This window comes from Oncorhynchus nerka, linkage group LG5 (assembly GCF_034236695.1).
Source record: "Oncorhynchus nerka isolate Pitt River linkage group LG5, Oner_Uvic_2.0, whole genome shotgun sequence".
In the NCBI taxonomy this organism is placed as follows: domain Eukaryota; kingdom Metazoa; phylum Chordata; class Actinopteri; order Salmoniformes; family Salmonidae; genus Oncorhynchus; species Oncorhynchus nerka.
In genome coordinates this window covers 32,310,385-32,454,563 of record NC_088400.1, presented here as the reverse complement: position 1 = coordinate 32,454,563, position 144,179 = coordinate 32,310,385, and the positions used below count along the sequence as shown (strand labels likewise).

The 144,179-nt window shown below is 46.4% G+C and overlaps 4 protein-coding genes across 8 annotated transcripts in view; 2 read left to right on the top strand and 2 right to left on the bottom strand.

Moving 5' to 3' along the window:
- The window catches only part of LOC115127015 (dedicator of cytokinesis protein 2-like), a 192,817-nt gene extending 189,678 nt beyond the window's left edge, over window positions 1-3,139 (bottom strand). Inside the window, exons 1-2 of the mRNA XM_065018543.1 lie at window positions 3,019-3,139; window positions 1,721-1,804 (exon numbers count right to left, since the gene is read on the bottom strand). Coding sequence (XP_064874615.1) covers window positions 1,721-1,804; window positions 3,019-3,061 — 127 coding nt within the window. The 5' untranslated portion in view covers window positions 3,062-3,139. The remainder of the gene's footprint in view (window positions 1-1,720; window positions 1,805-3,018) is intronic.
- A 15,497-nt stretch (window positions 3,140-18,636) lies between these two features.
- On the top strand, window positions 18,637-20,613 carry hrh2a (histamine receptor H2a). 4 transcript variants are annotated; one of them, XM_029648140.2, is made up of 4 exons: window positions 18,637-19,740; window positions 19,875-20,038; window positions 20,143-20,262; window positions 20,339-20,613. In XM_029648140.2, the coding sequence occupies exons 1-2, from the start codon at window positions 18,726-18,728 to the stop codon at window positions 19,916-19,918; spliced, it is 1,059 nt and encodes a 352-aa protein (XP_029504000.1). In that variant the 5' UTR covers window positions 18,637-18,725; the 3' UTR covers window positions 19,919-20,038; window positions 20,143-20,262; window positions 20,339-20,613. The 4 variants fall into 4 exon arrangements, with proteins under 4 accessions (XP_029504000.1, XP_029503996.1, XP_029503997.1 ...); XM_029648136.2 differs by having other exon boundaries at window positions 18,637-20,038; XM_029648137.2 differs by having other exon boundaries at window positions 18,637-20,038; window positions 20,114-20,262.
- A 23,862-nt stretch (window positions 20,614-44,475) lies between these two features.
- Window positions 44,476-58,105, top strand: LOC115119364 (T-cell leukemia homeobox protein 3-like). Its single transcript, XM_029648143.1, has 3 exons — window positions 44,476-45,051; window positions 46,011-46,245; window positions 55,764-58,105. Exons 1-3 carry the CDS (start codon window positions 44,658-44,660, stop codon window positions 55,945-55,947), a joined length of 813 nt encoding a protein of 270 aa, XP_029504003.1. The 5' UTR covers window positions 44,476-44,657; the 3' UTR covers window positions 55,948-58,105.
- LOC115119363 (Kv channel-interacting protein 1-like) lies at window positions 56,973-118,320 on the bottom strand. 2 transcript variants are annotated; one of them, XM_065018540.1, is made up of 8 exons: window positions 117,759-118,320; window positions 82,309-82,390; window positions 64,946-65,070; window positions 64,741-64,810; window positions 63,395-63,465; window positions 63,129-63,236; window positions 62,838-63,005; window positions 56,973-58,194 (listed from the first exon to the last, which is right to left on the bottom strand). In XM_065018540.1, exons 2-8 carry the CDS (start codon window positions 82,376-82,378, stop codon window positions 58,147-58,149), a joined length of 660 nt encoding a protein of 219 aa, XP_064874612.1. In that variant the 5' UTR covers window positions 82,379-82,390; window positions 117,759-118,320; the 3' UTR covers window positions 56,973-58,146. The 2 variants fall into 2 exon arrangements, with proteins under 2 accessions (XP_064874612.1, XP_064874613.1); XM_065018541.1 differs by lacking the exon at window positions 82,309-82,390 and having other exon boundaries at window positions 56,974-58,194; window positions 117,759-118,313.
- Window positions 118,321-144,179: the final 25,859 nt, after the last annotated feature.

Here is a 144,179-nt window from a genome sequence, read left to right as displayed (position 1 = left end):
AGGGTAAAGTCACAACACATGATTTAGTCACAACACAGGATACTGTCACAACACAGGATACTGTCACAACACATTATACGGTCACAACACAGGGTACAGTCACAGGACAGGTTACAGTCACAACATACCACATCATTTTCAGTTTCCATTCCACATTAAGACCAGTTTCCAGTCCCATTTTAAATCCCATTTTCCATTCCACATTATACTCAGTTGCCATCCCACATTATTCAGAGTTTACATCCAGATATTATTCCCAGTTTATATCCAGAAATGATTCGCAGTTACATCCCAGTTCACATTCCCAGTTTACATCCCACATTATTCCCAGTTTATATTCCAGTTTACATTCCCAGTTTACATCCCGCAATAGACCTAGTTTCCATCCCATGTTATTCCCAGGTTCCATCACACAATATTCCACGTTTTCATCGCACATTGTTCTCAGGTTACATCGCACATTATTCTCAGTTTACATCCCACACTATTCCAGTTTACATCCCACATTATTCCCAGTATACATTCCACACTATTCCCAGTTTACATTCCACACTATTCCAGTTTACATCCCACACTATTCCAGTTTACATCCCACACTATTCCAGTTTACATCCCACACTATTCCAGTTTACATCCCACATTATTCCCAGTATACATTCCACGCTATTCCAGTTCACATCCAGACATTATTCCTAGTTAACATCCCACATTATTCTCAGTTTACATCCCACATTATTCCCAGTGTACATTTAGACATTATTCCCAGTTTAAATCCCACATTATTCCCAGTTTAAATCCCACATTATTCTCAGTTTACATCCCACATTATTCCCAGTGTACATTCAGACATTATTCCCAGTTTAAATCCCACATTATTCTCAGTTTACATACCACATTATTCCCAGTTTACATCCCATATTATTCCCAGTGTACATTCAGACATTATTCCCAGTTTAAATCCCACATTATTCTCAGTTTACATACCACATTATTCCCAGTTTACATCCCATATTATTCCCAGTGTACATTCAGACATTATTCCTGGTTTACATCCCACAATTTTCCCAGTTTCCATCCTACATTATTCCCAGTTTAAATCCCACATTATTCTCAGTTTACATCCCACATTATTCCCAGTTTACATCCCACATTATTCTCAGTTTACATCCCACATTATTCCCAGTTTACATCCCACATTATTCTCAGTTTCCATCCTACATTATTCCCAGTTTACATCCCACATTATTCTCAGTTTCCATCCCATATTATTCCCAGTTTACATCCCACATTATTCTCAGTTTCCATCCCATTACAGTTTACATATTCTCAGTTTCCATCCCACATTATTCCCAGTTTACATCCCACATTATTCCCAGTTTACATCCCAAATTATTCCCAGTGTACATTCAGACATTATTCCCAGTTTAAATCCCACATTATTTTCAGTTTACATTCCCACATTATTCCCAGTTTACATCCCATTATTAGTTTTCATTATTCCAGTTTACATCCCACATTATTCCCAGTTTACATCCCACATTATTCCCAGTTTACATCCCACATTATTCCCAGTTTACATCCCACATTATTCCCAGTTTACATCCCACATTATTCCCAGTTTACATTCCACATTATTCCCAGTTTACATCCCACATTATTCTCAGTTTACATCCCACATTATTCCCGGTAACACCAGTACATTCCCAGTCAGCTCCCTTACCTTCGCAGGTCTCCTGGATGTGGACCGTGTCCCCAATCTCCAGAGACAGCTGCTTCTCTCCAAGGCCAGTGAAATTCCACATTACTAGGGGAGACACAGAGAGACGAGAGGGTCATACAGTGTACCGCAGAGAGAGACCCTAAAACAGAGCGAACATAACAGAAACCTATTCATTACCTTTTGTTTTCACCCTTAAGCACAAGAAAACACTCAGACTTTATTGTTCAGGGGAGGGAGAGGATAGTATGTTGTTGTTTTTTGCTTGTTGGGGGGCGAGGTCTTTTCACTATTATTATGAGATTTATATATGCTTGTTCCTCATGTTTAGATTAGATAAAGAAAAAATGATATATGTTTGTACAACAGAGGACGCTGGTGGGAGGAGCTATAGGAGGATGGGAATGGAATAAATGGAACTGACTCAAACCCATGGTTTCATGTTTGATCCATTTATACCATTCCAGACATTACAATGAGCCCGTCCTCCTATAGCTCCTCCCACCAGCCTCCACTGTTGCACAACTATGTCAAGAATTGTGTGACCTCTTTCTATGTCCAATATCTATGTATATCTATATATATGTATATATACACATCTTGTTTATCAGTAATAATATGGTTGTACACTGTGTTTTCTAGGTCTGTGTACACATGATGTTAGGAACACTACTGTGGTGTTGCTGTATTTATGAAACCTCATGCTACTTCCTCCCTCCTGCACTTCCTGTGTTTTCAATCTAACACGATCACAATGATACATGTTACTTTTCATATTCAATATTATTTTGCATATTGCGTCAGGTTTGAGCTATATCAAACACTCTGCTCTTTAAGGCCAAACAGGTCAATCAAGAGATTACCCATGATAAGGACAAAGCCGAAACATCTTCCCCTTCTCACGTCATCAGTTTCTAATACATGTAGAACTACTGCAGCAACTAGAAACCCTGCTCTGAAGAGCAATATGTTTCTGAAAAGTGACAGTGATAGAATCAGTCTTTCTGATTAGGAAAGGTCCGCGAGTTGAACCACTGCCATCAGGCGTGAAGTGATTCCTGACAGCCATGTCATGAAGTCTGAATCAGCCATTTTGTTTCTCTCGACACAGAGGTCTATCAGTGATCTCTACCTCATGACTGTGCAGACATAGTCACACTGTCAGAGTCATACTGCTAGAGTCTGTTAGCTGACACCCGCCCACATCCTGTCATGGAGAAAGCCAGGGCGAAGGGCCATCACCCTTCTGCAAACACACACACACACATGGAGGCCTACACAGGTGAGCGTGGATTACTTACCTACGCCATACCGCTCCGTGGTGGTCCTCATCCAAGGAGCCATGACTGCTTCTCTTTCCCCTCTCTCTCTCTCTCTCTCTCTCTCTCTGGGTGTCTGAGATACGTTTTCCACTCTACCTCTCACTTCTGCATTTAGTTCTGTATATGAAAGCAGAGAGCTCCTCCCCCTCTCCTTCCTTCCTCTTCTCTTTCTCCTTTCTTCGTCTCTTCACAGCTCTCACAGGGGAACTGTCGTTAGTTGTTTAGCTGTTCACTGACTGTAACTCTGCATCTGACCTCAGTCTGAACAATGAACCTGTTCTCAATGAGTGGCCAATGGGCAGCATGGCTGTTCAAATGTAAGTGAGGCAGTGGTTTAGTCTAAAGTCACAAATGATCTTATTCACTTCTTGGCCGCCTATCTGGAATAAAATGTTCAAATGCACTCTGAATGAATCTGAATAATAGACCTGTTATGTTTGATATAAGACAACACAACAGACTTGACAATCTGTTTCTGACCTTGGACTGCTCTCGTAAAAATCCCAGCTCCTCTTATTGCTCTCCTGATGGTTGGACCAGACAGATGTAACCAGCCCTGCATCTAAAGAAGCTTCTGTCATTCTACTCACTGTGGATGTAACCTACTACTAAATCATTCACTCAATATGAGTGATGGAGATGTAAAATTGATGTGTAGTTGCCTTACTTATCCAATAGAGGGTGGTAGACATCACATTTGACAAGAGGTCAAGTTATAGACTAGTTGCACAGCACAAGCAAACTTTTGCTTTTCAGAAAACACGTGAGAACTCGATACCTATAAATAAATGATAAACAAACTATGGTCAAATTGACTTCTGTATAAAGCACCCAATTTAATTGAAGTGACTACTCTCATCCACAGCATGCATCCTTGGTCCATTACACCCCAGTTGCTGTGGAAACAGAATGGACAGAGGCTATAGCAGAACGGACAGACGGGAAACCACAATGGAACAAACCAAGAGACTGTGTGTGTGTGTGTGTGTGTGTGTGTGTGTGTGTGTGTGTGTGTGTGTGTGTGTGTGTGTGTGTGATATGTTATCACCTTGTGACTCAAGAAGAAAAGAGCATGGAGATTACAGGTGTGTGGCGCCAGGTGGGTCTGGAGAGATGGTGGGCTGGAGATGGAGAAACAGGTATGATATGGGTTAAACAGGTGGGCTGGAAGAAGAAAAGAGCTAGAGATGGAGTTTACAGGTGGGCTGGAGAGAGGAGGGCAGGTGGGCTAGAGGTGGAGGGTCAGGTGGTCTGGAGAGATGGAGGGAAACAGGTGGGCTGGAGAGATGGAGGGAAACAGGTGGGCTGGAGAGAGGGAGGGAAACAGGTGGGCTAGAGAGAGGGAGGGAAACAGGTGGGCTGGAGAGATGGAGGGAAACAGGTGGGCTGGAGAGAGGGAGGGAAACAGGTGGGCTGGAGAGAGGGAGGGAAACAGGTGGGTCTAGATGGAGGGAGGGAGGGAAACAGGTGGGTCAGGTGGGGAGAGATGGAGGGAAACAGGTGGGTCTGGAGAGATGGAGGGAAACAGGTGGGTCTGGAGAGAGAGAGGTGGGCTGGAGGGGGAAACAGGTGGGTCTGGAGAGAGGTGGGGGAGGGAAACAGGTGGGCTGGGAAAAGAGGTGGGTCTGGAGGAAAACAGGTGGGTCTGGAGAGAGGGAGGAAACAGGTGGGTCTGGAGAGAGGGAGGGAAACTGGGGTGGGTCTGGAGAGAGGGAGGGAAACAGGTGGGTCTGGAGAGAGGGAGGGAAACAGGTGGGTCTGGAGAGAGGGAGGGAAACAGGTGGGTCTGGAGAGATGGAGGGAAACAGGTGGGTCTGGAGAGAGGGAGGGAAACAGGTGGGTCTGGAGAGATGGAGGGAAACAGGTGGGTCTGGAGAGAGGGAGGGAAACAGGTGGGTCTGGAGAGAGGGAGGGAAACAGGTTGGTGTGGAGAGAGGGAGGGAGAGAGGAAGGGAAACAGGTGGGTCTGGAGAGAGGGAGGGAGACAGGTGGGCTGAGGATAGAAACAGGTGGATCTGGAGAGAGGGAGAGGCAGAGAGGTGGGTCTGGAGAGAGGGAGGGAGACAGGTGGGTGTGGAGAGAGGCAGAGAGGCAGAGAGGGAGACAGGTGGGGGAGAGAGGGAGGGAGACAAGATGGAGGGAAACAGGTGGGTGTGGCGAGAGGCAGAGCAGGTGGGCTGGAGAGAGGGAGAGACAGGGAGAGAGGGAGGGAGACAGGTGGGTGTGGATAGAGGCTGAGAGGGGAGAGAGGGAGGGAGACAGGTAGAGGCTGAGAGGAGAGAGAGGGGGGGCAGAGGCTGAGAGGCAGAGAGAGAGACGGAGAGAGGGAGGGAGACAGGTGGGTGTGGATAGAGGCAGAGAGGCAGAGCAGGTGGGTGTGGACAGAGGCTGAGGGAGAGATGGAGGGAGACAGGTGGGGTGGAGAGAGGCAGAGAGGATGGAGGGAGAGAGGTGGGAGGGAGAGGCAGGAGACAGAGACAGGTGGGTGGGTATGGAGAAAGAGCAGGCAGAGGCAGAGAGGAGTGAGAGAGGGAGGGAGACAGGTGGGTGTGGAGAGAGGCAGAGAGGCAGAGAGGGAGAGAGGGAGGGAGACAGGTGGGTGTGGAAAGAGGCAGAGAGGGAGAGAGGGAGAGAGTAGGCAAAGAGCAAGAGAGGGAGGGAGACAGGTGGGTGTGGTGAGAGGGAGAGAGACAGAGAGGAGAGAGAGAGAGGGAGAGAGACAGGTGGGTGTGGTGAGAGGGAGAGAGAGAGAGAGAAACTGAGAGGGAAAGAGAGAGGGAGCGAGACAGGTGGGTGTGGTGAGAGAGAGGGAGGGATAGAGAGAGAGAGAGAGAGAGAGAGAGAGAGAGAGAGAGAGAGAGAGGCAGAGAGGGAGAGAGGGAGAGAGAGAGAGCGAGAGAGAGAGAGAGCGAGAGAGAGAGAGAGAGGCAGAGATACAAAGGTGTCATGCTGTGGGGAGAGAGAGAGAGAGAGAAAAAGAGAGAGAGAGAGAGAGAGAAAAGAGAGAGAGAGAGAGGAATGCCAGAGAGAGAGAGAGAGGCAGAGAGGGAGAGAGAGAGAGAGAGCAGAGAGGGAAAGAGACATGTGTTTGTAGGAGCAACCAGAGACATATGTATGGGTAGAGACAGTTATGACGCATGGACACTTTGGATACAAAACATGCATGTGGTGGAGTGCCTGGCATGGAACTTGTCTCAGAGACTGATCGATAGAGATAAAGAGAGCTGGGATAAGATTGGATAAAAGACTGTCTGGGGAAGACAGAGAGAAACAAATGAAAATATGTAACACAGAAACAGCGACACAGGGGATGTGATTCCAGAGAGAACAACTCTGACAACTCTGAAAGCTGTGTCTTCTCACCCAAATATGGAATGCCAGTAAAGATACACATCCACAATGTATCTGAGACTCCTTCATTAAAACCACCCAGTACAGAACCCTCCCAACCTCCTTGGCAGGTTCATACCTCCTAAGTTTTAATAATGACACTGTTTTCCTTCTATGCTTGGTGGACAGCAGTATGGTCTCAAACCAACAGAGAAGGATAGTACTACATCAGCAATAGGTGTCATCTGAGAGACAGAATCTGTCTCAGAGACAGAGAAGGATAGTATAAGTCTCGCTAGCATGGAACTGGTCTCAGAGACAGAGAAGGATAGTATAAGCGCTAGCATGGAACTGGCCTCAGAGACAGAGAAGGATAGTATAAGCGCTAGCATGGAACTGGTCTCAGAGACAGAGAAGGATAGTATAAGCGCTAGCATGGAACTGGTCTCAGAGACAGAGAAGGATAGTATAAGCGCTAGCATGGAACTGGTCTCAGAGACAGAGAAGGATAGTATAAGCGCTGGCATGGAACTGGTCTCAGAGACAGAGAAGGATAGTACAAGCGCCAGCATGGAACTGGTCTCAGAGACAGAGAAGGATAGTATAAGCGCTAGCATGGAACTGGTCTCAGAGACAGAGAAGGATAGTATAAGCGCTAGCATGGAACTGGTCTCAGAGACAGAGAAGGATAGTATAAGCGCTGTCATGGAAATCTGAAAATGTGGGTGAGCTATAAAACAGTATGGTGGCTAATTCAGATCTGTATAAGCGCTAACTGATATCTTATTTTTAAAGGCTTGGAACTGGTCTCAGAGACAGAGAAGGATTAGAAGGGACAGCTTGTTTACCATGCAGCGTGAACGCCAGTATGAAAATAAATCATAAATTGTATATGCAACTGGAAGACTATTAAATTGATTAATTAAGTGTGAGAGAGCGAGAGAAAGAGAGAGAGAGGAGAGAGAGAGTCTCAGAGAGAGAAAGAGCGAGAGAAAGAGCGAGAAAGCGAGAGAGCGAGAGAGAGAGAAAGAGTGTGAGAGAGAGAGAGCGAGAGAAAGAGTGAGAGAGAGAGAAAGAGCGAGAGAAAGAGCGAGAAAGCGAGAGAGAGAGAGAGAGAGAGAGAGAGAGAAAGAGCTGGCAGAGAGAGAGAGGAAGAGCATGGAAGAGAAAGAGAGAGAGAGAGAAAGAGCGAGAGAAAGAGCGAGAAAGCGAGAGAGCGAGAGAGAGAGAGAGAAAGAGCGAGAAGAGAGAGAGAGAAAGAGCGAGAGAAAGAGCTCAGAGACGAGAGCGAGCGAGAGAGAGAGAAAGAGTGGTGAGAGAGAGCGCTAGAGACTGGTCTCAGAGAAAGAGTGAGAGAGAGAGAAAGAGCGAGAGAAAGAGCTGGCATGGAAGAAAGCGAGAGAGAGAGAGAGAGATTGAAAAGAGAGAGAAAGAGGCTAACTGAGAGAGAGAGAAAGAGCATAAATTGAGAGAAAGAGAGAGAGAGAGAAAGAGCGAGAGAAAGAGCGAGAGAGCGAGAGAGCGAGAAAGAGAGAGAGAGAGAGAAAGAGCGAGAGAGAGAAAGAGCGCAAGAGAGAGAGAGCGAGAGAAAGAGTGAGTGAAAGAGAGAGAGAGCGAGAGAGAAAGAGCGAGAGAGAGAGAAAGAGCGAGAGAGAGAGAAAGAGCAAGAGAGAGAAAGAGCGCAAGAGAGAGAGAGCGAGAGAAAGAGTGAGTGAAAGAGAGAAAGAGCGAGAGAGAGAGAGAGCGAGAGAAAGAGCGAGAGAAAGAGAGAGAGAGAGAGAGAGAGAGAGAGCGAGAGAGAGAGAGAGAGAGAGAGAGAGCAAGGGAGTATGACTCATACACATACATAAACACACACACAAACATGAGGAATGAGCTTCTGCTTTCTGTCCAGTCTCACAGAGTAGAGTATAGCAGAGGAGAGGAGAGGCAGCTGAAACAAAGCAAGACCGCTGACACTGAGGTAAGTTTGACTGTGCTCTGAAGCTAACTATTAAACAGTCCAAATATGACTCGACATGTCCCAAGACCTGTCTTGACCTCTGAGCTCATTAATAATGACTCTCCCAGACTGACCTCTGTGCAAGACTGAGCCCTGTGAATGTTTTTTCAACTGACTCAGCCACTCGTAGCCTGCAATTTACTGGGAACACAATGACACAGGGGTCACCAAATCTCCTGGGGAAACTGGGAATGAGGAAGTGAGTATACGATTGTTTACACATTGATACCTGACAGATCTGTTTGCGTTTCTACTTTAGACAACTGTTGGTTAAATGCAGAATTAGATAGGATGTGGCTAAAACAGAAACCACTGGTTACCAGGCAAACTGATCCCTATAATGTGTTCATGATATGTTATATAATATAGATGATAGAGAAGGAAATAGAGAAAAGCTGAACAGTCTCTGTATACACATTTGTGACCACATGCACATTCACTATCTTGGGTGTTGTTGTGTAAACGCTAGTTAAAGTTTCCTGCTCCTGTGTGGCAGCTGTGTGTTGTGTTAGCATTAGCGTTAGCATTATCCATTAGCACAATGTTCAGAAGCTTTCCTCCATTAGAGCTAAGGTGTGTCGGGCCAACAGCGACGTGACGAGGGCACGCTGTAATGAGCCTGCTCTGGGAGTGTGTGTGTGTGTGTGTGTGTATATTTGAGATTCTTCAAAGTAGCCTCCCCTTGCCTTGATTATGCATTCTAGTAAAAATAAAGAAAACCCTTGAATGAGTAGGTGTGTCCAAACTTTTGACTGGTACTGTAAATATACACTGCTCAAAAAAGTAAACAACACAATGTAACTCCAAGTCAATCACACTTCTGTGAAATCAAACTGTCCACTTAGGAAGCAACACTGATTGACAATAAATGTCACATGCTGTTGTGCAAATGGAATAGACAACAAGTGGAAATTATAGGCAATTAGCAAGACACCCCCAATAAAGGAGTGGTTCTGCAGGTGGTGACCACAGACCACTTCTCAGTTCCTATGCTTCCTGGCTGATGTTTTGGTCACTTTTGAATGCTGGTGGTGCTTTCACTCTAGTGGTAGCATGAGACGGAGCCTACAACCCACACAAGTGGCTCAGGTAGTGCAGCTCATCCAGGATGGAAAATCAATGCGAGCTGTGGCAAGAAGGTTTGCTGTGTCTGTCAGCATAGTGTCCAGAGCATGGAGGCGCTACCAGGAGACAGGCCAGTACATCAGGAGATGTGGAGTAGGCCGTAGGAGGGCAACAACCCAGCAGCAGGACCGCTACCTCCGCCTTTGTGCAAGGAGGAGCACTGCCAGAGCCCTGCAAAATGACCTCCAGCAGGCCACAAAAGTGCATGTGTCTGCTCAAACAGTCAGAAACAGACTCCATGAGGGTAGTATGAGGGCCCGACGTCCACAGGTGGGGGTTGTGCTTACAGCCCAACACCGTGCAGGACGTTTGGCATTTGCCAGAGAACACCAAGATTGGCAAATTCGCCACTGGCGCCCTGTGCTCTTCACAGATGAAAGCAGGTTCACACTGAGCACATGTGACAGACGTGACAGAGTCTGGAGACGCCGTGGAGAACGTTCTGCTGCCTGCAACATCCTCCAGCATGACCGGTTTGGCGGTGGGTGAGTCATGGTGTAGGGTGCTATTTCTTTGGGGGGCCGCACAGCCCTCCATGTGATCGCCAGAGGTAGCCTGACTGCCATTAGGTACTGAGATGAGATCCTCAGAACCCTTGTGAGACCATATGCTGGTGCAGTTGGCCCTGGGTTCCTCCTAATGCAAGACAATGCTAGACCTCATGTGGCTGGAGTGTGTCAGCAGTTCCTGCAAGAGGAAGGCATTGATGCTATGGACTGGCCCGCCCGTTCCCCAGACCTGAATCCAATTGGGCACATCTGGGACATCATGTCTCGCTCCATCCACCAACGTCACGTTGCACCACAGACTGTCCAGGAGTTGACGGATGCTTTAGTCCAGGTCTGGGAGGAGATCCCTCAGGAGACCATCATCCACCTCATCAGGAGCAGGCCCAGGCGTTGTAGGGAGGTCATACAGGCATGTGGAGGCCACACACACTACTGAGCCTCATTTTGACTTGTTTTAAGGACATTACATCAAGGTTGTATCAGCCTGTAGTGTGGTTTTCCACTTTAATTTTGAGTGTGACTCCAAAGCCAGACCTCCATGGGTTGATAAATTTGATTTCCATTGATAATTTTTGTGTGATTTTGTTGTCAGCACATTCAACTATGTAAAGAAAGAAGTATTTAATAAGAATATTTCATTCATTCAGATCTAGGATGTGTTATTTTAGTGTTCCCTATATTTTTTTGAGCAGTGTACATACAGTCGGGCAAAAAAGTATTTAGTCAGCCACCAATTGTGCACCAAAAGTTCTCCCACTTAAAAAAAGATGAGAGATGCCTGTAATTTTCATCATAGGTACACTTCAACCATGACAGACAAAATGAGAAAAAAAATCCAGAATATCATGGGCCAAAATACCAGCAACAGCGTGTGAAAACCTTGTGAAGACTTGTGACCAAAGGGTATATAACAAAGTATTGAGATAAACTTTTGTTAATGACCAAATACTTATTTCCCACCATAATTTGCAAATAAATTCATTAAAATCCTACAATGTGATTTTCTGGATTTTTATTTCTCATTTTGTCTGTCATAGTTGAAGTGTACCTATGATGAATATTACAGGCCTCTCTCATCTGTTTAAGTGGGAGAACTTGCACAATTGGTGGCTGACTAAATACTTTGCCCCACTGTGTGTATATATATATATATATATATATATATGTTTGTTCTTTTGATGTGTAGAGGGGCATTCAAGTTACTCCTGAAGTGTTTGGTTGTCCATATTTGCAGAATTTGGAATCAGGATCACCACTGGTTAAGACACAGCTGTTTGATGGTTTTAACAAAAAAATCTCTCAAACTTTTCTATCAATATAAGAATGTGACCGTATGTCTCAGTTTGGAAACCTTTTAAGCCCAAACACATAGAAAACTACCTCTAGCTCTGGATCAGAATGTTTATTTATCCATTTCTTTACTTCTACATCTACAAATTGGAGTATGATGTAGTATTCTAAACCGATCGCTGTTACATTGAACTGGTTGAATATTAACAGCAGTCATCCAATATGCTGTGATATAAATAAGGCCATGCTCATGAAAACAAATTGTCCACCCTCATCTTAAACGGCACCGATCACCACTGGTTAAGACACAGCTGTTTGATGAGATTAACAAAAATGTGTAATTGGTATTCAAGCATCTCCCCAATCATACTGTCTAGGCACTGCATGAAATAGTCTCATCTGTCATTCCAGGTCCAGTTCTTGGGAAAAATCCACAGCTCAAACTGCTTGGCTGGACTCCAAATTGTTATGCTACAACAGCTTCCTTGAGTCATCTCTCAAAACCCACCTCTCAAACCCACCCAGGATGGTTACATTTTTCCCTTTTGTGATTAAATGTTCACTTTCCTTTGCTACTGATGAAAATTCATCCAGTTCTTTCACCTCTGACCTCTCAAAACCCATCCAGTCCATTCACCTCTGACCTCTCAAAACCCATCCAGTCCTTTCATCTCTCAAACCCCATCCAGTCCTTTCACCTCTCAAAACCCATCCAGTTCTTTCACCTCTGACCTCTCAAAACCCATCCAGTTCTTTCACCTCTGACCTCTCAAAACCCATCCAGTCCTTTCACCTCTCAAAACCCATCCAGTTCTTTCACCTCTGACCTCTCAAAACCCATCCAGTCCTTTCACCTCTCAAAACCCATCCAGTCCTTTCACCTCTCAAAACCCATCCAGTCCATTCACCTCTGACCTCTCAAAACCCATCCAGTCCTTTCATCTCTCAAAACCCATCCAGTATTTTCATCTCTCAAAACCCATCCAGTCCTTTCATCTCTCAAAACCCATCCAGTCCATTCACCTCTGACCTCTCAAAACCCATCCAGTCATTTCATCTCTCAAAACCCATCCAGTATTTTCATCTCTCAAAACCCATCCAGTCCTTTCATCTCTCAAAACCCACCCAGTCCTTTCACCTCTGACCTCTCAAACCCCATCCAGTCCTTTCACCTCTCAAAACCCATCCAGTCCATTCATCTCTGATCTCTCAAAACGCATCCAGTCCTTTCATCTCTGATCTCTCAAAACCCACCCAGTCCTTTCACCTCTGACTTCACAAAACCCATCTGGTCCTTTCATCTCTCAAAACCCATCCAGTCCTTTCATCTCTGATCTCTCAAAACGCATCCAGTCCTTTCATCTCTGATCTCTCAAAACCCATCCAGTCCTTTCACCTCTGACCTCTCAAAACCCATCCAGTCCTTTCACCTCTGACTTCACAAAACCCATCTGGTCCTTTCATCTCTGACCTCTCAAAACCCACCCAGTCCTTTCACCTCTGACCCCTCAAAACCCATCCAGTCCTTTCACCTCTGACCCCTCAAAACCCATCCAGTCCTTTCACCTCTGACCCCTCAAAACCCATCCAGTCCTTTCACCTCTGACCCCTCAAAACCCATCCTGTCCTTTCACCTCTGACCTCTCAGAACCCATCCAGTCCTTTCACCTCTGACCTCTCAAAACCCATCCAGTCCTTTCATCTCTCAAAACCCATCCAGTCCTTTCACCCCTGAACTCTCAAAACCCATCCAGTCTTTTCATCTCTGACCTCTCAAAAACCCATCCAGTCTTTTCATCTCTGGTCTCTCAAAAGCCTATCCAGTCCTTTCATCTTTCAAACCCCATCCAGTCCTTTCACCTCTCAAAACCCATCCAGTCCTTTCATCTCTGATCTCTCAAAACCCATCCAGTCCTTTCATCTCTCAAACCCCATCCAGTCTTTTCACCTCTCAAAACGCATCCAGTCCTTTCATCTCTGGTCTCTCAAAAGCCTATCCAGTCCTTTCATCTCTCAAACCCCATCCAGTCCTTTCACCTCTCAAAACCCATCCAGTCCTTTCATCTCTGATCTCTCAAACCCCATCCAGTCCTTTCATCTCTCAAAACCCATCCAGTCCTTTCATCTCTGAAACACAAAGAGAAACGTGAACACCCATAGTTCCTCAAATACACAAACAGACACACACACCCCTCTGTGACCTGTCTGTGGGAAGGCAGTCTGGAGTGGGGGTATGTCAGGCCAGCACTACACATTGGAGGATGCCCAGATATGGACATAAACTATGGGAAGGAAGCTTTGCCAAGAGTCAGACAGAGTATGGGAGCCTGTGTGTGTGCGTGTGTGTGTGTGTTCGGTAGAGAGATATGTGTTCACCGGCGACGATGACACGGTCTACAGGGAGGAGGTCAGTGACCTGCCAGGACAACAACCTCTCCTTCAATGTCAGTAAGACCAGGGAGCTGATCGGGGACTCCAGGAAACGGCACCATCCGTGGCTGCAGTGGAGCAGGTCTATAGCTTCAAGTTCCTGTGTCCAAATCACTAAGGACTTAAAATGGTCCACACACATACAAACAGTTGCATGGGCATGGGCCCTCAAATCTTCAGAAAGTTCTACATCTGCACCATTGAGAGCACTGGTTGCATCACTGCCTGGTATGGCAACTTCTCGGCCTTCGATCGCATGGCGCTACAGAGGGTAGGGCGTACGGCCCAGTACATCACTGGGACTGAGCTCACAGCCATCCAGGATCTCTACAGCAGGCGGTGTCAGAGGAAGGCCCTAAAAAATTAGAAAGACTCCAGCCAACCAAGTTACAGACTGCTATCTCTGCTACTGCACAGCAAGCGGTACCAGAGCAACAAGGCTGCCTATGTCACGTCTGCTCCTGCTCCTCCCCTCCGGCGTAAGACATGGCCAGAGTATTAACCACCGGTCCTGGGACACATCATTACGGACACACGTGTTCTTGGTTTTGTTGTTTTATTAAACCATTGCATCTGCTTCCGACTCACCGCCCAATCATTACACCTTAACAGCTTCTACCCCCAAGACATAAGACAGTACATTCTATTTTAATGAATGAACACTGAACAACAACAACAAAAAATCAACGAACGAAACGTGACGCTATACAAATAGTGCTGACATGCAACTAAACATAGACAAGAACCCACACCAGAAAGTTGGAAAAAGCGCTGCCTAAATATGATCCCCAATCAGAGACAACGATAAACAGCTGTCTCTAATTGGGAACCATATCGGGCCAACATAGACATACAAAAACCCCTAGATATACAAAAACCCTAGACATACAAAAACTAGAGTACCCACCCTAGTCACACCCTGACCCAACCAAAATATATAGAAAAACAGAGATATCTAAGGTCAGGGCGTGACACACATACTACACTGACACTCCAACACACACACACACATGGACACATTCCTTCATACTCTTCACATACACTGTTGCTCCTTTTATTATCTATCATAGTCACTTTACCCCTACCTACATGTACATATTACCTGAACTAACCCGTAACCCTGCACATTGACTCAGTACCAGTACCCATTGTACATAGCCTCGTTATTGTTATTTTATTGTGTTACTATTTTTCCTTTAGTTTATTTAGCACATTTTTCTTACTTACTTTTTAAAAACTCTGCACTGTTGGTTAATTAAGGGCTCGTAAGTACGCATTTCACTGTAAGATCTACACCTGTATTCGGTAAATGTGAGAAATGAAATGTGATTTTGATTTGAACACGTTGAATTGACGTCTGTGCCCAGTAGGCAACATTTCCTTTGATTTGCTGAATATTTTCTGATAGTGGAAGTAACTGCACTTGTAAGTATCATGGTAAAGTTTCTCCTTGCAGTATACAGGTCATGGTACATGGCGCTGTCTAACTTTCCGTTTCTCTGTGTGTTCAGATTAATTTTTGAGTGATATGGAAGATTAGTGTGGACCAGCCACTGACAGTGAGCTGTTCAACAACCCATCATCCCAAACAGACTGGACCAGTCACCAACAGAGGGAGCTGTTCAACAACCCATCATCAAACTGACTGGACCAGCCACCAACAGAGGGAGCTGTTCTACAACCCATCATCCCATACAGACTGGACCAGCCACCAACAGAGGGAGCTGTTCAACAACCCATCATCCCATACAGACTGGACCAGCCACCAACAGAGGGAGCTGTTCAACAACCCATCATCAAACTGACTGGACCAGTCACCAACAGAGGAAGCTGTTCAACAACCCATCATCAAACTGACTGGACCAGCCACCAACAGAGGAAGCTGTTCAACAACCCATCATCAAACTGACTGGACCAGTCACCAACAGAGGAAGCTGTTCAACAACCCATCATCAAACTGACTGGACCAGTCACCAACAGAGGGAGCTGTTCAACAACCCATCATCAAACTGACTGGACCAGCCACCAACAGAGGAAGCTGTTCAACAACCCATCATCAAACTGACTGGACCAGTCACCAACAGATGGAGCTGTTCTACAACCCATCATCCCATACAGACTGGACCAGCCACCAACAGAGGGAGCTGTTCAACAACCCATCATCAAACTGACTGGACCAGTCACCAACAGAGGGAGCTGTTCAACAACCCATCATCAAACTGACTGGACCAGCCACCAACAGAGGGAGCTGTTCTAAAACCCATCATCAAACTGACTGGACCAGTCACCAACAGAGGGAGCTGTTCAACAACCCATCATCAAACTGACTGGACCAGTCACCAACAGAGGGAGCTGTTCAACAACCCATCATCAAACTGACTGGACCAGCCACCAACAGAGGGAGCTGTTCTAAAACCCATCATCAAACTGACTGGACCCGTCACCAACAGAGGGAGCTGTTCTAAAACCCATCATCAAACAGACTGGACCAGCCACCAACAGAGGAAGCTGTTCAACAACCCATCATCAAACTGACTGGACCAGTCACCAACAGAGGGAGCTGTTCTAAAACCCATCATCAAACAGACTGGACCAGCCACCAACAGAGGAAGCTGTTCAACAACCCATCATCTAACAGACTGGACCAGCCACCAACAGAGGGAGCTGTTCTACAACCCATCATCCCATACAGACTGGACCAGCCACCAACAGAGGGAGCTGTTCTACAACCCATCATCCCATACAGACTGGACCAGCCACCAACAGAGGGAGCTGTTCTACAACCCATCATCCCATACAGACTGGACCAGCCACCAACAGAGGGAGCTGTTCAACAACCCATCATCAAACTGACTGGACCAGCCACCAACAGAGGGAGCTGTTCAACAACCCATCATCAAACTGACTGGACCAGTCACCAACAGAGGAAGCTGTTCAACAACCCATCATCAAACTGACTGGACCAGCCACCAACAGAGGGAGCTGTTCAACAACCCATCATCAAACTGACTGGACCAGCCACCAACAGAGGGAGCTGTTCTACAACCCATCATCAAACTGACTGGACCAGCCACCAACAGAGGGAGCTGTTCTACAACCCATCATCAAACTGACTGGACCAGCCACCAACAGAGGGAGCTGTTCAACAACCCATCATCAAACTGACTGGACCAGTCACCAACAGAGGGAGCTGTTCAACAACCCATCATCAAACTGACTGGACCAGCCACCAACAGAGGGAGCTGTTCTACAACCCATCATCCCATACAGACTGGACCAGTCACCAACAGAGGGAGCTGTTCTAAAACCCATCATCAAACTGACTGGACCAGTCACCAACAGAGGGAGCTGTTCTAAAACCCATCATCAAACTGACTGGACCAGCCACCAACAGAGGGAGCTGTTCTACAGCCCATCATCAAACTGACTGGACCAGTCACCAACAGAGGGAGCTGTTCTACAACCCATCATCAAACTGACTGGACCAGCCACCAACAGAGGGAGCTGTTCAACAACCCATCATCAAACTGACTGGACCAGTCACCAACAGAGGGAGCTGTTCAACAACCCATCATCAAACTGACTGGACCAGCCACCAACAGAGGGAGCTGTTCAACAACCCATCATCAAACTGACTGGACCAGCCACCAACAGAGGGAGCTGTTCTACAGCCCATCATCAAACTGACTGGACCAGCCACCAACAGAGGGAGCTGTTCTACAACCCATCATCAAACAGACTGGACCAGCCACCAACAGAGGGAGCTGTTCAACAACCCATCATCAAACTGACTGGACCAGCCACCAACAGAGGGAGCTGTTCTACAGCCCATCATCAAACTGACTGGACCAGCCACCAACAGAGGGAGCTGTTCTAAAACCCATCATCAAACTGACTGGACCAGCCACCAACAGAGGGAGCTGTTCTACAGCCCATCATCAAACTGACTGGACCAGCCACCAACAGAGGGAGCTGTTCAACAACCCATCATCAAACTGACTGGACCAGTCACCAGCCTCCTCATCGCTCCTTCAATCAGAGGATCTGTAATGATGAACTGACCCCTCCATCCTGACAACATATACACTCCAATAGATGCGAAATATACCCAAACATACTCAGGAAAATAGCTCAAACACAAAGATAAATGTCCATCTACGCACATTGGTATGGATATAGACACACCCAGATAAGTATTATCTGAAGGAGACTGGACTGAGTTGTTGTTGTAGGGCAGTGGTTGGGGTTGAGACTGGACCAGCCACCAACAGAGGGGTTGGGGTTGAGACTGGGTGTTCAACAACCCATCATCAAAGTGAGGGGTTGGGGTTGAGACTGGGTGTACACTCCAGGGGTTGGGGTTGAGACTCAGGAAAATAGCTCAAACACAAAGATAAATGATTGGTATGGGACACACCCAGGTTGAGACTGGGTTGTAAGTGAGGGGGGTTGGGGTTGAGACTGGGTGTAAGTGAGGGGTTGGGGTTGAGACTGGGTGTAAGTGAGGGGTTGGGGTTGAGACTGGGTGTAAGCGAGGGGTTGAGACTGGGTGTAAGTGAGGGCTTGGGACTGGGTGTAAGTGAGGGGTTGGGGTTGAGACTGGGTGTAAGTGAGGGGTTTGGACTGGGTGTAAGTGAGGGGTTGGGACTGGGTGTAAGTGAGGGGTTGGGGTTGAGACTGGGTGTAAGTGAGGGGTTGGACTGGGTGTAAGTGAGGGGTTGAGACTGGGTGTAAGTGAGGGGTTGAGACTGGGTGTAGGGCAGGGGTTAGGGTTGAGACTGGGTGTAGGGCAGGGGTTAGGGTTGAGACTGGGTGTAGGGCAGGGGTTAGGGTTGAGACTGGGTGTAGGGCAGGGGTTAGGGTTGAGACTGGGTGTAGGGCAGGGGTTAGGGTTGAGACCGGGTGTAGGGCAGGGGTTAGGGTTGAGACCGGGTGTAGGGCAGGGGTTAGGGTTGAGACTGGGTGTAGGGGTTAGGGTAGGGACTGGGACTTCAGTAAGGATGCTGTCAGTGGTGATATTAGGTGTGACCCTGTCCCTGCTCATTCTGCTGACGGTGTTTGGTAATGTCCTGGTATGTTTGGCCGTCTGCGCCACACGACGTCTCCGCTGCCTCACCAACTGCTTCATTGTTTCCCTCGCCATCACTGACCTGCTGCTTGGCATGCTGGTCCTGCCCTTCTCCGCCCTCCTCCAGCTCAGCGATTGGCCGCTGGGGCCAACCCTCTGCAACATCTACATCTCATTGGATGTTATGTTATGCACTGCCTCTATCCTCACCCTATTGGCCATCAGCGTGGACCGATACCTGGCCGTGACCGCACCCCTTAGATACTCGTCGCTGGTGTTGCCGAGGGGGGTAGCCATAACGATGGCTTCGGTGTGGGCGGTGTCGCTGGGGGTGTCGTTCCTACCGATCCACCTGGGCTGGAACACTGTGGACGGCAGTGTGCAGAACCGCGGCCCGGGGGAGGAGAGGGAGTGTAAGTTTGAGCTGAACCCTTGGTACGTTGCGGTGGACGCCTCCTTAACCTTTTACCTTCCCCTGCTGATCATGTGCTGGAACTACCTCCGCATACTCCGCATCGCCCGGGCCCAGGCCAGACGCATCATCCATGCACGACCCAACCTCAACAACAACAACCCCTCGTCACCCCCTCGTCAACTCACCTCAGTAACAGTGATGGCTCTACGGGAACACAAAGCCACAGTGACCCTAGCAGCAGTGATCGGAGCGTTCATGGTGTGCTGGTTCCCCTACTTCACCCTGTTTACCATCATGGGTCTGAGGATGCAGGACTACCCAGCAGCCTACCCTGTGGTGCTGTGGCTGGGGTACATCAACTCAGCTCTGAACCCATTGCTCTACGCTGCCCTCAACAGAGACTTTAGGTCCGCCTACGCCCGCCTGCTGCACTGTGGTAACTATGGATACGGCAGGGGGAGGGGCGGGCCAGCGTCGCCCCACAACAGGACCACGACGGGTAAAAGGAACAAGGAGAAAGACAACACACATGGTGACGGAACATACACAATCACTGATAACAACTTCAAAATATTGTGTTTTCTTGTGTCTAGCGAGTTAGGTCAATGGTGAGCCTGTGTGCACAGAATAGCCAACTCTGGTCTTCTGGTCTTGTGTCCCTCTCAGGTGCGGGGGAGGTAGGTGAGGGGGGGTGTCGCTCTGCTGCGTGAACACACCTCTTCCTGTAGGGCGGGGCCAGGTGAGACCGGTGTGATGATGATGGTACAGGAAGTCAGAGGAACAACCATACCTTCCACTCAGCACAGCACAGGGGCGTCTGCCGCCAACGAGTGAGCAAGAACAAGTACAGATACAAATAAATCACCTGTCTAATTATCTGTAGCCTATTATAAAACTGTTGATAGCCTGTGTCATTCTATATCCTGTGTGTCAGATGGCGCTGACCCTGTGTCTATCTGTGAGGAGGATTCAGTGTCCTACCTGTCCTGAAAGCTGAGCCCAGGACCAGCCAATTTAACTCAGACACCCAGCCCAGGGGATCAATCACAGACAGGTAAGACATCTAAAAACGACGAATGAGTTCATAAACGTTTCATAACAGTGATAACATTCTCTATGTTCTCCCCCAGGACACTGGGAGTCGTCTGAAATATCACGGACAATCTGCAACAAGGAATCCCGGGGACCTTTAACCGCAGAACTAGAATGAGACCATTTCTATCCCTTCAACCAATAAGCAGTGACTGGGGAAGCCCACAAGTCACTTTGTTCTGGAACACTGATACCTGGAAAGTAATGTCATTGACAGACGGACGGACAGACAGACAGACAGACAGACAGACAGACAGACAGACAGACAGACAGACAGACAGACAGACAGACAGACAGACAGACAGACAGACAGACAGACAGACAGACAGACAGACAGACAGACAGACAGACAGACAGACAGTGTGTCAGACTGGTGGTGAAATCTAAGCTCTGGTGTTATTCACCTGAGCCTGACTGTGATCTTCCAATGAAGCAGATAGTTATGCCCTCTAGTGATGGAATATAGTAGTACAACCTGACAAGGAGACTAGACTCAGCAATTATCTCCTAAAACAATCAGTGTTCTGAGAGAAAATGATTTCAAATATGTGAAAGTGTTTAATCTGTATGAGGAACTGTTTAACTGTGCAGTTATATGTGTCATATACTAGGTATTTTGAATTTGAGTACACAGTATGTACATGCAGCCTACTGGACTAAAACATGCCCCAGAACATCTTGGGATCTGATATTTGTCACATCTAACCACAGTGCCATCTAAGTTGTTGTAAGGTTTTGAAGGAAGGCCACCTACGACCAGGGATGGTACTGAAAGCTGCTGGTGGAGTGGTAGAATAAATAGCATTTACCAGTAGTCATGGATTCCAACAATATCTTGCCATTTATTTTCTCCAGGAGCTCTCTCAAGGTAGCCGTGGGAACGTTGCCCAGGGACAGTGGTTGCAAATTAGCCGGCTAGCTAAAACCGGGCACTTTTACTGAAACGTTTATTAATGTGCCTGTCCCTGTAAAAATAATAATAATAATAATAATTTTAAAAAACTCAAATTCAAACAAAAATTATAAAAAGGAAAAGTCAAGTTCTTGAAAAACATACATAACTTGGTTTTCAGGATGAAAGGGACTAAGTCCAGGTTTATGTAGATTCTGAAGAAATGTGGCAGTGTGCCAATCTGCACACTTCAACTGCCAATAAACAAGCAGCAAAGAGCTGGCACTTCTTCTCCTCTGGTATAATTGCAGTCACACAAATGTAATGTGCCTTCCGCCACCTACTGGAGAAAAAGTGTTGACTTCACACAAAATACAAAAATAGATACTGTTCATCAATTCTATTCCGCTGTATCCGTCACAGTCCAAATCACATACACAGAATCAGAGGCCTGACAGGGTGGTACTTTCATCCCATGTATTTCCTCTGCCGTCAAATCCCTCATCTGTCAGTTTGGACGCATCTCAATCTACCACATCAGCCCATGCCACACTTCTGTATCTGCGGTGAAAGGCGACAGAGCGCCGTTTGTCAGACCATGAGACATCCCGAACATCGGTCTTCTCACCAAATTGTCTGCAGCATCCAAACGGTTTGTCCTCACAAGACTTGTCTGAAGGTCCCGGTACCAGTTGAAAAAATGTAAGGAAGTATATATGGAGACTGTTTAGTGCCAAATATAAAGGGTTGAAGTACATTTCCGGATCTTTCTTGTATCTCTCAGAAAAAGGACAGACACTTCAGAACAAACTTCCTTTTCATTTTTTGGGGGGTCTATCTGTTGTTCGATGAAGTTTGTTATTCAATGTGTTTGTAATAGCAGAAAGGCTCAATATTTTTTTCATGAATAACATATGTATTTTTAATACTTCAAGGGGTAAAGTTTTGTCTCGCGCTCCTGTCGCTGCCGCACGAGCGCAGACACACGTCCCCAAGCGCTGGAAAAATGCTGGTCTTAAAGAAAGCGAGCTAGCTGATGGATGCAAACAATGTTCTTCCCCAAAAACATAGCAAAATGACATAATCTGTTTCAGTCCTTATCGTTAGCTAGCTAACTATATAGCTAGGTGTCATCTAAAATGACCCTAATTTATAAGACAGTTCTTATTTGATTAATGGTGGTCGGACCCATCTATGTGAAGGTAGCCACAATAAGGATTAGCTACAATAGTGTAATTTGCTGGTTTGCCTTCAAAATAAAAGTCTCAAATTGAAAGTGATGTAAATTAATACATATCGCGGAATTATGTCACAATGGAATATATCATGCTAAACGAGGCTGGCGTGTTGGAATGTGGAGACATGAAATGGGGTATGATGCTATAATTGTGTTATTTGACGTGTCAAATTAAAAGCTGATTTGACGCATCAAATAGTGTTATTTGACGTGTATATTTTTTGACACGCAAAGACCCAAATGGCGTTCCATACCTTCGGTCCAAAACCCTCACTCTTAAAAGAAGAGTCAGAACTTTTATTTACTGGACTTCTTGTTTCCCTTCCTGTTCTCTATCCATTCCTTCCCACTCTCCTCTCCACACGACGCACCATCAGTTTCCAACAGAACATCCGCCTCCGCCGTCTATCCTCCCCCCGACCCTCTCACCAACCCAAGGAGTCCTTAAGGAATGTAGGCCTAAAATGAACAGGTAGCTAGTAGGCTAGTGTTAACCTCACAGCCCGGCCTACAGAGACAGATATAAGGTTAAGATAATTGTCCATAGGCAAACAGTGGCTGTTTGAAGAATCTCAAATATAAAATATATTTTGATTTGTTTAACACTTTTTTGGTTACCACATGATTCCATATGTGTTATTTCCTAGTTTTGATGTCTTCACTATTATTCTATAATGTATAACATAGTAAAAATAAAGAAAAACCCTTGAATGAGTAGGTGTTGTAAAACCTTTGACCGGTAGTGTACACTACTGTAAAAGAAGGAACAGCACGTCAGAAATCAGCTCAATGTAATTGAAGAATCTAAAGAATCTAACCACTTCTGGGAACTCTAAACAAACAAAAACACGAAGAGTTATCGATCCAAAGTGGAGATGTATGGATAAACCACTTCTCCACTCTTTTGGGCTCTATAATTTTACATAGCAAATATAATTTACCCAAAACAAAATGAACAATTCTTGATTATAATTAACTAAGTTATATTCAAAATGCAACTGAAATAAATTACACCAACACCCCAGTAATCAAAGATGGCGTGATCAACCGTGGCGAGAACAGCCACTCACTTGCGCGCATATGAGAATTTACACCGTGTGCCCAATGAGTGCCACACCTCAACCAGGAAGTATGGCATTGGTGGGAGAAAAGGTTAGTGAAAAGCAAACCATTTATATAAAGAAACAAATGCATTTTTTAAAAACATGAATGAAATTAAGTGTTAAAGGTATAAATTAATTAGACGGGGCCCTTAGTATGTAGAAATATACAATACGATAATTTGTCATCTCATTTCTAAACACAGCACAATCTATGGTCTCCATTTCCACAATCAATCCATTGAGTCAACAAAGCACATGACTCATATCTGAAGAACACCCACTGATTATAGAGGAGAGGAGAATGGGTTCTCACCTACAATATGAAGGTCCGTTTGGGAGGGAAAAGGAGAAACCAGGAGAAGAGATTGGAGAAGTTGGAGAAGCGAGGGAGTAGAAGGGTGTTGGAGGGGAGGGGAGAAGAGAGGGTGTTAGAGAGGAGGGGAGAAGAGAGGGTGTTGGAGGGGAGGGGAGAAGAGAGGGTGTTGGAGGGGAGGGGAGAAGAGAGGGTGTTGGAGGGGAAAAGAAAGGGAGTTAGAGAAGAGAGAGAGTAGGAGAGGAGGGGAGAAGAGAGGGAGTAGAAGGGTGTTGGAGGGGAGGGGAGAAGAGAGGGAGTATGAGAGGAGGGGAAAAGAGAGTGAGTTGAGAGGAGGGGAGAAGAGAGGGAGTCGGAGAAGAGAGAGAGTAGGAGGGGAGAAGAGAGGGAGTTGGAGAAGAGAGAGAGTAGGGAGAGGAGGGGAGAAGAGAGGGAGTAGAAGGGTGTTGGAGGGGAGGGAGAGAGAGGGAGTATGAGAGGAGGGGAAAAGAGAGTGAGTTGGAGAGGAGGGGAGGGGAGAAGAGAGGGAGTTGGAGAAGAGAGAGAGGAGGAGGAGGGGAGAATAGAGGGAGTTGGAGTTGGAGAAGAGAGTGAGTAGGGAGAGGAGGGGAGAAGAGAGGGAGTAGAAGGGTGTTGGAGGGGAGGGGAGAAGAGAGGGAGTATGAGAGGAGGGGAAAAGAGAGGGAGTTGGAGAAGAGAGAGAGTAGGAGAGGAGGGGAGAAGAGAGGGAGTTGAAGAAGAGAGAGAGTAGGAGGGGAGAAGAGAGGGAGTTGGAGAAGAGAGTGAGTAGGAGAGGAGGGGAGAAGAGAGGGAGTATGAGAGGAGGGGAAAAGAGAGTGAGTTGGAGAGGAGGGGAGGGAGGGAGAAGAGAGTGAGTTGGAGAGGAGGGGAGGGAAGGGGAGGGGAGAAGAAAGGGAGTTAGAGAGGAGGGGAGAAGTGACGGAGTTGCAAAGGAGGGGAGAAGAGAGGGAGTTGGAGAAGAGAGAGAGTAGGAGAGGAGGGGAGAATAGAGGGAGTTGGAGAGGAGGGGAGGGAGAAGAGAGGGAGTTGGAGAAGAGAGAGAGAGTAGGAGAGGAGGGGAGAATAGAGGGAGTTGGAGAGGAGGGGAGGGGAGAAGAGAGGGAGTTGGAGAAGAGAGAGAGAGTAGGAGAGGAGGGGAGAAGAGAGGGAGATGCAAAGGAGGGGAGAAGAGAGGGAGTTGGAGAAGTGAGAGAGTAGGAGAGGAGGGGAGAAGAGAGGGAGTTGAAGAAGTCAGGGAGTAGGAGAGGAGGGGAGAAGAGAGGGAGATGCAAAGGAGGGGAGAAGAGAGTGAGTAGGAGAGGAGGGGAGAAGAGAGTGAGTAGGAGAGGAGGGGAGGGGAGAAGAGAGGGAGTTGGAGAAGAGAGAGAGTAGGAGAGGAGGGGAGAAGAGAGGGAGTTGAAGAAGACAGGGAGTATGAGAGGAGGAGAAAAGAGAGTGAGTAGGAGAGGAGGGGAGGGGAGAAGAGAGGGAGTATGAGAGGAGGAGAAAAGAGAGTGAGTTGGAGAGGAGGGGAGGGGAGAAGAGAGGGAGTTGGAGAAGAGAGAGAGTTGGAGAAGACAGGGAGAAGAGAGGGAGATGCAAAGGAGGGGAGAAGAGGGTGAGTAGGAGAGGAGGGGAAAAGAGAGTGAGTAGGACGCAGGCCTCCTAATTGTCCCTAGAATTTCTAAGCAAACAGCTGGAGGCAGGGCTTTCTCCTATAGAGCTCCATTTTTATGGAATGGTCTGCCTACCCATGTGAGAGACGCAAACTCGGTCTCAACCTTTAAGTCTTTACTGAAGACTCATCTCTTCAGTGGGTCATATGATTGAGTGTAGTCTGGCCCAGGAGTGTGAAGGTGAACGGAAAGACTCTGGAGCAACGAACCGCCCTTGCTGTCTCTGCCTGGCCGGTTCCCCTCTTTCCACTGGGATTCTCTGCCTCTAACCCTATTACAGGGGCTGAGTCACTGGCTTGCTGGTGCTCTTTCATTCCGTCCCTCCTGTCTCAGCCTCCAGTATTTATGCTGCAGTAGTTTATGTGTCGGGGGGCTAGGGTCAGTTTGTTATATCTGGAGTACTTCTCCTGTCTTATCCGGTGTCCTGTGTGAATTTAAGTGTGCTCTCTCTAATTCTCTCTTTCTCTCTTTCTTTCTCTCTCTCTCTCGGAGGACCTGAGCCCTAGGACCATGCCTCAGGACTACCTGGCATGATGACTCCTTGCTGTCCCCATTCCACCTGGCCGTGCTGCTGCTCCAGTTTCAACTGTTCTGCCTGCGGCTGTGGAATCCTGACTTGTTCACCGGACGTACTACCTGTCCCAGACCTGCTGTTTTCAACTCTCTAGAGACAGCAGGAGTGGTAGAGATACTCTTAATGATTGGCTATGAAAAGCCAACTGACATTTACTCCTGGGGTGCTGACTTGCTGCACCCGCGACAACTACTGTGATTATTATTATTTGACCATGCTGGTCATTTATGAACATTTGAACATCTTGGCCATGTTCTGTTATAATCTCCACCCGGCACAGCCAGAAGAGGACTGGCCACCCCTCATAGCCTGGTTCCTCTCTAAGTTTCTTCCTAGGTTTTGGCCTTTCTAGGGAGTTTTTCCTAGCCACCGTGCTTCTACACCTGCATTGCTTGCTGTTTGGGGTTTTAGGCTGGGTTTCTGTACAGCACTTTGAGATATGAGCTGATGTACGAAGGGCTATATAAATATATTTGATTTGATTTGATTTCAGTAGGAGAGGAGGGGAGAAGAGAGGGAGTTGGAGAAGAGAGAGAGTAGGAGAGGGGGAGATGAGAGGGTGTTGGAGAGGAGAGGGAGTAGGAGAGGGGGAGATGAGAGGGAGTTGGAGAGGAGGGGAGAAGAGAGGGAGTTGGAGAAGAGAGAGAGTAGGAGAGGGGGAGATGAGAGGGAGTTGGAGAAGAGAGGGAGTAGGAGAGGAGGGGAGAAGAGAGGGAGTAGAAGAGGAGGAGAGAAGAGAGGGTGTTGGAGAGGAGGGGAGAAGAGAGGGAGTTGGAGAAGAGAGAGAGTAGGAGAGGGGGAGATGAGAGGGTGTTGGAGAGGAGAGGGAGTAGGAGAGGAGGGGAGGGGAGAAGAGAGGGAGTTGTAGAAGAGAGAGAGTAGGAGAGGGGAGATGAGAGGGAGTTGGAGAAGAGAGGGAGTAGGAGAGGAGGGGAGAAGAGAGGGTGTTGGAGAGGAGGGGAGAAGAGAGGGAGTAGAAGAGGAGGAGAGAAGAGAGGGTGTTGGAGAGGAGGGGAGAAGAGAGTGAGTAGGAGAGGAGGGGAGAAGAGAGAGAGTTGGAGAAGAGAGAGGGAGTAGAAGAGGAGGGGAGAAGAGAGAGTGTTGGAAAGGAGGGGAGAAGAGAGTGAGTATGAGAGGAGAAGAGAGTGAGTAGGAGAGGAGGGGAGACGAGAGGGTGTTGGAGAGGAGGGGTGAAGAGAGGGAGTAGAAGAGGAGGGGAGAAGAGAGAGTGTTGGAAAGGAGGGGAGAAGAGAGTGAGTAGGAGAGGAGGGGAGACGAGAGGGTGTTGGAGAGGAGGGGTGAAGAGAGTGAGTAGCAGAGGAGGGGAGAAGAGAGTGAGTAGGAGAGGAGGGGAGAAGAGAGAGTGTTGGAGAGGAAGGGAGAAGAGAAGGAGTAGGAGAGGAGGGGAGAAGAAAGGGTGTTGGAGGGAGAAGAGTAGGAGAGGAGGAGAGGAGAGGAGAGGAGAGGAGAGGAGAGGGAGAGGAGAGGAGAGGAGAGGAGAGGAGAGGAGAGAGGAGAGGAGAGGAGAGGAGAGGAGAGGAGAGGAGAGAGAGGAGAGGAGAGGAGAGGAAAGGGTGTTGGAGGGGAGGGAAGAAGAGAGGGAGTAGGAGGGGAGGGGAGAAGAGAGGGAGTTGGAGAGGAGGGGAGAAGTGAAAGAGAGGGAAAGAGTGGACGGGGAGGGATGTTACACCACAGAGGGGCTGGAGTCATAACTCATCTTTTATTAAAAATAATGAAAAAAGTGAATGAGTTAATAAGATCTGGAGAGAGGAGGGGTGGAGAGCATTGGACGAGAGGAGGAGGGGGAAGGGGGAGCAAGAGAATGGAGAGCAGACAAGGGAGAGACACTCATATCAGATCAAAGCAAAATCGCACTCTACTTGAACAGAGCTATGCTCAATCATGAGGCATCAAAGTCAAAGGAACTGTATGATATTAATAAATGCTATAGATGGAAGGAAAATAGTGTGGAAATCTACCAAAATTTTTTGAAGAGAAGGTGTAAACTTGGCAGTAGAAAACCTAAACAGTATATTTGACCTCTCAGCTTCCCTATCAAATCAAAAAATGTAAAGCAGACAACCTAAGAAAAAAAATGAACAACAATGACAAGTGGTTTGATGAAGAATGCAACAACCTAAGAAAGAAATTGAGAAACCTATCCAACTAAAATCATTAAAACAATACACAAATGCACTACCAGTCAAAAGTTTTAGAACACGCAGTCATTCAAGGGTTTTTCTTATTTTTTAAAACTATTTTCTACATTGTAGAATAATAGTGAAGACATCAAAACTAGGAAATAACACATGGAATCATGTAGAAACCAAAAAAGTGTGTCTTGACGACAGCTTTGCACACTCATGGCATTCTCTCAACCAGCTTCACGAGGTAGTCACCTGGAATGCATTTCAATTAACAGATGTGCCTTCTTAAAAGTTCATTCATGGAATTTCTTTCCTTCTTAATGCATTTGAGCCAATCAGTTGTGTTGTGACAAGGTAGGGGGTGATATATCTTTGAGTGTCTTCTATGCCATCAAAAGAAAATAACATTCGACATATCAATTAGGATCTGGCTTAAAAGACTTGAATCAGTTGTAGAACCCATTTCCCTTTATGGTTGTGAGGTGTGGAGTCCGCTCACCAATCAAGAATTCACAAAATCGGACAAACACTAAATTAAGACTCTGCATGCAGAATTCAGCAAAAATATCCTCAGTGAACACCGTAAAACACCAAATAATGCATGCAGAGCAGAATTAGGGCGATACCCGCTAATTATCAAAATCCAGATAAGAGACGTTAAATTCGACAACCACCTAAAAGGAAGCGATTCCCAAACCTTCCATAACATGGCCATGACCTACAGAGAGATGAACCTGGAGAAGAGCCCCCTAAGCAAGCGGGCTCCTGGGGCTCTGTTCACAAACGCAGGACAGCAACACAATTAGACCCAACCAAATCATGAGAAAACAAAAAGATAATTACTTGACACATTGGAAAGAATTAACAAAAAAACTGAGCAAACTAGAATGCTGTTTGGTCCTTAACAGAAGGTACACAGTGGCAGAATACCTGACCACTGACTGACCCAAAATGTAGGAAATCTTTGACTATGTACAGACTCAGCGAGCATAGCCTGGCTATTGAGAAAGGCCACCGAATGCAGCAGCAAAATGTGTGACCTGTTGACACAAGAAAAGGGCAACCAGTGAAGAACAAACACCATTGTAAATACAACCCATATTTATGTTTATTTACCCTTTTTACTTTAACTATTTGTACATTGTTACAACACTGTATGTCATCATATATTTGTAATGCCTTTATTCTTTTGGAACTTTTGTGAGCATAATGTTTACTGTTAATTTTTTATCTAAACGTATGTTTAGCATGCCAATAAATCCCCTTAAAATGAAATTGAAATTGAGAGAGAAATATTGAGAGAGAGAGAGAGAAAGAGAGAGAGAGAGAGACAGAGAGACAGAGAGAGAGAGACAGAGAGACAGAGAGACAGAGAGACAGAGAGAGAGAGAGAGAGAGAGAGAGACAGAGAGAGAGAGAGAGAGAGAGAGAGAGAGAGAAAGAGAGAGCGCGGGAGAGAGAGAGACAGAGAGAGAAAGAGAGAGAGAGAGCGAGAGAGAGGGGGGGGGGGGCGGGGTGGCGTTATGTCGGACAATTCAACGTTGGGGGAACATATACATACGCCACGCAAACTTCTAAAACATTTATGATTTAGAAAGAGGGAGAGTTTAACTCCCATCAACATCAAGAAGCTCTTTTCTGACAAGCCAAATCCCACAGCTATAGCCTTGTAATTAACGGTAGTTAATAAGCAATTAACAATGATGAGAGGATGTACCTTCACAGTGTCTCCTTCCAATAGGGTTCTGCATTGACACTGGATTAAGGGAGGGATACTTTTCGGAGAAGTCTCTGTGGTCCATATTTGTATATGGACAAATGACAGATTAATTACTATTAAAACATCAGCATCTTAATGAGTTAGAAAACAATTAAGAGGTCGTTAACAGTAGCACAGAACAGCTGGGAACACACACAGACATATAGAGAACACAAGATGTACAAAGAGAGAAAGTTAGAAAGAAAATATTTTTCTACCTCTCCTTCTCCCTCCCTCCATGTTCTTCTCTGTAACAGACTGTCCTCCTTTCCTTTCTTTTGCTCTCTCCCCCCTCTCTCCCTCTCTCCCTCCCCCTCCCCCCTCTCTCCCTCTCTCTCCCCCCCTCTCTCCCCCTCTCCCTCCTCTCCCTCCTCCCCTCTCTCCCCTCTCTCTCCCCCCTCCCCCCTCTCCCCTCTCTCCCCCTCACTCCTCTCTCTCCTCTCTCTCCCCCTCCCCTCCTCCCTCTCTCTCCCCCTCCCTCTCTCTCCCCCTCTCTCCCCCTCCCCCCTCTCTCTCCCCCTCTCTCCCCTCTCCCTCTCTCTCCCCCTCTCTCCCCCTCTCTCCTCTCTCCCCTCACTCCTCTCTCCCCCTCCCCCCTCTCTCCCCTCTCTCCCCCTCCCCCTCTCTCCCTCTCTCTCCCCCTCCCCCTCTCTCCCTCTCTCTCCCCTCCCTCTCTCTCCCCTCTCTCCCCTCCCCCTCTCTCCCTCTCTCTCCCCCTCTCTCCCCCTCTCCCTCTCTCTCCCCTCTCCTCTCTCCCCTCCTCCCTCTCTCTCCCCTCCCCCCCTCTCTCCCCTCTCTCTCCCCCTCCCCCTCTCTCCCCCCTCTCCCCCTCCCCCTCTCTCCCCCTCCCCCCTCTCCCCTCTCCCCTCTCTCCCCCTCACTCCGCTCTCCCCTTTTATTTTTTCTCTTTCTCTCGCTCCTTTTCTCTCAGAAACATGCTTGCAGGGTGCAGTCCTATGACAGAATTTAATATGCAACTTTTATGTAAGAAACAATCGCTTGTCTGAGCACATTCGCACTGCAATGTATCGGTTAGCCGATCTAATGCAATAGAGAGAGGCTGGGCTATTTATCACATCTAAGCCTATATCACCCTCGCTCACTATCTCTCTCCCTTTCTTTTTCTCACACTCTTTCTCTCTATATATCCCTCTGCCCCCCATCTATCTTCTACTCTCTCTTCCACTCTTTATTCTCCTCATACATTCCAGTGTGTGATTAAATCACTGGAACGATGAGTTATCACTATCCAGGGGGCTTTCTCCGTGTTAGTGGGGGATTCTGAATTATATGGCAACACTGGTCATTTCAACCATGTTTACATATATGGCTTTCACTCGTTAAAAGCTCAATTTCACTCAAAATACAAAGAAAACAAGTCTAGTGTCTTTGAAATGGTTCTTTACGTTCCCCCTCCTTTCACACATGTATAGTCTATACACATAGACAGACACACACACAAAACTTTGGCATTAGTATAGCCTGATTGTAAGGATTTTCTGGTGAAAGAGAGGCGGACCAAAAAGCAGCATGGTGGTTATTCATGTTCTTTCATTTATAAATAAACTACACATGAGATAACTAACAAAAACAACAAACGTGAGAAAACCTAAAACAGTCCTATCTGGTGCAAACACAGAGACAGGAACAATCACCCACAAACACACAGTGAAACCCAGGCTACCTAAGTATGATTCTCAATCAGAGACAACTAATGACACCTGCCTCTGATTGAGAACCATACTAGGCCGAAACATAGAAATACTCAAATCATAGAAAAACAAACATAGACTGCCCACCCAACTCACGCCCTGACCATACTAACTAATTACAAAACACAGGAAATAAAGGTCAGAACGTGACACTGATGAGCCACCTGCAGCAATTAAAAAATGCCCATTGCTAAATTGATTACAACAAATCAGCCGGATATGTGGCCATTGTGTAATAGCTGATGGCAATTAATAAGAGATTAGTGGTAATCAGACTTGTGATAACATCTCACCCAGAGGGCACTGCTGGAATTAATAACCACACATTCATCTTCACAAACACACACACAGGCACGCACACACAGGCACGCACACACAGGCACGCACACACAGGCACGCACACACAGGCGCACACACACAGGCGCACACAAACAGGCACGCACACACACAGGCATGCACACATAGGCACGCACACACAAGCACGCACACAGGCGCACACACACAGGCACGCACACACAGGCGCACACACACAGGCACGCACACACAGGCGCGCACACAGAGGCACACACACACAGGCATGCACACACAGGCACACACAGGCACAGGCACACACACAGGTGACAACACACATCTGCTAAGTTATTCATGAAGAACCTGAATGGTGCAGTCCTATCTCTTTCTCTATCTCTCTCTCTCTTTCCTCTCTCTCTATCTCGCTCTCTTTCTCTAACTCTTTATATCTCCCTCCCTCCCTCCTTCTCTTTCTTAATCTCCCTCTCTCTCTTTCTCTCTCTCTTTCTCTAACTCTTTATATCTCCCTCCCTCCCTCCTTCTCTTTCTTAATCTCCCTCTCTCTCTTTCTCTAACTCTTTATATCTCCCTCCCTCCTTCTCTTTCTTAATCTCCCTCTCTCTCTTTCTCTCTCTCTCTCTTTCTCCCTCTCTTTCTTCTCTCTTTCTCTCTCTCCCTTTCTCTCGCTCGCTCTCTCTCTTTCTCTCTTTCTCCCTCTCTCTCAGTTTGTAGCACAATCTGCTGAACTGTGTCAGTCAACTTCCTTTTCAAAGACAATGTGTTTCAGTGTGTGTTTCAGTGTGTGTTTCAGTGTGTGTACAGTATCAATAGCAGTGGGTGGGTGTGTGTGTAGGGGGGGGCACAGAGATGGGGAGGAGGCAGCTGGAGACTCACCCTGCCCCTAGGGGTCCTCACACCAATCAGCAGAGTGCACTGAGAATCAATTAACACCAGTGGGAGGGGGCAGAGGGTACACACACATGGTCCTGTCCAAGAAAATATCCATCAGAACTCACACGCGTGTGTGTGTGTGTGTGTGTGTGTGTGTGTGTGTGTGTGTGTGTGTGTGTGTGTGTGTGTGTGTGTGTGTGTGTGTGTGTGTGTGTGTGGACAGAGGGGGTACCATAATCACATGGGTGTAAAATGATTATGATGAATGATGTTCACTACAAATACACATAAAGGATATAACCATCCTTCTGCAACCACAGGGAGAGAGAGGTAAACCCCACAGGACCTGGTGAGACTAAAAAAACTACTTTACCTCTCTATCTCTCGCTCTCTCTCAACCTAGAAGGGCAGAGGGCAAGGAACTAAAATGGAATGAGAGTTAAAAAGAGGAGAGAAGTGGGTGGTTCAACAAAAATATGATTCTCTCCACTACCTACCCATCTGTTAACCCATTCTGCACACACACACACACACACACACACACACACACCCTCATCCTTCCTGCCCTGAGGGAGGGTAGGCTGAAAGCCCCTGTGCTGGTGTGAGTGACTGGTATTAGTTTCTTGTTCTCTCCCTGATACACACTAATGACTCAGCAGGGACTGACTCTGATAACTAACGGGAAATCAATAGAGAAATAGAGCTCCATGCTCACTAACATCTCACTCACTAACATTCTACCTCTCACTCACTAACATTCTACCTCTCACTGACTAACATTCTACCTCTCACTGACTAACATTCTACCTCTCACTGACTAACATTCTACCTCTCACTGACTAACATTCTACCTCTCACTCACTAACATTCTACCTCTCACTGACTAACATTCTACCTCTCACTCACACCAGCATGTGTGTAGGCTACCTTGCAAATGTATGAATGTTTGTGCATTGTCTCTGTCTTTGTGTGCATTGTCTCTGCCTTTGTGTGCATTGTCTCTGTCTTTGTGTGCATTGTCTCTGTCTTTGTGTGCATTGTCTCTGTCTTTGTGTGCATTGTCTCTGTCTTTGTGTGCATTGTCTCTGTCTTTGTGTGCATTGTAACTGTCTTTGTGTGCATTGTCTCTGTCTGTGTGCATTGTCTCTATCTTTGTGTGCATTGTCTCTGTCTTTGTGTGCATTGTCTCTGTATTTGTGTGCATTGTCTCTGTCTTTGTGTGCATTGTCTCTGTCTTTGTGTGCATTGTCTCTGTCTTTGTGTGCATTGTCTCTGTCTTTGTCTCGGTCTTTGTCTCTGTCTTTGTGTGCTTTTGTATGTGTGTGTGAAATGCCATTCTTGCGTGCTCTTTCCCAACAATGGCCAACAATGCAGTAATCAATAGCAGTCTCTGCCTCATTGCAAAATCAAGCAGGGACGCCTGCTTCCACACAAAGGTTTCAGAACACCTCTATTCACAGACACACCAGGCACACACATCCATCATTTACACACTGTGTGTGTGTGTGTGTGTCAGACTGCAGCCTGGGGCAGGACAGGTGGGACTGGTGGCAGTGCAGACTACTCCACCCTGAGGGGCCAGAAGGCCGGACGAAGCAGGGAACTGGAGTATCTCCTCTGCCAGGGAGGGGAGTACTGCAGCTGGTGGCAGCTGGTGCCTTCCCTCCTCCTTCTCTCCCCCTCCTCCAACAGCCAGGCAACGGGAAGGGGTGAGGAGGTCAAAAGGCAGAAGAATGAGCGGAACTATGACACGCAGGATAATCGGCTTTTATGAAGAGTAGAGAACAGAGAGGGCTGGTAAGGGCTGCTCTGGCACAATGATACTGAGATGAACACTAATGAATTATCACATTAACACAGGACCAGGGGCCTGCAGATCGCCCAGCTCCTCACACACACACACACACACACACACACACACACACACACACACACACACACATCAACTCTGACACATCTACACACCCGTTAACACGCTCACTAATTCATTGAATTTGTCATTTATCAAGGACAGCCAAATGCTTTTTGAAATGTGATGCTTTGGGCTGTCTGGTTCTAAAAGCTATGAGAGACTGAGACGCAGAAAGACAGACAGAAAGATATTCATTAATGTGTTAAAGCTGATCTTTTACATCTCAATCGGATTCATCTTTATCTCTCCATCCATCCCTTTAACTCAGGACATTCCTCCCCCCTCCTCCTCTCCCTCCCACCATCCATCCCTTTAACTCAGGACATTCCTGCCCCCCTCCTCCTCTCCCTCCCACCATCCATCCCTTTAACTCAGGACATTCCTGCCCCCTCCTCCTCTCCCTCCCACGTTCATGTAGAGGCAATCATGCATTCAACCATCAGACAGACTAACATGATCCGAATACAAACACACACCATGCTCACACACCTTGTTCACACACACCATGCTCACACACCATACACACACACCATGCACACACACCATGCTCACACACACACCATGCTCACACACCATGCTCACACACCATGCTCAAACAACATGAACACACACCATGAACACATACCCTACACACACACCATGAACACAAACCATACACACACACCATACACACACACCATGCTCACACACCATGCTCACACACCATGAACACACACCCTACACACACACCATGAACACACACCATGAATACACACCATACACACATACCATACACACACACCATGAATACACACCATACACACACACCATACACACACATCATGCTCACACAACATGCTCACACACCATACACACACACCATACACACACAACATGCTCACACACCATACACACACCATACACACACACCATGCTCACACACACACCATGCTCACACACCATGCTCACACACCATACACACACCATACACACACACCATGCTCACACACCATGCTCACACGCCATGCTCACACACCATGCTGAAACAACATGAACACACACCATGAACACACACCCTACACACACACCATGAACACAAACCATACACACACACCATACACACACACCATGCTCACACACCATGCTCACACACCATATACACACACTATACACACACACCATGAACACACACCATGAACACACACCATGCTCACACACCATGAACACACACCCTACACACACACCATGAACACACACCATGAATACACACCATACACACACCATGCTCACACACCATACACACACACGATACACACACACCATGCTCACACACCATACACACACCATGCTCACACACCATACACACACACCATACACACACACCATGCTCACACACCATACACACACACCATACACACACACCATGCTCACACACCATACACACACACCATGAACACACACCATGCTCACACACACACCATGAACACACACCATGCTCACACACCATGAACACACACCATACATACACACACCATGAACAAAGTAAAACAAAACATTTATGTGATTGGCTTTGTCTTCCAAAACTATTTTAGGGCATAGCCCTGCCACCCCATAGTCCTGTATCCACAGGGGCATAGCCCTTCCACCCCATAGTCCTGTATCCACAGGGGCATAGCCCTTCCACCCCATAGTCCTGTATCCACAGGGGCATAGCCCTTCCACCCCACAGTCCTGTATCCACAAGGGCATAGCCCTTCGACCCCACAGTCCTGTATCCACAGGGGCATAGCCCTTCCACCCCACAGTCCTGTATCCACAGGGGCATAGCCCTTCCACCCCATAGTCCTGTCTCATACTCTAACACAGGCAGGGTTATGCTAGTCCCCAAAGGAGATCCCATTCCCCTCTCTGACCTAGAAACATCCCACTGAGCATGTCAACATGTCAACTCTCCCACTGGCAACACCATGCATTGAGCACGGAAAATGGAAGACACTATTTCTCCTTTTCATTGTAAACAGAGATATATTCTGCCAAGCATTGTAGGCTAATGTGAAATACCTCCTATAAATGTCGTATGACACCGATTGTATTGATTGCTATAGCTGCCTGTTGCCCAATGGCCAGCACCAATACGCATATTAAATACTTTAAATATTTCATGAGGATGGCAGGAAAATAATCGTTATGAGCGGTAGTTTCATTAACAACTCAATTTGCCTGCGAGGCAATCTCTTCCTCTACTGTCGCTTATATTGCAATAAAACAGCTCTCCTCCCTTCCTCCCTCTCCCCATCTCCATCTCTTTCCCTACATATCATAATAAAACATTAGTACATCCTCTTTAAATGCACTATTACTTACCGCTGCATTTCCATATTCTAACATCACCGGCACTTTAGCGACAATAGAAAAACGCCTCATTCATTATTCAAAAGCAGCCCGTCCCCTTCCTTTAAAAAGACAGAGTGAAGACACGTGCAATAAAAACAGAGCCCACGGGTGCCACAAGCTTGAACCTCGATTATGCAGATCAAGTGGTAAGCTAATTTCTCAAATCAATCGTGCACTTTCAGTCTTTGTTCCATTTTCTTTGGACTTTAGGCCTCTCTCTCCAGAGAACCAGAATGCCAGCTGAATATATTGGCTTTGCAGTTTGCACGAGAATTGACCGTGTCCTAATTGCTCACGGAGGGCCACTTATGAAGATAGCTTTCCAAAGTCAAGTGTCATTACCAAAACTGCTTTCAATTGAAATGTCATTGGTCTATTGTTATATTAGCCTACTTGCCTAATAATTATAAGTGTTACAATTGCTTTAGCCTAATTTAGTATTGGCATCCATTATTTTTTATGTCGTTACTTTTATCTAATTGGTGTTAACAGCCCATCTGTAAATAGCCCACCCAACTACCTCATCCCCATATTGTAATTTATTGTTTTGCTCCTTTGCACCCCAGTATCTCTACTTGCACATTCATCTTCTGCACATCTATCACTCCAGTGTTAATGCTAAATTGTAATTATTTCGCCACTATGGCCTATTTATTGCCTTTCCTCCCTAATCTTATTACATTTGCACACACTGTATATAGATATTTCTATTGTGTTATTGACTGTACGTTTGTTTATCCCATGTGTAACTCTGTGTTGTTTGTATCGCACTGCTTTGCTTTATCTTTGCCAAGTCGCAGTTGTAAATGAGAACGTGTTCTCAACTGGCCTACCTGGTTAAATAAAGGTAAAATAACAATAAATAAATAAAAGTTCAACTTTTTTTTATTTTATTAAAATGTAAGCGTATATAGCCTTTAAGGGGAGGTAGCCTATAGACTGGTCCCAGGTCAGTTTGTGCTCTTGCACTCTAAAAGAAAAGATTCCTGGAGAATCCTTTAGGGGTACTTCAAATTGAAACTGTGGGGGAACCCCTATAAGTTCTTCAAATAACCTCTTTTGATGGATCCTCAAAGAACCTTTTGGGGTTCATTTTTTAACTCCCCCCCCCCCCCCCAATATTATTAATAATAATATGCATAAGCATAACAACAATATTTTAGTTGTCAGTGTTTATTATGATTTTAGTGGCAAAGCAGAATTAAAAAATGTAAATATGAGGTAAAGTCCCAGCAGAGTCCCAAGTCCAATAGGTACTGTATATCCTCTGGTGTATTGATGTTAATGTGTCCATGTTCTCCATATCTATGTGCAGTGGCGAGAAAAAGTATGTGAATTACCTGGATTTCTGCATACATTTTTTATAAAATGTTATCTGATATTCATCTTAGTCACAACAATAGACAAACATATTTAATACATCATTTAAACATTCACAGTGTAGGTTGGAAAAATTATGTGAACTCCTAGGCTAATTACTTTTCCAAAAACTAATTGGAGTCAGTGTAAGGGTTTTCCTGTGGTGAAGTAGAGGCGGACCAAAACGCAGCGTGGTTATATTGATTCATGTTTAATAATAACAGATAAACATGAACACTACAAAACAATAAACGTGGAAAACCAAAAACAGCCCTATCTGGCGCAAAACACAGAGACAGGAACAATCACCCACAAACACACAGTGAAACCCAGGCTACCTAAGTATGATTCTCAATCAGAGACAACTAATGACACCTGCCTCTGATTGAGAACCATACTAGGCCGAAACATAGAAATACCCAAAACCTAGAAAAACAAACATAGACTGCCCACCCAACTCACGCCCTGACCATACTAAATAAATACAAAACAAAGGAAATAAAGGTCAGAATGTGACAGTCAGGAGTCAGCTAACCTGGAATCCAATCAATGAGATGAGATTGGAGATGTTGGTTAGAGCTGACTTTGTGAGTTTGTTATTCACAAGAAACATTGCCTGATGTGAACCAGGCCTCGAACAAAAGAGACCTCAGAAGACCTAAGATTAAGAATTGCTGACTTGTATGAAGCTGGAAAGGGTTACACAAGTGTCTCTAAAAGCCTTGATCTTCATCAGTCCACGGTAAGACAAATTGTCTATAAATGGAGAAAGTTCAGCACTGTTGCTACTCTCCCTAGGAGTGGCCGTCCTGCAAAGATAACTGCAAGAGCACAGCGTAGAATGCTCAATGAGGTTAAGAAGAATCCTAGAGTGTCAGCTAAAGACTTACAGAAATCTCTGGAACATGCTAACTTCTCTGTTGATGAGTCCATGATACGTCAAACACTAAACAAGAATGGTGTTCATGGGAGGACACCACGGAAGAAGCCACTGCTGTCCAAAACAAACATTGCTGCACGTCTGAAATTCGCAAAAGAGCACCTAGATGTTTCACTGCGCTTCTGGCAAAATATTTTGTGGACAGATTAAACTAAAGTTAAGTTGTTTTTTAAGGAACACACACAAAACCTCATCCCAACTGTAAAGTATGGTGGAGGGAGCATCATGGTTTGGGGCTGCTTTGTTGCCTCAGGGCCTAGACAGCTTTCTATCATCAACGGAAAAATGAATTCCCAAATTTATCAAGACATTTTGCAGGAGAATGTAAGGCTATCTGTCTGCCAATTGAAGCTCAACAGAAGTTGAGTGATGCAACAGGACAATGACCCCAAACAGAGAATGGCTTCAACAGAAGAAAAGATGCCTTTTAGAGTGGCCCAGTCAGAGTCTTGACCTCAACCCGATTAAAAATGCCTTGGCATGATCTCAAGCGAGCGGTTCACACCAGACATCCTAAGAATATTGCTGAACTGAAACAGTTTTGTAAAGAGGAATGGTCCAAAATTCCTCCTGACCGTTGTGCAGGTCTGATCCGCAACTACAGAAAACGTTTGGTTGAGGTTATTGCTGCCAAATGAGGGTCAACCAGTTATTAAATCCAAGGGTTCACATACTTTTCCCACCCTGCACTGTGAATGTTTACACGGTGTGTTCAATAAAGACATAAAAACGTATAATTGTTTGTGTGTTATTAGTTTTAAGCAGACGGTGTTTGTATATTGTTGTGAAGATCAGATCAAAGTTTATGACCAATTTTTGCAGGAATCCAGGTAATTCCAAAGGGTTCACATATTTCTTCTTGACACTGTATCCGTAGCCAGAATGATTTAGCAGTGAATGGTGATCGAACAGGTCTCCTGTTACATTCATCAAAGCTGTCGGGAGGTCTGTGAATCCCCAAAAAATAGTCATAACACAGATGATTAACAAAACATGCACACGACAGTATTCATACCTTGGTTTTTGTTGTGAATGTGAATGAAACAACTGTTTTGATAATGGTTTTCATACACATACCTTGTCTATAATGTAGAGGACTATGGGATATTCATTGAAGAGGTAAGGGAGGAGAATGGTACATGTGACCTGCATTACATACCAATACCAATTTACATACCTGTGTATGTCTCCTCGTCTGTATACCTGCAGACACAGTCACAAAAGTGAGCAGTTCAGTCATCTGCACCCAATACAGCCAGCCTTCAACATATTCTTATAGCGTACATATTCTTACCTCTTTGTTGATTGATATCCATTGAATTGTATCCATTTTCTGTTAAGGATCGGTGTCCCGTCCTCGGGACAGTTGAGCTAACGTAGGCTAATGTGATTAGCATGAGGTTGTAAGAAACAAAAGAAATCCCCAGGACATAGACATATCTGATAGTGGCAGAAATCTTAAATTCTTGTTAATCTAACTGCGCTGTCCAATTTATAGTAGCTACTACGGTGAAAGAATACCATCCTATTGTTAATGGAGAGAGTACAATTATGAACATGGAAATGTATGAATAAACCAATTGGGCACATTTGGGCAGTCTTGATACAACATTTTGAATAGATATGCAACAGTTCATTGGATCACTCAAAAACTTTGCACATACACTGCTGCCATCTAGTGGCCAATGCCTAAATTGAACCTGGGCTAGAATAATTAATTATGGCCTTTCTCTTGCATTTCGAAGATGATGGTACAACAAAAATACAAAAAACGGTTAGTTTTGTCTTTGTATTATCTTTTACCAGATCTAATGTGCTATATTCTCCCACACTAAAATCACATTTCCACAAACTTCAAAGTGTTTCCTTTCAAATCGCATATCCTTGCATCGGGCCTTGAGCTTACATACAGGCAGTATATTTGGGTGTCATTTTAGGCAAAATTTTAAAAAAGGGTCCTATCCTTAGAAAGATTTGCACAAATATGAAAAGATAGATGGTGTCACCATAAAACAATATTAATTTATATAATACAAGGGACAAACCTTACCTTAAATTGAGGAGACTTTACATTTTTCAGTTAAGTGCCTTCACCTGCTGTCCTTTCAAATTCAAATCCAAATGTTTCCGTTGGGCAGTTAGGTTCCTGCAAGAACCCCCACCAACTAAGGAGGCTACTCGATGAACCCCACCTCCTATTGGGTTCTTGGAATAACCTTTTGGGGGCCATTTTCAGTGACAATAACCTGAAGGTCCTTAGATCTTTGAGGATCTTAGAAGAACCCTTGTTGAACCCCTCATTTTTTTGTGTGCCACCTCCATTGCTGTTAATGTCATGCACACTCGTCTGTTTTCGTATAAAGTTAATTTGTTTTGTATCCGGTAGCCAATTTATTTGTTCGTCTATTTCTAGTATTTCTAGTATTATTTTAAATGTTTTTAAACCTAGTAGTTCTGTTATCGTATAGACCTATAGTTATTATCGTGGTTGTATCATCCATGTAGTAGGCCTAGCATTCCCCGGATTTAGTGGCTTCATGGTGTGGCATAAACTCGGATAATCTGAGGATTACACCGGCTCATTTACACCCACGACCCCTGAACCAACGTTCCCCTGTCCCCGTCCGCTCAATCCATTTCCAGTGGAGAGAGAGAGCCAGCTATGACACCGTTTCTGCCGTGTTCCCAAATCCACAGTGCATAATATACCCACCCGGCACAGATGTCAGTTCAACTTCGATTTTTTTATTTACATTTGGTTGTGTTGTCAATTGACGTGAGTTCAAAGTGAAATCAACCAAAAATGTCACGATGTCATTGGATTTAGATGCAAAGTTGGATGAAAAAAATACGAAATTCCTAATGTTGATTACTTTTTTCAAATCTAAGCAGTTTTCCACGTTGATTGATCGTCATCACATTGCATTTTTTGATTAACATGACGTGAAAACAACGTTGACTAGACCCGTTTTTGCTATGTGTGTAGGACTGCAAATGGTCGTATTAGGCTAAATCAAAATGCATGCAATCGAAATATATATATATACATGAACCATATCATTTAATAGAATAAAACGGTCAACCACATATAGGTACACAATAAATAGTAATTGTGATTTTAATATAAAGTAGCCTGATAACTGCGCAGTAAATATGAAAATATGTACGGGAAATGACAGCTATAACAGTCAATTTCTCCCTCGTGAAAATAGGCTACCGGTGTGCTCACGATGGTGGGGAAATTATAGCCAATTCTGCCAGTCCATATTTCTGAACAACCACGTCAAATTTCGGTTAGGTCTCTTGATATGCCTACCCCAATTGTTCGTTTATGGAAAATACATATATTGTAAACAACGTATTAATACGAGTTCATTATTATTCATAAAGGAATTTCCTCAGGATGAATATGAAAACCTTAACGCACATTAAACACATTTTTTAAAGTCATATATATGGGACAAAAAAAAAAAAAAAACTCCGTTATGGACATTTACTCATACAACAAATTCGATCGAGGTTATAATTTTGATTGCGGGGGGTACCTAGTTTATATCGCCTCATCAAATTAATCATTAAAATAGTCGTATCTATGCCTGTCAAAATTAAAACCTATAAGAAACTTGAAACCCAAAATATAGGTTTCAATTATAGCCTAATAGTTAAATGTTTTACCTGTGTTAAGAATATTTGATTTTGTCGAGAAATAAAATGTACATGTAAATATGTTAAAGACTATGGGCCTATATCAGGTCTATAGAGACGAGGACAGGAACACATCTCAGCAAAGCTCTAGCCAGGGGTACATAAACAGTTAATTGTGTCCGTCTTTTCATTGATTCTGATGGGCAGGAGGTTCCAGCGACCATGCAGACCCTCTACTTCCTCCGTATAGCCCGTGGCCTCGTCAGACAATTCCCTTTTATTATCAATTAATGTGCCACCGCCGGGTTGTACCCTGCACTATTGTCATTTAGTTCAGGCCTTGTAAGGATTTAAAACATTATGATTACCAGCAGCAGACACGGTTCGGATACAACCTATTGGTTTACTTCAAATGTATGTCTTACACAGAGAAGGAGTAATCTGCCAGTAGCTGTTGACAGACGCCGTAATCAAAACGGAGAAGTGATGCCTCGCTTCCTCTATAACTCAAATCAATGGCCCTAACCAAGGCCCACTTCAATCCATGACGAATAGACTCTGGTGTTAATACAGGTCCTCTCGTGTTCCTCGTAGAAAATCAATAAGACGACTGAACTGCCTGCATTCACCTTCACTACTCCACAGGTCTGGTGAGAGACGCGCAGCCACCAACATGTGTATTGCGGGATGGACATATCACAGAGAAGAGACGGAGACCAGAGCTAGAGATGATCAACGACTAAACTGTATCGAAATAGGAAAAGGCAATGGGAAGTAAGAAATATGTCATCGTTGCAACTTGTATCTGTTATTTCTGTTCAATTAATATATTTCATTACAGCTTACTGTATTTTCATGGAGATCGGACAATGACAAGGCTACAAAATGGAGGTTAGAAAACAGGGACTCCGGGCACCTTTTCAAAGCCTGTGGGGCGGCAGGTAGCCTAGTAGCCTAGTTACCGAAAGGTTGCTAGCTCGAATCCCCAAGATGGTAAGGTAAAAATCTGTCGTTCTGCCCCTGAACAAGGCTGATAACCCACTGTTCCTAGGCCGCAACTGTAAATAAGAATGTGTTCTTAACTGACTTGCCTGGTTAAATAAAATAAACACTAGGTCAAGTGAATTGTCCAAACAGGTCAAATACAAGGTTTAGAAATGTATGCTCTGATATTGCACTAAATTAACTCTTTCGGAAAGCAGTCGAGGTTATGGTGTTAAATTATCCTGCCCCCAAGGGATTGACAGCACCAACCAATAAAAACACAGGAATGGGGGTGGGTGGGCAGCAAGACCAACATTTTTTTGCAGGGAAGAGAGCGTCACAGACTTATCCAAACGCACATCAAACTTTCACTGGCGTGCGCGAGGATGATCTGAAGGAGTGCTTTCCGAAGTTTCAGATGGTCGGATTCTGAACGGAGGATGACAATGGAGCCAACCGCAGTTGCTTTTTGGCAGAAACTGGCTGTTTAACCTCGTTATTTAAATTCCATCCTGTCCAGCCATCCCACGGTCTGAGTAAACGGTGGGGATGGAGCGCGCACTCAGCGCCCCAAGCCCTCCTCTCAAAGTGGTCCAGCACGAACCCATCAGTTTCGGCATCGACCAGATACTTAGGAGCGATGCTGACTCAGAGAGCGGCCGGGCCAGCAGTGGAGACGATTACCTTTTGGGGAGCCCGACCGGAGGGAGCGCAGCGTCCTATACCGCGCTGTCCATCTCCCTCTCGGGTATGGTACCACAGTTAGAGGATCCTGGTTTGTACGGAGTGAAGCGCAGCCTGGGCAGCAGAGGAGTGATCCGGGTGCCCGCTCACAGACCGTTGACGGTCGAGGGACCGCCGCATGTGGGGAGCGCTGTGCCCGGGTATGGAGGCCTGTGTTTCCCGTTGGTCGGTTATAGGTTCGCCAAGGACAGGTTATCAGGTAACTTTCTGATAAAAAATGTTCCCGGTTTCCCGTAATAGCAATTTTCAAAACATCTTGAAAACATCTTATCTTTACAATAAACGTGTAATAAGCTTCAAAAAAGTGAAAAGCTAAATAATAACGATAACGATACGGCAATAAAAACAACAATAATACAGATTATGTGATCAATAAAATAACAAAGCATTTTGAGAACCAATTCATTCAATCTCCAACCTTTTACGCATTAAAACGTAAGAAAATGTAGGCTTCACCCACTTCACCCACTGAAATTGTAGCCTATTTCCTTATTTCAATTAATACTTATAGCAACGGAAACCACGTGTAAATATTGAATAGGCCTATACAAATAAAATGTGGACAAAAAACACAATTGCTACAATAATCAAATTATTACACCCAACAGTTTATACAATCTGATAAAGACATATGAAAACATTCTCGCGAAGAGTAATAAGCCGTAGTGTGAATGTTAGGCAATAATGCTATTGATCTCAAATACAGGCCTATTCCATTTGTAATAGCCTGATTCGGCACCCAGAGCCGAACCCAACATGACCGACTTCCTGTATTCACCATGTAATGTCATTGTTGCTCACGCAAGAGGAAGCCTAACTTTAATATCCAGACAGAAATGATGGCTTTATCCCTAGAGAATAAACGATTAAAATCAGGTTAAAAATGGAATATTTGCAAATTGCAGATGGATGAGTCAACGTAGGCCCAAACAGAAACGCCCAGTTTTATGCAGGCGCCAAATCAACCAATACAATTGTCTTCTAACTAGACTAATAATGAATATAACAGTTTTCTACTGAGGATTAGACAATACTCCAGAATCTATGAACTGTACAACAACCCAGTTGGAGTCTTTCCTACCACAGAGGACAAAACACCCATCACTCATCCACCGTGTGAACTCATCCTCCAGTGTGCTGTTCTGCTCCCTCCTCCAGCTCTCGTGCCATTCACGGTGACCCGGCGGATAGGTCATCCATACCAGAACTGCACACCACCCAAACGGAAAAAGCCTCGGACATCCTTCTCCCGTGTGCAGATTTGCGAGTTGGAGAAGCGCTTCCACCGGCAGAAGTACCTCGCGAGCGCGGAGCGGGCCACCCTCGCCAAGAGCCTGAAGATGACAGACGCGCAGGTCAAGACCTGGTTCCAGAACCGCAGGACCAAGTGGAGGTCAGTTTATCAATTTTACCGTTTACATGTTTAGTCATACCTTAAAGTAAATGTCCATTGAAAATCTCAATGGATGATGTCTTCCTCGTGAGGAGAATGAGCTGGCCAATTAGCAGTCTACTCGCATGACGATGGTATATACCCGCACCGTTCTGTTGTTTCGGTATACCCACACCGTTCAGTTGTTGGGGTACGCCCACACCATTCAGTTGTTTCGGTATACCTACACCATTCAGTTGTTTCGGTATACCCACACCATTCAGTTGTTTCGGTATACCCACACCATTCAGTTGTTTCGGTATACCCACACCATTCAGTTGTTTCGGTATACCCACACCATTCAGTTGTTTCGGTATACCCACACCATTCAGTTGTTTCGGTATACCCACACCATTCAGTTGTTTCGGTATACCCACACCATTCAGTTGTTTCGGTATACCTACACCATTCTGTTGTTTCGGTATACCTACACCATTCAGTTGTTTCGGTATACCCACACCATTCAGTTGTTTCGGTATACCCACACCATTCAGTTGTTTCGGTATACCCACACCATTCAGTTGTTTCGGTATACCCACACCATTCAGTTGTTTCGGTATACCCACACCATTCAGTTGTTTCGGTAAACCCACACCATTCAGTTGTTTCGGTATACCCACACCATTCAGTTGTTTGGTATACCCACACCATTCAGTTGTTTGGTATACCCACACCATTCAGTTGTTTCGGTATACCCACACCATTCAGTTGTTTCGGTATACCCACACCATTCAGTTGTTTCGTATACCCACACCATTCGGTTGTTTCGTATACCCACACCATTCAGTTGTTTCGGTATACCCACACCATTCGGTTGTTTCGGTATACCCACACCATTCAGTTGTTTCGGTATACCAACACCATTCAGTTGTTTCGGTATACCCACACCATTCAGTTGTTTCGGTATACCCACACCATTCAGTTGTTTCGGTATACCCACACCATTCAGTTGTTTCCATATACCCACACCATTCAGTTGTTTCGGTATACCCACACCATTCAGTTGTTTCGGTATACCCACACCATTCAGTTGTTTCGGTATACCCACACCATTCAGTTGTTTCGGTATACCCACACCATTCAGTTGTTTCGGTATACCCACACCATTCAGTTGTTTCGGTATACCCACACCATTCAGTTGTTTCGGTATACCCACACCATTCAGTTGTTTCGGTATACCCACACCATTCAGTTGTTGGAGTAAGCCGACATCATTTCAACACAGAAAAGCTACTGCCTTTAAAAGGTGCTACACATAGGATTTTTGTTGTTGTTGGATTTTTGCATTGTAATTTCAGGAAATGTCCGTATTAAATCTGCAGTAATAGTGAAATGAGTGTTTCATAGTCACTATCATTTCACTATTAGCAACATATCTATCATGAACATTTTCTGAAATTATACTAAACAAAAATATAAACACAACAGGTAAAGGGTTGGTCCTATTTCATGAACTGAAATAAAAGATCCCAGAAATCCTCCTCGTGCCCAAAAAGGTTATTTCTTTCAAAAGTTGTGTGCAAATTTGTTTACATCCCTGTTAGTGAGCATTTCTCCTTTGCCAAGATAATCCATCCAACTGACAGGTGTGGCATATCAAGAAGCTGATTAACCTCTTACCTCTACCTGGGACGCTTGCGTCCCAACTAGAGCTCTGGAAATGCAAATGCGCTACGCTAAATGCTAATAGTATTAGTTAAAACTCAAAAGTTCATTAAAATACACATGCAGGGTATCAAATTAAAGCTACACTCGTTGTGAATCCAGGCAACAAGTCAGATTTTTAAAATGCTTTTCGGCGACAGCATGAGAAGCTATTATCTGATAGCATGCACCAATACACTACAACAGAAAAGCACAGCAGGGGACGTAAACAAAATAATTAGCATTTCGGCGTTACACAAACCGCACAATAAAATAGAAAACAGTCATTACCTTTCACCATCTTCTTTGTTGGCACTCCTAGATGTCCCATAAACACTATTGGGTCTTTATTTCGATTAAATCGGGCCATATAAAGCCAAGATATCGTTATATGTAGACTGTGTGATAAACGAAAAAAACAGCGATTTCACAACGTAACGTCATTTTTTAAAATTCAAAAAGTAGACGATAAACTTTCACAAAACACTTGAAATACGTTTGTAATGCTACTTTAGGTATTAGTAAACGTTAATAAGCGATAAAAATCATCCGTAGGCGATGTATATATCATTAGCTGTCGTCTTGGAAAAAATTTCAGGAGAGAGCTCTTCCGGAATGATCTGGGCGGAGACCGGAGGTAAGCGGTGCCCCTCTTTCGGTTCAACCAAGAATCAAAGATGATTAAATTCACAAGATACTCGACTACATGGGGATGCTGTGGGAGTTGAATGCTCGGTCTTATCTAATTCGGCTCACTGTTAACAATTGCTGGAAGTGGCGCAAGGATATTTATTTCCATTTTCTGTGATCAGGTTTTCCTGCGCTTTCCGATGTAACGCACGTTATGTAATAGCCACAGTCGTGATTTAACCAGTTTTAAAAACGTCAGAGGGTTTCCTATACACACATTCTAACCATATGAACGTACTATATTCCTGGCATGAGTAGCAGGGCGCTGAAATGTTGCGCGATTTTTAACAAAATGTTCAAAAAAGTAGAGGGTAGGAGCAACAGGTTAAACAGTATGATCATTACACAGATGTACCTTGTGCTGGGGGACAATAAAAGTCCACTAAAATGTGCAGTATTATCACACAAGTTTTGAGGGAGCGTGCAATTGACATGCTGACCTGCAGGAATGTCCACCAGAGCTGTTGCCAGGTAATTGAATATACATTTCTCTACCATAAGCCACCTCCAAAGTCATTTTAGAGAATTTGGCAGTACATCCAAATGGCCCCACAACCACAGACCACAGGACCTCTACATCCGGATATTTCACCTGCAAGATTGTCTGAGACCTGCCACTAGGACAGCTGATGAAACTGTGGGTTTACACAAGCGAAGAATTTCTGCACAAACTCAGAAATCGTCTCAGGGAAGCTCATATCTGCGTGCTCGTTGTTCCCACCAGGTTCTTGACCTGACTGCAGTTTGGCATCATAACCCACTTAAGTGGGCAAATACTCACCTTTGATGGCCACTTGCACGCTGGAGAAGTGTGCTCTTCATGGATGAATCCTGGTTTCAACTATACCAGGCAGATGGCAGACAGCGTGTATGGCGTCGTGTGGGCGAGCGGTTTGTGATTCACAACATTGACATCCGAGTGCCCCATGGTGGTGGTGGGGTTATGGTATGGGCAGGCATAAGCAACGGAAAACAAACACAATTGCATTTTATTAAAGGTCATTTTAATGCAGAGAAACCGTGACGAGATCCTGAGGCCCGTTGTCGTGCCGTTCACCCGCCGCCATCACCACATGTTTCAGCAGGACATCATGTTGCAAGGATCTGTACACAATTCCTGGAAGATGAAAATGTCACCGTTTTTCAAAGGCCTGCTGCATACTCACCAGACATGTCACCCATTGGGCATGTTTGGGATGCTCTGGACCCACGTGTACGACAGCGTGTTCCAGTTCCCGCCAATATCCAGCAACTTTGCACAGCCAATGAATAGAGGAGTGGGACAAGATTACACAGTCCACAATCAACAGCCTGATCAACTCTATGTGAAGGAGATGTGTCGAGCTGCATGAGCCAAACACACCAGATACTGACTGGTTTTCTGATCCAGGCCCCTACTTTTTTTAAGGGTATCTGTGACCAACAGATGCATATCTATATTCCCAGTCATGTGAAATCCATAGATTAGGGCCTAATGCATTTATTTAAATTGACTGATTTCCTTATATGAACTGTAACAGTAAAATCTTTGAAATGATTGTGTTTATATTGTTGTTCAGTGTACAATGCAAAAATGTATAAGAAAATCCTATCTGTAGCACGTTTAACCAGTGATGTAAAGTACCTACACTACCATTTCAAAGTTTGGGGTCACTTAGAAATGTCCTTGTTTTTGAGAGAAAAATCACATTTTTTTGTCCATTAAAATAACATCAAATTGATCAGAAATACAGTGTAGACATTGTTAATGTTGTAAATGACTATTGTAGCTGGAAATGGAAGATTTTTTATGGAATATCTAATTGATCAATTACATAGGCATACAGAGAACCATTATCAGCAACCATCACTCCTGTGTTCCAATGTTAGCTAATTCAAGTTTATAATTTTAAAAGGCTAATTGATCATTAGAAAACCCGTTTGCAATTATGTGAGCAGTTTGATTGCTTCTTTAATCAGGGCAACAATTTTCAGCTGTGCTAACATAATTGCAAAAGCGTTTTCTAATGATCAATTAGCCTTTTAAACTGATAAACTTGGATTAGCTAACACAACGTGCCATTGGAACACAGGAGTGATGGTTGCTGATAATGGGCCTCTGTTCGCCTATTTAGATAATCCATTAAAAATCTGCCGTTTCCAGCTACAATAGTCATTTACAACATTAACAATATCTACACTGTATTTCTGATCAATTTTGTTATTTTAATGGAACAAAAATGTGCTTTTCGTTCAAAAACAAGGACATTTCTAAGTGACCCCAATCTTTTGAACAGTAGTGTAGTTAAAAATACTTCAAAGGACTAATTAAGTAATTTTTGGGGGTATCTGTACATTACTTTACTATTTATATTTTTGACAACTTCATTATTTTACTTCACTGCATTGCTAAAGAATATTATGTACTTTTTACTCCATACATTTTCCCTCTTCACTTAAAAAGTACTCGTTACATTTTGAATGCTTAGCAGGAGAAGACAATTGTCTAATTCACACTTATCAAGAGAACATCCCTGGTCATCCCTACTGCCTCTGATCTGGAGGACTCACTAAACAGAGAACATCCCTGGTCATCCCTACTGCCTCTGATCTGGAGGACTCTCTAAACAGAGAACATCCCTGGTCATCCCTACTGCCTCTGATCTGGAGGACTCTCTAAACAGAGAACATCCCTGGTCATCCCTACTGCCTCTGATCTGGAGGACTCACTAAACAGAGAACATCCCTGGTCATCCCTACTGCCTCTGATCTGGAGGACTCTCTAAACAGAGAACATCCCTGGTCATCCCTACTGCCTCTGATCTGGAGGACTCACTAAACAGAGAACATCCCTTGTCATCCCTACTGCCTCTGATCTGGAGGACTCTCTAAACAGAGAACATCCCTGGTCATCCCTACTGCCTCTGATCTGGAGGACTCACTAAACAGAGAACATCCCTGGTCATCCCTACTGCCTCTGATCTGGAGGACTCACTAAACAGAGAACATCCCTGGTCATCCCTACTGCCTCTGATCTGGCGGACTCACTAAACAGAGAACATCCCTGGTCATCCCTACTGCCTCTGATCTGGAGGACTCTCTAAACAGAGAACATCCCTGGTCATCCCTACTGCCTCTGATCTGGAGGACTCACTAAACAGAGAACATCCCTGGTCATCCCTACTGCCTCTGATCTGGAGGACTCACTAAACAGAGAACATCCCTGGTCATCCCTACTGCCTCTGATCTGGCGGACTCACTAAACAGAGAACATCCCTGGTCATCCCTACTGCCTCTGATCTGGAGGACTCACTAAACAGAGAACATCCCTGGTCATCCCTACTGCCTCTGATCTGGAGGACTCTCTAAACAGAGAACATCCCTGGTCATCCCTACTGCCTCTGATCTGGCGGACTCACTAAACAGAGAACATCCCTGGTCATCCCTACTGCCTCTGATCTGGCGGACTCACTAAACAGAGAACATCCCTGGTCATCCCTACTGCCTCTGATCTGGCGGACTCACTAAACAGAGAACATCCCTGGTCATCCCTACTGCCTCTGATCTGGAGGACTCTCTAAACAGAGAACATCCCTGGTCATCCCTACTGCCTCTGATCTGGAGGACTCTCTAAACAGAGAACATCCCTGGTCCATCCCTACTGCCTCTGATCTGGTGGACTCACTAAACAGAGAACATCCCTGGTCATCCCTACTGCCTCTGATCTGGTGGACTCACTAAACAGAGAACATCCCTGGTCATCCCTACTGCCTCTGATCTGGTGGACTCACTAAACAGAGAACATCCCTGGTCATCCCTACTGCCTCTGATCTGGCGGACTCTCTAAACAGAGAACATCCCTGGTCATCCCTACTGCCTCTGATCTGGCGGACTCACTAAACAGAGAACATCCCTGGTCATCCCTACTGCCTCTGATCTGGTGGACTCACTAAACAGAGAACATCCCTGGTCATCCCTACTGCCTCTGATCTGGAGGACTCACTAAACAGAGAACATCCCTGGTCATCCCTACTGCCTCTGATCTGGTGGACTCACTAAACAGAGAACATCCCTGGTCATCCCTACTGCCTCTGATCTGGAGGACTCACTAAACAGAGAACATCCCTGGTCATCCCTACTGCCTCTGATCTGGTGGACTCACTAAACAGAGAACATCCCTGGTCATCCCTACTGCCTCTGATCTGGCGGACTCACTAAACAGAGAACATCCCTGGTCATCCCTACTGCCTCTGATCTGGCGGACTCTCTAAACAGAGAACATCCCTGGTCATCCCTACTGCCTCTGATCTGGCGGACTCACTAAACACATGCTTCGTTTGAGAATGATGTCTGATGGTTGCGGCGTGCCCCTGGCTATCCGTAATGAAAAAAATGAAAAATGGTGCCGTCTGGTTTGCTTAATATAAGGAATTTGAAATGATTTATACTTTTACTTTTCATACCTAAGTATATTTAAACCCAAATACTCTTTAGACATTTACTCAAGTAGGAATTTACACGGTGACTTTCATTTTTACTTGAGTCATTTTCGATTAATGCATGTTTACTTTTACTCAAGTATGACAAGTAGGCACTGCCTTTAACATGTACGTAATGAAACATGTTTGGGAGGAAAACTATTTCAGTCACATTGTAATTAATTATAGATACTATTTAATGGTAATCTGGAAACACTGTTACTTTAAGTCTTAATCTCGTTCACCAGTCACCAGAAAGACACTTCTGCTGTGGCCCAATTAGTCTGGGGACAAGGTTAGTTTTAAACTATAGGCCTGAATTGAGACTGTTGAGACTAATTGTTTTCTGGTAGTGTGAAAGGTACGACACGGGATTTAGGGGGATTTTTGCAGTGCCTTCAGAAATTATTCACAAAGTGGGGTTAGAATTGATTTAATTGTAATTTTTATCAATGATCTACACAAAATACTCTGTCATGTGAAAGTGGGAGAAACATTTCAAGATTTGCCAAAAAATATATCTTGATTAGAAAAGTATTTAACCCCCATGTTAGAATCACCTTTGGCAGCGATTACAGCTTGACTGAGGGACCTTTTTTTACCTTTATTTTACTAGGCAAGTCATTTAAGAACAAATTCTTATTTTCAATGACGGCCTAGGAACAGTGGGTTAACTGCCTGTTCAGGGGCAGAACGACAGATTTGTACCTTGTCAGCTCGGGGGTTTGAACTTGCAACCTTCCGGCTACTAGTCCAACGCTCTAACCACTAGGCTACCCTGCCGCCCCACACCTTACAGCTGCTTGTACTGTATGTGTGGGGTACAGAGATGATGCAGTCATTGAAAAATCACGTTAAACACTATTCCATGCAACTTATTATGTGACTTGTTAAGCAAATGTTTGCTCCTGAACTTATTTAGGCTTGCCATTACAAAGGGGTTGAATATTTATTGACTCAAGACATATCAGCTTTTCATTTTTTATACATTTGTAAAAATGTAAAAAAAACGTAATTTCACGTTGACATTCTGGGGTATTTTGTGTAGGTCAGTGACAAACAAAATCGCAATTTAATCCATTTTAATTTCAGGCTGTAACACAACGAAATGTGGAAAAAGTCAAGGGGTGTGAATACTTTCTGTAGGCACTGTATAATTGCTGATGATTTTAAACTATAGGTCTTGAGTCAATAATTATTCAACCCATTTTTTATGGCAAGCCTAAGTAAGTTCAGGAGTAAACATTTTTATCCAGACTCATTGCAGGTAAGAAAACAAAGGTCCGTGGGCGTGGTGTAGAATTTGGCCGAATTAAGGAGCCAGGGTAGCCAGGCAAGCTGTCAGCATGGCCACTGCTCTTTAAATATGTCACTCATTGCTTCAAGTCACACCCTGCCACACCCACCAAATGGAGCAAATGTACCTCAAAGTCTGCTCAAGAATGCTGAAGAAAGTTTTGGTGAAACATGTTGTTCATTATGCAACATAGCGAACGTTCAATCGAACTGAACAGCTAGCTGGTAGATCCCTAATTCCTCTGCCCAAAAAATGATTGGACTATCCTGTAGGCCTACCAGAATAAGTCAGGAGAAAACAGGATGGTCAAATCAGCCCAAGTGTCACACCTGCTCCCGCTTCCCCTCTCTGGTGCTCGAGGGCGCCAGGCTGCCCTTCATTATGCACACCTGTCACCATCATTACTCGCATCTGCACTCATTAGACTCACCTGGACTCCTTCACTTTGTTGATTGCCCCTCTATATCTGTCTGTTCCTCAGTTGGTTCCCCGTGTCAGCATTATTGTCGTCATGTCGTTTTATTGCCCCGTCCAGGATCTGTTCTTGTTTTATGTCTGTTGTCCATTAAATGTTCACTCCCTGTACTTGCGTCTCGTCTCCAGCGTCGGTCCTTACAGAATGCTGACACCAATATTTGAGGGAGTTCTTGTTTTTGTTTTTTGGTGGTGACGTCAGATCCGGGTGCCAACACTGATGGAACCAGGGGTGCCTCAGCTGGTTCGTTGGGCTCTAAAGGTTTCCTTTCCTCATCTGTCTCGGCAGGCTCCTATGTTTCAGCTGGATCGTTAGGCTCCCACTTCTAAGCCTCGGTCCGGCCTGTCAGGCTCGCCCAGGTGGGATGCCGGGTGGGGCCCCTGGGGGTACTGTCACGCCTTCTCCCCTCTCTGAGCTTGAGAGAGCCAGGCTGCCCTTCATTACACACACCTGTCACCATCATTACGTGCATCTGCTCTAATTGGACTCACCTGGACTCCTTCATGTTTGTTGATTCCCCCTGTATATCTGTCTGTTCCTCAGTTGGTTCCCCGTGTCAGCATTATTGACGTCATGTCATTTCATTGCCCCGTCCAGGATCTGTTCTTGTTTTGTTTGATGTCTGTTGTCCATTAAATGTTCACTCCCTGTACTTGCTTCTTGTCTCCAGCGTCAGTCCTCACACCAAGTCTGTTTGGCCTAGACCTAAAGTTTATCAAGTCATCTGCAATTATACAGTGCCTTCAGAAAAATGAAGCTGTAGGCCTAGATGCCTAAGGAAAGTTGAGATGGTATATAAACGTCCACTAGGCTACATAAGTTTGACCATTGGTGAATTTCAACATATTAGAAGTATTCTATGTTCATAATTACATTGTAAGCAAGTAGGCCTAATCTCTATCTTTCTCTGTTTTAGGAGACAGACAGCAGAGGAGCGGGAGGCTGAGCGTCAACAGGCCAATCGGCTGATCCTACAGCTGCAGGCCGACGCCCTCCACAAGTCCTTTAACGAATCAGCAGGCTTCAACCCGCTGTGCTCACATAACTCCTCCTTGAATGCCCTGCAGAACCTCCAGCCCTGGGCCGAGGAGAGGGAGTAGGAGGAACCTGCAGCCCTGGGCCGAGGAGAGGGAGTAGGAGGAACCTGCAGCCCTGGGCCGAGGAGAGGGAGTAGGAGGAACCTGCAGCCCTGGGCCGAGGAGAGGGAGTAGGAGGAACCTGCAGCCCTGGGCCGAGGAGAGGGAGTAGGAGGAACCTGCAGCCCTGGGCCGAGGAGAGGGAGTTGGAGGAACCTGCAACCCTGGGCCGAGGAGAGGGAGTAGGAGGAACCTGCAGCCCTGGGCCGAGGAGAGGGAGTAGGAGGAACCTGCAGCCCTGGGCCGAGGAGAGGGAGTAAGTCTCCCGTAACCACTGATCCAGGGTCACATATTTGTCCATCCTTCCCAACTGTTAAGATGAGGAATTGAATGATTTGACCCTAGCTCAGTTGGTAGTGGCAAAGTGGAGATTATGGACAGTGTGTGATGCCCCTTTGAGACTGTGTGGAGACAAGGTGCCGGATAGCCCTAATACTACACCCAACCCCTCATCCTTAGACCTAGATAGGGCTCAATCTATCTACACTAGCCAAGCACCCTTCCAGGTGTTTTGACCCCTATCTGGCCTTACGTTATATCCCACACTGTGGCCATGTTCGAGAGCGTCAAATCCATGGTGCATTGTGGGTAAATGGTTACTGACTGACTAATCTACATATAGGAATGAGTAGTTATTTATGATGCAAGGTGATTTGTAGATCAGTCAGCACTGTCGGCAGCAACGTGGAACAAGCTCTATGGCTAAAGACAGATTGTAGACTCAAGTGACAGGGAACTGAGGGAAGGACAGGAGGAGCCACGTGTGAGAGGTAGAGGGGTATAGAAGAGAGGGAGGAAGTGGAGTGGTGGAAGAATGATGCATGTAATGTCGGTAAAGTGTGAAACTAAAACATCCTCAAATGTTCCATTTGTGACTAATTTCCTATGAGGATGTGGGTGTAAATGTATCGTCATTTGTACTTGGGATGTAGATATGTAAATACCGATATACACTCTTCACTTGGGAACCCTTCATTTGTTGCCTGTGGTGTTACAGACACGGATGGAAAGCTTCGTTTTACTCAAAGAAGACATAGCAAACATCACAATTTTTTCAGAGAAGTTTGTTAAATATCATTTTGCACCACATTTGAATACACTGATGTTTTCTGTGAGATAACTGTGAGGAAAGGGATTTTGTATTTTCTTGTCAGTAAGTCTTCACATTGATTAGGCTATTGTCATCTCTCATGGCTTTATTCCTGTATTCTCAGTGACAAGGTCTCTTTCTCTCTCTCTCTCTCTCTCTCTCTCCCTGGTCACAGTGAGTGGTTGGGTATTGTCTTGAGAGTTGTTACTGTACAGTCGTAATATCCCACATAAGAATACACTTCAAAATGGGACTTGCAATAACTTCCTACCACTGTATATGTCTATCATAGGCCACATAACATCCAATCCAGGCTCTGTGGGCGGGATGTCGTCTGGCCATGACTTAGATTGACAGACAAAGAGACCAACCACGACACAGATGAAAAGAGCTCCTTGCAGACAGAAAGATAGAAGCCAAAAACACTATGACACAAGTCACCACAACACCAAAAACATTGAATAACACTAACACACATTCTGTAGGAGTTCTGCATTTAGCAGGGTTAGGACTGACTTGGTTCAAATGTATTTTTCTTAAAGGTGAAATACCGATCAGATGAATTTTACAGATGAAAATGTATTGATTGTGTATTTGTTATTTGGTAGTCGATTGAGGATTCAATCCAAGGTATGTGTGTATGCCTTAATCTTTGTGTGTGTTTGTCAGTAGGTACACTAACAGGTGTGATATACACTCTCAGAGAGATCAGTAACCATAACAACATCAACAGAACAAGACAGAGAGGACTAGGGTGAAAGGTTACAGAGTCACAGGAAGTTCAAAAACAGGTACAGGGGTCAGAGGTCAACGGCAAGGGTCATAACCCAGCCCGTTGATGGTCACTGCCATGGTAACATGATGGTGAGACACTGTGCCACACGACTGGTGTGTATAGCTGTTGTTGGGCAGCCGGTGTTGAGTACCTCTCGTAACCATGGTGACAACAAAGTTTATTTGTGCCTCTTTTTTCCATTAAATGGCGGGCTGCTTTTCCTTCTCACAGCTCAAGCATCTCTTCCAATTCCTCCCGGTCTTTCTCTGTGTCTTTTCTCTCCTTTTCTCTGTGTGGTCTATATGACATTTTTGAAGAGCTGCAGGGACCTCATAATGTTTTCATCCTAAGAAAAGAAAGTATGGAAAAAGGAGAGCTGATTTAATATCAGGTGGATAAAATGATACCTCTGAACTTGCAGTTATCATAACTACCACGAGGGGGCAACAAAAACAGAGGAGAAGATAGCAAGGGACAGCAATGTGAACAGCAGAGAGTACAGAAAGCAAGACACCTCACATGCTTGTTTTTTCTGGTTGGGGCAGGGTTTGCGGGGCAAGAGGGAGGAAGGGAGTTTAGTCAACCAAAACCAGGTGCTGTCACAGTGATGCCTATGCTAAGCTAAGGACCCTGGGACTTAACACTTTCTTCTGCAACTGGATCCTGGACTTCCTGACAGGCTGCCCCCAGGTGGTTAGGGTAGGTAACAACACATCCGCAACGCTGATCCTCAACACAGGGGCCCCTCAGGGGTGCATGCTCAGTCCCCTCCTGTACTCCCTGTTCCCTCATGACTGCACTGCCAGGCACGACTCCAACACCATCATTAAGTTTGTCGATGACACAACAGTGATATGCCTGATCACCAACAACGACAAGACAGCCTTTAGGAAGGAGGTCAGAGACCTGGCTGTGTGGTGCCAGGACAACAACCTCTCCCTCAACGTGATCAAGACAAATGAGATGATTGTGGACTACAGGAAAAGGAGGACCAAGCACGCCCCCAACCTGTAGCGGAGCAGGTTGAGAGCTTCAAGTTCCTTGGTGTCCACATCACCAACAAACTATTATGGTCCAAGCACACCAAGACAGTCGTGAAGAGGGCACGACAAAACCTATTCCCCCTCAGGAGACTGAAATGATTTGTCATGGGTCCTCAGTTCCTCAAAAGGTTCTACAGCTGAACCATCGAGAGCATCTGGTTGCATCACTGCCTGGTATGGCAACTGCTTGGCCTCCGACCGCAAGGCACTACAGAGGGTAGTGCGTACGGCCCAGTACATCACTGGGGCCAAGCTTCCTGCCATCCAGGACCTCTATACCAGGCGGTGTCAGAGGAAGGCCCTAAAAATTGTCAGACTCCAGCCACTCTAGTCATAGACTGTTTTCTCTGCTACCGCACGGCAAGTGGTACCAGAGCTCCAAGTCTAGGTCCAAGAGGCTTCTAAACAGCTTCTACCCCCAAGCCATAAGACTCCTGAACATCTAATCAAATGACTACCCAGACTATTTGCGTTGCTACTCTCTGTTTGTTATCTATGCATAGTCATTTTAAGTCTACCTACATGTACATATTACATCAATTACCCTGACTAACCGGTGCCCCTACACATTGGACTCTGTACCGGTACCCCCTGTATATAGCCTCCACATTGACTCTGTACCGGTATCCCCTGTATATAGCCTCCACATTGACTCTGTACCGGTACCCCCTGTATATAGCCTCCACATTGACTCTGTACCGGTACCCCCTGTATATAGCCTCCACATTGACTCTGTACCGGTACCCCCTGTATATAGCCTCCACATTGACTCTGTACCGGTACCCCCTGTATATAGCCTCCACATTGACTCTGTACCGGTACCCCCTGTATATAGCCTCCACATTGACTCTGTACCGGTACCCCCTGTATAAAGCCTCCACATTGACTCTGTACCGTAATACCCTGTTTATAGCCTCCACATTGACTCTGTACCGGTACCCCCCTGTATATACCCTCCACATTGACTCTGTACCGGTACCCCCCTGTATATAGCCTCCACATTGACTCTGTACCGGTACCCCCTGTATATAGCCTCCACATTGACTCTGTACCGGTACCCCCTGTATATAGCCTCCACATTGACTCTGTATATAGCTCCACATTGTACCCCCTGTATACAGCCTCCACATTGACTCTGTACCGGTACCCCCTGTATATAGCCTCCACATTGACTCTGTACCGGTACCCCTGTATATAGCCTCCACATTGACTCTGTGACGGTACCCCCTGTATATAGCCTCCACATTGACTCTGTACCTGTATATACCTCCACATTGTACCCCTGTATATAACCTCCACATTGACTCTGTGACGGTACCCCCTGTATATAGCCTCCACATTGACTCTGTACCGGTACCCCCTGTATATAACCTCCACATTGACTCTGTGACGGTACCCCCTGTATATAGCCTCCACATTGACTCTGTACCGGTACCCCCTGTATATAACCTCCACATTGACTCTGTACCGGTACCCCCTGTATATAGCCTCCACATTGACTCTGTACCGGTACCCCCTGTATATAGCCTCCACATTGACTCTGTACCGGTACCCCCTGTATATAACCTCCACATTGACTCTGTACCGGTACCCCCTGTATACAGCCTCCACATTGACTCTGTACTGGTACCCCTGTATATAACCTCCACATTGACTCTGTACCGGTACCCCCTGTATATAACCTCCACATTGACTCTGTACTGGTACCCCCTGTATAAAGCCTCCACATTGACTCTGTACCGGTACCCCCTGTATATAGCCTCCACATTGACTCTGTACTGGTACCCCCTGTATATAACCTCCACATTGACTCTGTACCGGTACCCCCTGTATATAACCTCCACATTGACTCTGTACTGGTACCCCCTGTATATAACCTCCACATTGACTCTGTACTGGTACCCCCTGTATATAACCTCCACATTGACTCTGTACTGGTACCCCCTGTATATAACCTCCACATTGACTCTGTACTGGTACCCCCTGTATATAGCCTCCACATTGACTCTGTACTGGTACCCCCTGTATATAGTCTCCACATTGACTCTGTACTGGTACCCCCTGTATATAGTCTCCACATTGACTCTGTACCAGTACCCCCTGTATATAGCCTCCACATTGACTCTGTACTGGTACCCCCTGTATATAGCCTCCACATTGACTCTGTACTGGTACCCCCTGTATATAGTCTCCACATTGACTCTGTACTGGTACCCCCTGTATATAGTCTCCACATTGACTCTGTACTGGTACCCCTGTATATAGTCTCCACATTGACTCTGTACCAGTACCCCCTGTATATAGCCTCCACATTGACTCTGTACTGGTACCACCTGTATATAGCCTCCACATTGACTCTGTACTGGTACCCCCTGTATATAACCTCCACATTGACTCTGTACTGGTACCCCCTGTATATAGCCTCCACATTGACTCTGTACCGGTACCCCCTGTATATAGCCTCCACATTGACTCTGTACTGGTACCCCCTGTATATAGCCTCCACATTGACTCTGTACCAGTACCCCCTGTATATAACCTCCACATTGACTCTGTACTGGTATCCCCTGTATATAGCCTCCACATTGACTCTGTACCAGGTACCCCCTGTATATAGCCTCCACATTGACTCTGTACCAGTACCCCCTGTATATAACCTCCACATTGACTCTGTACTGGTATCCCCTGTATATAGCCTCCACATTGACTCTGTACCAGGTACCCCCTGTATATAACCTCCACATTGACTCTGTACTGGTACCCCCTGTATATAACCTCCACATTGACTCTGTACCAGGTACCCCCTGTATATAACCTCCACATTGACTCTGTACCAGGTACCCCCTGTATATAACCTCCACATTGACTCTGTACTGGTACCCCCTGTATATAACCTCCACATTGACTCTGTACCAGGTACCCCCTGTATATAACCTCCACATTGACTCTGTACCAGGTACCCCCTGTATATAACCTCCACATTGACTCTGTACTGGTACCCCCTGTATATAGCCTCCACATTGACTCTGTACCGGTACCCCCTGTATATAACCTCCACATTGACTCTGTACCAGGTACCCCCTGTATATAACCTCCACATTGACTCTGTACCAGGTACCCCCTGTATATAACCTCCACATTGACTCTGTACCAGGTACCCCCTGTATATAGCCTCCACATTGACTCTGTACCAGGTACCCCCTGTATACAGCCTCACTATTGTTATTTTACTGCTGCTGTTTAAATATTTGTTACTTAGATTTTTTGAAATGTTATTTTGGGGGGGGGGGGGTATTTTTTCTTAAAACTGCACTGTTGGTTAAGGGCTTGTAAGTAAGCATTTCACTGTAAGGTCTACATCTGTTGTTTTGACAAATACAGTTTGATTTGATTTGATTTGATGGGAGAGCCATGGGATTTGACCGAATATTGTGGATTTCTCCCCAACACAGTGACTGGAGTAATTTTTGGGCGACTTTATGACAAGCCGAAAGAGTTTTGAGCATTCTGAGCCTGAACGGTTTCCATGACATTTTCCAGTCTGTGACATCTTCATTCTAAGTCTTTGGTGAAGAATTTAAAAATAATTTTAAAAGGTGAAGACCTACAGAAGGAGCAAATAGAAAATAATATTATACCTCATAAAATAACCCCAAAGTCACTGCTGTGTACTTCTAAACTATAAAACTACACAACAGTGTTTGGAACGATAATTGATTATCTGCCTAGCAACTACCTTGTTCTAATCTGATTGGTCAGATGTTTGTTGTTGACATAGAGATGGTAGATGGTTGGAAGCAAACCGAAAGTGGCTGAGTTGACTCATGGCTGTGAAGTTGGTCATTTGATCATTGAATTTGATCCATCCAAAACCCTCAAACTACAATAAAAGACAAGAATAAGTGGGTGGAACAATGATGATTGTATAAATGTAGAGAAAGTTGACCTCCTGGCAGGACAGAATGAACTCATCCAGAGTGACTACTCCATCTCTGTTCTTGTCCATCTTCTGGAAGAAGGCATCCACATGTTGTTTGGGAGTGTCTGTCTTCAGGGCAGGGTAGGTGTACTTTCCCATCATGTCATATATCGCACTGACGATGTCTGTCATCTCCTGTAAAACACACACAAAAAATAAACAAAAACACAGCATATGAAGCAAAATATATGCAATAATATTTGCCTGTCGTTGTTAAATGGTGAAATAACCACACGCAATATTTAAGTACACACACACCTCCTTGTTGATGTAGCCATCTCTGTTGATGTCGTACAGGTTGAACGTCCACGTCAGTTTCTCCCTCACTGAACCCCTCAGCAGGGTGGACAACGCCATGATAAAGCCCTGGAGGAGGGAGAGAGTGACAGAATGAGACGGCGTATCAGGGAGAACAAGAAGACGAAGGATCCAGAATACAAAAAGGGTTAGTCATCTGATGATTGTGAGAAAGAGAAAGAGAGAGATCGAGGGGAGGAGTAGAGAGACAGTAGAGGAATGTTTACCTCAAACTTGATGGATCCACTGTGTGCTGAGTCAAAGGCGTTGAACAGGTAGTGTGCGTAGGTACTGGCATCTGCAGAGCATTGGAGAGAAGAGATACACTATGTATACAAAGTATGTGGACACCCCTTCAAATGAGTGGATTCTGCTATTTCAGGCACACCAATCGCTGACAAGTGTATAAAATTGAGCACACAGCCATGCAATCTCCATAGACAAACATTGGCAGTAGACTGGCCGTACTGAAGAGCTCAGTGACTTTCAATGTGGCGCCATCATGTAATGCCACCTTTCCAACAAATCAGTTCGTCAAAACTCTGCCCTGCCAGAGCTGCCCCAGTCAACTCTAAGTGCTGTTATTGTGAAGTGTAAATGTCTAGGAGCAACAACGGCTCAGCAGCGAAGTGGTAGGCCACACAAGTTCACAGAACGGGAACGTTGAGTGCTGAAGCGCGTAGCGCATAAAAATCATCTGTCCTCAGTTGCAACACTCACTATTGAGTTCCAAACGGCCTCTGGAAGCAACATCAGCACAATAACTGTTAGTCAGTAGCTTCATGAAATCGGATTCCATGGCCAAGCAGCCACACACAAGCCTGAGATCACCATGAGCAATGCCAAGCGTCGGCTGGAGTGCTTTAAAGCTCGCCGCCATTGGACTCAGGAGCAGTGGAAACACATTCTCTGATGAATCCCGCTTCACTGACTGGCAGTCCGACAGATGAATCTGGGTTTGGCAGATGCCAGGAGAACCCTACCTGCCCCAATGCAAAGTGCCAACGGTAAAGTTTGGTGGAGGAGGAATAATGGTCTGGGGCTGTTTTTCATGGTTTGGGCTAGGCCCCTTAGCTCCACTTAAGGGAAATCTTAACGCTAGAGAATACTATGACAATCGCCCCCGCGGACAAAGCGAGGTTCATACAGAAATTATTTGTCAACATCGGTGTGTAAGAACTTGACTGGCCTGCACAGAGCCCTGACCTCAACCCCATCTAACACCTTTGGGATGAATTGGAACGCTGACTGCGAGCCAGACCTAAACGCCGAACATCAGTGCCCGACCTCACCAAGGCTCTTGTGGCTGAATAGAAGCAAGTCCCCGGAGCAATGTTCCAACATCTAGTGGAAAGCCTTCCCAGAAGAGTGGAGGCTGTTATAGCAGCAAAGGGGGGACCAACTCCATTTTAATGCCCATGGTTTTGGAGTGAGATGTTGGACGAGCAGGTGTCCACATACTTTTGGTCATGTAATGTATGTGTTACCCTTTATGTGACCATAACACAAATCCACTGCACAACTCAACACCTTTTAAAGGTTATGTACACACACACACAAACTCATTCCCTACCTCCATGGGGAAAGAACTGTGCGTATATCTGTTTGAAGGTGTCCTCATTCACCACCCCACTAGGGCACTCCTACGATGGAGAGAGAGGCAGAGAAAGACAGAGAAAATAGGGAGAAAAGAGAGAGATCAGCCATAGAGAGAGTGACGGACACTAATTGATGAAGTAATGGAGAAATGGAGTGACACACACAGAGTGACTACATACGTTTTTGAAGCCTCGGTAGAGCACTTGCAGCTCTTGCTTGCTGAAGTTGGTCTGAGCCTCTAGTTTATCCAGCCCTTCTGGCCGATGACACACAATGCTCAACTCAAAATCATCATCTATTTTATCTAGGGAGAGACAGAGCATCAATATCATCCGAGGGAATTTACACAAAATGTTGCATTTTCATCAGCTATAGAAAGGAGTAATACTGTAGGGAGGGAGAGAGAAGAGAGGACATAATAGCACAGAGAGGAGATGGATCTCAGAGAGAGAGTGAGAGGTCATTGTAGAAATACCTGTGTTCCTCCACCTCAGTCACCTGACCGAGTCACTGTTCAATGATACTGTACACTCTTAGAAAAAAAAGGTGCTATCTAGACTCTAAAATGGTTTTCAGGCTGTCCCCATAGGAGAACCCTTTGAAGAACCCCTTTTGGTTCCAGGTAGAACCCTTTTAGGTTACCTGGAACCAAAAAGGGTTCTCCTATGGGGACAGTTGTAGAACCCTTTTGGAACCCTTTTTTCTAATGAACATTCGTACAAAACCAGCCTTACACACAGGTAATGGTCGTACACTTTCCCTCCTCTCTCTCAATACTCATGGCATCTTCATTCATATGGAACAGTTTCACTATGCAGAAAATCGGAGAGACCCTTTACGCTCAGCAGTGGTAACATGCCAGGTCACTATCTGGGTTGAAAATCCTGGCTAACCCCCAGTGTTAACTACTCACCCTCAACGTGGATAACCCCCAGTGTTAACTACTCACCCTCAACGTGGATAACCCCCAGTGGTAACTACTCACCCTCAACGTGGATAACCCCCAGTGGTAACTACACAGGCTCAACGTGGATAACCCCCAGTGGTAACTACTCAGGCTCAACGTGGATAACCCCCAGTGGTAACTACTCACCCTCAACGTGGATAACCCCCAGTGGTAACTACTCAGGCTCAACGTGGATAACCCCCAGTGGTAACTACTCATCCTCAACGTGGATAACCCCCAGGGGTAACTACTCAGGCTCAACGTGGATAACCCCCAGTGTTAACTACTCACCCTCAACGTGGATAACCCCCAGTGGTAACTACTCAGGCTCAACGTGGATAACCCCCAGTGTTAACTACTCACCCTCAACGTGGATAACCCCCAGTGGTAACTACTCAGGCTCAACGTGGATAACCCCCAGTGGTAACTACTCAGGCTCAACATGGATAACCCCCAGTGGTAACTACTCACCCTCAACGTGGATAACCCCCAGTGGTAACTACTCAGGCTCAACGTGGATAACCCCAAGTGGTAACTACTCAGGCTCAACGTGGATATACCCTAATGGTAACTACTCAGCCTCAATGTGGATAACCCCAAGTGGTAACTACTCGTCCTCAACGTGGATAACCCCCAGTGGTAACTACTCAGGCTCAACGTGGATAACCCCCAGTGGTAACTACTCACCCTCAACGTGGATAACCCCCAGTGGTAACTACTCAGGCTCAACGTGGATATACCCTAATGGTAACTACTCAGCCTCAATGTGGATAACCCCAAGTGGTAACTACTCGTCCTCAACGTGGATATACCCTAATGGTAACTACTCAGCCTCAATGTGGATAACCCCCAGTGGTAACTACTCAGCCTCAATGTGGATAACCCCAAGTGGTAACTACTCAGGCTCAACGTGGATATACCCTAATGGTAACTACTCAGGCTCAACGTGGATATACCCTAATGGTAACTACTCAGCCTCAATGTGGATAACCCCAAGTGGTAACTACTCAGGCTCAACGTGGATATACCCTAATGGTAACTACTCAGGCTCAACGTGGATATACCCTAATGGTAACTACTCAGGCTCAACGTGGATATACCCCCAGTGGTAACTACTCACCCTCAACGTGGATAACCCCAAGTGGTAACTACTCACCCTCAACGTGGATAACCCCCAGTGGTAACTACTCAGGCTCAACGTGGATAACCCCCAGTGGTAACTACTCAGCCTCAACGTGGATATACCCCCAGTGGTAACTACTCACCCTCAACGTGGATAACCCCAAGTGGTAACTACTCACCCTCAACGTGGATAACCCCCAGTGGTAACTACTCAGGCTCAACGTGGATAACCCCCAGTGGTAACTACTCAGCCTCAACGTGGATAACCCCCAGTGGTAACTACTCACCCTCAACGTGGATAACCCCCAGTGGTAACTACTCACCCTCAACGTGAATAACCCCAAGTGGTAACTACTCACCCTCAACGTGGATAACCCCCAGTGGTAACTACTCAGGCTCAACGTGGATAACCCCCAGTGGTAACTACTCACCCTCAACGTGGACAACCCCCAGTGGTAACTACTCACCCTCAACGTGGATAACCCCAAGTGGTAACTACTCAGCCTCAACGTGGATAACCCCCCTGGTAACTACTCAGCCTCAACGTGGATAACCCCCAGTGGTAACTACTCAGCCTCAACGTGGATAACCCCCCTGGTAACTACTCAGCCTCAATGTGGATAACCCCCAGTGGTAACTACTCACCCTCAACGTGGATAACCCCAAGTGGTAACTTCTCATCCTCAATGTGGATAACCCCCAGTGGTAACTACTCACCCTCAACGTGAATAACCCCAAGTGGTAACTACTCACCCTCAACGTGGATAACCCCCAGTGGTAACTACTCAGGCTCAACGTGGATAACCCCCAGTGGTAACTACTCACCCTCAACGTGGACAACCCCCAGTGGTAACTACTCACCCTCAACGTGGATAACCCCAAGTGGTAACTACTCAGCCTCAACGTGGATAACCCCCCTGGTAACTACTCAGCCTCAACGTGGATAACCCCCAGTGGTAACTACTCAGCCTCAATGTGGATAACCCCAAGTGGTAACTACTCAGGCTCAACGTGGATATACCCTATTGGTAACTACTCAGGCTCAACGTGGATATACCCTAATGGTAACTACTCAGGCTCAACGTGGATATACCCCCAGTGGTAACTACTCAGCCTCAATGTGGATAACCCCCAGTGGTAACTACTCACCCTCAACGTGGATAACCCCAAGTGGTAACTACTCACCCTCAACGGGGACAACCCCCAGTGGTAACTACTCACCCTCAACGTGGATAACCCCAAGTGGTAACTACTCAGCCTCAACGTGGATAACCCCCCTGGTAACTACTCAGCCTCAACGTGGATAACCCCCAGTGGTAACTACTCACCCTCAACGTGGATAACCCCAAGTGGTAACTACTCAGCCTCAATGTGGATAACCCCCCTGGTAACTACTCACCCTCAACGTGGATAACCCCCGGTGGCAACTACTCACCCTCAACGTGGATAACCCCAAGTGGTAACTACTCAGCCTCAATGTGGATAACCCCCAGTGGTAACTCCTCACCATCAACGTGGATAACCCCCCTGGTAACTACTCACCCTCAACGTGGATAACCCCAAGTGGTAACTACTCAGCCTCAATGTAGATAACCCCCAGTGGTAACTACTCACCCTCAACGTGGATAACCCCCAGTGGTAACTACTCACTCTCAACGTGGATAACCCCCAGTGGTAACTACTCACCATCAATGTGGATAACCCCCGGTGGTAACTACTCAGCCTCAACGTGGATAAACCCCAGAAGGTGCAGTAGTTTAACCCACACAGATAAGTACTATAATAGTTATAGAATGGAGACTGCTCCACTCATCTTCTCCCTCCTCATTATACATCTATCTTTATTTCTCTCTCTCTCTCTGTTGATTTTTGTCTCTTTCTTTACCCCCTGTACTCCTCTGTCATTCTACCTGCCTCTCTCCTCTTTCTCTCCCCCTGTCCTTCGCTTTATGCAAGTGACTCTCACTCATTCATCAACACACACGGCTGTGTGTGTGTGTGTGTGTGTGTGTGTGTGTGTGTGTGTGTGTGTGTGTGTGTGTGTGAATGAGGGCATTTTTCACTGTACAGCATAATGTAGCTGTGCTTAACTTGCCTGAAAGTAACTTTATTAAACTGTCGTTATATCCGTTCAACAATACCCAACAATGACACAAGTCATTGTCCCTCATGTAGACCAACCAATAGTTATTATTATTATCAATAAAATACATGCCACTACGAATCTAGTCATATCTACTTGTAGTAATCACAATCTACCAGTAGAGGGAGACAGACAGTTTTGGACATTGTGACGTTCCTTTTCCCCTCTGTCAACATCTTGTATTCTCTTATATTGTCCTTATGGTGTTGTTTCCAGAACCTCACTGACCATGAGAAAGCAAACACTCCTGGAGTCATATCACCATTTTATTATTGAGTATATAATCCAGACTCTTTCTCTATTTTTCAATCCCTTTTCCTCTCTCTTCCCTCTCTCCCTTTCTCACCTCTCTCCCTCTTCCCTCTATCCCTTTCCCCCTCTCCCCCCATCCCCCTCCCTCTCCCACCTCTCCCTCTCCTGTTCTCTTCCCTCTGTCCCTCCCCCCACCCTCTCCTGTTCTCTTCCCTCTATCCCTTTCCCCCTCTATCCCTTTCCCCCTCTCCCCTCCCTCTCCCCCACCCTCTCCTGTTCTCTTCCCTCTATCCCTTTCCCACCTCTCCCCCATCCCCTCTCCCCCTCCCCCACCCTCTCCTGTTCTCTTCCCTCTATCCCTTTCCCCCTCTTCCCCATCCCCCTCTCCCACCTCTCCCTCTCCTGTTCTCTTCCCTCTAACCCTTTCCCCCTCTATCCCTTTCCCCCTCTCCCCAATCCCCCTCTCCCCCACCCTCTCCTGTTCTCTTCCCTCTATCCCTTTCCCACCTCTCCCCCATCCCCCTCTCCCCGTCCCCCACCCTCTCCTGTTCTCTTCCCTCTATCCCTTTCCCCCTCTTCCCCATCCCCCTCTCCCACCTCTCCCTCTCCTGTTCTCTTCCCTCTAACCCTTTCCCCCTCTACCCCTTTCCCCCTCTCCCCAATCCCCCTCTCCCCCACCCTCTCCTGTTCTCTTCCCTCTATCCCTTTCCCCCTCTCCCCAATCCCCCTCTCCCCCACCCTCTCCTGTTCTCTTCCCTCTATCCCTTTCCCACCTCTCCCCCATCCCCCTCTCCCCATCCCCCCACCCTCTCCTGTTCTCTTCCCTCTATCCCTTTCCCCCTCTTCCCCATCCCCCTCTCCCACCTCTCCCTCTCCTGTTCTCTTCCCTCTAACCCTTTCCCCCTCTACCCCTTTCCCCCTCTCCCCAATCCCCCTCTCCCCCACCCTCTCCTGTTCTCTTCCCTCTATCCCTTCCCCCCTCTCCCCCATCCCCTCTCCCCTCCCTCTCCCCCACCCTCTCCTGTTCTCTTCCTTCTATCCCTTTCCCACCTCTCCCCCTCCCTCTCCCCCACCCTCTCCTGTTCTCTTCCCTCTATCCCTTTCCCCCTCTTCCCCTCCCTCTCCCACCTCTCCCTCTCCTGTTCTCTTCCCTCTATCCCTTTCCCCCTCTATCCCTTTCCCCCTCTGCCCCTCCCTCTCCCCCCTCTCCCTCTCCTGTTCTCTTCCCTCTATCCCTTTCCCCCTCTCCCCCATCCCCTTCTCCCCTCCCTCTCCCCCACCCTCTCCTGTTCTCTTCCCTCTATCCCTTTCCCCCTCTTCCCCCCTCTTCCCCTCCCTCTCCCACCTCTCCCTCTCCTGTTCTCTTCCCTCTATCCCTTTCCCCCATCCCCCTCTCCCCCGACCCTCTCCTGTTCTCTTCCCTCTATCCCTTTCCCCCTCTCCCCCATCCACCTCTCCCCCTCCCCCCACCCTCTCCTGTTCTCTTCCCTCTATCCCTTTCCCCCTCTTCCCCTCCCTCTCCCACCTCTCCCTCTCCTGTTCTCTTCCCTCTATCCCTTTCCCCCCCACCTCTCCCTCTCCTGTTCTCTTCCCTCTATCCCTTTCCCCCTCTGCCCCTCCCTCTCCCCCCACCCTCTCCTGTTCTCTTCCCTCTATCCCTTTCCCCCTCTGCCCCTCCCTCTCCCCCTCTCCCTCTTCTGTTCTCTTCCCTCTATCCCTTTCCCCCTCTGCCCCTCCCTCTCCCCCCACCCTCTCCTGTTCTCTTCCCTCTATCCCTTTCCCCCTCTGCCCCTCCCTCTCCCCCCCACCCTCTCCTGTTCTCTTCCCTCTATCCCTTTCCCCCTCTCCCCCATCCCCATCTCCCCCTCCCTCTCCCCCTCTCCCTCTCCTGTTCTCTTCACTCTATCCCTTTCCCCCTCTCCCCCCATCCCCCTCTCCCCTCCCTCTCCCACCTCTCCCTCTCCTGTTCTCTTCCCTCTCTCTCTCGTTCTACTCAAACTGATCCCTGCAATCCTTCCATATGAGACTCTCGTTTGCATAATCTGAGTTAGCCAAATCTGTTTCGTCCCCCAGCGACCAGCTGCCTCTCATTGGCCACTTATCAGTGAGGAACGCTCTCTATGAAGCAGAACCACTATTCTGACATCACAACACTGAGCAGGTATATGGATCACACACACCCATATTACACACTATTACACACACACCAATAGATTTACACAGCATTCCACCCACTCACAGCCAGTGGAGATAAGATACTGCATTCTAAATTCCATTTGACTAAAGCAACTTTGCGACGTCAGGACAGGGTGACACAAATTGACATACTGTAACTAAACCTTCACTTTGCATGCCTTCGGGTCACCCTTCACTCACACCAATAAATCACTGGGAAATGTTAAGCGGTGTTACTGCTAATGTACATAATCACTGGGAAATGTTAAGCAGTGTTACTGCTAATGTACATAATCGCTGGGAAATGTTAAGCAGTGTTACTGCTAATGTACATAATCACTGGGAAATGTTAAGTAGTGTTACTGCTAATGTACATAATCACTGGGAAATGTTAAGCAGTGTTACTGCTAATGTACATAATCACTGGGAAATGTTAAGTAGTGTTACTGCTAATGTACATAATCACTGGGAAATGTTAAGCAGTGTTACTGCTAATGTACATAATCACTGGGAAATGTTAAGTAGTGTTACTGCTAATGTACATAATCACTGGGAAATGTTATGCAGTATTACTGCTAATGTACATAATCACTGGGAAATGTTAAGCAGTGTTACTGCTAATGTACATAATCACTGGGAAATGTTAAGTAGTGTTACTGCTAATGTACATAATCACTGGGAAATGTTAAGAAGTGTTACTGCTAATGTACATAATCGCTGGGAAATGTTAAGCAGTGTTACTGCTAATGTACATAATCGCTGGGAAATGTTAAGCAGTGTTACTGCTAATGTACATCATCGCTGGGAAATGTTAAGTAGTGTTACTGCTAATGTACATAATCGCTGGGAAATGTTAAGAAGTGTTACTGCTAATGTACATAATCGCTGGGAAATGTTAAGCAGTGTTACTGCTAATGTACATAATCGCTGGGAAATGTTAAGCAGTGTTGCTGCTAATGTACATAATCACTGGGAAATGTTAAGTAGTGTTACTGCTAATGTACATAATCACTGGGAAATGTTAAGAAGTGTTACTGCTAATGTACATAATCACTGGGAAATGTTAAGCAGTGTTACTGCTAATGTACCTAATCACTGGGAAATGTTAAGTAGTGTTACTGCTAATGTACATAATCACTGGGAAATGTTAAGTAGTGTTACTGCTAATGTACATAATCACTGGGAAATGTTAAGAAGTGTTACTGCTAATGTACATAATCGCTGGGAAATGTTAAGCAGTGTTACCGCTAATGTACAAAATCGCTGGGAAATGTTAAGCAGTGTTACTGCTAATGTACATAATCACTGGGAAATGTTAAGCAGTGTTACTGCTAATGTACATAATCACTGGGAAATGTTAAGTAGTGTTACTGCTAATGTACATAATCGCTGGGAAATGTTAAGAAGTGTTACTGCTAATGTACATAATCGCTGGGAAATGTTAAGCAGTGTTACTGCTAATGTACATAATCGCTGGGAAATGTTAAGCAGTGTTGCTGCTAATGTACATAATCACTGGGAAATGTTAAGTAGTGTTACTGCTAATGTACATAATCACTGGGAAATGTTAAGAAGTGTTACTGCTAATGTACATAATCGCTGGGAAATGTTAAGCAGTGTTGCTGCTAATGTACATAATCACTGGGAAATGTTAAGTAGTGTTACTGCTAATGTACATAATCACTGGGAAATGTTAAGAAGTGTTACTGCTAATGTACATAATCACTGGGAAATGTTAAGCAGTGTTACTGCTAATGTACCTAATCACTGGGAAATGTTAAGTAGTGTTACTGCTAATGTACATAATCACTGGGAAATGTTAAGTAGTGTTACTGCTAATGTACATAATCACTGGGAAATGTTAAGCAGTGTTACTGCTAATGTACATAATCGCTGGGAAATGTTAAGCAGTGTTACTGCTAATGTACATAATCACTGGGAAATGTTAAGCAGTGTTACTGCTAATGTACATAATCACTGGGAAATGTTAAGTAGTGTTACTGCTAATGTACATAATCGCTGGGAAATGTTAAGCAGTGTTGCTGCTAATGTACATAATCGCTGGGAAATGTTAAGCAGTGTTACTGCTAATGTACATAATCGCTGGGAAATGTTAAGCAGTGTTGCTGCTAATGTACATAATCACTGGGAAATGTTAAGCAGTGTTGCTGCTAATGTACATAATCACTGGGAAATGTTAAGCAGTGTTACTGCTAATGTACATAATCACTGGGAAATGTTAAGCAGTGTTACTGCTAATGTACATAATCACTGGGAAATGTTACGCAGTGTTGCTGCTAATGTACATAATCACTGGGAAATGTTAAGCAGTGTTACTGCTAATGTACATAATCACTGGGAAATGTTAAGCAGTGTTGCTGCTAATGTACATAATCACTGGGAAATGTTAAGCAGTGTTACTGCTAATGTACATAATCACTGGGAAATGTTAAGCAGTGTTGCTGCTAATGTACATAATCGCTGGGAAATGTTAAGCAGTGTTACTGCTAATGTACATAATCGCTGGGAAATGTTAAGCAGTGTTGCTGCTAATGTAAATAATCACTGGGAAATGTTAAGCAGTGTTACTGCTAATGTACATAATCACTGGGAAATGTTAAGCAGTGTTACTGCTAATGTACATAATCACTGGGAAATGTTAAGCAGTGTTACTGCTAATGTACATAATCACTGGGAAATGTTAAGCAGTGTTACTGCTAATGTACATAATCACTGGGAAATGTTAAGCAGTGTTACTGCTAATGTACATAATCACTGGGAAATGTTACGCAGTGTTGCTGCTAATGTACATAATCACTGGGAAATGTTAAGCAGTGTTACTGCTAATGTACATAATCACTGGGAAATGTTAAGCAGTGTTGCTGCTAATGTACATAATCACTGGGAAATGTTAAGCAGTGTTACTGCTAATGTACATAATCACTGGGAAATGTTAAGCAGTGTTGCTGCTAATGTACATAATCGCTGGGAAATGTTAAGTAGTGTTGCTGCTAATGTACATAACCACTGGGAAATGTTAAGCAGTGTTACTGCTAATGTACATAATCACTGGGAAATGTTAAGCAGTGTTGCTGCTAATGTACATAATCACTGGGAAATGTTAAGCAGTGTTACTGCTAATGTACATAATCACTGGGAAATATTAAGCAGTGTTGCTGCTAATGTACATAATCACTGGGAAATGTTAAGCAGTGTTACTGCTAATGTACATAATCGCTGGGAAATGTTAAGCAGTGTTGCTGCTAATGTACATAATCACTGGGAAATGTTAAGCAGTGTTGCTGCTAATGTACATAATCACTGGGAAATGTTAAGCAGTGTTACTGCTAATGTACATAATCACTGGGAAATGTTAAGCAGTGTTACTGCTAATGTACATAATCACTGGGAAATGTTACGCAGTGTTGCTGCTAATGTACATAATCACTGGGAAATGTTAAGCAGTGTTACTGCTAATGTACATAATCACTGGGAAATGTTAAGCAGTGTTACTGCTAATGTACATAATCACTGGGAAATGTTAAGCAGTGTTGCTGCTAATGTACATAATCGCTGGGAGATGTTAAGTAGTGTTGCTGCTAATGTACATAACCACTGGCAAATGTTAAGCAGTGTTACTGCTAATGTACATAATCACTGGGAAATGTTAAGTAGTGTTACTGCTAATGTACATAATCGCTGGGAAATGTTAAGCAGTGTTGCTGCTAATGTACATAATCACTGGGAAATGTTAAGTAGTGTTACTGCTAATGTACATAATCACTGGGAAATGTTAAGCAGTGTTACTGCTAATGTACATAATCACTGGGAAATGTTAAGTAGTGTTACTGCTAATGTACATAATCACTGGGAAATGTTAAGAAGTGTTACTGCTAATGTTCATAATCGCTGGGAAATGTTAAGCAGTGTTACTGCTAATGTACATAATCACTGGGAAATGTTACGCAGTGTTGCTGCTAATGTACATAATCACTGGGAAATGTTAAGCAGTGTTACTGCTAATGTACATAATCACTGGGAAATGTTAAGCAGTGTTGCTGCTAATGTACATAATCACTGGGAAATGTTAAGCAGTGTTACTGCTAATGTACATAATCACTGGGAAATGTTAAGCAGTGTTGCTGCTAATGTACATAATCGCTGGGAAATGTTAAGTAGTGTTGCTGCTAATGTACATAACCACTGGGAAATGTTAAGCAGTGTTACTGCTAATGTACATAATCACTGGGAAATGTTAAGTAGTGTTGCTGCTAATGTACATAATCACTGGGAAATGTTAAGCAGTGTTACTGCTAATGTACATAATCACTGGGAAATATTAAGCAGTGTTGCTGCTAATGTACATAATCACTGGGAAATGTTAAGCAGTGTTACTGCTAATGTACATAATCACTGGGAAATGTTAAGCAGTGTTACTGCTAATGTACATAATCACTGGGAAATGTTAAGTAGTGTTGCTGCTAATGTACATAATCACTGGGAAATGTTAAGTAGTGTTGCTGCTAATGTACATAATCACTGGGAAATGTTAAGCAGTGTTACTGCTAATGTACATAATCACTGGGAAATGTTAAGCAGTGTTACTGCTAATGTACATAATCACTGGGAAATGTTAAGCAGTGTTACTGCTAATGTACATAATCACTGGGAAATGTTAAGCAGTGTTACTGCTAATGTACATAATCACTGGGAAATGTTAAGCAGTGTTACTGCTAATGTACATAATCACTGGGAAATGTTAAGCAGTGTTACTGCTAATGTACATAATCATTGGCCTTTTGAAGGGCTCGAAGTCCAACACTGACAGACAGAGTAACATCTCACATATTCTTAGGAAGTGCAAAAGAAACACATCCATTATTAAAAAGAGGCAGAAACTGGCCGACACAAATTCAATGACTCAGAAAAGCAGACCCACACACACCATCGCACTAAATATTACGCTAATGTCATGACACGGTCCGTGTGAAATGCATTAGAGTGCCGTTTGTCTGCTCATCCACATGGACAAGAAGAGTCTGCTATCAACACACGATGAAAAAAAAACACTGTAGTAGATAGTCAACTGAGGCTGTCGTCACAGGATGTCTTGGTTAATAGGCACTCTCACAACCTGCAATACTCTGTATGAGCGTTGGTGAGAGGAGGAATGTTAGAGAGGATGGGAGGGAGGGAAGGAAAGGAGGATGAGAGCAAAACCAGGGATGTGCAAGGGTTGGGTTGAGAGTGAGGAGAAAGATGTAGATCATGAATCAGAGTGTGTGGGAGAAAAGAACGAAGAAGTGATAAAACCAGAAAGAAATGTGGGAATGAGGAGGAGGGGGGAGCAAAAACAGAGAGGGAGGAGTGGAATTGGGGACAAGAAGGAGAGGATGACAGAAAGAGAGAGACAGAGAGAGAGACAGAGGGAGATATGGAGAGAGAGAGCGGGAGCGGGAGAGAGAGAGAAAGAGAGAGGGAGACAGAGTGAGAAATGGAGAGAGAGCGGGAGATATGGAGAGGGGGAGAGAGAGAGCGGGAGAGAGAGAGAGAGACAGAGGGAGATGTGGAGAGAGAGATACGGAGAGAGATATGACAGAGAAAGGAAGACGAGAAAGGGTTTGGGAGACAGGAAGGCAGGAAAAGACAGGAAGGAACAGAAAAAATGAGCAAGAGAGAGAGAGGGAGAGTGGCAGGAAGCAAGAAGAGTAAGACAACATTGCTGCAGGGAGCCCGAGTAAAGGGATGGAAGGATGGGGGCGGAGGAGAAGGAATGACACATTCACCAGAGAGAAAAAGCCATCAAAAGCTTCTGTCGGAGCTGGCTGTCATCAGCCCCATGTCACTAAGACCCTGTCAGACTGTTACAGAGAAGAGACACACACACACTGTCACAGAGATAACATGCATCAGAAAACATCAGAGATGGAAAGACCCAGATAGGATAACACACCTCCGTAGCACAGCTCTAATAAGGTCAAGCTAGGATACTATATTTAACAAGGAACTATAACTGTAATCTGACGTTACCACTAGCCCTACACTCTTAGAAAAAAGGTGTTATCTAAAAGGGTTCTTCAGCTGCCCCAATAGGAGAATCCTTTGAAGAACTCATTTCGGTTCCTATATATACAATTGAATTCAGAAGTTCACATACACTTAGGTTGGAGTCATTAAAACGTGTTTTCAACCACTCCACAAATTTCTTGTTAATTAACAAACTATTGTTTTGGCAAGTCGCTTAGGACATCTACTTTGTGCATGACACAAGTCATTTTTCCAACAATTGTTTACAGACAGATTATTTCACTTATAATTCAATGCATCACAATTCCAAAGGGTCAGAAGTTTACATACACTAAGATGAATGTGCCTTTAAACGGCTTGGAAAATTCCAGAAAATGATTTCATGGCTTTAGAAGCTTCTGATAGGCTCATTGACATCATTTGAGTCAATTGGAGGTGTACCTAAGTCGCTCTGGATAAGAGCGTCTGCTAAATGACTTAAATGTAAATGTAAATGTACCTGTGGATGTATTTCAAGGCCTACCTTCAAACTCAGTGCCTCTTTGCTTGACATCATGGGAAAATCTAAAGAAATCAGCCAAGACATCCACAAGTCTGGTTCATCCTTGGGAGCAAATTCCCAATGTTCCCCACGTTTATCTGTGCAATCAACAGTACGCAAGTATAAACACCATGGGACCACACAGCTGTCATACCGCTCAGGAAGGAGATGCGTTCTGTCTCCTAGAGATGAACGTACTCTGGTGCGAAAAGTGCAAATCAATCCCAGAACAACAGCAAAGGACCTTGTGAAGATGATGGAGGAAACAGGTACAAAGGTATCTATATCCATATTAAAATGAGTATTATATCGACATAACCTGAAAGGCCGCTCAGCAAGGAAGAAGCCACTGCTCCAAAACCGCCATAAAAAAGCCAGACTACGGTTTGCAACTGCACATGGGAACAAAGATCGTACTTTTTGGAGAAATGTCCTCTGGTCTGATGAAACAAAAATAGAACTGTTTGACCATAATGACCATCGTTATGTTTGGAGGGAAAAGGAGGAGGCGTGCAAGCCGAAGCATGGGGGTGGCAGCATCATGTTGTAGGGGTGCTTTGCTGTAGGAGGGACCGGTGCACTTCACAAAATAGATGACATCACGAGGAAAGAAAATGATGTGGATATATTGAAGCAACATCTCAAGACATCAGTCAGGAAGTTAAAGCTTGGTCGCAAATGGGTCTTCCAAATGGACAATGACCCCAAGCATACTTCCAAAGTTGTGGCAAAATGGCTTAAGGACAACGAAGTCAAGGTATTGGAGTGGCCATCACAAAGCCCTGACCTCAATCCTATAGAAGATTTGTGGGCAGAACTGAAAAAGTGTGTGCAACAAGGAGGCCGACAAACCTGATTCAGTTACACCAGCTCTGTCAGGAGGAATGGGCCAAAATTCACCCAACTTATTGTGGGAAGGCTAGCCGAAACTTTTGACCCAAGTTAAACAATGTAAAGGCAATGCTACCAAATACTAATTGAGTGTATGTAAACTTCTGACCCACTGGGAATGTGATGAAAGAAATAAAAGTTGAAATAAATCATTCTCTCTACTATTATTCTGACATTTCACATTCTTAAAAAAAGTGGTGATCCTAACTGACCTAAAACAGGGAATTTTTTATTAATGTCAGGAATGATTAAATGTCAGGAATTGTGAAAAAATGAGTTTAAATGAATTTGGCTAAGGTGTATGCAAACTTCCGACTTCAACTGTATATACTGTATATAAAATACATTTTTTAAAGGAGAACCCTTTTTGGTTCCAGGTAGAACCCTTTCCACAAAGGGTTCTTCATGGAACCCAAAATAATTTTACCTGGAACCAAAAAAGATTCTACCTGGAACCTTTTTTTCTAAAAGTGTAGCATACATTGTTGATATGACAAGATAGATATGTAAGGAACAAGACAGATATTCAAAATGTTTGTTTTTGTCCTTCATCAATCTACACACAATACCCCATAATGACAAAGCAAAAACAGGATTGTAGAAATGTTTGAAAATGCATAAATTAAATCAACTGAAATATCACATTTATATCTCTATCTGTCTTGTTCCTTCCTTAAAGCTGTCAAGGGGTCTGAATAGTTTCTGAATGCACTGTACGTAAGAAACAAGACAGATATGTAATGAAAGGGACAGATATGGAAGGAACGAGACAGATATGGAAGGAACGAGACAGATATGGAAGGAACGAGACAGATATGGAAGGAACGAGACAGATATGGAAGGAACGAGACAGATATGGAAGGAACGAGACAGATATGGAAGGAACGAGACAGATAAGGAAGGAACGAGACAGATATGGAAGGAACGAGACAGATATGGAAGGAATAAAACAGATATGGAAGGAATAAGACAGATAAGGAAGGAACGAGACAGATATGGAAGGAACGAGAGATAAGGAACGAACGAGACAGATATGGAAGGAACGAGAGATAAGGAAGGAACGAGACAGATATGGAAGGAACGAGAGATAAGGAAGGAACGAGACAGATATGGAAGGAACGAGAGAAGGAAGGAACGAGACAGATATGGAATGAACGAGACAGATATGGAAGGAACGAGACAGATAAGGAATGAACAAGACAGATAAGGAAGGAACGAGACAGATATGGAAGGAACGAGAGATAAGGAACGAACGAGACAGATATGGAAGGAACGAGAGATAAGGAAGGAACGAGACAGATATGGAAGGAACAAGACAGATATGGAAGGAACGAGACAGATATGGAATGAACAAGACAGATATGGAATGAACAAGACAGATATGGAAGGAACGAGACAGATATGGAAGGAATAAGACAGATATGGAAGGAATAAGACAGATAGGGAAGGAACAAGACAGTTAATGCAATGCAAACTATATTTAATCATTTATATTTAATGTCTTCATTATGTCAATATTTCATGATATAAAACATGATATGTTATCTAATGTGATTTATATTACAATATGGAAATAGCCCATGGAAAAATAATCAAAAGAGCAATATGCAAAATTGTGCAAATTTGCAATAAGCATGGATAACTTTGGAACCACCAATCTCATATCATCTCACTGACTCCCAAAACTGATATATTGTGTTGCCATGCCAACCGTGCTTCCAAGGGAACAGGCAAGACGGAAGAGAGTGTGTGAGCAGAGTGACAAATACCTTGTGTGTTTCCCCTCCACTGATGTCTGCACATACACTTATGTACACACACACACACACACACGCACACGCACACGCACACGCACACACGCAAACACATAGACATTACCTTACACTAGAGCATGTATATATCCTCTATGTCCTGATGACACTACCCTTCTCTCTAGAGTTATCACCCACACATTACCTCAGGTTTTACCTCTCTCTCTCACACACACATTACCTCAGGTGTTACCTCTCTCTCTCACCCACACATTACCTCAGGTTTTACCTCTCTCTCTCTCTCACACACACATTACCTCAGGTGTTACCTCTCTCTCCCACCCTCACATTACCTCAGGTGTTTTCTCTCTCACCCACACATTACCCCAGGTGTTACCTCTCTCACTCACACATGACCTCAGGTGTTAACTCTCTCTCTCATCCTCACATTACTTCAAGTGTTAAGTCTCTCTCTCACCCACGCATTCCTCAGGTGTTACCTCTCTCTCTCTCACACACATTACCCCAGGTGTTAACTCTCTCTCTCTCTCTCTCTCACACACACACATTACCTCAGGTGTTACCTCTCTCTCTCTCACGCACATTACCTCAGGTGTTACCTCTCTCTCTCATACATTACCTCAGGTGTTACCGCTCTCTCTCTCACACACACTACCTTAGGTGTTACCTCTCTCTCTCACACACACATTACCACAGGTGTTACCTCTCTCTCTCTCTCTCTCTCTCTCTCTCTCACACACACACACATTACCTCAGGTGTTACCTCTCTCTCTCTCACGCACATTACCTCAGGTGTTACCTCTCTCTCTCATACATTACCTCAGGTGTTACCGCTCTCTCTCTCACACACACTACCTTAGGTGTTACCTCTCTCTCTCACACACACATTACCTCAGGTGTTACCTCTCTCTCTCTCTCACACACATTACCTCAGGTGTTACCTCTCTCTCACACACATTACCTCAGGTGTTACCTCTCTCTCCCAGACATTACCTCAGGTGTTACCTCTCTCTCACACACATTACCTCAGGTGTTACCTCTCTCTCACCCACACATTACCTCAGGTGTTACCTCTCTCTCACACACATTACCTCAGGTGTTACCTCTCTCTCTCTCACACACATTACCTCAGGTGTTACCTCTCTCTCACACACATTACCTCAGGTGTTACCTCTCTCTCACACACATTACCTCAGGTGTTACCTCTCTCTCTCTCTCTCACACACATTACCTCAGGTGTTACCTCTTGCTCACACACACATTATCTCAGTTATTACCTCTCGCTCACCCACACATTGCCTCAGGTGTTACCTCTCTCTCTCTCTCTCCCACACATTACCTCAGGTGTTACCTCTCTCTCATCCACACATTACCTCAGGTGTTACCTCTCTCTCTCATACACACATTCAACTGATGCTTCCATGGAATAGTGACTTTATGATAATAATAATAATTATTATTATTATTATTATTATGTGTGTGTATGACATTGTATTGGTTGCATGTGTTGTTGATAGGTGTAGGTTGTGTTGTTTTCATAAATGTGTGTATGTGAGTGCTAGCATCCTTTTTTCCCACACATCCTGTGTGTGTGTGTGTGTGTGTGTGTGTGTGTGTGTGTGTGTGTGTGTGTGTGTGTGTGTGGTGCGCCTGTGTGTGTCCGTGTGTCTCACCTCTGGATGGCCGCCTCCTCTCCCCCTTGGTCCTCTCCCCCATGGTTAACGTGCCCACCACAGCGCCCATGTTGTCAGAGGTCTGTAACGTGTCTGACAGTTAGCTCTCACACTGCCTCCCTCACTCCCTCCCTCTCTCTCTCTCTCTCTGTCCCTCTTTCCACTCATCCTGTCATCTGACTCGGAATGGTTTACCTCAACGACGCCCCGCTATCTTTCTTTCGTTCTTTTAAGCTCTCGATCTATGTGGAGCCTCGAAGTTCCTCTCCCTCTGCTTCTCCCTCTCCTCTCTCCTCTCTCCCCCTTCTCTCCCTCTCTCTCCTATCTCTCCCCCTCCCTCGTTTCTCACCTTCTCTCTCTATCTCTCACATCTCTCCTTCTCTCTCCCTCTCCTCTTCTCTCTCCTCTTCCCTCTCCCTCTCCTCTTCTCTCTCCGTCTCCTCTTATCTTCTCTCTCCCTCTCCTCTTCTCTCTCCCTCTCCTCTTCTCTCTCCCTCTCCTCTTCTCTCTCATTCTCTCTCTCTATATCTCCCTATATCTCTCTCATTCTCTCTCTCTATCGCCCTATATCTCCCTCTCGCCTTCTCTCTGACTCTCTCCCTCTCTCCTTCTATCTCACTATCTCTCCATAACTCTCCTTCTCTCTCCTTCTCTTTCCCTCTCTCTTACCCTCTCTCCCTGTCTCTCCCTCTCTCTCCCTGTCTCTCCCACTCTCTCCCTTGATCTCCTTCTCTCTCCTTACCTCTCTCCTACTCTCTCCCCCATCTCTCCTTCTCTCTCTCTCCCTCTCTCCCTCCCTCTCTCCCTCCTTCTCTCCCTCTCATTCTCTCCCTCTCCTTCTCCTTCTCTCCTTCTCTCCCTCTCCTTCTCTCTCCCTCCTTCTCTCTCCCTCCTTCTCTCTCCTCTCCCATTCTCTCTCTCTCTATCACCCTATATCTCCCTCTCGCCTTCTTTCTCTCTCTCTCCCTCTCTCCCTCTCTCCATCCCACTGATCACCCACTACATACATCATCCATCCCACTGATCACCCACTACATACATCATCCATCCCACTAATCACCCACTACATACATCATCCATCCCACTAATCACCCACTACATACATCATCCATCCCACTGATCACCCACTACATACATCATCCATCCCACTGAGAAGGAGTGTGGGGATGGGGGGAGAAAGGGGGAGAGAAGGAGTGTGGGGATGGGGGGAGAAAGGGGGAGAGAAGGAATGTGGGGATGGGGGAGAGAAGAAGTGTGGGGATGGGGGAGAGAAGAAGTGTGGGGATGGGGGGGAGAGAAGGAGTGTGGGGAAGGGGGAGAGAAGGAGTGTGGGGAAGGGGGAGAGAAGGAATGTGGGGATGGGGGAGAATGAGTGTGGGGAAGGGGGGGGAATTTGGGGAGAGAAGGTGTGGGGAAGGGGAGATAAGGAGTGTGGGGAAGGGGGAGAGAAGGGGCGAGAGAAGGAGTGTGGAGATGGGGGGAGAGAAGGAGTGTGGGGAAGGGGGAGAGAAGGAGTGTGGGGAAGGGGGAGAGAAGGGGCGAGAGAAGGAGTGTGGAGAAGGGGAGAGAAGGAGTGTGTGGGGAAGGGGGAGAGAAGAAGTGTGGGGAAGGGGAGAGAAGGAGTGTGGGGAAGGGGAGAGAAGGAGTGTGGGAAGGGGGAGAGAAGGAGTGTGGGGAAGGGGGAGAGAATGAGTGTGGGGAAGGGGGAGAGAAGGAGTGTGGGGATGGGGGAGAGAAGGAGTGTGGGGAAGGGGGAGAGAAGGGGCGAGAGAAGGAGTGTGGAGATGGGGGAGAGAAGGAGTGTGGGGATGGGGAGAGAAGGAGTGTGGGTAAGGGGAGAGAATGAGTGTGGGGAAAGGGGGAGAGAAGGAGTGTGGGGATGAGGGGAGAGAAGGAGTGTGGGGGGGGGAGAGAAGGGCGAGAGAAGGAGTGTGGGAAGGGGAGAGAATGAGTGTGGGGAAGGGGGAGAGAAGGAGTGTGGGGATGGGGAGAGAAGGAGTGTGGGGAAGGGGGAGAGAAGAAGGGGCGAGAGAAGGAGTGTGGAGATGGGGGAGAGAAGGAGTGTGGGGAAGGGGGAGAGAAGGAGTGTGGGGATGGGGGAGAGAAGGAGTGTGGGTAAGGGGAGAGAAGGAGTGTGGGGAAGGGGAGAGAAGGAGTGTGGGGATGGGGGGGAGAGAAGGAGTGTGGGGATGGGGGGAGAGAAGGAGTGTGGGGATGGGGGGAGAGAATGAGTGTGGGGAGGGGGAGAGAAGGAGTGTGGGGAAGGGGGAGAGAAGGAGTGTGGGGGAAAGGGGAGGAGAGAAGGGGCGAGAGAAGGAGTGTGGAGATGGGGGAGAGAAGGAGTGTGGGGAAGGGGGAGAGAAGGAGTGTGGGGAAGGGGGAGAGAAGGGGCGAGAGAAGGAGTGTGGAGAAGGGGGAGAGAAGGAGTGTGGGGAAGGGGGAGAGAAGGAGTGTGGGGAAGGGGGAGAGAAGGAGTGTGGGGAAGGGGGAGAGAATGAGTGTGGGGAAGGGGGAGAGAAGGAGTGTGGGGATGGGGGGAGAGAAGGAGTGTGGGGAAGGGGGAGAGAAGGGGCGAGAGAAGGAGTGTGGAGATGGGGGAGAGAAGGAGTGTGGGGATGGGGGAGAGAAGGAGTGTGGGTAAGGGGGAGAGAATGAGTGTGGGGAAGGGGAGAGAAGGAGTGTGGGGATGGGGGGAGAAGGAGTGTGGGGAAGGGGGAGAGAAGGGGCGAGAGAAGGAGTGTGGGGAAGGGGGAGAGAATGAGTGTGGGGAAGGGGAGAGAAGGAGTGTGGGGATGGGGGAGAGAAAGTGTGGGAAGGGGGAGAGAAGGGCGAGAGAAGGAGTGTGGAGATGGGGGAGAGAAGGAGTGTGGGGAAGGGGGAGAGAAGGGGAAGAGAGAAGGAGTGTGGAGAAGGGGAGAGAAGGAGTGTGGGGAAGGGGAGAGAAGAAGTGTGGGGAAGGGGGAGAGAGGGAGTGTGGGGAAGGGGAGAGAAGGAGTGTGGGGAAGGGGGAGAGAAGGAGTGTGGGGAAGGGGGAGAGAAGGAGTGTGGGGAAGGGGAGAGAATGAGTGTGGGGAAGGGGGAGAGAAGGAGTGGGGGATGGGGGAGAGAAGGAGTGTGGGGAAGGGGGAGAGAAGGGGCGAGAGAAGGAGTGTGGAGATGGGGGAGAGAAGGAGTGTGGGGATGGGGGAGAGAATGAGTGTGGGGAAGGGGGAGAGAAGGAGTGTGGGGATGGGGGAGAGAAGGAGTGTGGGGAAGGGGGAGAGAAGGGGCGAGAGAAGGAGTGTGGGGAAGGGGAGAGAATGAGTGTGGGGAAGGGGGAGAGAAGGAGTGTGGGGATGGGGGAGAGAAGGAGTGTGGGGATGGGGGAGAGAAGGAGTGTGGGGAAGGGGGAGAGAAGGGGCGAGAGAAGGAGTGTGGAGATGGGGGGAGAGAAGAGTGTGGGGATGGGGGAGAGAAGGAGTGTGGGTAAGGGGAGAGAATGAGTGTGGGGAAGGGGGAGAGAATGAGTGTGGGGAAGGGGGAGAGAAGGAGTGTGGGGAAGGTGGAGAGAATGAGTGTGGGGAAGGGGGAGAGAAGGAGTGTGGGGATGGGGGGAGAGAAGGAGTGTGGGGAAGGGGGAGAGAAGGAGTGTGGGTAAGGGGAGAGAAGGAGTGTGGGGAAGGGGAGAGAAGGAGTGTGGGGAGGGGAGAGAAGTGTGGGGGAGGGGGAGAGAAGGAGTGTGGGGGTGGGGGGAGAGAAGGAGTGTGGGGAAGGGGGAGAGAAGGAGTGTGGGGATGGGGGGAGAAAGGAGTGTGGGGAGGGGGAGAGAATGAGTGTGGGGAAGGGGGAGAGAAGGAGTGTGGGGATGGGGGAGAGAAGGAGTGTGGGAAGGGGAGAGAAGGAGTGTGGGGAAGGGGGAGAGAAGGAGTGTGGGTATGGGGGAGAGAAGGAGTGTGGGGAAGGGGGAGAGAAGGAGTGTGGGGAAGGGGAGAGAAGGAGTGTGGGGATGGGGGAGAGAAGGAGTGTGGGGAAGGGGGAGAGAATGAGTGGGGGAAGGGGGAGAGAAGGAGTGTGGGGAAGGGGGAGAGAAGGAGTGTGGGGAAGGGGGAGAGAAGGAGTGTGGGGAAGGGGGAGAGAAGGAGTGTGGAGAAGGGGGAGAGAAGGAGTGTGGGGAAGGGGGAGAGAAGAAGTGTGGGGAAGGGGGAGAGAGAAGGAGTGTGGGGAAGGGGGAGAGAAGGAGTGTGGGGAAGGGGGAGAGAAGGAGTGTGGGGAAGGGGAGAGAATGAGTGTGGGGAAGGGGGAGAGAAGGAGTGTGGGGATGGGGGAGAGAAGGAGTGTGGGGAAGGGGGAGAGAAGGGGCGAGAGAAGGAGTGTGGAGATGGGGGAGAGAAGGAGTGTGGGGATGGGGGAGAGAAGGAGTGTGGGTAAGGGGGAGAGAATGAGTGTGGGGAAGGGGGAGAGAAGGAGTGTGGGGATGGGGGAGAGAAGGAGTGTGGGGAAGGGGAGAGAAGGGGGAGAGAGAAGGAGTATGGGGAAGGGGGAGAGAATGAGTGTGGGGAAGGGGGAGAGAAGGAGTGTGGGGATGGGGGAGAGAAGGAGTGTGGGGAATGGGGGAGAGAAGGGGCGAGAGAAGGAGTGTGGAGATGGGGGAGAGAAGGAGTGTGGGGAGGGGGAGAGAAGGAGTGTGGGGAAGGGGGAGAGAAGGGGCGAGAGAAGGAGTGTGGAGAAGGGGGAGAGAAGGAGTGTGGGGAAGGGGGAGAGAAGAAGTGTGGGGAAGGGGGAGAGAAGGAGTGTGGGGAAGGGGAGAGAAGGAGTGTGGGGAAGGGGGAGAGAAGGAGTGTGGGGAAGGGGGAGAGAAGGAGTGTGGGGAAGGGGGAGAGAATGAGTGTGGGGAAGGGGGAGAGAAGGAGTGTGGGGATGGGGGAGAGAAGGAGTGTGGGGAAGGGGGAGAGAAGGGGCGAGAGAAGGAGTGTGGAGATGGGGGAGAGAAGGAGTGTGGGGATGGGGGAGAGAAGGAGTGTGGGTAAGGGGGAGAGAATGAGTGTGGGGAAGGGGAGAGAAGGAGTGTGGGGATGGGGGAGAGAAGGAGTGTGGGGAAGGGGGAGAGAAGGGGCGAGAGAAGGAGTGTGGGGAAGGGGGAGAGAATGAGTGTGGGGAAGGGGGAGAGAAGGAGTGTGGGGATGGGGGAGAGAAGGAGTGTGGGGATGGGGGAGAGAATGAGTGTGGGGAAGGGGGAGAGAAGGAGTGTGGGGGATGGGGGGGGAGAAGGAGTGGGAAGGGGAAGAGAGAAGGAGTGTGGGGAAGGGGGAGAGAAGGAGTGTGGGTAAGGGGGAGAGAAGGAGTGGGGAAGGGGAGTGTGGGGAAGGGGGAGAGAAGGAGTGTGGGGAAGGGGGAGAGAAGGGGTGGGGATGGGGGAGAGAAGGAGTGTGGGGAAGGGGGAGAGAGGAGGAGTGTGGGGAGGGATGGGGGAGAGAAGGAGTGTGGGGAAGGGGGAGAGAAGGAGTGTGGGGAGGGGGGGGGGAGTGTGGGAGAAGGAGTGTGGGGGAAGGGGAGAGAAGGAGTGTGGGGATGGGGGGGATGGGAATGGGGAGAGAAGGAGTGTGGGGAAGGGGGAGAGAAGGAGGTGGGGAAGGGGAGAAGGAGGGAGAGAAGGAGAGAGTGTGGGGAAGGGGGAGAGAAGGAGTGTGGGGAGGGGGAGAGAAGGAGTGTGGGGAAGGGGGAGAGAAGGAGGGGATGGGGGAGAGAAGGAGTGTGGGGAAGGGGGAGAGAAGGAGTGGGGAAGGGGGAGTGTGGGGAGAGAAGGAGTGTGGGGATGGGGGGAGAAGGAGTGTGGGGATGGGGGAGAGAAGGAGTGTGGGGAAGGGGAGAGAAGGAGTGTGGGGAGGGGAGAAGTGTGGGGAAGGGGAGAAGGAGTGTGGGGATGGGGGAGAGAAGGAGTGTGGGGGGGAAGGGGGAGAGAAGGGGGAGAGAAGGAGTGTGGAGATGGGGAGAGAAGGAGTGTGGGGATGGGGGAGAGAAGGAGTGTGGGTAAGGGGAGAGAATGAGTGTGGGGAAGGGGGAGAGAAGGAGTGTGGGGATGGGGGAGAGAAGGAGTGTGGGGAAGGGGGAGAGAAGAGAGAAGGAGTGTGGGGAAGGGGGAGAGAAGGAGTGTGGGGAAGGGGGAGAGAAGGAGTGTGGGGATGGGGGGAGAGAAGGAGTGTGGGGATGGGGGAGAGAATGAGTGTGGGGAAGGGGAGAGAAGGAGTGTGGGGATGGGGGAGAGAAGGAGTGTGGGGAAGGGGAGAGAAGGAGTGTGGGGAAGGGGGAGAGAAGGAGTGTGGGTAAGGGGAGAGAAGGAGTGTGGGGAGAGGGGGAGTGTGGGGAAGGGGGGAGAAGGAGTGTGGGGATGGGGGAGAGAAGGAGTGTGGGGAAGGGGAGAGAAGGAGTGTGGGGATGGGGGAGAGAAGAGTGTGGGGAAGGGGGAGAGAAGGAGTGTAGGGAAGGGGGAGAGAAGGAGTGTGGGGAAGGGGAGAGAAGGAGTGTGGGGATGGGGGAGAGAAGGAGTGTGGGGAAGGGGAGAGAAGGAGTGTGGGGAAGGGGGAGAGAAGGAGTGTGGGGATGGGGGAGAGAAGGAGTGTGGGGAAGGGGGAGAGAAGGAGTGTGGGGATGGGGGAAGAAGGAGTGTGGGTAAGGGGAGAGAAGGAGTGTGGGGATGGGGGGGGAAGGAGGAGGGGAAGGGGGAGAGAAGGGGAGAGAAGGAGTGTGGGGAAGGGGGAGAGAAGGAGTGTGGGGAAGGGGGAGAGAAGGAGTGTGGGGATGGGGAGAGAAGGAGTGTGGGGATGGGGGAGAGAAGGAGTGTGGGGAAGGGGGGAGGGGGGGAGAGAAGTGTGGGGGGGAGAGAAGGAGTGTGGAGATGGGGAGAGAAGGAGTGTGGGGATGGGGGAGAGAAGGAGTGTGGGTAAGGGGGAGAGAATGAGTGTGGGGAAGGGGAGAAGAATGAGTGTGGGTAAGGGGAGAGAAGGAGTGTGGGGAAGGTGGAGAGAATGAGTGTGGGGAGGGGGAGAGAAGGAGTGTGGGGATGGGGGAGAGAAGGAGTGTGGGGAAAGGGGAGAGAGAAGGAGTGTGGGGATGGGGGAGAGAAGGAGTGTGGGGAAGGGGAGAGAAGGAGTGTGGGGGGGGGGAGAAGGAGTGTGGGGAGGGGGGAGAGAAGGAGTGTGGGAAGGGGGAGAGGAGGAGTGTAAGGGGGAGAGAAGGAGTGTGGGGATGGGGGGAGAGAAGGAGTGTGGGGAAGGGGAGAGAAGGAGTGTGGGGAATGGGGGGAGAGAAGGAGTGTGGGGAAGGGGGGAGAGAAGGAGTGTGGGGAAGGGGGGAGAGAAGGAGTGTGGGGAAGGGGGAGAGAAGGAGTGTGGGGAAGGGGAGAGAAGGAGTGTGGGGATGGGGGGAGAAGGAGTGTGGGGAAGGGGGAGAGAAGGAGTGTGGGGAAGGGGGAGAGAAGGAGTGTGGGGATGGGGGAGAGAAGGAGTGTGGGGAGGGGGAAGTGGGGGATGGGGAGAAGAAGGAGTGTGGGGAAGGGGGAGAAGGAGTGTGGGGAAGGGGGAGAGAAGGAGTGTGGGGATGGGGGAGAGAAGGAGTGTGGGTAAGGGGGAGAGAAGGAGTGTGGGGAAGGGGGAGAGAAGGAGTGTGGGGATGGGGAGAGAAGGAGTGTGGGGAAGGGGGAGAGAAGGAGTGTGGGGATGGGGAGAGAAGGAGTGTGGGTAATGGGGGAGAGAAGGAGTGTGGGTAAGGGGGAGAGAAGGAGTGTGGGGAAGGGGGAGAGAAGGAGTGTGGGGAAGGGGGAGAGAAGGAGTGTGGGGAAGGGGAGAGAAGGAGTGTGGGGATGGGGGAGAGAAGGAGTGTGGGGAAGGGGAGAGAAGGAGTGTGGGGATGGGGGGGAGAGAAGGAGTGTGGGGAAGGGGAGAGAAGGAGTGTGGGGAAGGGGAGAGAAGGAGTGTGGGGATGGGGGAGAAGGAGTGATGGGGGGAATGAGTGTGGGGGGGAGAGAAGGAGTGTGGGGAAGGGGAGAGAAGGAGTGTGGGGAAGGGGGAGAGAAGGAGTGTGGGGATGGGGGGAGAGAAGGAGTGTGGGTAAGGGGGGAAGGGGGAGAGAAGGAGTGGGGGAGGGGGAGAGAAGGAGTGTGGGGATGGGGGGGAGAGAAGGGTGTGGGGATGGGGGGAGAGAAGGAGTGTGGGGAAGGGGGAGAAGTGTGGGGGGGAGAGAAGGAGTGTGGGGATGGGGGGAGAGAAGGAGTGTGGGGAGGGGGGAGAGAAGGAGTGTGGGGATGGGGGGGGGAGAGAAGGAGTGTGGGGAAGGGGGAGAGAAGGAGTGTGGGGAAGGGGAGAGAAGGAGTGTGGGGATGGGGGAGAGAAGGAGTGTGGGGAAGGGGGAGAGAAGGAGTGTGGGGAAGGGGGAGAGAAGGAGTGTGGGGGAGGGGGAGAGAAGGAGTGGGGAAGGGGGAGAGAAGGAGTGTGGGGAAGTGGGGGAGAGAAGGAGTGTGGGGAAGGGGGAGAGAAGGAGTGTGGGGAAGGGGGAGAGAAGGAGTGTGGGGAAGGGGAGAGAAGGAGTGTGGGGAAGGGGAGAGAAGGAGTGTGGGGATGGGGGAGAGAAGGAGTGTGGGGGGGAGAGAAGGAGTGTGGGGGGGGGAGAGAAGGAGTGTGGGGAAGGGGAGAGAAGGAGTGTGGGGAAGGGGGAGAGAAGGAGTGTGGGGATGGGGGGAGAGAAGGAGTGTGGGGAAGGGGGAGAGAAGGAGGTGGGGAGGGGGGGAGAGAAGGAGTGTGGGGAAGGGGAGAGAAGGAGTGTGGGGGGGAGAGAAGGAGTGTGGGGATGGGGGAGAGAAGGAGTGTGGGTGGGGGAGAGGGGGAAGGGGAGAGAAGGAGTGTGGGGAAGGGGAGAGAAGGAGTGAGAAGGAGTGGGAAGGGGAGAGAAGGAGTGGGGGGGGGGGAGAGAAGGAGTGTGGGGAGGGGGAGAGAAGGAGTGGGGGAGGGGGAGAGAAGGAGTGTGGGGAAGGGGGAGAGAAGGAGTGTGGGGAGGGGGGAGAAGGAGTGTGGGGGGGGGAGAGAAGGAGTGTGGGGAGGGGGAGAGAAGGAGTGTGGGGATGGGGGAGAGAAGGAGTGGGGAGGGGGAGAGAAGGAGTGTGGGGAGGGGGAGAGAAGGAGTGTGGGGAAGTGTGGGGGGAGAGAAGGAGTGTGGGGATGGGGAGAGAAGGAGTGTGGGGAGGGGGAGAGAAGGAGTGTGGGGGGGGAGAGAAGGAGTGTGGGGAGGGGGAGAGAAGGAGTGTGGGGAGGGGAGAGAAGGAGTGTGGGGGGGGAGAGAAGGAGTGTGGGATGGGGGAGAGAAGGAGTGTGGGGATGGGGGGGGGAGAGAAGGAGTGTGGGGAGGGGGGAGAGAAGGAGTGTGGGGAAGGGGAGAGAAGGAGTGGTAAGGGAGAGAAGGAGTGTGGGGATGGGGAGAGAAGGAGTGTGGGGATGGGGGAGAGAAGAAGTGTGGGGAGGGGGAGAGAAGGAGTGTGGGGTTGGGGGAGAAGGAGTGTGGGGATGGGGGGGAGAGAAGGAGTGTGGGGATGGGGGAGAGAAGAAGTGTGGGGAAGGGGGAGAGAAGGAGTGTGGGGATGGGGGAGAAGGAGTGTGGGTAAGGGAGAGAAGGAGTGTGGGGATGGGGGAGAGAAGGAGTGTGGGGATGGGGGGAGAGAAGGAGTGTGGGGATGGGGGAGAGAAGGAGTGTGTGGGGGGATGGGGGAGAGAAGGAGTGTGGGGATGGGGGAGAGAAGGAGTGTGGGGAATGGGGGAGAGAAGGAGTGTGGGGAAGGGGGAGAGAAGGAGTGTGGGGGAAGGAGTGTGGGGAAGGGGGAGAGAAGGAGTGTGGGGAAGGGGGAGAGAAGGAGTGTGGGGGGGGGGAGAAGGAGTGTGGGGAGGGGGAGAGAAGGAGTGTGGGGAGGGGGAGAGAAGGAGTGTGGGGATGGGGGAGAGAAGGAGTGTGGGGAGGGGGAGAGAAGGAGTGTGGGGATGAGGGGGGGGAGAGAAGGAGTGTGGGGAAGGGGAGAGAAGGAGTGTGGGTAAGGGGGAGAGAAGGAGTGTGGGGATGGGGGAGAGAAGGAGTGTGGGGATGGGGGAGAGAAGAAGTGTGGGGAAGGGGGAGAGAAGGAGTGTGGGGAATGGGGGGGAAGAACAGAAGAACAGAATGGAAAATGGAAGAGAAACAGGAAGAGAAGGCGTGAGGGGGTAAAGACAGAGATTGAGGATAATGACAGAGCTGTTATGTGCTGAAGAACCCCCTGAAAAATCTGAATTGAAAAATACATATACATTTTTTTAAATAAAATTAAAATAACATTTTTTCTCTCTCACAAAAGTAGTGCACTGCGCCAATACTAGTCCTGTATTAGCGGACTGATATAGCCGACTGTAGCACAGGCCCCAAAAAATATATTCTGGATGGAGAAATGGAGAGAGGGAACAAAGATCCTCACACAGTGTGCTGTGAGCTATACTTGCCAAGGCCATTAGTCAAGAAGCAACTTTAACCAACGAACATCATTATAGGAGAAAATGGTACAATACACTGAACACTATGTGTGAATATACACAACTTTGCTCGTTAATGAAATACACTGACTCTGAGGTCTTAAAAACAGTATGTATGCATAGCCTGAGTATGACAGTTCTGGTCAAGTGAGCCACGGCTCTTTTATGACTAATACATCAGGAGTCTAATTGAGTTAATCCACAGAATGAGACTAAAGAATGTTAGTTGTTAAATGGTATAACAATTACCATACATAGGAATATAAACTGAGCATACAGAACATTAGGAACACCTTCCTAATATTGAGTTGCACCCCCCTTTACTCTCAGAACAGCCTCAACTCGTCAGGGCATGGACTCAACACGGTGTCGAAAGAGTTCCACATGTGCACCTTTACTAAAAATATCGCAGCACCCCCACCCAAACATATCTTCCCACGGCTATGACCATAACCTTTTAGAGTTAATGCCTAACCTTAATAATTCAGAGTTAATGCCTAACCTTAATAATTCAGAGTTAATGCCTAACCTTAATAATTCAGAGTTAATGCCTAACCTTAATAATTCAGAGTTAATGCCTAAACTTAATAATTCAGAGTTAATGCCTAACCTTAATAATTCAGAGTTAATGCCTAAACTTAATAATTCAGAGTTAATGCCTAACCTTAATAATTCAGAGTTAATGCCTAAACTTAATAATTCAGAGTTAATGCCTAAACTTAATAATTCAGAGTTAATACCTAAACGTAATAATTCAGAGTTAATGCCTAAACTTAATAATTCAGAGTTAATGCCTAAACTTAATAATTCAGAGTTAATGCCTAACCTTAATAATTCAGAGTTAATGCCTAAACTTAATAATTCAGAGTTAATGCCTAAACTTAATAATTCAGAGTTAATACCTAAACGTAATAATTCAGAGTTAATGCCTAAACTTAATAATTTATAATTCTAAAAACTCTGGAAATGCATAGTGTAGACAGAAGTATGTGGACACCCCTTCAAATTAGTGGATTGGCTATTTCAGCCACACCCGTTGCTGACAGATGTATAAAATCAAGCACACCGCCATGCAATCTCCATAGACAAACATTGGCAGTAGAATGGCCTAACTGAAGAGGTCAGTGACTTTCAACGTGGCACCGTCATGGGATGCTACCTTTCCAACAAGTCAGTTTGTCAAATTTCTGCCCTGCTAGAGCTGCCCAGGTCAACTATAAGTGCTGTTATTGTGAATTGGAAACGTTTAGGAGCAACAACGGCTCAGCCGTGAAGTGGTAGGCCACACAAGCTCACAGAACGGGACTGCCGAGTGCTGAAGTGCGTAAAAAAATATCTGTCCTCGGATGCAACACTCACTACCGAGTTCCAAACTATCTCTGGAAGCAACGTCAGCACAAGAACTGTTTGTCGGGAGCTTTATGAAATGGGTTTCCATGGTCGAGCAGCAACACACAAGCCTAAGATTACCATGCGCAATGCCAACTGTCAGCTGGTGTGGTGTAAAGCTCGCCGCAATTGGATTCTGGAGCAGTGGAAACGTGTTCTCTGGAGTAATGATGTACGCTTCACCATCTGGCAGTTTGGTGAATGAATCTGGGTTTGGCGGATGCCAGGAGAACGCTAACTGCCCCAATGCATAGTGCCAACTGTAAAGTTTGGCGGAGGAAGAATAATGGTCTGGGGCTGTTTTTCATGGTTCGGGCTAGGCCCCCTAGTTCCAGTGAAGGGAACTCTTAATGCTAGAGAATTCAATGACATTCTAGACAATTCTATGCTTCAGTTTGGGGAAGGCCCTTTCCTAGTTCAGCATGACAATGCCCCCGTGCACAAAGTGAGGTCCATACAGAAATTATTTGTTGACATCGGTGTGGAAGAACATGACTGGCCTGCACAGAGCCCTGATCTCAACCCCATCTAACACCTTTGCGTTGAATTGGAACACCGACTGCGAGCCAGGCCTAATCGCCCAACATCAGTGCCCGACCTCACTAATGGTGGCAAATCCACACAGCAATGTTCCAACATCTAGTGGAAAGTTTTCCCAGAAGATGGGAGGTTGTTATAGCAGCAAAGTGGGGACCAACTCCATATTAATCCCCATGATTCTGGAATGAGATGTTCGACGAGCATATGTCCACATAGTTTTGGTCATGTAGTGTATCTTTATCAAGATAGACTTTGTGAGCCTTGAGATATAAACATATCGCTTCACATATCTCTTCACAAAATCAATTGCTCATGAATGTCCATTTCTTTCCTCCACAGTCCTCAGATATGGATCTCCATCTGTGTAGATATTAGAAACCTTCATACGTCAAATTTATTCTGCATCAAATCCTTTCCTTCACCGTCTTATAAATTCCTCAGACATCCGGTATTTATCAGGATAGACTTCACAAGCCTTGAGTCATGAATATGTCTCTTCAGAATACCAATTTCACATCCTCCACAGTCTTGCTGCATAGCTGTATCTCTCTGTCTCAGACCCATCTCAGACCTTGCTTTCCCAATGAGCACAAGACACAACTAAAACATCTTTTCAAAGCCATCTTTTTGACACATTTTGCTCACTGGATTATCTCTATCAGTACACAGTAGTAATGATGAACCTTCCTTCAGATGATTCAGGATCCCAGTCCTATTGATGGGTCACCAACGCTCAGACTGAGACAGAGAAGGTGACAGAGGGAATAGAGCTGCCAAACTCTCTGACACGCCTTGCTATTATTCTCATCTTACTGGAAATGTTTTGTCTCTGCTCCTGGTGCTGTCTGTGACAGACTGGGTTGATGTGATGTCTCTGCTCCTGGTGCTGTCTGTGACAACCTGGGTTGATGTAATGTCTCTGCTCCTGGTGCTGTCTGTGACAGACTGGGTTGATGTGATGTCTCTGCTCCTGGTGCCGTCTGTGACAGACTGGGTTGATGTGATGTATCTGCTCCTGGTGCTGTCTGTGACAGACTGGGTTGATGTGATGTCTCTGCTCCTGGTGCTGTCTGTGACAGACTGGGTTGATGTGATGTCTCTGCTCCTGGTGCTGTCTGTGACAGACTGAGTTGATGTGATGTCTCTGCTCCTGGTGCCGTCTTTGACAGACTGGGTTGATGTGATGTCTCTGCTCCTGGTGCTGTCTGTGACAGACTGGGTTGATGTGATGTCTCTGCTCCTGGTGCTGTCTGTGACAGACTGGGTTGATGTGATGCCTCTGCTCCTGGTGCTGTCTGTGACAGACTGGGTTGATGTGATGCCTCTGCTCCTGGTGCTGTCTGTGACAGACTGGGTTGATGTGATGTCTCTGCTCCTGGTGCTGTCTGTGACAGACTGGGTTGATGTGATGTCTCTGCTCCTGGTGCTGTCTTTGACAGACTGGATTGATGTGATGTCTCTGCTCCTGGTGCTGTCTTTCACAGACTGGGTGCTCGGTTCAGAACAGGTTCTTCTTCTGATTAGTTTATAGGTTGGGAGTACTGTGGGAGTGGGAGCAGGGATGTAAGCAGTTTTGACAGTAAATCTATGGTCGGCCGGTGCCGTTTAAGATAAGGGAAGATGATAATTGTTTTTGTCAGCATGGCCTGACAAAATGTCAGCATAGTGGATGACTGTCATTCATATTCCATTCACCCAGTTCAATGTAACAGTGATAGGTTTAAACTACTACATGATACTAGAATTTCCCCTATACCCATCATGAGGTTGCTACAACCTAGCCTATGAATGAAGGTTTAGAACGTAGGTGCACACAGGTCGAGAGAAACATTTGCGGTGACAGAAGACATGTCTTTCAACAGAATTGACGGAATGAATACACCCTTGATTACACTCTTCTTAGTAATTCTGTCTGGAGATTTAGGATGTTTGAATGTCCCTAATCTCCTCAGCTTTAACTTCTCACATCTACATTCCTGGCGGTCAAACATATTCAGCCCCTCTCCAATGAGATTTGAATAGAAAGTGTTTCTTTACCATTAAACACCAACGCGTTTCAGCACACCAGCTTTAATCAGGGTGCCTTTCACATGACTGAATAGGCTTCTCACATGACTCACTCAGGCTCATCAGGGATTGGATATGAAATGAAAAAAGACTGGAAACTCTGTGGAGGATAGTGAACTTAAGCTTGTCTACCACTCAGCAAACCACACACATCAAGCAACTTATACTGAACAAAAATATATACACAACATTTTTTTATTTTTTTATTCGTTATTTTACCAGGTAAGTTGACTGAGAACATGTTCTCATTTACAGCAACGACCTGGGGAATAGTTACAGGGGAGAGGAGGGGGATGAATGAGTCAATTGTAAACTGGGGATGATTAGGATGATTAGGAATTTATCAGGACACCGGGGTTAACACCCCTACTCTTACGATAAGTGCCATGGGATTGCTAGTGACCTCAGAGAGTCAGGACACCCGTTTAACGTCCCATCCGAAAGACGGCACCCTACACAGGGAAGTGTCCCCAATCACTGCCCTGGGGCATTGGGATATTTTTAGACCAGAGGAAAGAGTGCCTCCTACTGGACCTCCAACACCACTTCCAGCAGCATCTGGTCTCCCATCCAGGGACAGACCAGGACCAACATGCAATCATTTAAAAGATTTTACTGAGTTACAGTTCAAATAAGGAAATCAGTCCTTTGAAATAAATTTGTTAGGCCCTAATCTATGGATTTCACATGACTGGGAATACAGATATACATCTGTTGGTCACAGATACCTTAACAAAAAGGTAGGGGAGTGGATCAGAAAACCAGTCAGTATCTGGTGTGACTGTGGCTTGTGGAATGTTGTCCCACTCCTCTTCAATGGCTGTGCGGAATTGCTGTATATTAGCGGGGCTGGAACACGCTGTCGATCCAGAGCATCCCAAACATGCTCCATGGGTGAGATGTCTGGTGAGTATGCAGGCCATGGAAGAACTGGGACATTTTCAGCTTCTAGGAATTGTGTACAGATCCTTGCGTCATGGGACTGTCCGTTATCATGCTGAAACATGAGGTGATGGCAGTGGATGAATGGCACGACAACGGACCTCGGGATCTCGTCACGGTATCTCTGTGCATTCAAATTGCCATTGATAAAATTAAATTATGTTCATTATTCGTTATGCTCTCTCTAATTCTCTCTTTCTTTCTCTCTCTCGGAGGACCTGAGCCCTAGGACCATGCCCCAGGACTACCTGACATGATGACTCCTTGCTGTCCCCAGTCCACCTGGCCGTGCTGCTGCTCCAGTTTCAACTGTTCTGCCTTATTATTATTCGACCATGCTGGTCATTTATGAACATTTTAACATCTTGGCCATGTTCTGTTATAATCTCCACCCGGCATAGCCAGAAGAGGACTGGCCACCCCACATAGCCTGGTTCCTCTCTAGGTTTCTTCCTAGGTTTTGGCCTTTCTAGGGAGTTTTTCCTAGCCACCGTGCTTCTACACCTGCATTGCTTGCTGTTTGGGGTTTTAGGCTGGGTTTCTGTACAGCACTTTGAGATATCAGCTGATGTACGAAGGGCTATATAAATACATTTGATTTGATTTGATTTGATTGTCTGTAGCTTATGCCTGCCCATACCATAACCCCACCACCACCATGGGGCACTCTGTTCAAAACATTGACATCCGCAAACCACTCGGCCACACAACACCATACACGTGGCCTGCGGTTGTGAGGCCAGTTGGAACGTACTGCACAGTTCTCAAAAATGACATTGGAGGTGGCTTATGGTAGAGAAATTAACTTTCAATTCTCTGGTGGACATTCCTGCAGTCAGCATGCCAATTGCACGCTCCCTCAAAACTTGAGACATCTGTGGCATTGTGTTGTGTGACAAAACTTTTATTGCCCCCAGAATAAGGTGCACCTGTGTAATGATCATGCTGCTTAATCAGGTTCTTGATATGCCACACCCGTCAGGTGGGTGGATTATTTTAGCAAAGGATAAATGCTCACTAACAGGGATGTAAACAAATGTGCTTTCTGTGCGTGTGGAACATTTCTGGGATATTTTATTTCAGCTCATGAAACATGGGACCAACACTTTACATGCTGCATTTATATTTTTGTTCAGTGAAAATACGGTACACAGACAGCGGAAAATGCATGCGCACACGTGAATACACACATGCACGCATGCACAGAAAAACATGCGCTTGCATGCACACACAGCAACACACTCACATACACAGTGCTGTGGGCAGTGGATTATCACCCCTGGGTGGAGCCATGTGACTAATAAAGCTCTTTGGCAGTTCTAACACAGTGCTGTGGGCAGTGGATTATCACCCCTGGGTGGAGCCATGTGACTAATAAAGCTCTTTGGCAGTTCTAACTGATCCTTGTGGTGTCTGTTGATGTGAGGGTATGATTGGGGTTACTGATGAAGCTGGAGGAGAGGAGAGAGGAGAGGAGAGGAGAGGAGCGGAGAAGAGTGGAGAGAAGAGGAGCGGGGAGGAGCAGAGAAGAGCGGAGAGGAGAGGAGTGAAGAGGAGCAGAGAGGAGCAGAGAGGAGAGGAGAGGAGTGGAGACTAGCAGAGAGGAGCGGAGAAGAGCGGAGAGGAGCAGAGAGGAGAGGAGCAGAGCAGAGAGGAGCGGAGTGGAGAAGAGCAGAGAGGAGTAGAGAGGAGAGGAGCGGAGAGGAGCGGAGGGGAGCAGAGAGGAGAGGAGAGGAGAGGAGAGAAGAGAAGAGGAGCGGAGCGGGAGAGGAGAGAAGAGGAGCGAAGAGGAGAGGAGCGGAGGGGACTAGAGAGGAGCAGAGCGGAGAGGAGAGGAGCAGAGAGGAGCGGAGAGGAGCAGAGAGGAGCGGAGAGGAGCAGAGAGGAGCGGAGAGGAGCAGAGAGGAGAGGAGCAGAGCAGAGAGGAGCGGAGAAGAGAGGAGAGAAGAGGAGCGGAGCGGAGAGAAGAGGAGCGGAGAGTAGAGGAGAGGAGAGGAGCGGAGGGGAGCAGAGAGGAGCGGAGCGGAGAAGGGCGGAGCGAAGAGGAGAGGAGCGGAGAGGAGCAGAGAGGAACGGAGAGGAGCAGAGAGGAGCGGAGAGGAGCAGAGAGGTGCGAATAGGAGAGGAGCAGAGGCGCAGAGAGGAGAGAAGAGGAGCAGAGGAGAGGAGAGGAGCGGAGGGGAGCAGAGAGGAGCGGAGAAGAGCGGAGCGAAGAGGAGAGGAGCGGAGGGGAGCGGAGAGGAGAGGAGCAGAGAGGAGCAGAGAGGGGCAGAGAGGAGCAGAGGGGAGCAGAGAGGAACGGAGAGGAGCAGAGAGGAGCAGAGAGGAGCGGAGAGGAGCAGAGAGGAGCGGAGAGGAGCAGAGAGGAGCAGAGAGGAGCAGAGAGGAACGGAGAGGAGCAGAGAGGAGCGGAGAGGAGCAGAGAGGAGCAGAGAGGTGCGAATAGGAGAGGAGCAGAGGCGCAGAGAGGAGAGAAGAGGAGCAGAGGAGAGGAGTTGAGGGGAGCAGAGAGGAGCGGAGCGGAGAAGAGCGGAGCGGAGGGGAGCAGAGAGGAGCGGAGCGGAGAAGAGCGGAGCGAAGAGGAGAGGAGCGGAGGGGAGCAAAGAGGAGCAGAGCGGAGAGGAGAGGAGCAGAGAGGAGCAGAGAGGAACGGAGAGGAGCAGAGAGGAGCGGAGAGGAGCAGAGAGGAGCAGAGAGGTGCGAATAGGAGAGGAGCAGAGGCGCAGAGAGGAGAGAAGAGGAGCAGAGAGGAGAGGAGCAGAGAGGAGAGGAGCAGAGAGAAGAGGAGCGGAGAGGAGAGGATGGGAGATGTGCTCTTCTAATGCTGCTGATGTAGCATCTTTAGCCTGTGGCTGAGGGAGATATTAACCCAAAGACACACTCACTACACACTAACCTAGACTAGATAGCCCGACACTCACAGAACAAGATTAGCCCAACACATGTTTCAAAGCCAGCGATGAGCTTAGTGTAGCATGCAGTGTGGATGGCCCTATCAGACCTGATAACGACAGATAGAGGAAGTTTGCATATAGAGTGAGAAGTGGTGAGAGAGAACAGGGAAGAGAAATCGTTTGACAGAGAGAGCAAACTAGAATGCTATTTGGCCCTAAACAGAGAGCACACAGTGGCAGAAACCTGGCCACTGTGACTGACCCAAACTTAAGGAAAGCTTTGACTACGTATAGACTCAGTGAGCATAGCCTTGCTATTGAGAAAGGCCGCCGTAGGCAGACATGGCTCTCAAGAGAAGACAGGCTATGTGCCCACTGCCCATAAAATGAGGTGGAAACTGAGCTGCACTTCCTAACCTCCTGTCAAATGTATGACCATATTAGAGACACATATTTCCCTCAGATTACACAGATCCACAAAGAATCGAAAACAAATCCCGTTTTGATAAAACTCCCATATCTACTGGGTGAAATACCACAGTGTACCATCACAGCAGCAAGATGTGTGACCTGTTGCCACAAGAAAAGGTCAACCAGTGAAGAACAAACACCATTGTAAATACAACCCATATTGATGTTTATTTATTTTCCCCTTTATACTTTAACTATGTGTACATTGTTACAACACTGTATATATATATATATATATATGAAATGTCTTTATTCTTTTGGAACTTTTGTCAGTGTAATATTTACTGTTAATTTTCTATTGTTTATTTCACTTCTGTTTTTATCTATTTCACTTGCTTTGGCAATGTTAACATATGTTTCCCATGCCAATAAAGCCCCTTGAATTGAATTGAGAGAGAGACAGGGGGGGTGATTAGTGATGGGGTTCTTGTTGCTATGTTTTTGTTGTTACGGGGAATCAATCCTATTGGAAGCAGTGTGTTGTGAGGCGACAGAAGATCACTGCATCATGTTCCCTGAGGCTCTTCAGAAGAAGCCATCTGTTATTATCCCCAGAGCTATGACCTCATGCTGTACTGACTAAGATCAAAACCTCTCAAGAGACCTCTGTTAACCTCCTCTCCCTACATCTACCTCTGTTAACCTCCTATCTCTCTCTACATCTATCTCTGTTAACCTCCTCTCTCTACATCTACCTCTGTTAACCTCCTCTCCCTACATCTACCTCTGTTAATCTCCTCTCTCTACATCTACCTCTGTTAACCTCCTCTCCCTACATCTACCTCTGTTAATCTCCTCTCTCTACCTCTGTTAACCTCCTCTCTCTCTACATCTACCTCTGTTAACCTCCTCTCCCTACATCTACCTCTTAACCTCCTCTCCCTACATCTACCTCTTAACCTCCTCTCCCTACATCTACCTCTGTTAACCTCCTCTCCCTACATCTACCTCTTAACCTCCTCTCCCTACATCTACCTCTTAACCTCCTCTCTCTACATCTACCTCTGTTAATCTTTCTCCTACATCTACCTCTGTTAACATTTCATTCTATACATCTACCTCTGTTAACCTCCTCTCTCTACATCTACCTCTGTTAACCTCCTCTCTCTACATCTACCTCTGTTAACCTCCTCTCTCTCTCTACATCTACCTCTGTTAACCTCCTCTCCCTACATCTACCTCTTAACCTCCTCTCCCTACATCTACCTCTGTTAACCTCCTTTCTCTACATCTACCTCTGTTAATCTCCTCTCCCTACATCTACCTCTTAACCTCCTCTCCCTACATCTACCTCTGTTAACCTCCTTTCTCTACATCTACCTCTGTTAATCTCCTCTCCCTACATCTACCTCTGTTAACCTCCTCTCTCTACATCTACCTATGTTAACCTCCTCTCCCTACATCTACCTCTGTTAACCTCCTCTCTCTACATCTACCTCTGTTAAGCTCCTCTGTCTACCTCTGAACCTCCTCTGTCTACCTCTGTTAACCTCCTCTCCCTACATCTACCTCTTAACCTCCTCTCCCTACATCTACCTCTGTTAACCTCCTCTCTCTACATCTACCTCTGTTAACCTCCTCTCCCTACATCTACCTCTTAACCTCCTCTCTCTACATCTACCTCTGTTAACCTCCTCTCTCTACATCTACCTCTGTTAACCTCCTCTCTCTACATCTACCTCTATTAACCTCCTCTGTCTACCTCTGTGAACCTCCTCTGTCTACCTCATCTACCTACCTCTGTTAATCTCCTCTCTCTACCCCTGTTAATCTCCTCTCTCTACCTCTGTTATTCTCCTCTCTCTCTATATCTACCTCTGTTAACCTCCTCTCCCTCTCTACATCTACCTCTGTTAACCTCCTCTCCCTACATCTACCTCTTAACCTCCTCTCCCTACATCTACCTCTTAACCTCCTCTCCCTACATCTACCTCTGTTAACCTCCTCTCTCTACATCTACCTCTGTTAACCTCCTCTCTCTACATCTACCTCTATTAACCTCCTCTGTCTACCTCTGTGAACCTCCTCTGTCTACCTCATCTACCTACCTCTGTTAATCTCCTCTCTCTACCTCTGTTAATCTCCTCTCTCTACCTCTGTTAACCTCCTCTCTCTCTACATCTACCTCTGTTAACCTCCTCTCCCTACATCTACCTCTTAACCTCCTCTCCCTACATCTACCTCTGTTAACCTCCTCTCCCTACATCTACCTCTTAACCTCCTCTCCCTACATCTACCTCTTAACCTCCTCTCTCTACATCTACCTCTGTTAACCTCCTCTCCCTACATCTACCTCTGTTAACCTCCTCTCCCTACATCTACCTCTGTTAACCTCCTCTCCCTACATCTACCTCTGTTAACCTCTCTCTCTACATCTACCTCTGTTAAGGCCTCTCCCTACATCTACCTCTAACCTCCTCCTCCTCTACATCTACCTCTGTTAACTCTCTCTACATCTACCTCTGTTAACCTCCTCTCTCTACATCTACCTCTATTAACCTCCTCTTCTGTCTACCTCTGTGGAACCTCCTCTGTCTACCTCATCTACCTACCTCTGTTAATCTCCTCTCTCTACCCCTGTTAATCTCCTCTCTCTACCTCTGTTATTCTCCTCTCTCTCTACATCTACCTCTGTTAACCTCCTCTCCCTCTCTACATCTACCTCTGTTAACCTCCTCTCCCTACATCTACCTCTTAACCTCCTCTCCCTACATCTACCTCTTAACCTCCTCTCCCTACATCTACCTCTGTTAACCTCCCTCTCTACATCTCTATTAACCTCCTCTGTCTACCTCTGAACCTCCTCTGTCTACCTCATCTACCTACCTCTGTTAATCTCTCTCTCTACCTCTGTTAATCTCGACCTCATCTCTACCTCTGTTAACCTGCTCTCTCTCTACATCTACCTCTGTTAACCTCCTCTCCTACATCTACCTCTTAACATCCTCTCCCTACATCTACCTCTGTTAACCTCCTCTCCCTACATCTACCTCTGTTAACCTCCTCTCCCTACATCTACCTCTGTTAACCTCTCCTCCTACATCTACCTCTGTTAACCTCCTCTCTCACATCTACCTCTGTTAACCTCCTCTCCCTACATCTACCTCTGTTAACCTCCTCTCCCTACATCTACCTCTGTTAACCTCCTCTCCCTACATCTACCTCTGTTAATCTCCTCTCTCTACCTCTGTTAATCTCCTCTCTCTACCTCTGTTAACCTCCTCCCTCTACCTCTGTTAACCTCCTCTCTCTACCTCTGTTAACCTCCTCTCCCTACATCTACCTCTGTTAACCTCCTCTGTCTACCTCTGTTAACCTCCTCTCTACCTCTGTTAATCTCCTCTCTCTACCTCTGTTAATCTCCAAGCATCTACCTCTAATCCCTCTCTACCTCTGTTAACCACCATCTCTCTTCTCTGTTAACCTCCTCCCTCTACCTCTGTTAACCTCCTCCCTCTACCTCTGTTAACCTCCTCCCTCTACCTCTGTTAACGTCATCTCTCTACCTCTGTTAATCTCCTCTCTCTACCTCTGTTAATCTCCTCTCTCTACATCTACCTCTGTTAACCTCCTCTCTCTACCTCTGTTAACATCCTCTCTCTACATCTACCTCTGTTAACCTCCTCTCTCTACATCTACCTCTATTAACCTCCTCTGTCTACCTCTGTGAACCTCCTCTGTCTACCTCATCTACCTACCTCTGTTAATCTCCTCTCTCTACTCCCCTGTTAATCTCCCTCTCTACCTCTGTTATTCTCTCTCTCCCTCTACATCTACCTCTGTTAACCTCCTCATCCCTCTCTACATCTACCTCTGTTAACCTCCTCTCCCTACATCTACCTCTTAACCTCCTCTCTCTACATCTACCTCTGTTAACCTCCTCTCCCTACATCTACCTCTGTTAACCTCTCTCTCACATCTACCTCTGTTAACCTCTCTCTACATCTACCTCTGTTAATCTCTCAGAGACTCTCTCTACATCTACCTCTGTTAACCTCCTCTCTCTACATCTACCTCTGTTGGCTCTCTCGATACATCTACCTCTGTTAACCTCCTCTCTACATCTACCTCTGTTAACCTCTCTCTACATCTACACTCTGTTAACCTCCTCTCTACATCTACCTCTGTTAATCTCCTCTCTCTACATCTACCTCTGTTAATCTCCTCTCTCTACATCTACCTCTGTTAACCTCCTCTCTCTACATCTACCTCTGTTAAAACCTCAAGGATGTTGCGAATTTTCGCAGCTTTTTGTTAAAAATCGCGCAACATTTCAGGTGGCGTGCGCCCTGCTATTCATGCCAGGAATATAGTACATGCATATGGATAGTATCTGTGGATAGAAAACACTCAGACGTTTCCAAAACTGGTTCAATCGTGTCTGTGGCTATAACACAACGTGTTTAGCAGTAAAAATGCCCTCGAAAATCTGTTCTCCAAAAACACAAAAATATATTACTACGCCAGTCAATGTATTGTTAAAGCGAACGGAAATACATCAGGCCGTAATGTAAACGCCTACAGCTTCCACACGATGTCGCCAGTGCTGGCAGTTTGAGCAGACTTAATCCTTGGTTCTATTACGTTTTAGCCTTTCCGGTTTCAGTTTGTCAACAGGAAGTTATTAAAATGAGAAACATGGCCGTTGATTTCCAGACTAGCTGCTATTGAATACAAATCGCCCCGTGATGAATTGTATAGCGAATTAACGTTTATTAATACCTAAAGTTGGGTTAGAAAAGTAATTTGAAGTGTTTTGTAAAAGTATATAGGCACCTTTTGTCATTTTAAAAAGTGACGTTGCGTCTTGGAAAACAGAATATTCCTGCATCAGACCGGTCTTCAGAAAATGACATTTTGGCTATACAATGACGGATTTAATCGGGAAAAAGACCCAACTGGGATGTTTATGGGATATATAGGAGTGCCAAGAAAGAAGCTCGTCAACGGTAATGAATGTTTTATATTTTATTTCAGCATTTGGGTAGCGACGCATAACTCAAAATCTGTCGTTTTAAGTGACATGGCTGTATTTTGAGGGTGCATGGTATCAGATAAAAACTGCTCATGCTTTCCCCGAAAAGCATTTTACAAATCTGACTTGGTTGATAGATTCACAACGAGTGTAGCTTTAATTCAGTACGTTGTATGTGTGTATTAATGAAAGTTTGAGTTTTATCAAAAACTATACGTGGCGCACTTGAAATGTCCGCTGATTTGATCCCCACAGCGGGAGCACTTCTCTAACAAGTTTTAACCTCCTCTCTCTACATCTACCTCTGTTAACCTCCTCTCCCAACATCTACCTCTGTTAACCTCCTCTCTCTACATCTACCTCTGTTAATTAACCTCCTCTCTCTACATCTACCTTTGTTAATTAACCTCCTCTCTCTACATCTACCTCTGTTAACCTCCTCTCTCTACATCTACCTCTGTTAACCTCCTCTCTCTACATCTACCTCTGTTAACCTCCTCTCTCTACATCTACCTCTGTTATTAACCTCTCTCTACATCTACCTCTGTTAACCTCCTCTCTCTACATCTACCTCTGTTAACCTCTCTATACATCTACCTCTGTTAACCTCCTCTCTCTCTCTACATCTACCTCTGTTAACCTCCTCTCCCTACATCTACCTCTGTTAACCTCCTCTCTCTACATCTACCTCTGTTAACCTCCTCTCTCTACATCTACCTCTGTTAACCTCCTCTCTCTCTCTACATCTACCTCTGTTAACCTCCTCTCTCTCTCTACATCTACCTCTGTTAACCTCCTCTCTCTCTCTACATCTACCTCTGTTAACCTCCTCTCCCTACATCTACCTCTGTTAACCTCCTCTCTCTACATCTACCTCTGTTAACCTCCTCTCTCTACATCTACCTCTGTTAACCTCCTTTCTCTACATCTACCTCTGTTAATCCCCTCTCCCTACATCTACCTCTTAACCTCCTCTCCCTACATATACCTCTGTTAACCTCCTCTCTATACATCTACCTCTGTTAACCTCCTCTCTCTACATCTACCTCTGTTAACCTCCTCTCTCTACATCTACCTCTGTTAATCTCCTCTCTCTCTCTACATCTACCTCTGTTAACCTCCTCTCTCTCTCTACATCTACCTCTGTTAACCTCCTCTCCCTACATCTACCTCTTAACCTCCTCTCCCTACATCTACCTCTGTTAATCTCCTCTCTCTACCTCTGTTAACCTCCTCTCTCTACATCTACCTCTGTTAACCTCCTCTCCCTACATCTACCTCTTAACCTCCTCTCCCTACATCTACCTCTTAACCTCCTCTCCCTACATCTACCTCTGTTAACCTCCTCTCCCTACATCTACCTCTTAACCTCCTCTCCCTACATCTACCTCTTAACCTCCTCTCTCTACATCTACCTCTGTTAACCTCCTCTCCCTACATCTACCTCTGTTAACCTCCTCTCCCTACATCTACCTCTGTTAACCTCCTCTCCCTACATCTACCTCTGTTAACCTCCTCTCTCTACATCTACCTCTGTTAACCTCCTCTCCCTACATCTACCTCTGTTAACCTCCTCTCCCTACATCTACCTCTGTTAACCTCCTCTCCCTACATCTACCTCTGTTAATCTCCTCTCTCTACCTCTGTTAATCTCCTCTCTCTACCTCTGTTAACCTCCTCCCTCTACCTCTGTTAACCTCCTCTCTCTACCTCTGTTAACCTCCTCTCCCTACATCTACCTCTGTTAATCTCCTCTGTCTACCTCTGTTAACCTCCTCTCTACCTCTGTTAATCTCCTCTCTCTACCTCTGTTAATCTCCTCTCTCTACCTCTGTTAACCTCATCTCTCCTCTGTTAACCTCCTCCCTCTACCTCTGTTAACCTCCTCCCTCTACCTCTGTTAACGTCATCTCTCTACCTCTGTTAATCTCCTCTCTCTACCTCTGTTAATCTCCTCTCTCTACATCTACCTCTGTTAACCTCCTCTCTCTACATCTACCTCTGTTAACATCCTCTCTCTACATCTACCTCTGTTAACCTCCTCTCTCTACATCTACCTCTATTAACCTCCTCTGTCTACCTCTGTGAACCTCCTCTGTCTACCTCATCTACCTACCTCTGTTAATCTCCTCTCTCTACCCCTGTTAATCTCCTCTCTCTACCTCTGTTATTCTCCTCTCTCTCTCTACATCTACCTCTGTTAACCTCCTCATCCCTCTCTACATCTACCTCTGTTAACCTCCTCTCCCTACATCTACCTCTTAACCTCCTCTCTCTACATCTACCTCTGTTAACCTCCTCTCCCTACATCTACCTCTGTTAACCTCCTCTCTCTACATCTACCTCTGTTAACCTCTCTCTACATCTACCTCTGTTAATCTCCTCTCTCTACATCTACCTCTGTTAACCTCCTCTCTCTACATCTACCTCTGTTAACCTCCTCTCTCTACATCTACCTCTGTTAACCTCCTCTCTCTACATCTACCTCTGTTAACCTCCTCTCTCTACATCTACCTCTGTTAACCTCTCTCTACATCTACCTCTGTTAACCTCCTCTCTCTACATCTACCTCTGTTAATCTCCTCTCTCTACATCTACCTCTGTTAATCTCCTCTCTCTACATCTACCTCTGTTAACCTCCTCTCTCTACATCTACCTCTGTTAAAACCTCATAAGGATGTTGCGAATTTTCGCAGCTTTTTGTTAAAAATCGCGCAACATTTCAGCGCCCTGCTATTCATGCCAGGAATATAGTACATGCATATGGATAGTATCTGTGGATAGAAAACACTCAGACGTTTCCAAAACTGGTTCAATCGTGTCTGTGGCTATAACACAACGTGTTTAGCAGTAAAAATCCCTCGAAAAACTGTTCTCCAAAAACACAAAAAATATATTACTACGCCAGTCAATGTATTGTTAAAGACGAACGGAAATACATCAGGCCGTAATGTAAACGCCTACAGCTTCCACACGATGTCGCCAGTGCTGGCATTTTGAGCAGACTTAATCCTTGGTTCTATTACGTTTTAGCCTTTCCGGTTTCAGTTTGTCAACAGGAAGTTATTAAAATGAGAAACATGGCCGTTGATTTCCAGACTAGCTGCTATTGAATACAAATCGCCCCGTGATGAATTGTATAGCGAATTAACGTTTATTAATACCTAAAGTTGGGTTAGAAAAGTAATTTGAAGTGTTTTGTAAAAGTATATAGGCACCTTTTGTCATTTTAAAAAGTGACGTTGCGTCTTGGAAAACAGAATATTCCTGCATCAGACCGGTCTTCAGAAAATGACATTTTGGCTATACAATGACGGATTTAATCGGGAAAAGACCCAACTGGGATGTTTATGGGATATATAGGAGTGCCAAGAAAGAAGCTCGTCAACGGTAATGAATGTTTTATATTTTATTTCAGCATTTGGGTAGCGACGCATAACTCAAAATCTGTCGTTTTAAGTGACATGGCTGTATTTTGAGGGTGCATGGTATCAGATAAAAACTGCTCATGCTTTCCCCGAAAAGCATTTTACAAATCTGACTTGGTTGATAGATTCACAACGAGTGTAGCTTTAATTCAGTACGTTGTATGTGTGTATTAATGAAAGTTTGAGTTTTATCAAAACTATACGTGGCGCACTTGAAATGTCCGCTGATTTGATCCCCACAGCGGGAGCACTTCTCTAACAAGTTTTAACCTCCTCTCTCTACATCTACCTCTGTTAACCTCCTCTCCCAACATCTACCTCTGTTAACCTCCTCTCTCTACATCTACCTCTGTTAATTAACCTCCTCTCTCTACATCTACCTTTGTTAATTACTACCTCCTCTCTCTACATCTACCTCTGTTAATTAACCTCCTCCTCTACATCTACATCTACATCTACCTCTGTTAACCTCCTCTCTTACATCTACCTCTGTTCCTCTCTCTACATCTACCTCTGTTAACCTCCTCTCTCTACATCTACCTCTGTTAACCTCCTCTCTCTACATCTACCTCTGTTAACCCTCTCTCTACATCTACCTCTGTTAACCTCCTCTCTCTACCTCTACCTCTCTACATCTACCTCTGTTAACCTCCTCTCTACATCTACCTCTGTTAACCTCCTCTCTCTACATCTACCTCTGTTAACCTCCTCTCTCTCTACATCTACCTCTGTTAACCTCCTCTCCTCTCTCTACATCTACCTCTGTTAACCTCCCTCTCTCTCTACATCTACCTCTCTCTACAACCTCCTCTCTCTACATCTACCTCTGTTAACCTCCTCTCCCTACATCTACCTCTGTTAACCTCCTCTCTCTACATCTACCTCTGTTAACCTCCTCTCTCTACATCTACCTCTGTTAACCTCCTCTCTCTACTCTACATCTACACCTCTGTTAATCCTCCTCTCTCCTACATCTACCTCTTAACCTCCTCTCCCTACATCTACCTCTGTTAACCTCCTCTCCCTACATCTACCTCTGTTAACCTCCTCTCTACATCTACCTCATCTACCTCTGTTAACCTCTCCTCTCATCTACCTCTGTTAACCTCCTCCTCTCTCTACATCTACCTCTGTTAACCTCCCTCTCTCTCTACATCTACCTCTGTTAACCTCCTCTCCCTACATCTACCTCTTAACCTCCTCTCCCTACATCTACCTCTGTTAACCTCCTCTCTCTACATCTACCTCTGTTAATCCTCTCCCTACATCTACCTCTTAACCTCCTCTCCTACATCTACCTCTGTTAACCTCCTCTCCTACATCTACCTCTGTTAACCTCCTCTCTCTACATCTACCTCTGTTAACCTCCTCTCTCTCTACATCTACCTCTGTTAATCTCCTCTCCCTACATCTACCTCTTAACCTCCTCTCCCTACATCTACCTCTGTTAACCTCCTTTCTCTACATCTACCTCTGTTAATCTCCTCTCCCTACATCTACCTCTGTTAACCTCTCTCTCATCTACATCTACCTATGTTAACCTCCTCTGAACCTCCCCTACATCTACCTCTGTTAACCTCCTCTCTCTACATCTACCTCTGTTATGCTCCTCTGTCTACCTCTGAACCTCCTCTGTCTACCTCTGTTAACCTCCTCTCCCTACATCTACCTCTTAACCTCCTCTCCCTACATCTACATCTACCTCTGTTAACCTCTCTCTCTACATCTACCTCTGTTAACCTCCTCTCCCTACATCTACCTCTTAACCTCCTCTCCCTACATCTACCTCTCTTAACCTCTCCTCTCTCTACATCTACCTCTGTTAACCTCCTCTCTCTACATCTACCTCTGTTAACCTCCTCTCTCTACATCTACCTCTGTTAACCTCCTCTCTCTACCTCATCTCTCTCTACATCTACCTCTATTAACCTCCTCTGTCTACCCTGTGAACCTCCTCTGTCTACCTCATCTACCTACCTCTGTTAATCTCCTCTCTCTACCCCTGTTAATCTACCTCTGTTACCTCTGTTATTCTCCTCTCCCTACATCTACATCTACCTCTGTTACACCTCTGTTAACCTCCTCTCCCTACATCTACCTCTTAACCTCCTCTCCTACATCTACCTCTTAACCTCCTCTCCTATCATCTACCTCTGTGAACCTCCTCTGTCTACCTCATCTACCTACCTCTGTTAATCTCCTACATCTCTCTACCTCTGTTATCTATCTCTCTCTACATCTACCTCTGTTAACCTCCTCTCCCTACATCTACCTCTCTCTCCATCTACATCTACCTCTTAACCTCCTCTCCCTACATCTACCTCTTAACCTCCTCTCCCTACATCTACCTCTGTTAACCTCCTTTCTCTACATCTACCTCCTCTAACCTCCTCTCCCTACATCTCTCTTAAACATCTACCTCTCCCTACATCTACCTCTTAACCTACCTCTCTCCTGTCTACCTCATCCTACCTCCTGTTAACCTACCTCTCCCTACATCTACCTCTGTTAACCTCCTCTCCTACATCTACACCTCCTCTCCCTACATCTACCTGTTAACCTCCTCTCCCTACATCTACCTCTACCTCTGTTCCTCATCTACCTACCTCTCTACCTCTGTTAATCTCCTACATCTACCTCTGTTAAGCTCCTCTGTCTACCTCTGAACCTCCTCTGTCTACCTCTGTTAACCTCCTCCTCCTCTCCCTACATCTACCTCTTAACCTCCTCTCCCTACATCTACCTCTGTTAACCTCCTCTCTCTACATCTACCTCTTAACCTCCCTTATCTACCCTTCCTCTCCCTACATCTACCCTCTTAACCTCCTCTCCATCTACTGTTAATCTACATCTCTGTTAACCTCCTCTCCCTACATCTACCTCTGTTAACCTCCTCTCTCTACATCTCTAACCTCTGTTAACCTGTTAACCTCTCTCTACATCTACCTCTATTAACCTTAACCTCCTCTACATCTACCTCTGTTAAACCTCCTCTGTCTACCTCATCTACATCTACCTCTGTTAATCTCCTCTCTCTACCCCTGTTAATCTCCTCTCTCATCTACCTCTGTTATTCTCTCTGAACCTCTCTCTACATCTACCTCTGTTAACCTCCTCTCCCTCTCTAACATCTACCTCTGTTAACCTCCTCTCCCTACATCTACCTCTTAACCTCCTCTACCTCTGTTAACATCTACCTCTGTTAACCTCTCTCTACATCTCTCTGTTAACATCTACCTCTGTTAACCTCCTCTCTACCTCACATCTACCTCTGTTAACCTCATCATCTCTGTTAACATCTACCATCTACCTCTGTTTAACATCTACCTCTGTTAACCTCCTCTCTACATCTACCTCTATTAACCTCCTCCCTGTCTACCTCTGTGAACCTCCTCTGTCTACCTCATCTACCTACCTCTGTTAATCTCCTCTCTCTACCCCTGTTAATCTCCTCTCTCTACCTCTGTTAATTCTCCTCTCTCTCTCTACATCTAACCTCTGTTAACCTACCTCTGTTCTCCTCTCTACATCTACCTCTGTTAACCTCCTCTCCCTACATCTACCTCTTAACCTCCTCTCCCTACATCTACCTCTGTTAACCTCCTCTCTCTACATCTACCTCTGTTAACCTCCTCCCTACATCTACCTCTGTTAACCTCCTCTACATCTACCTCTGTCTACCTCTGAATCTACCTCTGTTAACCTCCTCCTCTCTCTGTTAACCTCTCTCTCTCATCTACCTCTGTTAACATCTACCTCTGTTAACCTCCTCTCCCTACATCTACCTCTGTTAACCTCCTCTCTACATCTACCTCTGTTCTACATCTACCTCTGTTAACCTCCTCTCTACATCTACCTCTGTTAACCTCCTCCCTGTCTACCTCTGTTAACCTCCTCTGTCCTCATCTCTACCTCTGTTAACCTCTCTACCTCTACATCTACCTCTGTTAACTCTCCCTCTCTCATCTACCTCTGTTAACCTCCTCTCTCTACCTCTGTTAACCTCTACCTCTGTTAACCTCCTCTCTCTACATCTACCTCTTAACCTCCTCTCCCTACATCTACCTCTGTTAACCTCCTCTCCCTAACATCTACCTCTGTTAACCTCCTCTCTGTTAACCTACATCTACCTCTGTTAACCTCCTCCTCTACCTCTACCTCTGTTATTCTCCTCTCCTCTACATCTACCTCTGTTAACCTCCCTCCCCCTACATCTACCTCTGTTAACCTCCTCCCTACATCTACCTCTGTTAACCTCTCTCCCTACATCTACCTCTGTTAACCTCCTCTCCCTCTCTACCTCTGTTAACCTCCTCCTCTCTCTACCTCTGTTAACCTCCTCTCTCTACCTCTGTTAACCTCCTCTCCCTACATCTACCTCTGTTAACCTCCTCTGTCTACCTCTGTTAATCTCCTCTCTCTACCTCTGTTAACCTCCTCTCTCTACCTCTGTTAACCTCCTCTCTCTACCTCTGTTAACCTCCTCTCTCTACCTCTGTTAACCTCCTCTCTCTACCTCTGTTAACCTCCTCCCTCTACCTCTGTTAATCTCCTCTCTCTACCTCTGTTAATCTCCTCTCTCTACCTCTGTTAATCTCCTCTCTCTACCTCTGTTAACCTCCTCTCTCTACCTCTGTTAATCTCCTCCCTCTACCTCTGTTAACCTCCTCCCTCTACCTCTGTTAACCTCCTCCCTCTACCTCTGTTAACCTCTTCTCTTCTGTTTTTTGGTAGGTTTCCAAACTACATTCCTTCCCTCTATAGCATTTCTTAATATTACTCAGTTCCTTTGGCTTTGATGCCTCATGATTGAGTATTGCTCTGTTCAAGTAGACTGTGATTTTGCTGTGGTCTGATAGGGGTGTCAGTGGACTGACTGTGAACGCTCTGAGAGACTCTGGGTAGAGGTCAGTGATAAAGTAGTCTACAGTACTACTGCCAAGAGATGAGCTATAGGTGTACCTACCATAGGACTCTCCTCGAAGCCTAACATTGACCAGGTACATACCCAGCGTCTGACAGAGCTGCAGGAGTTGTGGCCATTTTTGTTGGTTATGTTGTCATAGTTGTGCCTAGGGGGGCATATGGGGGAGGGAATGCTGTCACCTCCAGGTAGGTGTTTGTCCCCCTGTGTGCTGCGCGTGTCAGGTTCTTGTCCAGTTCTGGCATTTAGGTCACAACAGACTAGTTGTACATGTCCCTGGGCCTGGAAAGGATTGACTTCCCCCTCCAGGATGGAGAAGCTGTCTTCATGAAAGTGGGGGGGATATAGGTAGCACACAGGAATACTTTTTCTCTGTTAAGATAATTTCCTTTAGAATTTCTAGCCAAGTGTCAAATGTTCCTGTTTTGATTAATTTAATGGAGTGAGTTAGGTCTATACCAAATTAGCATAACCCCTAAGTCCCTTCCCTGTTTCACACCTGGTAGTTTGGTGGATGGGACTACCAGCTCTCTGTAACCTAGAGGGCAACCAGTGGGTCCGTCTCCTCTATACCAGGTTTCTTGTAGGATGACACTGTCTGTATTTCTTTGATGAAGTCCAGGTTCCTGCCCTTTAGGCCAAAGGCAGATGACCTCAGGACTTGGATATTCCAGGATGAGATAGTGAAGGCTTTGTGTTCCATAAAGTGTCCAATGTTGTTGGTCGTATATAGTTTGGCCTCAGGCCAGTAAGTGTGAGCAGAGCCTGCTGAGTATCTGGTACATGCCATTGGCTTGGGCTAGTTTAAGAGTGAGGGTTGGGACTGTTTGCCTGCTCATGGCCCGGGCATATGTGTGATTTCCATGTTGAGGCCCTCTTTGCTGGGGTGGGGTGCATGGGATGGGCAGGAGGGGCATAGGTCTGATCTGAGGGGGCCTACATGGGGTGTGGGCATGGTTGACTTGGGAGGGTGTTGATTGGTTGGGCTGGGGTTGTGTATGTGGCTGGTGGTGTTGTGATCTAGATATATAGGTCATCTCAGTGTGGGTCCTCTATGTGTAAGTCCAGGTTCCAACCTGTCAGATGGCCAGCAGAGGGACTGAAGGCTCCCCAAAGCCCTGGCGGTTCCTGCTTGTCCCTGAGTACATCTCAAATGGCACCCTATTCTCTACATAGTGCACTAATAAATATGGGGCTCTGGTGAGCAGAAATAGAGCACTATATATAAATAGTGTGCCTTGGGACGCAGCCCCTGCCTCCGTTGAGCTAAATCCTGGAGGTTGAAGCTTCTGCAGGGATACACCTTGTTTTTATCACATATTCTGTTTCTTAGGAGCTTGTAGCTCTGCTTTCTGCTATTGTAATTTTGTTCAAATTGTACCAGATCCAGCATGTCCTGATTAAATACAGGAATAGATCGTGGATGAACAGTTTATAGAAATGGATAATGCTCCTTTAGACACCGTTTCTGTTGGTTTAGTATTTTTAGCTCTATGTATGGGAGTCCTATGCTTTCAAGTTCTGTGTCCAATGGTGAGTGACAATCTGTAGTCAGCAGACATGCCACAGCCAATGGCTGACGGATTACAGTGATTACCTGAACACAACATAAGGGGCTAGAAAGATGCCCCTTAAGACCAACAGACAGACACACACACACAAACACACACAATTTCCTGTCTTTGTAAGACACTGGCAGACAGAACGCAGGTTTTGTTTTAATGAGCAGAAGCAGAGACGTGGAGGCTAGTGAATACCATCACCTTTTATAGACATTATCCTAACCCTCTCTATTTACCTTAGCAGTGTGCTGTCCACACACACGCACACGCACACGCACACACACACACACGGACACGAACACACACAATGTGTACAGAAAACAGGAGAAGTTGACTCTATGGTATAGTGCTAGTGATGAAATCAAGTTGGTTATCCTCCCTGTGACTTTGCTCTGCTCTGGTGTCCAATATACGTTTGTTTATTATTCACTCACAGACTGCAGCCTACAAGTAATCATATTCACTCACAGACGGTAGCCTACAAGTCTACAAGTAATCATATTCACTCACAGACTGCAGCCTACAAGTCTACAAGTAATCATATTCACTCACAGACTGCAGCCTACAAGTAATCATATTCACTCACAGACTGCAGCCTACAAGTAATCATATTCACTCACAGACTGCAGTCTACAAGTAATCATATTCACTCACAGACTGTAGCCTACAAGTAATCATATTCACTCACAGACTGTAGCCTACAAGTAATCATATTCACTCACAGACTGCAGCCTACAAGTAATCATATTCACTCACAGACTGCAGCCTACAAGTAATCATATTCACTCACAGACTGCAGTCTACAAGTAATCATATTCACTCACAGACTGTAGCCTACAAGTCTACAAGTAATCATATTCACTCACAGACTGTAGCCTACAAGTCTACAAGTAATCATATTCACTCACAGACTGCAGTCTACAAGTAATCATATTCACTCAGACTGCAGCCTACAAGTAATCATATTCACTCACAGACTATATTCTACATGTAAATGTAATCACATATGCATAAACTGATAAATCATGCATTGACACTGACACTAATGGATGCTAGTCCATATGCAGTACATGCAGACACATATGTGCATAATTTAGCCTTTACATACACTGGATGTACAAAACATTAAGAACAACTTCCTAATATGGAGTTTCATCCCCTTTTCACCCTCAGAATAGACTCAACTCATGCGGTCAAGGACTCTACAAGGTGCTGAAAGCGTTCCACAGGGATGCTGGTCCATGTTGACTTCATTGCTTCCCACAGTTGTGTCAAGTTGGCTGGATGTCCTTTTAGTGGTGGACCATTCTTGATACACACAGGCAACTGTTGAGCAGGGAAAAAACAGCAGCTTTGCAGTTCTTGACACAACCCTGTGTGCCTGGCACCAACTACCATACCCAATTCAAAGGCATTTCAATCTTTTGTCTTGCCCATTCACCCTCTGAATGGCACACATACACTATCCATGTCTCAATGCTTAAACATCCTTCTTTAACCTGTCTCCTCCCCTTCATCCACACTGATTGAAGTGGATTTAACAAGTGACATCAATAAGGGATCATAGCTTTCACCCAGATTCACCTGGTCAGTCTATGTCACAGAAAGAGCAGGTGTTCATAATGTTTTGTACACTCAGCGTATATAACAAAGTCTCTCACACACAGACATACAATACTAACCCTGTAACACACAGTCAACTGAATCAGTCTCCCACTCTGAGAATAAACGATGGAGGTCTTACCTTTCCGATAGGTCCGATCCTGCTTATTGCTCTGCATGGAAAAGGTCCCCATGACGAGCCCCATGTTTACAGTCACACAAAGAGTCTGTGTCTGCGATTGATTGAGTGTGTGTACGTGTGCGTGCGTGCATGTGTGTGTCTTGTGCGCCTGTTGTTGTTAAGTTATGAATGTGAGGCTACTCCGTGTGCAAGCCAGTGGCATTCCTCTTCTGTCTGACTCCTACGCAGTTGTAATGCCGGTGTGTGCGAGTGTGTGTGTGTGTGTGTGTGTGTGCGAGAGTGTGTGTATGCGTGAGAGAGACCACATGCACTACGGCGCTACCTTTGTCTGTATGGCAACACTGACACCCCTGGGTTTACATGAATCTATCTCTCTCTCTCTCTGTCTCTCTCTATCCCTTTCTATCTTTCTGTTAATATCTCTCTTTCACAGCCATCTTGTCATTCTATTCATTCTGTTACTCCCCCTCTTTTCCCCTCTCTCCGTCTCTTTGTCTCGTGTGGAGAGGGGATCACACTGTTGCTTACGGAACAGGAAGGAAGCAGACAATCTCACAGAGGAAAGCTGAAAGCTGGGAGGAGAGAGGAAAGGGGGATGCAGAGGGAAATAAAGAGAAAGATTCAGCTTGATGAAAATGAGTGTGATGAAGAGGATTTGACAGTGGAGAATGCAAAAAGCAGGGGAGTGAGAAACAGAGAGAGATGAGGTGAGAAAGGGGAAGGGCTCTGCTCCGCCTCTATTGCTATTCTGCAGACACACTGCCTGCCTGTGTTGACTGGATTTTGCATTATCTCACACACTACTGGCTTGGTGAGTGTGTGTGTTTGTGGGTGTGTACATGTTTTCCTACCTTATCAGGACCACAATGTCCTAACAATTCACCAGAGTGTGTGTGTGTGTACTGTGTGGGTACTGTGTGGATGTGTTTAAATATGGGACCACTAGTGTCCTCCCACCCACACCACCCCAAGGGACAACTAGTGTCCTCCCACCCACATCACCCCATTGGACCACTAGTGTCCTCCCACCCACATTACCCCATTGGACCACTAGTGCTCTCCCACCCACATCACCCCATTGGACCACTAGTGTCCTCCCACCACATCACCCCATTGGACCACTAGTGTCCTCCCACCCACATCACCCCAAGGGACCACTAGTGTCCTCCCACCCACAATCACCTCAAGGGACCACTAGTGTCCTCCCACCACATCACCCCAAGGGACCACTAGTGTCCTCCCACCCACATCACCCCATTGGACCACTAGTGTCCTCCCACCCACATCACCCCATTGGACCACTAGTGTCCTCCCACACACACCACCCCAAGGGACCACTAGTGTCCTCCCACACACACCACCCCAAGGGACCACTAGTGTCCTCCCACCCACATCACCCCATTGGACCACTAGTGTCCTCCCACCCACATCACCCCAAGGGACCACTAGTGTCCTCCCACCACATCACCCCAAGGGACCACTAGTGTCCTCCCACCCACATCACCCCATTGGACCACTAGTGTCCTCCCACCCACATCACCCCATTGGACCACTAGTGTCCTCCCACACACACCACCCCAAGGGACCACTAGTGTCCTCCCACCCACATCACCCCATTGGACCACTAGTGTCCTCCCATCACATCACCCCATTGGACCACTAGTGTCCTCCCATCACATCACCCCATTGGACCACTAGTGTCCTCCCACCCACATTACCCCATTGGACCACTAGTGCTCTCCCACCCACATCACCCCATTGGACCACTAGTGTCCTCCCACCACATCACCCCAAGGGACCACTAGTGTCCTCCCACCCACATCACCCCATTGGACCACTAGTGTCCTCCCACCCACATCACCCCAAGGGACCACTCCTCCCACCCACATCACCCCATTGGACCACTAGTGTCCTCCCACCCACATCACCCCATTGGACCACTAGTGTCCTCCCACACACACCACCCCAAGGGACCACCAGTGTCCTCCCACCCACATCACCCCATTGGACCACTAGTGTCCTCCCACACACACCACCCCAAGGGACCACTAGTGTCCTCCCACCCACATCACCCCATTGGACCACTAGTGTCCTCCCATCACATCACCCCATTGGACCACTAGTGTCCTCCCATCACATCACCCCATTTGACCACTAGTGTCCTCCCATCACATCACCCCATGGGACCACCACTAGTGCTCTCCCAGCCACCATTGGGCCTCCCATCCTGTCCTAGTGACATCGTCAGGGCTGCTATGGTATGAATCTCTGATCATAGCCGTGGGAAGTATGAATCTCTGATCATAGCCGTGGGAAGTATGAATCTCTGATCATAGCCGTGGGAAGTATGAATCTCTGATCATAGCCGTGGGAAGTATGAATCTCTGATCATAGCCGTGGGAAGTATGAATCTCTGATCATAGCCGTGGGAAGTATGAATCTCTGATCATAGCCGTGGGAAGTATGAATCTCTGGCCGTGGGAAGTATGAATCTCTGATCATAGCCGTGGGAAGTATGAATCTCTGATCATAGCTGTGGGAAGTATGAATCTCTGATCATAGCTCTGATCATAGGGAAGTATGAATCTCTGATCATAGCTGTGGGAAGTATGAATCTCTGATCATAGCCGTGGGAAGTATGAATCTCTGATCATAGCTGTGGGAAGTATGAATCTCTGATCATAGCTGTGGGAAGTATGAATCTCTGATCATAGCTGTGGGAAGTATGAATCTCTGATCATAGCTGTGGGAAGTATGAATCTCTGATCATAGCCGTGGGAAGTATGAATCTCTGATCATAGCCGTGGGAAGTATGAATCTCTGATCATAGCTGTGGGAAGTATGAATCTCTGATCATAGCCGTGGGAAGTATGGGGTGCTGATGGTGCTGCGGCAACCCCCTGAAAAATCACAATGTAAAACAATTACACTTCTATGGAAAGATGAGATTCTCACAAACACGATGGTGTTCTCCGTTTTGGCCTCGCAAGACTCGTCTGAAGATACTCGGTACCAGTTGGAAAGACGAATAGAAGTATATATAGAGACTGTTAAATGCCCAAAATAAGAGGTTAAAATGTAAAAAACATTGTTTTTTTAAAACTATTATCCTGATCTTTCTTATATCTCTCAGATATAGGACAGACGCTTCAGGACAAAACTTCCTTTTGATTTTTTGGGGGGGGCTGTCTGGTGTTCCATGTAGTATACCTAATTTTTATAAAAATGCTAATCTAAGAATTTTTGTATATTTTTTATATACTTCAAGGATCTTAAAATACAAAATCAAATAGAAAAATGATCATTGGTATGAAAATCTTAAAATAATTCCATATAGCTTGGTAGAACCCCCTTCCCCGGTTTAGACAGGGATTAGACTCTAATGGGTTAAAGGAGAGTTCCTCAGTGAGACCAAGCATAAAATGGCAGTAATACAGTCATTAGGGCAGCACTCTCATTAAACACACTGCTCCCTCAGCACAGGTAGTCGAGAGAGAGAGAGAGAGAGAGAGAGAGAGAGAGAGAGAGAGAGAGAGAGAGAGAGAGAGAGAGAGAGAGAGAGAGAGAGAGAGAGAGAGAGAGAGAGAGAGAGAGAGAGAGAGAGAGAGAGAGAGAGAGAGAGAGAGAGAGAGAGACTCTCTCGTGTATAATGAAACATGACATTTTCTTCTCTCTCCCTCTGCCCTCCTGTCTCAGTGAAAGAGATATGACAGCATTTTTAGATCTATCCTTATACAGAGGTGCAGCACACCCACACACTGTATATCGCTGTCTCCATCTCCCTGGAATGCACAGGAGGGGAGTGAGGAATACAAAACAGTATGTCTGATCAGACAGTGCCAGGCAGGGCAGCAACAACCCTGAAGAGACATCACACCACCAGCCATTCAGTACCAGCAGCACCAGCCATTCAGCACCAGCAGCACCAGCCATTCAGCACCAGCCATTCAGCACCAGCCATTCAAAACCAGCCATTCAGCACCAGCCATTCAGCACCAGCCATTCAGCACCAGCCATTCAAAACCAGCCATTCAGCACCAGCCATTCAGCACCAGCCATTCAGCACCAGCCATTCAGCACCAGCTCCAACACACATCAGACATCAGGGTCAGCACTGAGCTTTTAAACAAACTGAAGTGGAGAGACAAAGCAGTGTGTTGCTGTTTGTTGCTCTCTCTGTTGCTTCCTGGCACTAAAATAGCAAACAGGAACAAAATCAAGTGGTCTTGTCCCCCTGCTATTCGGTATACCTGAACATGTCGAAAGCAGAGAAGCAATATGCATGTTTTGTGTTCCTAATTGAGGACCGATAAAAACCAGTTTAGCACAGTGAAACACTAAGCCACTGTAGGGTAAGTGGAAAGCGGAGTCTGATGAATCTGGATGGTGTAGTGTCTGTCACTGGGATGATGGAAACACCAACAGCAAGGTTGACAAATGACCAGAACATTCACATATACTGTACTAGTTCCTTTCTGTCATGTTTTACCACAGGGGCCCAAGAGTTACACCGCAATCTCTTTCTAGGCAAGAAGACCAGACAAAACAGTGGCTAACCTCTGATAAGGAGACAGGCCAACCTTAGATGGAGACGAGGACAGTGAGAGAGGGAGAGAGAAAGAGACGAGAAAGAGAGACAGAAAGAGAGAGAGTCCAAGCTGAGACAGTGAATAATGCAAACACTTTTGGACGTTGGAGATCCTGTAGTACTGAAAAATGAATGGAAGTATAAATGGAGACTGTTAAGTGCCAAAAATAAGAGGTTAAAATACATTATCCTGGTATTTCTTATATCGCTCAGATATAGGTCAGACACTACAGAAAAGTGTTAGATTTGTATTTTTATTTGCAGTACTGCTATTAGCCCATACAAACACATTGAATAACAGATTCACTACATGGAACAACAGATAGTCCCCCCCAAAAAAATGGAAAGGAAGTTTGTTCTGAAGTGTCAGTACTACAGACACAGTGTCAATAGAGGAACTTCAAAGCCCAAATACACAAAGTGGGCTGTTGCCGTGACCGTATTACTACCATACCAGCGGTCACGAGTCTCCAAGCTCTGATGCTGCTGCTGGTCATTAGTAGCATTCCACACTTGCTCACTGCCTGGTACTCAGCACTCTATTGTCCCTCTAATCACTGTGACATCAATGCAAATGTATTCAAAAATCGAATCAAACACTTCATGAGCTCATGTTACGCAACATTTCTATAGGCGATGCACTTGCACGAGAAAATAGTGATGGCCACTAATAAAAAGATGAGGATCCCATCAGCTTTCTATAGGCTTTAATATACAGGTATTTATTTCTCAACTTTCCTAATATTAATCACATTGCCTATACTTACAACAGGGGTATCGCCTACCTGGCTGGCATGAAAATAAACCACGGGGATAAGTGTCCTCCATTACCTATGTAAGTGCATAGATGACATGTATTTCTTCCGCTGCCACTTGGTCTATTCTAAATCAAAACAAATGTCACACATATATTATTTAGTATATGTAAAGACAATATTAAATCAAGAAAAGCTGATCCACCCCCTAAAATAATTATATAATAATATTAAAATTCAAATTGAATTATTTTTTTAAAAAACATTTAAAAATATATATATATAAATAAATCAAGACAAGTCTGATGGCGGACAATACTGTCACAGTCGCACACCTCATGTAGCCTAGCCCGTAGGCCTATATGTTTTAATAAGGTTTGTATTACAACTAAAGTGGCCAAATAACTTCTTAAAATGAAGCACATTAATCCACTTTACAAGGGGTGTAGAGCCTAACTGGTATATATAAGCAGTGTGTGAGTTTCATGTTTGGGGAAGATCATTTTCACCATTAAAAATGCACCTTTATAATTGAGGTCACTTTTGATAATGGTGTTTTCCGCGAATGGAACATTTGTGCTTATAGCCTACTGCCATGTGCGCATTGCTATGCTTTTAATGTGAATAAATATCTTAATAGTTTATCAACATTTTAACGTTCTGATCTGTTGCGTGAGCCACATTACATAAAAACGCTTTTTGGATACTAGTGGTTGTATTAATTTGGGATCAATCGCATCCCACAACTGTCCCAGACTATGTTTGGAATATTTACTTTTTCGACTTTTGTACTATGGGGGATAGTAGATTGACATGGGCTAGTACTTTTGCTGTTTGTTAGGCCTACTCATCTTGTTGGCTGACGAAAAGTACATGTGGACAGTTCTTCCAATATCTTCTATATGTACCTAGGAATTGGATAAGGACTCGCGGCAGTTGCGTCCCTGATGTGTCTGTCTTAACCTGTAGCCTGTGAGAAGACTGAGAGAAGCTTCGAATTGGCAATACACTCAGTGAGAAGGGCACAATGCAGCACTCTACAAACATCTGTTAAGTTTGGCAGTTCTGCCACATAGTTCCACCATGTCACAGTCCAGTCCTGGAGTCAGAACAAAGCAGGCAGGCAGTCATTTTTCATCTGGGATTATATATTTATTGTTCCATATACACCATATGAGTGTTTTACACACACTAGTTTCTTCCTCCCTCTCTTTGTCTCCACATTGAATACAACAGCACATCCACCTCTCCTTGACTTTATGGAAGGGCAGAGGCAGTTGAATGATGGAATTATTCTGGACATTTTTTATTAGGCACTCACAGGGTTGCATCCATGGACCATAGGTAAGGTTTGAATGGATTGGATTTTTTCTGTTTAGACCAATTTGGCAAACTGCTTCGAATAAATTGTCCATCAACATTAAAGAGTGTGACTTCTATTTTAGCAATATGCATCAGTGGACTATCATGAATCAGAATTGGACTTCTATCGCCATCTGCTGTTCACTAGAGGGACAGTCGAGACTAGGGTTGAATGGTGGGAACCCGGTTAACGAGATTTCCTGCCCCAAAAAAACACTCCCTTTTCCTGGGATAAATAACTGTGTTTTAAAACAGCCTATCACTGTGACTGCCGAAAACTTCAGAACTAACATGACTACAAATACAAATTCGGCAATGTCTTTGCAATTGTTAGAAACAAGCAAAGGAGCATACCTCTGCTGGCTTGCTTCTGAAGCTATGCAGGGTTGATCCTGGTCAGTCCCTGAATGGGACACCAGGTGGTGGTGGAGGGCCAGTACGAGGCACCCGTTCCTCTGTTCTAAAAATAAAGATCCCATGGCACTTATCATAAGAGTAGGGCTGTTAACCCTGATGTCCTGGCTAAATTCCTAATCTGCCCCTCATACAATCATGGCCACCTAATCATCCCCAGCTTCCAATTGGCTCATTCATCCCCCCTCCTCTTCCCTGTAACTATTCCCCAGGCTGTTGCTGTAAATGAGCATGTGTTCTCAGTCAACTTACCTGGTAAAATGAATATAAATGTGGCTCAAAAGAAAACTGAGATGACCACAATAACAGACATGTACAGGCTACATATACCTGTTCAAATAAATGTGATTGTTAATTGAGTTGTATTTAGCTTCTTTTTTTTATACACTACTGTCTGTAACATGTGTGCAAATGAATCTTGGTTTAGTGAATTATTATAGGGTGAGAATTAGAAAAGGTTCCTCAATATAATATTTGTAGCCATAGGTGATATATCAATACTGATCCTTCGTCAGTATTGTGGAAAAATTCTAATGTTGAGGTAAGTTTTGAAAGGGAAAACGCTGATCTGAGAGCAGTGCTGCCTGCCTTTCTTTCGATCCTATCAGTGTTGTTGACACATGCCTCATTACGCACTTATAGAGAGTTCTCTCTGAGTCGTGTTTTGGGGAACGCATACGTCTTGGCCTGAAAGGGTTTTGATGGATGAACAAGTTGTGGGCGTGTCAAGGCTTGGCCCCTCACTGGTCAATCAGAATCAAATCAAATGTTATTTGTCACATGCGCCGAATACAACAGGTAGACCTTACAGTGAAATGCTTACTTACAAGCCCTTAACCAACAATGCAGTTAAGTAAAAATAGATGAGTAAAAATAAGAAATAAAAGTAACAAATAATTAAAGAGCAGCAGTAAAATAACAATAGCGAGGCTATATACAGGGGGTACCGAAAAAGATTCAATGTGCGGGGGGGCACCTGTTAGTTGAGGTAATTGAGGCGATATGTACATGTAGTGTTATTAAAGTGACTATGCATAGATAATAAACAGAGAATAGCAGCAGCGTAAAAGAGAGGGGGGGGGGCAATGCAAGTAGTCTGGATTGCCATTTGATTAGCTGTTCTGGAGTCTTATGGCTTTGGGGTAGAAGCTGTTAAGAAGCATGTTGGACCTAGACTTGGCGCTCCGGTACCGCTTGCCGTGCAGTAGCTGAGAGAACAGTCTATGACTAGGGTGGCTGGAGTCTTTAGGGCCTTCCTCTGACACCGCCTGGTGTAGAGCCAGGTGCTCAGATGGGAGTCTTTAGGGCGTAGAAATATTCCCCAGTCAAAATTCATGACATAACCGACTAAATTACCACTAAAACCAGCTTTTGGTTGGTCTTAAATATCCCTACCAGCGCTGCCTGAAATTAGCCCTTTGGATCATGTGTTTAAGGACACGACTCAAATATTTCCACCCCTCCCATCAGAGCACGTACGTGCTTGATGTTAGACAGGTAAATTACGGGTAAATTGACACTAGCGCCACCTTGAAGCCAGCCGAAAACAGAGCCCATTGAGTGCGTCTGAAAGTGGGTGTTGCAAAAGAAGTGGGTGGATCACATCAATGGGTGGATCAACAGCGATGGGTGTAACATCAATGGGTGGATCAACAGCGATGGGTGTAACATCAATGGGTGGATCAACAGCGATGGGTGTAACATCAATGGGTGGATCAACAGCGATTGGTGGATCAACAGCGATGGATGTAACATCAATGGGTGGATCAACAGCGATGGGTGTAACATCAGCACTCCATTATTAGTTAGACCGGCCATAGCCAGGGCACCGCAGGTCAGCTTAATGTTTACATAGCAGGTTAAGAGAACTCATGTAGCAGGTTAAGAGAACTCATGTAGCAGGTTAAGAGAACTCATGTAGCAGGTTAAGAGAACTCATGTAGCAGGTTAAGAGAACTCATGTAGCAGGTTAAGAGAACTCATGTAGCAGGTGTCGTGACGTTGTATTAGTTCATGTGACGACTGTTGTTCATCAAATGGTTAAATGTTTCTAATTGGGTGATTATCTGAATCAAGCAATTATTAACTCATTAACCTGGGGCACCATGGGAAAACTAGTTATTGAGTTTCTATTTCCCAAATTAACTCAAAGATCGGTTTTACAACAGCCGCTAATTAACCAGTTACCTCTACCAATCTCGTTCTGAACGTCGCATAGCCCGTGAATCTGCACGGACCCGGGTCTCACCAATGAGTTCGTACCACACCAATCTTAGTTGAATATTTATTTATTAAAAAGATAAAATGATGATAGAAGATACACATAGACGAAACACATTATAGGCTATTGATTAGAACTTAGTATAATGGGCCAACACACTATGGCACGTGTCACCCAAAATGGGGATTTCAAAGAGAGAGAAAAAGAGAAAGTACACGAGAGAAATATACATTTGGGTGAGTTTGTCAGCTATGCTTATTCTAACCCTAGCCTTGCCCCAAACTGTCACTCTTATGGGTCAGAATATAATGATGTAATTACGTGGGGTAGACCTCCTAGGATTCTCTGCGTGGACCATTCAGGGGACCGTTCAGCTGCTCGATGACGCACTACTCCGGCGCACCTCTCTGATCGTCCTCCCGATGTCAGTGTCCTTTTGGCTTAGGAGTCTGTTCCCTCACCCTTGCTATGGAAGGGCTCTTCTGAGGACAGACAGCTCTGTAGCTCAGAGCTCACAGCATAGAAATGAAACCTCTTAGATACCACGATTCGCTGGGATTGGATGCTAAGGGGGTCCGGTCCGGCTTGAATTCACCCGCTTAGACACAGCTACTCATTCATAGCTTGGGTAGAAAAAGATTTTTGTCTTCAAACTTGTGTTGCGTTCTGGGTCGTTGACCTTTTAGACCTTGGCTGCAGCTTGGGTCACGTAGTCTTGTCTGTAAATTCTATACTCACAGGTTTTATACCCTTGGGTCAGAAGTGGGCTTAACCGCCTTTAGGGCACTTTTCTGGGCGTACCAGGAATTTGTCTGTGGCCTGAGAATTACCAGGTGCGTGAGGGGTCATAAAAACCCCACATCTTCAGACCCCTAGATCTCTCCTCCTCTTTTGGGGTTGAGAGATAATCTGTAAGGTTGTGGTCTCCTGTAACCTGACCTGATCAGGACAGGTTAAGAGAACTAATGCAGCAGGTTAAGAGAACTCATGTAGGAGGTTAAGAGAACTAATGTAACAGGTTAAGAGAACTCAAGAGAACTAATGTAACAGGTTAATTAAGATAACTAATGTAACAGGTTAAGAGAACTCATGTAGCAGGTTAAGAGAACTAATGTAACAGGTTAAGAGAGAACTCATGTAGCAGGTTAAAACCTGTTAAGTCTACCCCCTACTTTTTCGAACATTCTGTTAAAAATCACGCAACATTTCAGCGTCCTGCTAATCATGCCAGGAATATAGTATATGCATATGATTAGTATGTGTGGATAGAAAACACTCTGACGTTTCGAAAACTGGTTAAATCACGGCTGTGACTATAACATAACGTGTGTTTCATCGAAAAGCGCAAGAAAAACTCATCACCAAAATCTGGAAAATATATCAATGCGCCACTTGCATGTATTGTCTATTGGAAAGCAAATTACATGGGGCTGAGATTGCAAGTCCTACAGCTTCCACACGATGTCGCTAGTCTTGTCAATTGCCTGGGCTTTGTTTCTTGGTCAAACGAGTGAGAGACAGCCCATTCCTTCCGGTCTCCGACAGGATGTTTTGGATGAGAAATTTCCGAACATGATTTCAAGACGTGGAGCTATTGAATACACATCGCCCCGTGATCAATTTGATAGATTATTAACGTTTACTAATACCTAAAGTTGGATTACAAAAGTATTTCGAAGTGTTTTGTGAAAGTTTATCGTCTACTTTTTTAATTTTAAAAAATTACGTTGCGTTTTAAAACGGTGTTTTTTCCTGGATCACACACTCTTCATAGATCGATATTTAGGGTATATATGGACCGATTTAATCGAAAACAAGACCCAATAGTGATGTTTATGGGACATCTAGGAGTGCCAACAAAGAAGATTGTCAAAGGTAATGAATGTTTTATATTTTATTTCTGTGTTTTGTGTAGCGCCGGCTATGCTAATTATTTTGTTTACATCCCCTTCAGGTATTTCGGGGTGTTGCATGCTATCAGATAATAGCTTCTCATGCTTTCGCCGAAAAGCATTTTAAAAATCTGACTTGTTGGCTGGATTCACAACGAGTGTAGCTTTAATTCAGTACCCTGCATGTGTGTTTTAATGAACGTTTGAGTTTTAACGAGTGCTATTAGCATTTAGCGTAGCGCATTTGCATTTCCAGATGGCTAGATGGGAAGCATGTGTGTCGGGTCGACTTAAGAGGTTAACGTTGCGTTATGGTAATGAGCTTGAGGCTATAATTGCACTCCCGGATACAGGTTTTTTTCTTAGCCAAACGTGATGAACAAAACGGAGCGATTTCTCCTACACAAATAATCTTTTTGGAAAAACTGAACATTTGCTATCTAACTGAGAATCTCCCCATTGAAAACATCCGAAGTTCTTCAAAGGTAAATTATTTTATTTGAATGCTTTTCTTGTTTTTGTGAAAATGTTGCCTGCTGAATGCTAGGCTTAATGCTATGCTAGCTATCAATACTCTTACACAAATGCTTGTTTTGCTATGGTTGAAAAGCATATTTTGAAAATCTGAGATGACAGTGTTGTTAACAAAAGGCTAAGCTTGAGAGCCAATATATTTATTTCATTTCATTTGCGATTTTCATGAATAGTTAACGTTGCGTTATGCTAATGAGCTTGAGGCTATACTTAAGATCCCGGATACGGGATTGCTCGTCGCAACAGGTTAAGAGAACTAATGTAACAGGTTAGGATAATTAATGTAGCAGGTTAAGAGAACTAATGTAACAGGTTAAGAGAACTAATGTAACAGGTTAAGAGAACTAATATAACAGGTTAGGATAATTAATGTTGCAGGTTAAGAGAACTAATGTAGCAGGTTAGGAGAACTAATGTAGCAGGTTAGCAGAACTCATGTAGCAGGTTAGCAGAACTCATGTAGCAGGTTAAGATAACGAATGTAGCAGGTTAGAACTAATGAAGCAGGTTAGGAGAACTAACGTAGCAGGTTAGGAGAACTCATGTAGCAGGTTAAGATAACTAATATAGCAGGTTAGGAGAACTAATATAGCAGGTTAGGAGAACTAATATTGGTGCATGCTATCAGAGATAGCTTCTCATGCTGTGAAAAGCATTTTAAAAATCGGACTTGTTGCCTGATTCGAGTGTAGCTTTAATTTGATACCCTGCATGTGTATTTTCTGCCTGAGTATTTAGCGAATTTGCATTTCCAGAGTTTTAACTAATACGAATAACTAATATAGCAGGTTAGGAGAACTAATGTAGCAGGTTAGGAGAACTAATGTAACAGGTTAGGAGAACTCATGTAGCAGGTTAGGATAACTCATGTAGCAGGTTAGGAGAACTCATGTAGCAGGTTAGGAGAACTCATGTTGCAGGTTAATTTAAGAGAACTCATGTAGTAGGTTAAGAGAACTCATGTAGCAGGTTAGGAGAATTAACGTGTCAGGGTTAGATGAATTAGCGTAGCAGGTTAGGAGAACTAACGTAGGTAGCCGGTTAAGAGAATTAACACAGTAGGTTAAGAGAATGGTTAGGGGAAAAAGTTAGGGTTGTGCTCAGCTAAAATGTTACAGTTGTCAACACTCGACTTGCATGCAGCCCAATCAGCTACGCAAAACAGTCTTGAGTGGCAACAAATTTTCCCAATTAGCTGATCCGTTTTCCTTACACCCACTTCTGTCTTCCCCTTCTGTTGACACCACCACTTTCAGACACAGTTACATTTACATTTACATTTAAGTCATTTAGCAGACGCTCTTATCCAGAGCGACTTACAAATTGGTGCATTCACCTTATGACATCCAGTGGAACAGTAGTGCATCTAAATATTTTAAGGGGGTGAGAGGGATTACTTTATCCTATCCTAGGTATTCCTTAAAGAGGTGGGGTTTCAGGTGTCTCCGGAAGGTGGTGATTGACTCCGCTGTCCTGGCGTCGTGAGGGAGTTTGTTCCACCATTGGGGGGCCAGAGCAGCAAACAGTTTTGACTGGGCTGAGCGGGAACTGTACTTCCTCAGTAGTAGGGAGGCGAGCAGGCCAGAGGTGGATGAACGCAGTGCCCTTGTTTGGGTGTAGGGCCTGATCAGAGCCTGGAGGTACTGAGGTGCCGTTCCCCTCACAGCTCCGTAGGCAAGCACCATGGTCTTGTAGCGGATGCGAGCTTCAACTGGAAGCCAGTGGAGAGAGCGGAGGAGCGGGGTGACGTGAGAGAACTTGGGAAGGTTGAACACCAGACGGGCTGCGGCGTTCTGGATGAGTTGTAGGGGTTTAATGGCACAGGCAGGGAGCCCAGCCAACAGCGAGTTGCAGTAATCCAGACGGGAGATGACGAGTGCCTGGATTAGGACCTGCGCCGCTTCCTGTGTGAGGCAGGGTCGTACTCTGCGGATGTTGTAGAGCATGAACCTACAGGAACGGGCCACCGCCTTGATGTTAGTTGAGAACGACAGGGTGTTGTCCAGGATCACGCCAAGGTTCTTAGCGCTCTGGGAGGAGGACACAATGGAGTTGTCAACCGTGATTGCGAGATCATGGAACGGGCAGTCCTTCCACGGGAGGAAGAGCAGCTCCGTCTTGCCGAGGTTCAGCTTGAGGTGGTGATCCGTCATCCACACTGATATGTCTGCCAGACATGCAGAGATGCGATTCGCCACCTGATCATCAGAAGGGGGAAAGGAGAAGATTAATTGTGTGTCGTCTGCATAGCAATGATAGGAGAGACCATGTGAGGTTATGACAGAGCCAAGTGACTTGGTGTATAGCGAGAATAGGAGAGGGCCTAGAACAGAGCCCTGGGGGACACCAGTGGTGAGAGCACGTGGTGTGGAGACGGATTCTCGCCACGCCACCAGGTAGGAGCGACCTGTCAGGTAGGACGCAATCCAAGCGTGGGCCGCGCCGGAGATGCCCAACTCGGAGAGGGTGGAGAGGAGGATCTGATGGTTCACAGTATCGAAGGCAGCCGATAGGTCTAGAAGGATGAGAGCAGAGGAGAGAGAGTTAGCTTTAGCAGTGCGGAGCGCCTCCGTGATACAGAGAAGAGCAGTCTCAGTTGAATGACTAGTCTTGAAACCTGACTGATTTGGATCAAGAAGGTCATTCTGAGAGAGATAGCGGGAGAGCTGGCCAAGGACGGCACGTTCAAGAGTTTTGGAGAGAAAAGAAGGGATACTGGTCTGTAGTTGTTGACATCGGAGGGATCGAGTGTAGGTTTTTTCAGAAGGGGTGCAACTCTCGCTCTCTTGAAGACGGAAGGGACGTAGCCAGCGGTCAGGGATGAGTTGATGAGCGAGGTGAGGTAAGGGAGAAGGGCTCCATACATATGACCGGCCCTGAACGTTAAAGCGCATCTCTTGCAGTACGGTTTTGGAAACATAAGGAACATCTCACTGGGCACACACTGGTTGAATCAACAAGGTTACAAGGTTCCCAAACAGCCATTTCTCCATGTTACAGTGCTTGTTTACGGAAAACAGAAGCGACTACCTGTGTTAATGAGCTATCTGCGTCTCCGAACGCCTGTGTGTAAACGGAAGGCAGACGCCACAAACGTGTTGTCACTGAAAAATACTGTCGGCTGCAACTGTGTTAAAACAGTCTACAGTAAGTGTATATTTAGCATGTGTACATATTTTGGTGCGATATGAAAGCACGGGTCCCCCACAAGTTATTCCTTATTTATCCACATACGTCGCAGGTGCAGGACTTGTATTTTGACATGAGGTAAACAGGGAGGGAGTTGGTCAACAACAGACCCACGTTTGGAAAGTCTGTTTAATAGGATGATCCTTGACGTTTTGTCTCAAATCCCCCCGTCATAATGGCCAACCGTCCTGCCCACCTGCACTGTAAGTTGAAATGGAATTACTATTACAAATAATATAAAGCACTTTGCAGGTGCCTTTATCCAAAACGACATTTTAGTGACAGAATACTCTACATATATTTCAGTCGTTAATCATTTCCAGTTTGAAACTATGGGAGATGATTGAGAGAGAGTGTCAATTCGTTAATGGCGAGAAGTGTCCTCCTCGGCTTGATAGCCTCCTCTAGGAGTCGAGCAGAACCAATTGAGATTCTCCCAATGACTGTAAGCAATGTTGAGTGTGAACCTCAGCCCAATAGCAAACCAAAGAGGTCCTCTAGTGCAGTGGTTCCCAAACTGTGGGGCGTGCCCCCTAAAGGAACAGTCCGGCTTTAAACTTACTCTTAAAATTTGTAATAGTAGCATGCACCAATTTCTAAATTGGGTAGTGCCTCATCAGTTCCTCTTGTCATGTCAGTCATTGCATACCATAGAGAGCTATTTATAACCTTTCAGAAATGTCCACATCAACTAGCCCATGTCAGCTAACGTTTTTCTATTTCAGTTTTTTAGCCCATAGATATTGTCATTTTTTTTGGCACTCAAATATTTACATTTACATTTAAGTCATTTAGCAGACGCTACAATTGCAAGAAAATGTGCTTTAAAAATGCAATATTTTCTTTGCAACCCATGACAGAATGTGTACAATTGCAGGAAGATTTGCTTTAAAACTGGAACATTTGACAAAATGTGTAGAATTGCAGGAAATAAGCTTTAAAACTGCAAAATTCTCTCCACCAACAAGAGGGGTGTGAACAGTTTGTTTCATGAACAGTGCTTGTGCACATAGAAATAGACGTGGCGCGTGCGCAGGGGGACGCGGGATACCCACCAAAGCTGGAAGTGGGGCCCGGGTGAAAAAGTTTGGGAATCCCTGCTCCAGTGGGCATGAAAGGAACGGACAGAGCTACACTGCTACCAGCAGAGGTCAGTGTTACTCTGTCAGTGACTCTTCTGTGAGCCAAAGCCCAGACAGACAGGATTCACTGCTTTCTCTCCACCATTTTAACTGAAATTGGAAGCAATGGGCACTTTCTACCCAAGCATAAAACTCTAATTGGAAAGCAATGTGCAGTAAAAACAAAGTCTAATCAATACATTCTGAAAATATTCAGACCCCTTGAATTTTCCACGTTTTGTTACATTACAGCCTTATTCTAAAATTAAATAGTTTTCCTCTTCATCAATCTACACACAATACCCCATATTGACAAAGCAAAAACAGGTCAAAACTTTTTTTTGCACATTTAAAAAACAGAAATACCTTATTTACATAAGTATCCAAACCCTTTTCTATAAGACTCAAAATTGAGCTCAGGTGCATCCTGTTTCCATTGATCATCTTTGAGATGTTTCAACAACTTTATTGGAGTCCACCTGTGGTAAATTCAATTGATTGGACATGATTTGGAAAGGCACACACCTGTCTATATAAGGTCCCACAGTCAGAGCAAAAACCAAGCCATGAGGGCGAAGGGATTGTCCATAGAGCTCCGAGACAAGATTGTGTCGAGAAACAGATCTGGGGAAGGGCACCAAAAAATGTCTGTGGCATTGAAGTTCCTCAAGAACACAGTGGCCTCCATCATTCTTAAATGGAAGACGTTTGGAAGACTCTTCCTAGAGCTGGCCACCCAGCCAAACTGAGCAATTGGGGGAGAAGCGACTTGGTCAGGGAGGTGACCAAGAACCCGGTGGTCACTCTGACAGAGCTCCAGAGTTCCTCTATGGAGATGGGAGAACCTTTCAGAAGGACAACCATCTCTGCAACACTCCACCAATCAGCCCTTTATTGTAGAGTGGCCAGATGGAAGCCACTCCTCAGTAAAAAGGTACATGACAGCCCACTTGGAGTTTTCCAAAAGGCACCTAAAGACTCTCAGACCATGAGAAACAAGATTCTCTGGTCTGATGAAACCAAGATTGAACTCTTTGGCCTGAATGCCAAGCATCATGCTGTGCGAATGGTTTTCAGCAGCAGGGACTGGGAAACTAGTCAGGAATGAGGGACAGATGAACGGAGAAAAGTACAGAGAGATCCTTGATGAAAACCTGCTCCAGAGCGCTCAGGATGTAAGGGGTGGGTAACTGCTGGCAGCGAAGTCAGACGCAGGAGAGCAGAACTGGGTAATAACCGGAGCAGTTATATATATTCAACACTGGCATCCAGAATAATAAAGCATGGGTACAAAACCTGACGCGCACCAGACAACAAATGTGCACAAGCACTTACAACAAACAATACCACACAAAGACATGGGGGGAACAGAGGTTTAAATACACAACACATAATGAGGGAATGAAAACCAGGTGTGTGGGAAAACAAGACAAAGCAAATGGAAAATGAAAAATGGATCGGCAACGGCTAGAAGACCGGTGACGTCGACCGCCGAACACCGCCCGAAACAAGAAGAGGAAGCAACTTCGGTAGAAGTCGTGACACAGGACCTCAGACTGGGGTAAAGGTTCACCTTCCAACGACCCTAAGCACACAGCCAAGACAATGCAGGAGTGGCTTCAGGACAAGTCTCTGAATGTCCTTGAGTGGCCCAGCCAGAGCCCGGACTTGAACCCGATCGAACATCTCTAGAGAACTGCAAATAGCTGAGCAGCAATGTTCCCCATCCAACCTGACATAGCTTGAGAGGATCTGCAGAGAAGAATGGGAGAAACTCCCCAAATACAGGTGTGCCAAGCTTGTAGCATCCTACTCAAGAAGACTCTAGGCTGTAACTGCTGCCGGAGGTGCTTCATCAAAGTACTGAGTTAAGGGTCTGAATACTTATGTAATATGTGATATTTCAGTTTTACATTTTGTATACCTTTGCACATAAAAAAAACCGGTGTTTTCTTTGTCATTGGGGTATTGTGTGTAGATTGATGAGGGGGGAAAACAATTTAATCCATTTTTAGAATAAGGTTGTAATCTTACAAACGTGGAAAAAGTCAAGGGATCTGAATACTTTCCGAATGCACTGTACCTACAAAGATAAAACATTCAGATTCTAATGACTGTGTGTGTTTGTATCTTGGCAATAGCCTTTATGACCATTGTGTAATCTGATGTTCTTAGATGTAGCTCTCGTTCCCTGTGGAGCACTGAGACCCTGAGACCCCCAGACCCGAGAGAGACTCCGAGACTCCGAGACTCCGAGACTCCGAGACTCCGAGACCCAGGGACACCGAGACCCAGGGACACTGAGACCCAGGGACACTGAGGCCCAGGGACACTGAGACCCAGGGACACTGAGACCCAGGGACACTGAGACCCAGGGACACTGAGACCCAGGGACACCGAGACCCAGGGACACCGAGACCCAGGGACACAGACTCTGAGACCCAGAGACCATTAGACTCTGAGACCCTGAGACACAGACACTGAGACACTGAGACTCTGAAACACTGAGACACTGAGACTCAAACACTGAGACCCTGAAACACAGAGACCCTGAGACACTGAGACTCTGAAACACTGAGACTCTGAGACCCGGGGACACTGAAACTCTGAGACCCAGGGACACTGAGACTCTGAGACCCTGAGACTCTGAAACACTGAGACACTGAGACCATTAGACTCTGAAACACTGAGACCCTGAGACTCTGAAACACTGAGACACTGAGACCATTAGACTCTGAAACACTGAGACCCTGAGACTTTGAGACACTGAGACTCTGAGACAGCCCAGTGAGATTGTGTGTGTGTGTATTTGATGTTATGCAGACCCAGATCTCTTATATTTTCCTCTTCATTTCCTTATTACTTTTGTGTGTGTGTGTGTGTGTGTGTGTGTGTGTGCGCGCCTGTGTGTGCTTTCAGCTTTTAAGGAGCCATTCGTTATGCAACATAACCTCTGCAGGACCCCCTAATAGAGCCCTGGACAGGCATGCATTTTAACACTTACCCGTTGCCCTCAATTTTCAGGCCCTACCCTACCCAGACCCGATTGCTTCTGCCAAATTTAAGGCCCTGCCCTGCCCGAAACCAGAAATCATAAATAACTTCCTCCGTTAGTAAATCAATTAGCCGGTCCTCTCTGCTCATTGGCGGCTCGGAGTCTGCGAGTAGCCATGGCAATGGATCCGCTTGGGCTGCTCTGCTCAATGACGAGACACGAGAGAGCAGTTAGCTGCTACATCTGTCACTCTAAACTCTATACATGATTATTTTCTATGAAAGACTCTCTCCAGTCTTATATTTGACGAGATTGATGCACTTGACCACTTGTTATGATCTTAGACAGATATGACTGTGTTGTGCAGAAGAGCAGGAGTAAATGGCTCAGCTTCAAAATGTTAGTGATTAAATTAGTGATACCCGAGCCCTGCCCGTATCCTAGTTACTGATGAAGAACCAGGCCCTACCCCGTAGTATAATGTCGGGGCCCCTCGGGCTTGGGTCTGGTGGCAGGGCTCTATCCCTAACAACATCACCCATTTACCCCCTCCACAGAGCCGGCTCTAACACTAGTGTGTGACTGTGCTTCCTTCAAACACAAAGTCAATAGCAGTATGCCTGTGCATGTGTGTTGGTTTGTGTGCGTATGCTGTATATCCTCCAGTCTCATAATGTACTGTACTCTACTCTACTGTATTTGAGATTCAGCTCATTTAGTTTAATCCTGCCCTGCTTTCCTCCAGCAATAGAGGCAATATAATGAAATCATGAACACACACACACACACACACACACACACACACACACACTAGAAAGCAATGAATCACAACAGTAAAGCTTTTCCTTCTATATTGAGAGTTTTCCCTGTTTTCCCAGCCACTGCGTTGCCACACATAACTGTTATTACACACATTTATCACACTGTCAAACACATTCTGCTCTCTATCAAGTTTATCACTCCCCTATTACCACACCCCTCCCTGCCTCCCTGCCTCCCTCCCTCCCTGCATCCCTCCCTCCCTCCCTGCCTCCCCCTCCCTCCCTGCCTCCCCCTGCCTCCCTGCCTCTCCATCCCTGCATCCCTCCCTGCCCCCCTGCCTGTATCCCTTCCTCCCTCCCTGCATCCTTCCCTCCCTGCCTGCCTCCATCCTTCCCTCCCTGCCTACATCCCTCCCTCCCTCTCTCTCTCCCTGCCTGCCTGCCTGCCTCCCTCCCTCCCTCCCTTCTCTCTCTCTAAAGTCAGATAGTGACACACACAGAGAGCGAGAGAGTGAGAGTGAGAGAAAGGGAGATACATTGTGTTGGACACTTAGGGCTAGCCTTGTAACTTACGTGTTGGTTCAATAGTTTAGATGGAGCTTTAGATGAGTAGCCAAGCAAACTCTATAAAACTGATACACAAGCACAATGTCATGTACCGATGGGGTGAGGTTCCTACAACGCATACAACTCCACAACAAATAGTCAAACTCAGAGAGAGCAAATCTAACCCTATAGCTACGTACTCCTATACAGTTCACACTCATTCTTCTTTGTACTGTATAAACAGTATATTCACACGCCCATGCTCAAATTTGTCCTTGGATGCACACACTCACACACCGCCCAGTGACGTACCTTTGTTGAGAGTCCCTGTGACTAGTTTGTACAGGGACAGGACACATTTCACTAATCCCTGTTTACAGCCCTTAGCACAGCCTGCCATCCTGACTCCAAGCTGGGCCAAAGCAGGCCAAGACGGACCCAAGGGTGCCAATGTGGTCTGGAGCTGGAGGTGCAATCTATGGCACTAAGCCTGAGTCAGATGTCTAAGGAGTTGAGAAGATACGTTGTATTGAAGGAGGACCACTCCTGAATCTCTCTTCCTGGGCTGAAAAAAAACTGTGATCTCACCCTCTGTTTCCCAATCTCTCCCTCCCTCCATCGTGTACCCCTCCTCTTTCCCCCTAAATATGTCAAATTCTCTGTCTCAAACAGAACGAGGGAGGGAGAGAGAGAATGCGAGGGAGGGAGGGAGAGAGCGAGAGAGAGAGCGAGAGAGAGCGAGGGAGAGAGCGAGAGAGAGAGGAGAGAGAGAGGGAGAGAGGGAGAGCGAGGGAGAGAGCGAGGGAGAGAGCGCGAGGAGAGAGCGAGGGAGAACTGACACCATTGGTAAGCGATAAAATCCAACTTTTGACAATCATACATCTTCTCCCCAAATGACTCCAAACTTCAAGAGGAAACCTTGAATAGACAGTCCAGTGTGCTCTGAGTGTCCGATAATATCCTGCTTAATTTTAGTCCTTTTTCTTCCATGGTCTCTTTCACCCTTTCTCTCTTCCTCTGAATTAACAGTGGCAATCCACCTATGCCACCACTACTGGTGGGCAGCTCCCAACAATGCAGGGCAACGCAGACATTCTGTTCAGCCCTTTTGCTTTCTCTCCTCCCTCTTCCTCTACCCCTCACACACACAACCCCCTACACTGTGCTCACATATGCTCTGCCTCTGTATAATTCCAGTCCATTATCACACTAACAGCCATGAAGTCAGGGGATGGATGTTCTCCAATCTGTACTTAAGCAACACATATCATACATACTCAGTCTAAAATCTCACTTCACCTTCAATCGGTCAGCCAATCATAATAGGGTCAAATTAAGCCTGCTCTCACAAGAGATCAGGGACCTTAAAGTGTAGGCTCTGCCTCCTCCTTCTCCACCTCTCAGGTTCAGACCCAGTAGCTCTTCTTCCTAAACTAACACACTTCAGCTATATGAGAGAGAGAGAGAGAGAGAGAATAGGAGAAAGGATGGAGCAGTAATCTTGTAACATGGAGAGCTTCCATGCCTGTACTATTGAAGCTTCATTATTAATCCCTAGAGGAAAATGATCTCAACACAGCTGAGTCATTAGTCATACAACATTTAAAAAAATAGGAATAGCAGGTGAATGAATATTGAGTGAGGAAATGAGCTCAGGATAGTAGAAGTACCAATGCCGGTGGGGCTGTATAATGTGTCCAATGCTCCATAAACCCCCGTAGTTTATATACACTCAGGCTCGATATCTGCTTATACACAGAACGAGCCCTGACTGTACACTAAAATTAGTTTACTACCTCTGTGACTATCCTGGAGGAGAGGAGAGGAGAGGAGAGGAGAGAGGAGGAGAGGAGAGGAGAGAGGAGGAGAGGAGAGGAGAGGAATTAGTAAAGAGAATGGGGGAGAAGAGGAGGCGAGAAAAACTGTTTGGTTGAAAAAGGTCATGGTTAGGGTCAGACTGATACAACAGAACAACATGAGAAAGATTGGAACATGAGATGGAAAGGAGAGGTGAACATTTAAGGAGAGATCTCATAAGGTATCAGTTAAAGAGGAGGGGAAAAGACCAGAAAGTGGAGGAGAACAGATGAGTGGAGGAGAACAGATGAGTGGAGGAGAACAGATGAGTGGAGGAGAACAGACGAGTGGAGGAGAACAGACGAGTGGAGGAGAACAGACGAGTGGAGGAGAACAGACGAGTGCAGGAGAACAGACGAGTGGAGGAGAACAGACGAGGGAGAAGTACAGATGAGGAAAAAGACCAGAAAGTGGAGGAGAACAGATGAGTGGAGGAGAACAGATGAGTGGAGGAGAACAGATGAGGGAGGAGAACAGATGAGGGAGGAGAACAGATGAGTGGAGGAGAACAGATGAGTGGAGGAGAACAGATGAGTGGAGGAGAACAGATGAGGGAGGAGAACAGATGAGTGGAGGATAAAAGATGAGTGGAGGAGAACAGATGAGTGGAGGAGAACAGATGAGTGGAGGAGAACAGATGAGTGGAGGAGAACAGATGAGGGAGGAGAACAGATGAGGGAGGAGAACAGATGAGTGGAGGAGAACAGATGAGTGGAGGAGAACAGATGAGGGAGGAGAACAGATGAGTGGAGGAGAACAGATGAGTGGAGGATAAAAGACGAGTGGAGGAGAACAGACGAGTGGAGGAGAACAGACGAGTGGAGGAGAACAGACGAGTGGAGGAGAACAGACGAGTGGAGGAGAACAGACGAGTGGAGGAGAACAGACGAGTGGAGGAGAACAGAACAGATGAGGGAGGAGAACAGATGAGTGGAGGATAAAAGATGAGGGAGGAGAACAGATGAGGGAGGAGAACAGATGAGTGGAGGAGAACAAACGAGTGGAGGAGAACAGACGAGTGGAGGAGAACAGACGAGTGGAGGAGAACAGACGAGTGGAGGAGAACAGACGAGTGGAGGAGAACAGACGAGTGGAGGAGAACAGACGAGTGGAGGAGAACAGAACAGACGAGTGGAGGAGAACAGAACAGACGAGTGGAGGAGAACAGAACAGATGAGGGAGGAGAACAGATGAGGGAGGAGAACAGATGAGTGGAGGATAAAAGATGAGGGAGGAGAACAGATGAGGGAGGAGAACAGAACAGATGAGGGAGGAGAACAGATGAGGGAGGAGAACAGACGAGTGGAGGATAAAAGATGAGTGGAGGAGAACAGACGAGTGGAGGAGAACAGACGAGTGGAGGAGAACAGACGAGTGGAGGAGAACAGATGAGGGAAAATACCAGAAAGTGGAGGAGAACAGATGAGTGGAGGAGAACAGATGAGTGGAGGAGAACAGATGAGGGAAAAGACCAGAAAGTGGAGGAGAACAGATGAGTGGAGGAGAACAGATGAGGGAGGAGAACAGATGAGTGGAGGATAACAGATGAGTGGAGGATAACAGATGAGTGGAGGAGAACAAATGAGTGGAGGAGAACAGATGAGGGAGGAGAACAAATGAGTGGAGGAGAACAAATGAGTGGAGGATAAAAGATGAGTGGAGGATAAAAGATGAGTGGAGGAGAACAGATGAGTGGAGGAGAACAGATGAGTGGAGGAGAACAGATGAGTGGAGGAGAACAAACGAGTGGAGGAGAACAGACGAGTGGAGGAGAACAGACGAGTGGAGGAGAATAGATGAGGGAGGAGAACAAATGAGTGGAGGAGAACAAATGAGTGGAGGAGAACAGATGAGTGGAGGAGAACAGATGAGTGGAGGAGAACAAATGAGTGGAGGAGAACAAATGAGTGGAGGAGAACAGATGAGGGAGTAGAACAGATGAGAGGAGGAGAACAGATGAGTGGAGGAGAACAAATGAGTGGAGGAGAACAGATGAGTGGAGGAGAACAGATGAGGGGGGAGAACAAATGAGTGGAGGAGAACAGATGAGTGGAGGAGAACAGATGAGTGGAGGATAACAGATGAGGGAGGAGAACAGATGAGGGAAGAGAACAGATGAGTGGAAGAGAACAGATGAGGGAGGAGAACAGATGCGTGGAGGAGAACAGATGAGGGAGGAGAACAGATGAGTGGAGGAGAACAGATGAGGGAGGAGAACAGATGAGTGGAGGAGAACAGATGAGTGGAGGAGAACAGATGAGGGAGGAGAACAGATGAGTGGAGGAGAACAGATGAGGGAGGAGAACAGATGAGTGGAGGATAAAAGACGAGTGGAGGAGAACAGACGAGTGGAGGAGAACAGACGAGTGGAGGAGAACAGACGAGTGGAGGAGAACAGACGAGTGGAGGAGAACAGAACAGATGAGGGAGGAGAACAGATGAGGGAGGAGAACAGATGAGTGGAGGATAAAAGATGAGGGAGGAGAACAGATGAGGGAGGAGAACAGATGAGTGGAGGAGAACAAACGAGTGGAGGAGAACAGACGAGTGGAGGAGAACAGACGAGTGGAGGAGAACAGACGAGTGGAGGAGAACAGACGAGTGGAGGAGAACAGACGAGTGGAGGAGAACAGATGAGGGAGGAGAACAGATGAGTGGAGGATAAAAGATGAGGGAGGAGAACAGATGAGGGAGGAGAACAGAACAGATGAGGGAGGAGAACAGATGAGGGAGGAGAACAGACGAGTGGAGGATAAAAGATGAGTGGAGGAGAACAGACGAGTGGAGGAGAACAGACGAGTGGAGGAGAACAGATGAGGGAAAATACCAGAAAGTGGAGGAGAACAGATGAGTGGAGGAGAACAGATGAGTGGAGGAGAACAGATGAGGGAAAAGACCAGAAAGTGGAGGAGAACAGATGAGGGAGGAGAACAGATGAGTGGAGGATAAAAGATGAGTGGAGGATAACAGATGAGTGGAGGAGAACAAATGAGTGGAGGAGAACAAATGAGTGGAGGAGAACAGATGAGGGAGGAGAACAAATGAGTGGAGGAGAACAAATGAGTGGAGGATAAAAGATGAGTGGAGGAGAACAGATGAGTGGAGGAGAACAGAACAGATGAGGGAGGAGAACAGATGAGGGAGGAGAACAGATGAGTGGAGGATAAAAGATGAGGGAGGAGAACAGATGAGTGGAGGAGAACAGACGAGTGGAGGAGAACAGAACAGATGAGGGAGGAGAACAGATGAGGGAGGAGAACAGATGAGTGGAGGATAAAAGATGAGGAGGAGAACAGATGAGGGAGGAGAACAGATGAGTGGAGGAGAACAAAGATGAGTGGAGGAGAACAGATGAGTGGAGGAGAACAGATGAGAACAGGAGAGAACAGATGAGTGGAGGAGAACAGATGAGGAGGAGAACAGATGATAAAAGTGGAGGAGAACAGATGAGGGAGGAGAACAGAACAGATGAGGGAGAGAACAGATGAGTGGAGGAGAACAGATGATAAAAGATGAGTGGAGGAGAACAGATGAGTGGAGGAGAACAGATGAGTGGAGGAGAACAGATGAGTGGAGGAGAACAGATGAGGGAAAATACCAGAGTGGAGGAGAACAGATGAGTGGAGGAGAACAGATGAGTGGAGGAGAACAGATGAGAAAAGACCAGAAAGGAGAACAGATGAGGAGGAGAACAGATGAGTGGAGGAGAACAGATGAGTGGAGGAGAACAGATGAGTGGAGGAGAACAGATGAGTGGAGGAGAACAGATGAGTGGAGGAGAACAGATGAGTGGAGGAGGATGAGTGGAGGAGAACAGATGAGTGGAGGAGAACAGATGAGTGGAAGAGAACAGATGAGTGGAGGAGAACAGATGAGGAGGAGAACAGATGATGGAGGATAAAAGGAGGGAGGAGAACAGATGAGTGGAAGAGAACAGATGAGGGAGTGGGAGAACAGATGAGTGGAGGAGGAGTGGAGGAGAACAGATGAGATGATGGAGTGGAGAAAAAGATGAGGGAGGAGAACAGATGAGGGAGGAGAACAGATGAGTGGAGGAGAACAGATGAGGGAGGAGAGAACAGATGAGTGGAGGAGAAAGAGATGAGTGGAGGAGAACAGGAGTGGAGAGAACAGATGAGTGGAGGAGAACAGATGAGGGTGAAAGTGGAGGAGAACAGATGAGTGG

What these genes read in the sequence shown, in the direction of transcription:
- LOC115119363 (XM_065018540.1), bottom strand. Translation starts at nt 82,378, where the DNA reads ATGGGCGCTGTGGTGGGCACGTTAACCATGGGGGAGAGGACCAAGGGG. An exon ending in GAGGAGGCGGCCATCCAGAG is followed by an intron (nt 65,071 to 82,308) that starts GTGAGACACACG and finishes GTCTCTCCCTAG; the next exon opens with ATAAAATAGATGATGATTTT. An exon ending in ATGGCTACATCAACAAGGAG is followed by an intron (nt 63,006 to 63,128) that starts GTGTGTGTGTAC and finishes TGTGTTTTACAG; the next exon opens with GAGATGACAGACATCGTCAG.
- hrh2a (XM_029648136.2), top strand. Translation starts at nt 18,726, where the DNA reads ATGCTGTCAGTGGTGATATTAGGTGTGACCCTGTCCCTGCTCATTCTG.
- LOC115119364 (XM_029648143.1), top strand. Translation starts at nt 44,658, where the DNA reads ATGGAGCGCGCACTCAGCGCCCCAAGCCCTCCTCTCAAAGTGGTCCAG. An exon ending in CGCCAAGGACAGGTTATCAG is followed by an intron (nt 45,052 to 46,010) that starts GTAACTTTCTGA and finishes TCCCTCCTCCAG; the next exon opens with CTCTCGTGCCATTCACGGTG. An exon ending in AACCGCAGGACCAAGTGGAG is followed by an intron (nt 46,246 to 55,763) that starts GTCAGTTTATCA and finishes TCTCTGTTTTAG; the next exon opens with GAGACAGACAGCAGAGGAGC.